The sequence below is a fragment of the Sus scrofa genome, chromosome 16 (assembly GCF_054392235.1).
Source record: "Sus scrofa isolate SSC_HxYL_T2T_F1_AM1 chromosome 16, Sscrofa_HxYL_maternal_Yorkshire_Landrace_v2.0, whole genome shotgun sequence".
Taxonomy (NCBI): domain Eukaryota; kingdom Metazoa; phylum Chordata; class Mammalia; order Artiodactyla; family Suidae; genus Sus; species Sus scrofa.
Window position 1 is genome coordinate 19977115 of NC_139398.1, and position 144179 is coordinate 20121293.

A 144179-nucleotide genomic window follows, 5' to 3' on the forward strand; every position below is an offset into this window, starting at 1 on the left:
TGTGGCCCAGCGGTTAACAAACCCAACTAGTATCTATGAGGACATGGGTTCAATCCCTGGCCCTGCTCATTGGTTAAGGATCTGGTGTTACTGTGAGCTATTGTGTAATTATCAGATGGGCTTGGATCCCTTGTTCCTGTGGCTGTGGGAGGATGCTGGCTGTAGCTCGGATTTGACCCTAGCCTGGGAACCTCCATATGCCGTGGGTGTGGCCCCAAAAAGACAAAAAATAAAAATGTGTTTACGTAAACCCATTACTGGGATCACTTCGCTGCAATGTGAATAAGCTTCGGGCGGTGAAAAGACAAAAATAATGACAGGAAAAAAACTCATAAAAAGGAGACTGGAATGAATGTGATAAAAAATAAATATATTTAACTTATATTTTGAGTAAGGATTAGAGATTATTGGAGTAACCCTTGAATAGCCTCTAGGATTCCTTGTACCCTGGACATTTTTGTTCTACATTTAGAAAATTCTATATGAGGTAGAATCTAGATAAGGGGATTGCACTTGACCTTGACAGCCAATATTATGTGCATTAGAAATCTATTGCTGCTCTATATTCGTTTCCTAAGGCTATGTAACAAATTAGTAAACATTTGGTGTCCTAAAACAGTATAAGTTTTTGACCTCACAGTTTATATAGGTAAAGAATCCAGGCACAGCCTAGTTGGTCCTTTGCTTAGGCTCACATGTGGTTGCAATAAAGTTGTCAATGGAGCTTTAGTCTTCTCTGGAGGTTCAAATGGAAAATAATCTGTTTCCAGATTCACTCATATCGTTGTCAAAATTCATTTTCTTATGGTCATGTGACTGTGGCCTTCAGCATCCAAAGATCAACTGCAGTCCCTGGCCAAGTGGCCCTCTCCTTGGCAATTCACGGTGTATAAAATTACTTCTTCCAGATCAGCAGGAGACACTATTGTGCTAATAACAGTTTTGTGTGGTATAAGGCTTGATCACTGTGTGATGTCCCATCCCCTTTGCCGTATTGTATGACTATAAACAGAGCCCCATTCCCCCCAACACTCAAGAGGAGAGGATTTTATAGTGTGTACCACTAGGGGAAAAAGATACCAGGGAATCTTAGTATTCTCCCTAGCACAATATGGAGACTATTGATTTACAGTGATTTTGTGTTTTTAAAAAAATTACCTGATAGTGGCAGGTACTTTACAGCTAGCAAGTAATGTCAAATAAAATGTGATTATGTGAAAAAAATCAGTTTTGGGAAACATCATTTGACATCCATTCATGAAAAGAGAAAATCTTTTTCTTTTCTTTTCTTTTTTTTTTTTCTCTTCATAGCCACACCAATGACATATGGAGTTCCCCTGACTAGGGGCTGAATCAGAGCTTCAGCTGAAGGCCTACATCACAGCCACAGAAATGCCAGATCTGAAGTGCATCTGTGGCCTGCACTGCAGCTTTGGCCTTCATGGCAGCTTGTGTCAATGCCAGATCTTTAACCCACTGAGCAAGGCCAAGCATCAAACTTGGTGAGGCCAGGGATCAAACCTACATCCTCACACTGTATCAGGTTCTTAATCCTATGAGCACAGAAAATCTTTATGAGTAAGTACCTGAGTATTTCACCCCATATATTCTTTTTTTTTTTTTAACCTGTTAACCCTCATTTTATTTTTTTATTTATTTTAATAGCATTTTTTATTACTCAATTACATTTATAATTGTACAATGATCATCACAACCAAATTTTATAGCATTTCCATCTGAAAACCCCAGCACATCACCCCACCCCCAACCTGTCTCATTTGGAAACCATAAGTTTTTCAAATTCTGTGGGTCAGTATCTGTTCTGTAAAGTTTATTGTGTTCTTTTTTTTAGATTCCACATGTTAAGTGATAGCATTTGATGTTGGTGTCTCACTGTCTGACTGACTTCAATTAGCCTGATAATTTCTAGGTCTATTCCAAGTTGCTGCAAATGCCATTAGTTCTTTCCTTTTAATGGCTGAGTAATATTCCATTGTGTATATGTACCACATCTTCTTAATCCACTCTTCCGTCAATGGACATTTAGGTTGTTTCCATGTCTTGGCTATTGTATACAGTGCTGCAATGGACATTGGAGTACATGCATGTTTTCGAGTCATGGTTTTCTCTAGATAGATGCCTAGGATCACCAGATATGTTCTTATTTTACTTTCGATTTTATTAAAACAAGAGCTTAATTTTTTTTATTTTTTCCTATTTAAATTTTTTTTATTTTTTCTATCGCAGCTGTTTTACAGTGTTCTGACAATTTTCTACAGTACAGTAAAGTGGCCCAGTCATACATACATATACACATTCTTTTTTTCACATCATCCTCCATCATGCTCCATCATAAGTGACTAGATATCATTCCCAGTGCTATTTAGCAGGATCTCATAGAGTTTATTTTTAATTTATTAATTCCACTTTTATAGAACATCAGTAAGAAGGTAAGTTCTTCTTTAATAACTTGACGAATGTAAGCTGATATTTGAAAAAAAAACAGACTTGGTTCTTCCATTAAGATACAGAACATGTGAATAATACTAAGTGCAAGAATCTGTAACTACTACACTGTTGCTTTCCTCGAAGAAATAAAAATCTTAATCAGAATACAGAGTTTATGTAAGTATTATGGAAACAAAGCTAATGAAACAATGAATTCTGCTCATGTGTGCTGGCAGTTTTCAAAATTAGTGAAATTTATACTGAATTGTTAGGATTGGATACATGAAGGGAAAGAGATGGGGGGTGTACCACAGAAAAAAGAAACAGCATGTGTAAATTCTAGTAGAGTGAAAGAAGTTGGCTTACTTGAGATATTGAGAAGTTAATCATTGTTTGTGTTTAGGGATCAGCATAGATGAGGAAGAGATTTCATTGTTAAACAAGGCTGGGGAAAGATCAAGAAAAAAACCAGCATTTTCAGCAAAACAATAGTATTTTATATTTAGGCAATGGGGTTTGTTTTAAGTGGTGACTGGGTAAAAATATCTATATACTAGAAAGACTGTTAATTAGCCTGGGAAGAATATCTTAGAAGAGATGGGTTTGCAAAAAGGGAAAAAATAAAATAGGCATTTAAACTTTTGTCTTAAGAAACTTGATTACTAAAAGATTAAAAAAAATAAAATAAAAAATAAAGAGGTCATCATTGCCTGATATCTGAAGAATCCTTAATGATATTAGAGAACTTACAGATGAAATTGAATAGCTGGAAAGGCATACTCAAAAGTTATATCGGGAAGATAGAGAGTGAAAGGTAAAACAGTTTCCTGCATGTAAGAGATGCTTGAATGTAATCAACGCATGTTTTTGATATGCCTAACAAGGGAGTACTGGAATTTCCATTAATTAACATTAAGAATTTTGAATTCTTGGAGTTCCTGCCGTAGCGCAGTGGTTAACGAATCCGACTAGGAACCATGAGGTTGCGGGTTCGGTCCCTGCCCTTGCTCAGTGGGTTAATGATCTGGCGTTGCAGTGAGCTGTGGTGTAGGTTGCAGATGCGGCTCGGATCCTGCGTTGCTGTGGCTCTGGCGTAGGCCAGTGCCTACAGCTCCGATTCGGCCCCTAGCCTGGGAACCTCCATATGCCACGAGAGCAGCCCGAGAAATGGCAAAAAGACAAAAAAAAAAAAAAAAAAAGAATTTTGAATTCTTGAATTTCTGTATTGCATCTACCAGGAATAACATGTGTCAGGAATTCAGTTCACAGATAATGAAGGGCTTTTAAAAATCAGTGACAGTTGGGATAAAGAGGAAGAATACTATGGATAATAGTTAGCTGAAAATAATTACTTGACTATCAGGGAATAAGTAAGAGGAAAACTTTGAGGATAAATTTATGATTCTATCTTGAGAAAATCAGCTTAGGCTATGTCATTAACAGTCATAGCATACAAAAGAGGACAAGCAAAGTTGGCATGCTTCTACTACTGATATTAAAAAAAAAATCTAAAAGATTGAAATCAAAAGAGAAAACTTCAGCTGAAGGTTGGTGGAAGAAAGAGTTATCATCTAAAATGAATCTATTAAAATAACAAGCTATTTTTCTATTTTATTTATTCAACTTTCAGAAATTAACTTTGCAAGGATGAAACTATCTTTTTTTGTAAAAAAATTATATTATTTTATATCTTTATTGAGTTAAGTGAGAAAAAATTAGACCGATTACATAAAAGTGAATGAGAATAGCAAAACTTCTATGAAAACTCAATTTAGGTTTTCAAGTGAATATATATACTTCTCTACAATAAACATTTTAACACGTGAATCTTTTAGCACATAAATAATTTGGAGATTCCATGATATAGTCTGTTTTGGCTATCTATTGCTATAGGGCAAAACACCCCAAAATTTTTATTTTATTTATTTATTTATTTATTTATTTATTTATTTTTGCTTTTTGGGCTGCACCCACAGCATATGGAGATTTCTAGGCTACGGGTCTAATGGAAGCTACAGCTTCCAGACTATCCCAGAGCCATAGCAACACCAGATCCAAGATGCATCTGCAAACTACACTGCAGCTCATGGCAATGCTGGATCCTTAACCCATTGAGGGAGGCCCCAGGGATGAAACCCGCAGCCTCATCTTTCCTATTCATAGTCGTCTCTGCTGTACCATGCACCATACGGGAACTCTAAAATACAACTTGCTGGAGTTACCCTCATGGCGCAGTATTTAATGAATCTGCCTAGGAACCATTAGGTTGTGGGTTTGATCCCTGGCTTTGCTCAGTGGGTTAAGGATCCAGTGTTGCCATGAGCTGTGGTGTAGGTCACAGACGAGGCTCAGATCCCGCATTGCTGTGGCTGTGGTGTAGGCCGACAGCTACAGCTCCTCTTCGACCCCTAGCCTGGGAACCTCCATATGCCGAAGGAGCGGCCCTAGAAAAGGCAAAAAAAAAAAGACAAAAACAAACAAACAAAAAAAATGACTTGCTTAAAGCAAGGGATGACAATCTATGCACATGACCAAACTCTGCTTTGGTTTTCTTTGTGTTTAGCCCATGGGTGAAGAGCAAATTTTATATTTTAAAAGATAATAAGATTTTAAAAATACATTTGTAAATATTATATGTGGCTCAAATATATGCCGGTGCATAAATATCTGCTGACAACTGCCCTAAAATAATCAAAAGCCTTTGTCATGGTTTTACAGTGTAGGCAGGGCTTAGAGTCGGCTCCTCACTCCTTGCAAGGCTTTGACTGGAGTGGCTAAAATGGGCTGGATGGGCTCAATCATGTGACCAGCCGTTCCTAGGTGATCTTGGCTAGGAGCTCATCTGGAGCCTCTTCATGTTGCTACTTGAGCTTCCTTACAGCATGAGGTTTGAGTTTAAAAAGGAACATTCAACAGCAGAAGATGCAGATCTCTAAACACCCAGTTCAGAAGTTCAGAGAGCATCCTTTTGTGTCCTTTCCATTACTCGAAGGGCATCACATTACTAGTCATCTTCAGGGGAAAGGGAAATAGGACCCACATTTTGGTGAAAGATTTGGCCGAGGATTTCCCTCTTTAAAATACCAAGTAGCTGCTATTGCAAACTCTGAATAAAGTAGAACTTCATAAAATTTAATAAAGATGCAATTTAGTTTAATGAGAAAATTCAAAACATGCAAGGGTAATTTGAATTTTATACTTATATAAGTATTTCTAGGTTCGCAAGCTTTCACCATTTTTGTGGTTCTAAACGAAGAGTAAAGACTAACACAGTACTTTGAATTTGCAAAATAATTTGTTTCAAAAACTCCATGTATTATTTTTTCTTATTAAGAAGCCTAAAGCAAATGTTGAATTTCAATACTTGGAATTATAATTTTATAATAAAGTACCAGAAAATTATTTCTATCAAGATTTGATTTGACATTTGGGAGTTAAAATTGTATTAAAGATGCATATTAGAAGTTCCCGTCATGGCGCAGTGGTTAACGAGTCCGACTAGGAACCATGAGGTTGCAGGTTCGGTCCCTGCCCTTGCTCAGTGGGTTAACGATCCAGCGTTGCCGTGAGCTGTGGTGTAGGTTGCAGATGCGGCTCGGATCCCGCGTTGCTGTGGCTCTGGCGTAGGCCGGTGGCTACAGCTCCGATTCGACCCCTTGCCTGGGAACCTCCATATGCCGCGGGAGCGGCCCTAGGAAAGGCAAAAAAAAGACAAAAAATAAATAAATAAATAAATAAAATAAATAAAAATGCATATTAGCTCATGAATTGGTACTAATAATACTAGAAGTTCAAAAAAAAAAGTGTACTTTATAGTACAATTTACAGAGGTTATCATGTGAGAGAAAATTAATAAGGACAATTAAATATCCTTGTATAAATTAATGTTTTAAAATTAAATTAACTAATTAATTTATCAATATATAGTATATATAGTAAATATATATTTATATATATAAATATATATTTTTACATTATAGACTTTTCTGCTTTTCTTTAAAATATGTCGTTTCTCTATCCATTAATAGGAGTGGTAATAAATTTGTGGAAATGATATGTGTATATTTTCATTAAGAAATTCTCAGTAAATTACGTTTGTGCTGGACTTTAAAATAAGAAAAAATATTCTGTTATATAATCAAAATTTTTTTCTGACAACATGATAAGTTTTACATTTGTATGAGGCCATAATTCCTATTTTCTATACTTGTGGAGTAGAACTCATTTTAATAATGTAATTTACTTGAAATAATATATTGCAAATACACACACGCATTCCTAGAAGATGTAAATATGCCTATGCACATACACACACAAAAAGTCTCTTACACAGCATTAATGAAGATTACTTATCATGATTCAATGGAGAGAAATTTACTGATTTGCATTGTAATCAGTTAGCCTGCCACAGCCTCATAAGTGCTGGCAGAAGATTCAGGATTCCCGGATCACAGACAAAGGACTGTATTATTATAATAGAGCAGGCATTATCAGTTTTATATTTACATGGTTCTTCATGAACCAGAAATCTCATGGAGGCCGTGCTGGTGGGCCTAGATGGTGGCTGCAAATTACAGCTGAGGAAACCTGAGTTAGCAAACACCAAACTTTGATAATGAGATGCCAGCAAATCTGCTCAAGTTTTGCCTAGTGGGATGATATTATCTTTATTAAACTTTAACACACCTGCCTTCTGCTCTGGAGGGAGACACTCTTTCTGTCTTATAAGGCTATTCATTATGCAAAAATCCTTCAAAATGGAGTCTAGAAAAAGGCAGTCAGTATCTCTGGCCACCTGATATGCAGAAATACCGAAGGTTTATGGAGAACTGTCTTCCAACACAGATTCCTCTTACTCTTCAGTTTAAAACCTGAGAAGCTTGTGTGTAAGCGTATAAACACATAGTACAGTCATGTAATTTTCTAAAAAGCAAGAGGATTTGATGAAAAACAATAGGAGTATAAGTTATTTCAAAAACAACCCTCAATATTGAACTTTTCACATTAAATTTTTATGTTAGCTTCATTATCATAGGAATGTAATTTTGAAATATCTATCTCTATCCTAGGTTAGTAGTATTAAAAAAAAGAGCTTTCCTTATTAGTGGAATACCTTAAAACTCAATCGAATTTTTGTTATGGATGCCTGGAAGTATGTTGACTCTGGATATATCATTTGGAAGTTCCTAATGGAAATTAGTTTTCCAATAATAATATATTGGATCATGATTTGCAGGCAATTAAACCTAATAGTCACACAGACCAATTCAATCACTGATTAGTGAATAAATACATGATTTTCTTGTAGTTCCTTTCAGTCTATCTGTGGAATATGTGCTTGAGAAAAAAGAAAGTTAACTGAGAGCTTGAAGAATATGTACATGGTTCTACATCTTTTCAAAGTAGTGTGACCATGGGCGTCCCCATTGTGGCGCAGTGTAAATGAATCTGAGTGGTATCCATGAGGATGCGGGTTCAATACCTAGCCTTGATCAGTGGGTCGGGGGGGACGGCATCAAGCATGGCTGTAAGCTGTGGTTTAGGCCACAGACATGGCTTGGATCCTGCATTGCTGTGGCTGTGGCATAGGCTGGCAGCTGTAACTCCTATTTGGCCCTTAGCCTGGGAACTTCCACATGGCATAGGTGAGGCCGTAAAAAGACAAAAAAAAAAAAAGAAAAGAAAAAAAAGAAGAAGAAGAAAAGAAAAAAAATAGTGTGACTGTATAATTTGATATCCAAACCAAATCATTTTGAGAATGTAAGAAGATGCTATTCATTTTTACATCATGACAACAAATACAAATCTGGATAGACCAGGATGTATAATCCACAAAATCATAATCCACAAAATTTATCACCATCAATAAGAATTGGCATTTGGCTCTAAAGGATCGAACACAGATATTTTATATCAATGGGTGTTTGGTTCTTATTTGAGAAGCCTGGAAATGACAAACATTTTAAAGGAGATATCACATCTTCCATATACATTGGAGGACTAGGCAGATTCAACCGTTTTTATTTTTCTGTAATCAAGTTCACCTCAATTCTTTTTAAATATTCATAGCCTACAACATGATGTTTCATATTTCTTTTGCATTTTTCAGTGCCAAGCACTGTGCTGTGAATTTTCCACTAAATATCTTATTTAATCTTCACTCCATTCTATCATAGAAGTTCCAATGTTCTCACCACTTTATAAGTCAAGAAACTAAGCCTATGGAAATTGTGATACATGCAAATTCCCATGGTCTTTAAGGGGTGGAGTCAGGTTTTGAAATCAGCCAGTCTGACTCTACAATCTATACCATTTGTGAATATATATGATCTTCGTATCAGCAGGTTAACTTTTTACTCAGCCATGTATTTGATTTGAGATGGAAAATCACCAAAGAGAAGCACTAACAAATTTAGAATACAGTTATTAGATGGTGGGTAAATAGTTGGCCATTTAAATTTGTACATTTTGCAGAAAACAGGTAGTGAAACAAGATGGCCTCAATCATGGATATTGATGAGCTAAAATGAGTTGGGATGATTAGGTTGTTGGATTCTTCTGCTTACCTACTTTTGCTTACACCTAGTTTTCCTCAGATTCTAAAATACAGATCTCATTGTTTACCTGCTGAACCATATTTTGATAGTGAATGTAGAAAATTCAGCCAGTGATGAATAGATAAATCCTACCCGTGGGGAAGATAAAAGTGAAATTCTCTTGAAATCACCCAAAGCTCCCTGCCTACTCTATCCTGCTAATTTATACCATAATCAACTAGAAGAGACCATAAAATGAAGATACGAACTTACAAACTGAGTCATCTAATGGAGAATTTTATGTATATATATCCTTGCTTACTAAGGACATGTCTAGAGAGCTAGTCTTTCATTCAGCCTTTATACAGTTGAAAAGACATCACAACAGAGCTCAGTCCAGATGGGCTAATAATCTATAAAAGTGCCAACATAGACATCAATGGAAAAAAACAAAACAAAACAAGCACTGATCTCAAGTACATCCTACATGAGGGGGAGCTGGGAATGAGAGGTAAAAAGAAAAGCCTACTTAGAGTCTTAAATTAAAGTCTGTTCAAATTAGGCCCATTATGAATGCAGGCTGGAGTTACCATTGTGGCTCAGCAGTAGCAAACCTAAGTAGTATCCACGAGGATGCAATTTCAATCCCTGGCCTCTTTTAGTAGGTTAAGTATCTGGCGTTGCCGGTGAAACTGTGATGTAGTTCACAGACATGGATCAGATCCTGCATTGCTGAGGCTTCGATTCGACCCCCAGCCTGGGAACTTCCAACCATATGCCCACAGGTACGGCCCTAAAAAGCAAAAAAAAAAAAAAGTCTGCTGTTTAATTGGGTCAAACTAGGATCTGGCCAAGTAACTTGAGCATTCAGAATGCCCAATTACATCAGGCTTAGAAAGCAATGAAGGAAAAGGTGTGAGCTGCTTCTCATTCTGAAAAAGTTGCATCTTCCTCTGAGCTCCTCACCTTGATGTCTATGTGGAAATCTGCTTTGGAAACAATTAAAGCACTGTGATTCTGACATAGGAGAGACTTGAAGCCACTAAGTCTAACCAAAAAGCAGGTAGACCCACTGGGACTGCCCTCACTTACTCAGAGACTTTCTCCCTATTGCCACAAACACATCTGTAGCCAGAAGAGGGGCAAACATGGTCTTAGCACAGCTTTTACTCAGTTTTATCAAAGACCCTTTGATAAACCATTATCTATAACCATTATCCCTCTAATCAGACACACTTTTTAACATTTCCCTCAGTAGTTTAAACCCAAAACAACCTATACTACCCTTTTTTCCCCATGACTTTTATCAGGTATAAATGTAGCATTTACAGGTGATTCAGTATCTATAATTTCAATAAAAAGGTTTGTGTTAAGCAAAGATGAAACTTGCATATATAAAGGGAATGAGGACAGAATCTGCACACTGAAGGGGATCAGACCCTTGGATGGAAAATTATTCAGCAATTACAGTGTTGCCTAGTTAAGTGCTAGAGTAATGCTCGGCAAAGGACTGAGGGAACAGATGTGGCACATGTCCCATGAGGGATAATATTTAAGCTCGATTTGGAAGGTGGTTTAGCGTTATCCATATAAATTTGGGGAAACTCATTTTCTTAAAAGGCATTAATATATGTAAAATATGAAGGCATGACTCTGGAATGCAAGTTTACTTTTTCCTTTTTGTCTTTTTAGGACCTCACCTGCAGTATATCGAAGTTCCCAGGCTAGGGGTCAAATCAGAGCTATAGCTGCTGCCTTATGCCACAGCCACAACAATGCCAAATCTGAGCTGCATCTGCAGTCTACACCACAGATCATTTTCAATGCCAGATCCCCGACCCACCAAGCTAGGCCGGGGATAGAAGACACATCCTTATGAATACTAGTCAGATTCGTTTCCACTGAGCCATGATGTGAGCTTCTGGAATGCAAGTTTTGTAACATAGTTGGGATGTTTTTTTATTTACTCAAGCATAGAAAATTGTCTCACATGAAGTAAACATTTGATTACTATTTGTTAAGCGAATGGCAGAATATGGTGAATTTGAACAATTGAAATTAGTTTGATACTTGCTAAAGAAAAGCAATTTGAATAAGAGCTCACCCTACTGTGTTTAGGTAATAGTACAATATAGAATGCAGAGGATGATGATGTGTAGAAAGGCCCAGGTAAATATCCGGGGCTGTGTTTCATTACTGGTTCTCTCTAAGCTGGCAAATAATCTTGACTGTACAGAGTAAAGGTGAGACATTAAAGACAAAAGGATTAAGACAAAAGGATTAAGACAAAAAACTTCCTTTGCTCTATGATTCCTCAGATTTGGGAGCTTCTCTGGCTCTTCAGTGCCTAAGAAAATTGTTCAAGTGCGGAAGAATCTTTAGGAAACTATTATACTTCCATAATTTTAAATATGTTATTTTTTCTGCCTTTTCTTTACTGGGATTACTAGGAAGCAATGAAGTTGTAGGGCTCTTCATTACTTAAATATGTATTTTTTCTCTAATTTAAACAATGAAGGGTCAGTTGTGCCACAGCAAGCTATGCTGACTATTTTCTTAAATTGACGTTGAACTGTAGAATAATTTTAGGCAGAGTATTGGAATATTTAACTTTACATTTGACAGTGAATCTAAGTATGGGGCAAAGACGAATTTGAGGGAAATCTACACCGAAGAAATAGAGGGAAACTTATTAATGCTTATTCTTGAACACAGATGTATTGAACACTAAATGTTTGTGATAGCTGTGCTAGACACAAGGCTACAGGTGAGAACAAGGCAAACTCAAGCTCTGTCCTTGTGAGGTCTTATATTCTAGAAGAACAGAGAAATACTGAATTAGTGAGATTAAGTCTGATGCTAAAACAAAGTATAAAATGAGAGTGTGACAGAATAACCTAAAGATCTTTTTGAAGATATAAGTGTACAGTAAGATGTAGATTTCAGTAGAAGACAGATACATAGAGAAGATAAGCATCCCAGGCAAAGGGTACAGCACAAGAGAATTCCGTATGAATAAACATGAACAGTAATGACTGAATTCAAGTCTAAGAGGGGGGAATAGTGAGGAATGAGACTGGAGAAATAGGCTGGGAAGAATGTAGAATTTTTTTTCTCAAGTCGAAGAAATACTCTGAAAGGAAATATAAACTTGAGGGAAAAATGAATGAATGTAGAACAAGTTACTAAAAACTTGGACTAGGTTATATAGCCATTGTGTCAGAAGTGATGGAAAAGAAGATCGTGGGATGGAATTTTTGATATTTTGGTGTTAGAATCAACAGAATGGGAATTTGTGATTGAAATGAGAGATTTTTTGTTTTAATTTTAACTTTTAAGCCCGCATTTGTTTGGATATAGAAAGTAGCTGGCCTTTTAACTTTTCATACTTGGGGATATTATAGAGCCTATTCTATAAGAACATATAATAGTTATATATATATGTGTGTATATATATATATAACAGAAATAAGGGAATATTAATATATTAAATACATCATATTTAGGTTATTTTGTGTATGTGTATATATGTATGTGTGTGTGTGTGTATATATACATATATATATAGAGAGAGAGAGAGAAACAGAGACAGAGAGAAAGAGAGACATAGAGACAGAGACAAGGAGAGAAATTTTATGAGATTAATTCAAGCCAATTGACATCTGCCTTATACCCAACAGGTTAGAGACTTGGTAGGAGTTGCTGTAGCCTTAAGTTTGAAGGCTAAAAAACTCATACAGAATTTCTATGTTGCGGTTTATACACATTTTTTTTTCCTTTGGGAAACCTCCTGCGGTTTGGATAATTGTCATTTATATTATGGAGAGTAATAAGCTTTATTCAAAGTCAACCAATTGCCAATATTATCTATGTCTACACAGTACCTTTTCAGCAACAGCTGGACTGGTGTTTGACAAAAACATTGGGCACCATAATCTAGCCAAGTTTACACATAAAATTATCCATTACAAGGACATGTTATATTAGAATAGAGAAGCAGGTTATCTTGGTCTACAGAGGCAAGAGTGTGTATTTTTTTGCAGGGAAAGAGTGGTCAAAAGTGTAAAATAATCCTGAGAGGTCAATCAATTCAAGTACTAAAAGACATCCTTTAGCTTGGAAAACCAAGATCAAAAAGTCAGATTTAAGATACCAGCCATGGAAATGGACAGAATCGAGAATACTTATTTGGTAGCATCTATGGGACTTTAAAGATTAATTGAGGCTGGTGATAGATAAGAAAACATCAAGGATAGTCTCTGGAATTAGCCTTGATGATGGGGGTGAATGTCATTCACTAAGCATCAATTGCAAGTGGTAGATAGATATGGGAAGATGGGAGTTTAATTACATGTTCTGTTTGAAATACATCAAATTATACCTACCTGCAGGAAATGTAGTAGAGACCAGCCAGCTTTGAGAACTAATGAGTTCTGGCAGATCTGTTAGAGTAAAAAAAGGGAAAATAACAAAACTATTTTCTGGGGACAACAAACATTAAATGGATGAAGAAAAGAATGGAGGAAAATGGTGATAAGAAAACAAAAATCCCTTTTTTTTTTTTTTTTTTCCTTTTCTTTCTCTGTGTTGCCATACTGTACTGGGGCTTTATAGGAACTTGATATATTCAAATCCACATTGCAGGGATAGATATATATCTATATCCATCTATAAATTGGGCCTCAGAAAGAGTAAGCAATTTGCTCAAATTGCTTATTAACAGATTAAAAGACAAATTTTCCTTGCTCTAATTGCTTGATTCCAAAGAACTCAGCAAGTTCAGGCAACTGATTGTAGTGTGGTAGGCAAAATAATACCTCTGCCTCAGGTGTCCACACTGTCATCCCCCAAACGTGTGAAAATATTATTTTAAATAAAGTTAACTTTGTCTATGAGATTTTGTTTACCTTAAAAGAGAAGACTATCTTGGATTATTTGGATGAGTCCAATATAAGTAATCTCATGGGCTCTGAAACATGAAAGAAGACTGCATATGAGTCAAGAAGAGAAACAGAAGGATGGAAGAGACAAGAGGGACTTGAAGCATGAGAAGGACTCGACTCACCAGTGTGCACTGGAAGATGAAAAAAAGGGGCCACAAACTGAGGAATGCAGGTAACTCCTAAAGCTATGAAGGACTCTCACTGGAAAGCCAGCAAAGAAAGAAAATCAAAACAGAGCCTTCAGGAAGGAATGTAGACATGCAGTCATCTAGATTTTGGCTGGGTGATACTGTGTCAGAACCACCAGATAATAAATGTGCATCGTTTTAAGATGCTAAGTGGTAATTTGTTATGGCAGCAACAGAACACTAATGCATTTATATTTAGTTTATTTTTATAAATAATATATTATGCATATGATATATTAAATGATAGAGATCTGAAAATATTAATTAAAATACAAATGCTGACCCCTTTCTGGCAATCGCCCAACATCTATTTTGCTTGTACTACGTGTAATGGTGAAAATGCATAACACACAATCTTCTGAGTATAATCCATGTTTATTATTATTTTATACCAGAAATATTACTGAATACAATGAATATGTCATCCTGTTGGTTCGAAAGGTTTAAAAAACAACCAAAATTGGAGTCTTGATAATTAGAATAGCACAGTAGTTTATGATGTATAATTTATCATGTCCTACAAATTCTCCCTAAAATGAAATTGTCCAGCCAATTCTATTTTCTAGCAGTAATAAGTTTCCATTTTCCCCCCAGGGTTCTTGGGCCAATTCACCCAAGTATAGATTGAAATGAACTGCTGCTCTTCAGATTCTTAGACCTGTGATACCAAAATCATTTCCTGTGTGTAACATGCTGGCCTTTTTTCTTTTTCTTTTTTTTTTCATTTTCTATACTTTATATTATTTATATCATAACTTGTTCAAAATAGAGAATACTGGTTATTTTTTATTAGGGAAATAAATCATTGCTGAGAAGAAGTTGGTGTACAGCTATTTAGCTCATTTTAGTCGATTTGTCTGGAATTATAGTGTGAAATTGAACTATGTGAAGAGAGATTAGTTGAAGTTGGCCTTCACTGTGACATTAATAGGACAGGAAATGGCGCCAAATGTTAATGTTTAAGGCTCAGTGTGTTTCCACCGAAGGCTATGAAGTCAACACGATTTAGTTTTCACTTTATTTTTAGAACCACTAAGAACTTCACAACATTTAAAAAATATTTTTCACTAGTTTGTGGAGACAATTGTCCTATTATTTCTATTTTTTATGAATTCTATTTTCAGTATATCTCTTTTTGATTCTGTACTTTCAAGGATTCATTACTTCTAGGCAGAAAGAAAGCTATCAAAATAATGTCTTTTTTTTCCCCCACACCCTTGGCATGTGGGAGTTCCTGTGCCAGGGATTGAACCTGTACCAGAGGTGCAGCCTGTGATGCAGCTGCAGCAATGCTGCATCCTTAACTCCCTATGTCCTATCCTACTTTTTTCTCTATTAGTTTGACACACCAAAACATGAGAACTTTATTTAAAAGGGTAAATATGATGTCTTACAAAGTTAAATACAATAATGGCATATTAATCTGTTATGTTTTCTGAGGTCATAATAAAGATTGTAGGATATTCTCAAAGATTTTGCCATCAAGATCAAATTCAAAGAGAAACGTATGAAGTACATTTGTAATCTTGGAAGATATATAGCCACAGATTTTTAAGTTCTATTTTGTTCAAAAGATTGACCTTATGTAGCTGAGCATTGATTAGTTTTTTAAACCCAAGTAAAATTTGTGTTATAAATCAAATGAAGAAAACCACTGGATCCTCATAAGCAAAATGATTGGCTCAAACTAACCCTGAGTTAATGCTCTGATAACATACAAGCAATCCATTATTGCATCATTTATCATAGGACACTGAAGGTGTCTATGATAAGCCTGTCTCTCTCATGTAAATTCTCTAGGTCACATTTGTATTTTTTTTTCATTTATTTATTTAGATTTCTAGAGCTGCATCTGAAGCATATGGAAGTTCCCATGCTAGGGTCTGAATTGGAGCTACAGCTGCTGGTCTATGCCATAGCCACAGCAATGCATGATATGAGCCGCATCTGTGACCTACACCACAGCCCACAGCAATGCTGGATCCTTAACCCACTGAGTGAGGCCAGGGATTGAACTCACATCCTCATGGATCCTAGTCAGGTTCGTTAATCACTGAGCCATGAAGTGAACTCACTTTTTTCCCTTTAGATTCCTGGTATCTAGCATGAAGCTAGCCTCACCTTTAGATTCCTGGTATCTAGCATGAAGCTAGCCTCACCTTGTATCCTCAATATATATTTTTACAAAGCCTTATACTAACCTAGGTTAAGAGTTAAGGTTCAATTTGTACCACAGGTTTAACAGGATTCTGGAGATGATTTGTGAGTTTGGAAATTGTGAGCAAGTTATCACACAATCACAGAGAATAGTGTACCTTCATTGTGTGGAATTCATGGATCTTTAGATCAAGTGCCCTGTGGGAACTGTGTCATTACAAAATTGCTCCAATGATGAAAATAAATTCCTGCACTCATTCTTTCTGTCCAAAACCAAGAACTTGGACTAGCCCTCTGGTTCTACCTGCTCCCACAGCTGCTCTACCAGTTCAGGTATTCTGTAGTTGACTTACAAATGGGGAGTTAGAAAGACATGTATGAGAGTGGGGCAACCATCTTTCTAGGATTGAACCACCTCTCTCTCTTCAATGTGTTGGCTCTTTCTAATTTGGTTTTGTTTTGGTTTGTTTTTTCTTTCTAATTTTTGAAAATTATAGCTTGCATCTGCTTCCATCCATTTTTTTTTTTTTTGCAATTTATCAAATCTAATCAAACACATCTTGGTTTAAAATATATGCTACTTTTTGCCATGGACTTCATCAACACATTACCAGCAGCTACTACACACAAAGTTCTCCTCTGCTTGAATGTCTACTGCTAGTTAAGCTACCTGACCAGCTTCATCTAAGCCTCAGGGTAGGCATAAGAAAAACTAAGACATTCAAGAGGGCCAAGTGAGAGAGAGATTATAAATGGATCTCTCTCTCAGTGGGTAATATTAGCTCCTGGTGAAATAGAGCCAAATTGGAAAAAATTAAAAAATAGTAATAATACATAGTTCCCTCTTTGTCCCCAGTGGGTTAAGAATTCAACTGGAGTGGCTCAAGTCACTGTGGCAGCACAGGCTTGATCCCCAGCCCAACACAGTGGGTTAAAGGATTCTGCACTGCCCCAGCTGTGGTGTAGGTCACAGCTGTTGCTCAGATTCAGTCCCTGGCCTGTGGAATTTCCATATGTTGCAGGTGTGGCCATAAAAAAACTTAAAATAATAAGAGTTTTCTGAGAGTTTTAGAAACCCATTTCCTAAGGATTATTCTGTGGTAATCGAAGGGGAAGAAGGTATGAGTACAAAATGTAATTAGTAATTTAGATCACGGGTTGGAAATATTTCAGTAAAGAGCCAGGTAGTGAGTAATTCAGCCTTTGCTTGTCATATGATCCCTGTCATGACTATTCATCTGTAAGGAGAAGAGTAGACAATTTTGCAGAACTGAATAGGCATCACTGTGTCCTAATAACACTTTACACAAACAGGCAGGGCAGCAGATTTGACCCATGAGCTTTACATTATCAACACCTATATTATATTGACAAGGAATAAATGTATCAAAGCCATGAAAATCCTGAAGCAAAACAAAATATTAGCTATTTAGAGACCAGAATTAGTAAACCTTAACAAAAAGCATTCCGGAATGGGGAGTAAAAGCCAGCTCTAATATTAGAGTATAATATTTTTGTCTTGAAAATAGGCGTATCTATGCAGATTGACTGTGTTAGTAACAGTGGAAAGTTGAAAGGAGTAGAACATCTTAAACTAATTGATAAGAAGGATAAAGAACTAAATGCCAAGATAAATAGTATGGCTGGCTAGCAATCATTTGATTGCTTTTGTTTTGTTTTGTTTTAAACAAAGTCTGGGGCATATGTATTAGTTTCCTTGTGCTGCCATAACAAAATACCACCGACTGGTGACTTAAAGATGAGAAATTTATTTTTTCAGCTCTGGAGGCTAGGAACCCCAGATCAATTTCCAGCAGGGTTGGTGTCTGGTAAGGGCTCTTTTTCTGGCTTGGAGACAGACACCTTCTTGCCTGTGTTCATATGGCCTTTTCTTGATTCATGTGTTAGAGAAAGAGAGAGCCTTCTGGTGTGTCATCTTATAAGGACACTAAACCCATCAGATCAGGGTCCCACTCTTATGAACCCCATTTCACTTTAATTACTTCCTTAGTGGCCCCGTCTTCCAAAACAGCCATTCTGGGCATTAGGGCTTCAAGCACATGAATTTGGAGAGAACACAGGCATTCAATACATAACCATAGAGATATTGTAAGTGGGCAGTGCTAGAAAGAATAGAATTGTGTAATTAGTGCTAATAATAACATTTGAAAAAGAGAAAACACACCCTAAAATACCTCCTAGTCAAGGCTTGCTAAATACATATAATATTTAAGCAAAGCCTTAGAGTTAGGGGCTTTGTGAATGGGAAAAAAAAAAAAAAAAAAAAAAAGCAGAGAGAGAGAGAAAGAATAATTAACCTAAAATTCTCTTCAGCATTAAGTGTTGAAGAGAAAAAATTAAATTGTTCATCTTATGTGTTTTGGGTTGTGACAGAAGTAAAGGTAAGGAATTGGATATGTTTGCCTGTAATATATAGAAATATATGTCTCATTATGACCACTGGAAAAGGAGAGCAGTATACAAATCAGAAAGAAAGGTACAAGAGGAAGTATTGGTAGAAATAAAGTGAGATAAATAGCAAGTTGATCAAATCAACAATAACAGAATATAATAGCAGAAAATAACAATGTAAATAAATAATAAACATAAAATAAGGTAAATACAAGGTCATGTTACATATGATTGATTTAAGTGATTACTAAATTTCCCTAACAACTAAAATATACATCAAAGATTGTTTTTAAAAACTCATTTCTATGTTGTTACGAGAAACTTTAATATATACATCACATTGTATATGCATAAAACTACATAGATGCTAAATGTATAAAAAGAAATAATAAATATGTAAGATGTTAATAAATTATAATAATAATCAGATATTTCAAAAAATTCTTTTATAATTGATTAGGTCAATTCCTTAAAAAATAAAATAATCAAAAAGTAAATGTATAACTAATCATTCCAATAAAATTCAACATGCTACTATAACTAAATTAAATTTTAAAGCCAAATGTATTTATCAATAATCAAATGATCAGTATCTTTCAATTTAATTCAGTATAATTTCTTTCTAAAAGGAAGTATTTCCCCACATATTAAGACTCATCTTTAAATATTAGCATGTACTTAATAAATTATCATACAGAAGAAAGAAAATCTATGAATGAATAGTGGTAATAAAACCATAGACTAACCTCTTTATTCTAAACTAATCATCATGAACAACATTTCTGTAAATAATATTTGATGACCTCAAGTAGCATTTACGATTTATAGTATGCCTCAGTTCTTTCAGTCTGCTGTAACAAAATACCATAGACTAGGCAATGTATAAACATCAGACATTTAATTTTTACAGTTCTAGAAGCTGAAAAGTCCAAGATAAAGCATCTTAGATTTGGTGTCTGGTAAGATGTCCTCATAAGACAGAAGGGGCAAAGGAACTCTTTGGGATCTCTTTTAGAAGGACACTAATCTCATTCATGAGGATCTAATCAATTTTCAAAGGACCTACCTCCAAATACCATCACATTGGGAATTAGGTTGTAACATACAATTTGGGGGCACAAACATTTGTGCATAAAAAGGCAAGGTGTGAAATACTATTAATAGTCATACCCATAAATAGTCAGAGAGACATTAAGTATTCTTTCCCTAGAGCTACCAAAACAAAGTACCTTAGACTAGGTGGCTTAAAAAAAAAAAGAATTTTGTTCTCTGATAGTTCTGGAGGCTAGCAGTCTGAAATCAAACTGGCATCAGACACACTGTCCTTCTGAGTTCTAGGAAAGAAACTTTTCTTGCCTCTTCTAAGCTTCTGGTGATATCAAGAATTCTTGGCATTCACTGACTTGTAGATGGATCACTCTGATTTCTGCCTCCATAATCATAAAATGTTCTTTGTGTGAGCTAATCATAATCTATTACTACCTCAAGTAGGTCTAATTTCGGGATGCTGGAGATTATAGGTGTTTTACATGCTTTATTTAGAATGAATCATGATTATTTTTTCCACCAAAAAATATAAATTAATGTGAGAATTAAAAATGGCTGCTTGAAAACAAATTTTAAAAGGTCATTTATTTGAAGAAGATTCTTTAATCATATATAAGTAACTTGTCAAAGTTTTGCTGATCTTTCATTTTGAATAGATGTGATAGAAACATGTTAAACACGCAAATCTGCATTAGCAATTGAGTGCAAATCATTGAAGTCTTCTACAAAATTAAAAAAGAAATTACAATGCCCAAACTTAACGTGCCCTCGTTTGCATAAGAGATAATTATATGACCTTGCTCATAAATTGATGAGTTGCAATGGAGAGAATTTAGGGTCTATTTTTGCAGAATCTCCCTTTATGAAATATAAAAGATGTTCTTACAAGCTGCCATTTTCTAAGGCTCCCTATATTCCTGCCTTAGGCATTTTTTCAAACCATATTGTGTGATCAAAATTTAAAATTGTAAAACTGGAAACAAGCACAGCTTTCCTTCTTGTGAAAACAAGTACCATTTTTCAAGTCTCATATACAATTTTCCCAAATTTTGGCTTTCGGATATTAATTCATTTTCTTGGATGATAAGTGCCATTAGTTGAAAGTAAGTGTAATTTCTAAATCCAGGAGACACAAACTGTCTTTTTTTTTTATATGATTTATAACTTTACTATATTTAGAGAATTTTAGTAAAAGGGAAGCAATAAGAGAAGACGATTTAAGGGGGTTAATAATTTTCAAAATGCCAGAGGCCAAATTATAATCAAGTTTTCATACATTTAGTTAATTAACACTTGGAAATAGTTTTAATTTATGAGGAATTTAGAGTGTTCTTAATAGGTTAGACACATGTAATTGCCTCTAGTACCTATAATCATCTTGATGCATAATTTGCATGGAATAGGATGAAGATAAATGAACTGGAAAAGCATTAGAATTCCAAAAATCTTGCTAAATGTTCATACCAATGTTCAAGTCCCTTGAAGAGCACTCCAATCTGTTACTTCATTTTTAAGAACATTGTAACTATTTATCAATAAGATAAACTTCTTGGTATAATTGATGTCAACATTGTATTAAATAGCAGTAATCTACTTGTTATTTATAGAAAACATTATAGAGATAAAAATAAATTGCTTTTCAGAAAAGTTTAACAAGGTTCTGTTATGTTCAGTAAACTGTGGAGAAATATAAAGCTCAATTGTTTCTCTTAAAAACTGTTCATGTAGTCAATAAGATTTGTTTCATAGAAAATAAAATGTGTGTTAAGTCAATAAGACAATATTGAAAAAAAACAGATGAGCATAAAGAAATGTTAACTCTTTTATAACAATCTGGAGAATTATGTAGTTGTAGTGCAATATATTATCTAATTCAGAGGGTACCAAGAGGAAAATTCTAACATTCTAGAAGTTTCCATCCAAAGAACAAACTATTTTAATATATTCAGTGCAGCTTCTTCCTCACCATGGGTGAAATTCTCTTTATATTCTGACATGTTTTTAATTCTTCCTTCTCTTTGTCATTTTAAGAAGAACTAAGAAATATCTAGACTAATGAGAACCTTTAAGAAATATCTAGACTTTTCTTTCTTTCTAAGTTAGTTTTTAAAAACTTGTTGGTTTCAAACACTTTTTATAGAGTAACTTTAATCTATTTAAAACTTCTACACTTTCTAGTGTTTATATTGAAATTAATGCAGTCGTGCCCCACTTTGCGTTTCTCCTCAAAATTTCACCATCTTTTTTTCTTTTTTTAACAACTGGCCTAGAATTGAACTGATCCCTATTTGGACTTTTGCTTCCCCAAATATTCAACCATTCCTACTCACTCTCTCCTTCCTCTGCCAGAATTAGAGTCTGGTGCTGCATTATGTTGTGATAATAAAAACTTCAGATTAAATTTAAAATACTCTATTTAAAATACTCTGTAAATTATCTCATGCCAGTGAGCAGAAAATAGAGAGAAGGCTCTGCTGTCTTCTATTGGGGTCACAAACTGATCTGGTCTGTCTGGCTTCTCTACTACCCCTCTTTTGTATTAATTATTCTCTTTATAATTCTGCAAGGAGAAGGGGTGTTCTGCTTTTGTTTTTTATTTTTCATTCCAGGATAGATCAAATTAATATAGACACTTTTCTTTCCCAAAATAGAGATTGGTGATTGTTGTTATGGTCCTGCTCTGCAAAATAGGTTTTTACAAATGGCACTTGTATACAAGAGCTAGCCTGAAATCATGTGGGTACTAAAGCATGTATATTTACCTCTAGTCAAAATTAAGAGCAGGTAAGTGAGGTGTCCATGGCTCCTCTGACCTTTCTGTCCATTTTTTAAAATCACTCCGTACCCCTCACAAGGTGATTCCAAGCTTACACTCTTGATACTCTCAGTGAAGACCCAGAATCGCAAATTCGGCAGGTATGGAGTAGTATTTAATTGTTTATTAGATATGAAACACTTGAGTAATTGGAAGTATTAGCTTGGCCATATGAAATTGCTAATGTTTAGTTCATAGTAGCCAGATAATAACAGTTTCATATAATTTAAATTAATAGATAAAAAATGAAAACATTCTTTAAAAAAATTGAAAGTTGAGAAATCATTTGTGTTTAGAATTCTAATCTAGTTAGAATTTTATATCTAGATCTAGATATAAAAAGCAATTATTCAAAATTCACTTAAAAATCACGTTTAAATTTCTATAATTCTAAAGTATGAAAAAGAAAGCTTTCAAGAAAGCTTAGTTCAAAAGCCTAGAAGGGAAGCATTATTTTTCACTTCCCTGTAACAGTTTTAGTCAAGAGGAAGATAGGATTATTCTATGAATCTGAATCAGACTAAGAGAAAACCACATGAGCATCTATAAAACCTACTAGAAGACAGACACGCAAACATAATCTCAGGGCTTCCGATAGAGGCATCCCCTGCTTTTTAATACTTCACTTTACACCACTTTGCTTTTTTGAAAGACCTACATTAGTACCCTGTTTTTACTTAACAAAAGATTCCAAAGAGGATTTTTGCTTTTACAAAAAAAAAAAAAGCTAAAATAGCATTCACCATTTGCTTTGCAGCAAGTGGTTATAGAGGCAATACTGCACCCCTAGCGGGGAAGGTACCTCCCCCCACCATCCCCAAGCTCCTACCCTGAAACCACTCAGCATCTTAGCATCAAACCGCTATAGCTTCAAACTATGCGAGCATCTGTTTCATCTCGATTTATTTTATTTTTTGCATCCATTAGCAAGATGTGTCCTAAGGTGATTGCTACTTTCTTTTATGCCATTTTGGCTTACATTTTGGTTTTGATAGGAACAGGACTTCTTTCAGATGGGTGGGTGGGACCTTATTATGGGATGTTTAGCAGCTTTAATTTTGTAATTGTCCTGGTTCAGTACTGCTTTGCAGGAAGAACATTCTTCCCCACTCCCCAGGAGAACCCCTTCCACCCCAAGTGACTCCTCCTTCAATATGGTGGTGGATGGCTGCTATGTTCTGATTCCTAGCACACCCAAAAATCAGTTACCTTTTTTTCAAACCCACTGCTAATTTCTGAATAGTAGGAGCCATACCAAATGTTACAAATTGTTCCATAAATTATGATACTCACAAAAGAGTCACAAAGTGGAGAGTGATAAAGATCTGTTACTTGAACTCCATTTCAGCACCCATTTTTATCAGTGTCCATACATTTAACTGTATCTACCTATAATAGAGAATACTTTTGCAAACAATAAAAGTAGTTCATAGAAAGAGCCCTTAATAGTTTTCTCATGTCCTTGTGCTGTTTCCCACTGTGTCACAAAATAATCCAGCCCACACATCCTTTGTGCATAAAAGAACCTCTATCATGGAATATTAAGAGGAAAATAATTTTCAGAAAATAGTTCTGAGATTTTTCTATCTGTGTAAGGTAGTTGCCCACACTTTCTGAATAAGGTAGATAAAAGTATATTTGTAATAGCAAGGCATTACAACTAGCTGAGTTACTGGAGTGTGTATTTTCTTTTTACTTTATGCAGGAAAGGGACATGACCTTAATTTAAAATTTTAATATATGCTATTTATTTTCACAACAGAAGCACATAGTATAAATATGCAGTAAGTTTTTATTTTTAAACTCATGATACAATATTTCTTTCCAAATACATAGATTGCCTTCATAAAATTCTCCATAAAGGAGCATATGTTAACCCAACAATTGTGCCATATTCAGAAGGATCATGGTATTCTGCTTTGGAATGAACTTCAAATCCTATGAATCATTATTTTTTGAATTTTCATTTTAAGACAAAGCATTGATTCTGAGATTAGAGTTGATTGTCAAAAAGAACCCAGCTTGATTTTAAGTGAATTTGTTTTGTCAGGGTGATATAAGTTAACAGTTTAAAAATTTGACAATAAAAGAAGTAAACTGATATTCCATAGCTTCCATGCTGAAAGGTGCTTGTGTTTTCCAACTCCACAAAATGCTTATTTATAAAACCAAACAAATGTACTGGGTTTATATGGCTTTGCTTTTTCTACATTCAAGGGTGGATAAAATATTGCCATTTTTTATAAGCCAGTATTATCAAATCCAGTTTGGGGATGGTTATTTAATCTATGTTCTGTATTTCTTTGCCTGGTTATTTTATGTCTATTTCTCTATAGTCCTAATTGTGAAAATAACTATCAAAAATTCCTTTCCTTTTTGCTGTGCAGCAGAAACTGACATAACATTGTAAATTAACTATACTTTAATTAAAAAATTCCTTTCCAGAGTTCCTATAATGGCACAGTAGAAACGAATCCAACTAGGAACCTTGAGGTTGTTGGTTTGATCCCTGGCCTCGCTCAGTGAGTTAAGGATCCGTCCGGCATTGCTATGATCTGTGGTGTAGGTTGCAGACATGGCTCAGATCTGGCATTGCTGTGGCTGTGCGGTAGGCCGGCAGCTACAGGTCTGAATCAACCCCTAGCCTGGGAACCTCCATATGCTGTGAGTGTGGCCCTAAAAAGAAAACAAAAACAAAAACAAAACAAAAACCCAAAAAACAAAACAAAACAAAAACACCTTTCCTTTATCTTATAATTTGATAATGTTCTTACTACAAGTTGTCTCTCTAGTGTGGATAATGAATAATTTTGGTCATTTTGTCTTATTCTCTTACTAGTTTTAACTCTAAATAAAACAAAATTCATGTCATATTGAAAATGCTTCAGTTTTTTCTTGTTCCAAAGCAAGCAATCTTATGACCCCAGCACACAATGTTTAATTCTAAATGCCGTCTCATTACTTATATTTTTGCAAACTTTAAATTTTTGAGTGGTTTTAGATTCACAGGAAAATTTCAAAGATAGTACAGAAATTTTCCAGATACCACATACTCAGTTTCCTATATTATTAACATCTTACACTTTTATGGCACACATGTTACAATTAATGATTAATATCATTAATGATCCAATATGAATGCATTTGTATTAACTAAAGTCCATATTTTATTCATGTTTCCTGAAATCTAAGCTAATGTTCTCTTTTTCTCCCAGGATCCCACAACATCTGGAATTATAGTGTCTCCTTAAGCTCATCTTAGTTGGGATACTTTCTCAGACTTTGCTTATTTTTGATGACTTGCAGAGTTTTGAGGAGTTCTAGTCAGTTAGTTTTTACACTATCCCTCAAATGGGATTTGTCCATTTTTTTTTTTTTTTTTTCATGATTCAACTGTGGTTATGGAGTTTGGGGGAAGACCGCAACTGGAAATGCCATTCTCATCACATTATATCATTGGGTATAGGTGAATATAATACACTACCAAGAGAAATTATCACTGCTTGTTGTCACCATTGTCATCTTGTTGAGGTCATGTTTGTCAGGTTTCTCCAATGTGAACTTATGTCTTTTTTCTCCATTTCTATACTGTACTTTTTGTAAGGAAACCACTACATATAGCCCATATTTCCAAGAGTCGGGGGTTATACTTCACTTTCCTGAGGACAATGTGTCCATATCAATTGGGATATTCTGTAGAAAGGAGGTCATTCTCCCCTGTTTGTTTTATTATCCAACCATTTATAACAATATGGACTTGTGGATATTTATTTTACTCAACTTTATCAGTTCTGATACTGAAATCATTCCATCTTTAGCTATTGGGAACTCTTCCAGTTTGTACCTGTGTCTTTCTGACATATCCCTATTCATGTGTGTGTGTGTGTGTGTATGTTTAGGCACTTCCTTCCTTATTGTCATTATAAAATATTCTAGGTTCATCTTGCAAACATCCTGCCCCAATCCTAGAATCACCACTTTCTCCAAGGAGTACTAACTAGTTCCTTTTATTGGAGAATGATATTATAAACCAATTTTTAGGCATGAGATGTGCTTGTTGCCACTGGGGAATCATTTATTTCTAAAAAAAAAAAAGATCTCATTATATTATTAAAAAAAATAAAATGAACTTTGTGATGGTTTTAGTCTAATATAGTCAGATAGATAATATTATATAACAGTGCTGTTATAAATGCATGCTAGTTGATATTGTGTAATATAACTTATTTTTAATATTTTGCTTTCCATTTTAAATAGTCAGTGAATGAGAGGTCACTCCTTGACCTTCTATTTGTTGTTTTATAGAATGAGACCCTTCCAGCCTGGAAGACTGTGAGTGGTTCTCTTTATCATCTCCAATGTACACAGAATTTTATATACACACACACACACACATATATACACAGAATGATAGCTATTGAACATTTCCACAAAATACGAAAAGCAATGAAGGACTATATTTTCCGTACGGAAATCTGGGTCATCTAAGAGATTATGCAGGTCTCTGTGTGTGGAAGTGAGTACTTTGGCAGGTTATGGTTTATCTTCTTAAATCCACTGACTAAGAAAACCTAATGTAGAAACAAACAAAAAAAATGGAGATTTACAAACAGTGGTACTTAAGCTCATCATGATTAGTTAGACATAAAATCCTTCAACAACTTGCAGGATTATTGAAAAAAATGTGTATTTTCTTCACATGCATTTTACTTATCACTTTAAATTTTAAATTTCACCCAAAGATACTATAGAGTAATAAATCTATCCCTTGTTATATCATAAACAATAAAAAAATACTTGTTTCTTGTTACCAGTATTTGTTTGTTTTTGGCTAATAATGCAGAATGTTCTGTAAGAGGAAGGTGGACTTGACATCTCCAAGAACTACTCTGCCCTGGATCAGACATAATACTTAGAGTAAAAAGGGGACAAAGCTGTACTAGAGGCATCACTAAATGCATTAAAACATGTGAAACATCTCAGGTTAAACACAATATGCTGATAAATGAGAATGTTTTGCTTCAGGAATAGCAAAATTTAAAATGTACATCTACTTCAAAATACTTTTGGATCAGTTCAGATATATCAGTCATGACTTAGGGTGCTAAAAAGCCACCCACTGCACACGAAAGAAAATAGGGTAGTAAGTGTCCAAGTATATTCTATTTGACATCAGTCCATCACAATAGACATGTAATGGAAAGAGCATAATCAGTGTATAGGGTGTTTTGTCTTTTGGCAATGAGTTGCGTACTATATAGGACAATTGGAAAATGAATCACAGGTTGTACTATTTTCTGACTGTCATCAGAAGTAAACTGGATAGCTTAAACAAACAAACAAAAACTAATGAACTCATAATTTTGAAGTTTGCAAATCCAAGATCCAAGTGTCAGCAGAGCTCATTCCTTCTGAGGAATGGCTGTCTCTCCTTAGTTTCTGGTGAGTTTCTGGCAATCTCTGGCATTCCTTGACCACTAGATGCAATGCACCCATGTCTGCCTTCATCTCAGACAGCATTTACAAAGGGTTTATAGATTAGCCTTAAAGAGTCAGGGGAAACGTCCCAAAGCAAATCACTTCCATACTATAACCTAAGGCGATCTCTATGTAAAGGGGCCTGGGAGGTTTGGAGATTATTCTTGCATTGTGAACAGTTAGAAATTAGAGAGGAACCACGTTGCAGAGGAGATGGGAGTTAGGTGATTGCTATCAGCCTTTACATTTCCAAGACATTCTCATGCAAATAAAACCATTCTTGGTAGAAGAGATAATATCCTAGTAATTAAGGTAGATTGTGTTCGAAAGTGTAGTTCTCTTCTCGAGGCACCTGTTTCAGTGTAGAACTCTCATTGTTACAGATGCAGTTGGAGCACAAAACAAGGAAGAGTTGGAGCACTAACGTAATCAGGAAACTACAAGTAGGAATAAGATATGAAAACTGTGTTTTGGGGAGTGAAGTTGGGAACTGAGTTGTGATGAAAATGCTAAGCATGAACCATGTATAAGCCAAGTGAATGTACATTTTCTTCTGTGGTAAATGAGCATTTTATAATAAAACCAAGCCAGGGATCAAGACTCCTTTTCCTCATTTTCCTTAACTGTAGCTTACTTATTTATCACTGAGGTCTTCTACTGCAAGGAAACATAAAGTCATCTGATTTCCCATCACAGCCACCAATTAGTATCCTGGGTTTGGAAATTTTTATTGGGATCCCGAAGGCCAGTTTCTACTTGTCCAAGTCCATGAATTGTCAGCTTGATAGTAACTCCCAAGCAAGTACACTTAACATTCGATTGTGCTTTGTCTCTTAGAGACAAGATGACTAGGTACCTACCAACCTTAGTATCACTGAGCATCTGCATAGTACAACTCCAATGTGTATGTGTGTGTGTTTATTCACTTTACTGTGGTTACACATAAATATAGGATGAGACATTAATTTATAATATTAAAGTCCACAATACAAAAATCTGACAAATACTTCACATTTTTGAGCTTTGCTTTCTCTCTTTGAGTCTTGTTCTGTGGGTGGCATCTGCAAGGAGAATGGAAAAGAAGCAAAGATGTTTAGCTTTTCTGGAAGATTCAGTCTCCCTAGAATCGGAGAGAAATAGCCCACGTGTGGTTTACTAATGATGAGCATTATTTAGTTTTTGTTTTACACTTTCAACTTGTTTTTAAGTAATGTAAAAAATAAAAAGTGACAGCTGAATCTGGTGAAATATTAAGGAATTAAAAATACAGAAATCAGTTTTCTGTAGGTGACAAATACTCTTCATCAGCTCCTGAGAATTTATCGTGGAATGGAGTATATATCTGTGTGTGGACTGTATTTAATAAGGACATATGCTTTTAATGCATATTATTTTTTTCCCACTTATTTTCCCTTCAATTCTGTCCTAGGGCAATACTCCACATAAAGTCACCAACAAGCTCTTTCATTTCTTGAATTATTCTTAGAAAATAAAATGTTATATCATAACTTTAGGTCATAGACACCGTAGCATAAATTGACAAGACCGAAGTCATCAGTTCGAAATTATGACATTTGGAACTTGCTTTCACATAAATGCTCAATCCTTTTCCTTTATCCTTAATGGTAAATATAAATTAAATTTCCCCCTCTTTAAGGAAAAAAAAAAGTGTGACTTCTATTTTCCTTTATCTTTAGGACATTTACTTTAGGAAACTTGTAATCGTTAAGATTTTTCTTTGTCTGTTCTAAATGCATGTAAACTTTTTTTAAGATAAATAAGCTTTTCTCTTATCACCTTAACCCCGAAAGGCCTTTCTCAATAACCTGGTAACCATCTCTGAAGTGTCCTCATCAAGGAAGTTGGAGACCCAGTTCCTGTGGGAGGAGAGAACTCTAACTTCTGCAGGAACCTCGCTCCATATTGCAAATGTATTTCCCATCATAATGATGTAAGATGTTTAGGGTTCCTTTGGATAAAGCCAATTAGCTAACAGGTGATCAACCCAATTATCCTGTGAATTTAAGATGATTTATGTGTGCCAAATAAAGCCAACAAGTCCTTATAACATGTATGCAAAGTATTGTATCTGCTTGCCTATATAAATTGGAATGATTTTATTTGATCTTTGCAATCCTTTAGAAGATTGCAAGTGATATGTATCACATTCTGGTTCAAGCTTCATTCAATGATAAAATTGTTTTATTTCTTTTCTATCTTTGAGGGGAAGCTCTGCAGGCAGGAGAAGATTTGTTTTAAATGTTTTCCCAACAATATACACTGGTCCCTTTCACTGAGGGGAAGTGTGTAGACGTCCTTTTCTCCGTAATCTAGTGTTTCTATTCCTCATTCATCTATTACCTGCAAGCAAGAGTAAGAGGAATTATACACTGAGTAAAAACTTAGTGGGTCTGCCAGCAAGATGGTTGTAAGCTCTCTAGTCTCAGCCAATGGACAATGCTGACTTTTCCTCTTAACTGGAAACTTTTAATTATATTTGTCATGGGCCATATCTCTGGTCTCTGGCTAGCCATGTGGTCTTCAGTCCTGGTCTTCATTTATGTTTAGCACCTACCATATTCCTCATGGAGTTCTAGACACAGGGCATAAAACAGTGAAAGAAACAGACAAAACATGCCTTGAGGAAACTAATATTCAAATTTTTGACACTAATATGGGTTTTTTAAAGATTAGCAGAAGCATACTAAAATGTTAAGGGTTTAGTTGACCAAGAATCAATTGGAATTGTACAGCATCAAACTGGAAGTGGTTATACATACTCTACCAACAGCACCTGTGGAGAACTTTTTATAGAGAGAAAGCAGAGGCAAAGCAAGGAAATTATTGTTTGTAGCTTAAAGCCTAGTTGTTTGCTTGTTTGTGATTGTCTATCCTTAGGGTTCAATTTTGTAACCTTGAAGCATTTTAAAGACATTGATTTTGATTTGCTTATGTAAGCCACCACAGCATTAGAGTCACCTATAATGGTCTTAATTGTTTTAAGCAGGCTAAGAGGAAAATAGTAATAATAATAAGAGGAGAGAAATATGGGTTAGTGGGGAGTATTTGACAATTCTAGGTGGATGGATCTCACCTTCACTCTAAGGAAGTTAGTACTCTACTTCTTATATTCCATGAGGTTTATTTTAATCAGCCAGTTTTATTTAAATAAATTTAAGCAGAATCATAGTCTTTAAAATATTCAGTCACTAAGAATTAAGCCACATTGGTCATATTAAGAGCACATTAAATGGAAGGGCAAAGGAGGACAAAAACAACAGCTATTTCCTCTCACCAAGGTTGATGTTGCCTTAAAGGAATTTGTTTAATTAGTCAAGAGCATTCGATGTTTTACCTGCATTAGAAATTAAGTTTTTAGAAGTCTTGCATGATTATAAAGTGGGTACAAGATGATGAAAGTAACAGAGAAACAGAGCTGGAGGTACATAAGTCTATTGTTAGAAGCTCTATATCAAAATGTATTATTTCAAGTGTGAGCTGGGTCCAGCAGTGAAAGTATCATGGCTGTGCATGGAGGAATCAGAACTGCAGAGCTGTGACCAAGGCAGGTAGAGAGGGTGGGGAGGCTCTGGGTGGAATATCCATGGGCTAGGGCTGCCATAACAAAGCACCACAGAACGGGTGGCTTAAACAACGGAAACTGACTTTCTTATGGTTCTGGAAGCCAGAAGTTCAAGATCAAGTGACAGCAGGAATTTGTTCCAGGCCTCTCTCCTTGGCTTGCAGATGTCTGGCTTTCTTCACATGGCACAATATGAAATGGATTGTGCCCCTCCACGGCATTTGTATTTAAGGCCCTAAACTCCCATGTGACTCTGGTTGGAGATTAAGGTTTTAAAGACATAATTTAAGGGTAAAAGGATGTCATAAAATTGGGGCTATTACTCAACAGAACTGGTGAAAAGAGAAAGGGACAGAAGCTCTCTCAGAGGATAGGCCCTGAGAGGACTCAGCCAGAAGGCAACTGACTGCCAGCCAGCGGGAGGCCAAAAACCTGAAAGAGACTGGTGCCTTGAAAGGGGAATTCTAACCTCCAGAACTGCGAGAAAATAAATTTCTGTTGTTTGAGCCATCTGGTCGGCTGTGCTTCGTCATGGCAACCCAAGCAAACGAAAACATGGCATTTACCCTGTATGCATATCTGTGTCTAAAATTTTCTCTTCTCATGAGACTGGTTATATTGAATGACAATCCACACTGATGACCTTCTTTTAACTTAATTGCCTTTTCAAATAACATATCTTTAGCTATCATTACATTCTGAGGTACTGGATATTCCAATTTCCACACAAAAATATTTTGGGGAGGACATGATTCAGCCCACCCTGCCATGTTCCCCTCTCCATCCTGACATGTTTCCCTATGAGCGAGTGTTGCCAATTGACCTTAGTCATGAGATTCCCCTGGTGGATGGAAGGCAAACAGAGGAAATATACATGGATGCCTAAACAGAACCTCTCAATGCACTCATGTGGTTTCTGCCTTTGCCTCTCGAAATTCTGCCCTCTGTCATATCTACAACATGTCCTAAAGAATTGTTTTTCCCTCAGCATACATTCTGAAATATGAAGGCAGGTAAAGCCAAGCATCGGCAGACTACATCAGATCTACTGCCATCATTTCATATGAGCAATGAAACATGTTTGTGTTAAGTTCTAGGATATTAGTGTTGTTTCCACAGAAATAACTGACTAAAAAAATATGTGTACCAAAAATGGCAAGCTGCCACAGCACACACTTAAAATATATAGCATAGCTTTGCTTTTGAATGCCAATTAGTAAAGAAGGAAATTCTATTGAAGTTTGTAGCAGAAAAACATTGGGTAGAACTGTCAACTGAAATAACTTGGGAGGCACAAAATTTGTCAAATAAACCTGTGGCATCTTGAAATTGGGTTTACCCAAGAAAGAATATCAGTATCATGAAATTGTTTATTATTAGCTACACTGGAAAATATTGCAAAAATTAGATTGACTCAGGAAAAAAAAAGGCCAATTTACAGTCAGAGTCAAAAAAATTAGAATCCAGAAAATCAAGGCCATGAGTATTTGAACAAACAATTTTTTAATTCTAGCCGGTAAAATAATACAAAAAAAATTCAAGGATATGGTCATAACATTCTTTGTCAAAATATGTGTTTTGGCTAATAGGGCACTTAGACATGCATTCAATTTGATTGAGTGGTTCTAGGAAAGAGAACAAGGGTATTATTCCATGGAAGCCTGAGAAACTCAGACACATATGAGTATTGACTGGCATTTGGAACTGACTGAAATCAGTGGGTGAAATGCTTTTAAAAATTGAGTATGTTGAGTTGCCTAATAGCCTACCAGTCTAGATGAAAGAATATGGTGACTGTTCAAGGTGAAAATATGGCTCTTGGGATTTCAAGTTACTAGGTATGGGAAATCTTCTTAATCCCCTCAAACTGTATATTCTTCATTTCTCTGCAAGTCATCCAAGAAAGTTCATGAAATAACTTTCCACAGGATAGAATTGAGACACATGGAGAACAGTGCTTTCAGAAAGGATGATCAAGAACTTATCAAGGAATATTTCATGTGTCAAGAATTGGGGGATTTCACATCTTTCACCTTCTCTTCAGAAATGCTATTGACCTGAAACTTGCATGTGTGTGTACTCTCTCCTCCTTTCCAGACGTGACAATTTACTGTATTTGTCTTATTACTGTTTCATCCTTCACTGCTCTGTGTATGGGTGTGCGCGTGATGTGAAGAAGCAATAGCTTGTCATTTCAGTTACAGATGTTGGTGCAAGCAAAACTGTGTTCTTGATGTTGGAGAGTCAGCAGTGAGTGATGATTTGAAGTGAGATCTTATTCCTTGCTCAAGAATTGAACCTGGGCAGCCTGGATGAAAACCAGGGATCCTGGCGCCTAGACCAGGTAGAGGCTAAAAGCAGAATTGCTCTAATTCTTGCCCACTGTTGAAACAAAAAATGTTTCAAGGAGGAACAGACTGTAAAGATAAGTACAAAGTTTATTATTAGAAACACAGTACAACATGTGGGAGAGCACACAGAGGAGCAGTCTAGTTGTCTAAGGCAGAAGCAAAACAGTAATACACACCCAAAGGAGGAATGTGAGTGTGGACATCCCCCTCATTGAGGAGCGTGGTGGAGAGGTGATCTAAACCACTTATATGGGGCGGTTCTTCCAGGTCTTTTTTTTTTGTCCTTTAGTCAATTATCTTGTTTTACCTCTCATACCCGGCTGGACTCTGGGCCCTCCCCAAAATGCCCAAAATGCATGAACATATTTTGTCCAAAAAGGATTCCAGAGCAAAGTGTTATGGGATGGTTATCAGGACTCCTTATGTCCTGGCACTGCCTTCCTTTCTGACCCCTAGGAGTTTTTCTACACATATGGATTTAGGAGTCTCCCCTGATCCCAAGGATAGAAAGTACTTAACCTCTTGATCTTTCACCCAAGTAGGGCTTAGCCATTCTCTGCCCCTGCCATTACCATTATTTAACATGTCCACAGAAAACAAATTTGTTTTTTGCCTTGTGTCTGTTTTTATTTCTATCTTGAAGTATAGATAGGTGGCTGGTTATAAATGTATACCCTGGAGCTCATATATCTCCTGCCTTATTCTGATCTGATGCAGATCATGAGGTTCCAAATTTTAAACCTGATAGAATAATTGGATGAGGCATTCGGATGCTCTTGGAGGGTGTGGGTTTAATTGCATTAAGGGAAAGCAAATTGTTTTTCAAAACCAAGAGGGTCTGCTGTGGTAGAATGAATCAATTGTTCACAGTTTTTCTTCTCTCTTCACCCTTGCTATGCTTCCCTGCGGATTGACAATACATTGCTGAGAGATCCTTAAACTTATATTGTTTCACCCAGGGGTGTGTAAGCAGACATAATTTTCTCCACCACTGTGCAAGAAGCATTCCATGCCCTTGTGTGCCTTGGCTCTGTTTCATTTTGTTCCTGCACTCACCCATGAGAACAGCACATCCCACGTGTGGGCAGGTCTTTTTGGCCTGGGTTCAAGAATAAGAACTTATTAGAGAAGGGCAATGTCCAGAAAAAAAATGATAACTAATCTGCAATCTCAAAGAAAAAAAATAAACTGTGTTAATTGTGATTGAGGTTGTTATTTTAACAAAATTGTTTAAAGCAGATATATCATCCAAATTACTATTCAAACACAAATAAAACATGACATGTAGTATTTAACGAGGAGAGAAAGTTTTTAAAACCTAAAGAAAATGAATAGTAGTGATATGAAGAGATCATAAAGTCTTGTCAAAGAAGAGTACTCGACTTTTGTTTTACATCTAGATCCATAAACAAAGGGGAAAGAAAAAAAAAAAAAAAAGAAAGAGAGCTTTACATTTTGAAAGAGCTAAAAGCATGCTATTAAAACTCATTGTGACTTGTGTAGGGTGTGGGCAAATGGATTGCCTCCCAATTTGCTATTATAATATATATAATGTAGGTTTCTTGAGTGAGAAAGTATTTTTCTGTGGGTTCTTTATGGATCCCTCTTCATATCAGCCTTTAGGCTTAAAAATGAGTAGCAATCACACTTCAAAGAGCTGGCTTCTGACTCTGGGTCTAGAGGTCTTAAAAATTTACTGCCCAACTATTTTATGAATTCAGAAAGTCATTTTTGCTTAACTCTACGATCTTATATTACCTCCAGCTAGTTCTAATCTGGCTCCTGTTTAAATATGGTAATTATGTACCAAGCTCCCACTGCTCAACAGTGTAAACTCTAAGTGACCAGCACTTTTTTCCCTGGTGATATTAGCCTCATTAAAGTGCAACAATAAACTTAGTCTGAAAAGAGAGGAAGGCACTCTCCATTTTTGGTGTTTCACTGTTTTCAAACGATTGTGCTTCCAGTTTCAGAGGAATTGTTTTTAAAAAAAATAGTTCCAATATTTTTAATTTTTTTTTAATTTGATAATTTGTTTTATGCAAAAGCCTGCAGACAATTGAGCCAAAGAGTAAGCATAAGGAGACTCAACTTTCCCCAGAGTCCTTTCTCTTGAAAGCTCAGGGAAGTTTTATTGGCTCAAGTTTTACACATAAATCCTGTTGGAAGCACACTTTCTTATGAAGTTCTTCGGTTATGATTACCTGGGAGGCCTCCATAAAATTCATAATTCAGGTGTGATAATAACTACCTATAAAATATATTTTAAATTAAAAAAAGGTGAAAGTAGATAAGAAGTTATCAACAGAGTAAAGTGGTTGGGTAGGAAGTGAGCAGTGGTAGGAATGTCCATGGGGACAAATGATTTGGTTGTATGGAAACAAAAGTAAGGAAAACTCAGGTGGATGGGGGTAGGTTTAGGAAAGAGAGATATTGACTTTACTGAGCTGATATCATTGTGTTGGAGGGAAAGCTCTCCTGTGGGGTTAGAATCTTAACAAGACCAGTAGGATGCAGTGCACTCAGCATCCAGATTGAATATAGCTGTCAAGCTGAACTGATGATGAAATTGAGTTTTCCTTTGATAACTGACAATTGGAACTAGCTCTAGCCACAAACAATGACCTCACAAGAAATAAAAGTACTTCACAGTCTCTGCCAGAGATGAGGCTGTGTGGCTAAAACTGAAAAGATCAAGCCTTCGTTGGACCTAGCAAGCTATCTGTGATTACATACCATAGACTTTCATGATATGATTGGAACAAAGCCAGCTTGCCGTCAAAAAAAAAGTGTAAAAGAGCAATGCCAGTAAATAAAAATCTTTAAAGAAATATGGTTGGATATAGACACAAACTTTTTTTCTCTTTAATAGTCAATTATATTTATTTACATTTTATTAGTTTAACAATGACTCCAATGAAGCAAAAGCCTACTTAGAAACTACTGTTATATATTAAAATAAAAAAAGTGAATTAAAGTATATTAATAGGAAGATTTAAGTAAAATGTTAAGCTTTTAAATTTCTATATCTTTCAAACCAGTCACAAGTGTTTATTTGTAGTGGTTATGTTTTAATATTCATAAGGGTAGGCCCATGAAAGATATTAAATCTTGAGTATTTTAGAATAAATATGTTTAAGCAGATGACTTACTGTTATCTTTTGAAACAGATATTAATTTTTCATGATTTTTTGTTAAAATAAAAACATTTTACTACTAAGTATATTAAACCCCTTTTATCTTTGAAAAATATATGTATTTAAACAGCTTTATTGAAATATAATTTGCATAAAACATACCTGTTTTAAGTATATAATGCAATATTTTTATTATGTTTATAGAGTTGTACCATCATAAACACAAGCTCACTTAGAACATTTCCATCACCCCAAAAATAAACCTCATGTGCATTATCAGTCTTTCTCTTCTCCCCTTACTAATCCTCAATCCCTGGCAACCATGGCTTTGCATTCTATCTCTATAGATTTATCTATTTTATATAAATAAAATCTAGAAATGTTAAATGTATAGAATCATATAGTAGGCAATACTCTATAACTGGTCCCTTTCATACGGCATAATTTTTTTTTTTCTTTTTAGAGCTGCACCCATGGCATATGGAAATTCCCAGCCTAGGGGTCGAATTGGAGCTACAGCTTCCAGCTTACACCACAGCCACAGAAATGCCAGATCCAAGCTGTGTCTGCAGCCTACACCACAGCTCCTGGCAACACCGGATCTTTAACCCACTGAGTGAGGCCAGGGATCGAACACGCATCCTCATGGTTCCTGGTCGGATTCGTTTCTGAAACTCCCCACATGGCGTAATCTTTAGCATTATAACAGTACTCCATTCTTTTTATTTGCAAATATTATTCTCTTGTATGCATATAACCACATTTTATTCATACATTCATCAATTGATTTCTATTTCTTAATTATTATGCACATTCTTGTAAAAGTTTTGTGTCGATGTTTTTTATTTCTCTTGAATAGGTATCTAGGAGTGGAATTGTTGACTTATATGGTAACTATATATTTAATAGAGATCATTTTTTTGACCAAATTTCTTTCTGTAAAATTACAGAAAAAGGAAATCACTCTCCCCCAAAATCTCCAGAAAATTTTTCCAAGAAATTTTAGAGAACATTTTCAATTATCGATAGAAATCTTCATCTACTTTTGAAATTAAAAAAAAAAAAGAAAACTAAAGAATCGATGAAGAAACAGTGAGTTTCACATTTAAGACGGTAGCTTCTGCCAAACTCATTTTTTTTGTCAAAATAGCATTTGTACTTACTGCGGTTCTCTGAAAACCTAAATGACAAAAATGATCATGTAAGGTAGTAATTTTGTAATTTTTTGGCTGAGTGGCCCTGAGTCTATTGGCACCCAGCAGTGAGGAAAATGATTTATAAACAGCCACATCATATGCCAGGCCAAAGTTCTTGCATTGCCTCAAACTTTAAAAGTGTTGCAAAAGTGTTAGTGTGACAAAGATTTTCTATTTTTGATCAGTTTTTACCAAACTCAATTTAAAAGTTAACTTTTTAAAAATAAAATTAATGTCATTATGTTGCTACTATTACTTTTGTATATTATTATTGATTTCTTAAAAAAGCCTCTTGAAGGGGTATATAAAACAAAAGGGCCAAATGATTTTTTAATATCCATACATTTAAAGGCATTTCAAAGTAAATCTCTTTAGGTTGGAAGCTTAAAAATGTTTTACTTTATAAATATATATGTACAGTTTTATTAAATGAAGAATTATTATTGTCCTCTTAATAGATTTCACAGAAATGACTGAATAACCACAAACTAAGGCCACTGGAGAGAGATTCTGGTTACCTAATTCTATGTGTTCAGTTAAGAGGAGTCATATCTCCCTTTAGAGTTCTTTTTTTTTTTTTTTTAATTTTAGTAAATCTATTTACATTAGCAATGTGAATAGAAAGAAAAAAATGTTTTCTTATTTTCTCCATGCTTCAGTCATAATTTGTTATCTTAAAATACATTATCCTGGGAGTTCCTGTACTGGCTCAGCGGAAACAAATCCACCTAGTATCCATGAGGATGCAGATTCTATCTCTGGCCTTTCTCAGTGGGTTGGGGATCTGTCGTTGCTGTGAGCTGTAGTGTGGGTCACTGAGGCATCTCAGATCCCGAGTTGCTGTGGTGTGGTGTAGCCCAGCAGCTGTAGCTCTGATTTGATCCCTAGCCTGACAACTTCCATGTGCCATGGGTGTGGCCCTAAAAAGCAAAATAAATAAATAAATAATAAATAAATAAAATATATTATCCTACTTTTCAATAAACTACAAAGTTCCATTTACTGTTAACCTAATTTTGAGCCATATGTGTGAACCAGAATATAATCTTTCTTACCTAATGTAATGGAACAGGTAACTGATAGAGATAAAACATTAATCCAGAATGATCTGATACCAAAGCACGCATGCTTTTACAACACCAAGAGCCTTCTCATTTGAATTCAGTTGTGTTAAAAACAAATGCTTCGTCCATGGAGTGCATGATTTTATGCTACGTGTTAAGGGAACAAAGTGGAATACCACACTTTCTGCTCAAGAGGAGACTACAGCCAACTGGGAGAGATGAAATTCATTGTTGAGTGTAATTACAATACAAAGTGGCAAGTTCCAAAATTTAGGCATATGTACATTGGAAGAAAGATGTGAATCACCATACTTAGGCCATGGAGAAAGAAGTTTGAAGAGAGTTCTTTTAGCAGAAAGTATTACCTGTTCTGGGAATTGTGGGTGGAAGATATGCAAAGGAACTTAAAGTATGGGACAAAGAAACAATATGCTATATACAGATTAGTGATAGGAAGCTCAGAATCAAGGAGCCATGCATTGTAATGTGATCTGATACAAACAAGCTGGAATGACTCGCCTAGCTAGATCACAACATTTCTTACTTTTCTTGAAGACAGGTGAGTTCTTAGCTGCAAGGGAGAAATGTAATCTTGTGAAAGTCTGAATATCAAAGATGGAAGTTGTTGCAAGGGTCTGAACATAAAGTGAAATTTGTCCCAGAGTTCCCGTCTGATATTTATGTTTGTATTTAGATGAGATATATGATTTAGTTTGAATTTCAAAAGTGATGAAAACTGATCTGAGGATTATGTTTTTCAAACAGAAGAGAGAAATGATCAAGATTGAGAAGAAAACAACATCCTTTCAAATTAAAGAACAAGGCTAAGTGGCTGAGAAGCATTTAGGACGTAGCCAGGGACAGGCATCTCAAAAGTGATGATGTTGTTGATCAGAGTGTTGATGACAAACCCTTCGAATGCAATGTGGACTCAGACCAGTATCATGGAGGCACCATACTGATGAGAGGGAGAACTGGATCCTATTCCTCATTAAATCTTCAAGAGTTGTAATATAAAAACAATGCCTATGTATCTTCAAACTCATCCAGTTATATACATGAAATATCTACAGCTTTTTGTATATCAATTATATCTCAACATATTGAGTTAACATTATTAAGATTGAACCCCAATTTTTCTGATACTAATTCTTTATAGTCATTGATTTCCTTGAAGAAACCAGTGCCTACTGATCACTAAAGACTTTCTTAAATGTTTCTTACTTTCTTCCTTTAACTCATAATTTATTCCCATCTTGTTCCTGGGTTCTCTCTCTTCTTGACATTTACTTACTTCAAAATTCTTTATTTCAGATCCAGTGTTATATTCTAACATGTCTTCCAACATTTCTGGTTTATCCTTGAATCCAAAGCATCAAAATTTCAGAGTTCTCAGTCAACAGGTTAAGAACTTAGATGCTATCTCCATGAGGATGTGGGTAGGTCACAGATGAAGGTTGGATCCGATTTGCTGTGGCTGTGGCTATGACTTAGGCCTCAGCTGCAGCTTGATTCAACCCCTTGCCCAGGAATTGCCATATGCCACAAGTATGGCTATAAAAAGAAAAAATAATAAAGTGCCAAAATTTCAATGATTTTAAGTAGAAATTTTTACAGAGATAGTTGTAATATGATGTCATACATTATATAATATATGACATATACATGCTTTATAATGGCTTTTATGAACATATGGGTTTTATGCTGCTCATGAACAATTTCCATTTGTCTCAAGGTTTTTTTGTTAATAAGCTTTTTTCTACTTTTGACACTCAATTCCAAACAGAGATAGTCACATTAAATGCATTAATGGTAATTATAGATATTGGGGTTCTTTTGGCATGGGGAAGTTCCTGGGCCAGGATTTGAACCCAAGCCACAGCAGTGACAATACCAGATCCTTAACCCACTGAGCCACTGGGGAGCTCCAAATATTATGATATTTTTACCTTTTTTGGTCATATTTCTTAACATGAACACAAAACACCTGCAAAAAAAAAAAAAAAAAAAAAAAACTCTGGAACAGATCCTATAACCTTAGAACTTGAGGCGGGAATGTGAGAATAAATGGATGCCTTGATATGATTTTCTGCATATATATTTTATTTCCTTCAAAAAAGATTCATAGCTTTTGTAAGATTTCCAAAAGGGTCTGTAACCCAGCCCTTTGATTCTCTTTTGAGGAATTCCAGAAACTGCATTGGTTTATTTATTTATTCAATCATTTATATATTATTCAATTAAAGAATAAATACTCCAGCTATATTTAAACATTTTAAACTTATAAAGTACTTCACGGCAAAATTCCTCAATATATTTCTTTTAGAAAAAAAATCAAAGCTGTTATACTAAAGGTGAATACTAAATTCTTCCAACTTGCTTTTTCTTTCTTTTCTCTCTGTTGGAATCTGGCAATTCTACTCGAATGTCATTGAGATCACAGCAATTAGCCTTCTTTTATTGCAGAACAGATGCTCTAAGTGTGGGGTTCATTCAACATGGGTTAGTATTGAGATATCACAGCTGTTGTAATTTAATTCTGGTGAGGTCAAAAAGCTTCATCGTTATCTGTTCAAAATATTCATAAAATATAATAAAACTTACACATATTTCCAATTAAATTGAGCTTCACTGAGTCATAGCACATTGTAAACTCTACAATCTTCCTCCGTCACATATGGTAGCGTGGGTGATAGTTTGACAAGTCAATATTCATTCCCACAATTACAATCTGAAGGGTTTTATTTGTATACATAACAATCATTACTGTTTGATTTTATTGCAATACTGAGAACGGTTGATTGAAAACAGCAGGAAAGATATATTTCTGCATTGCTGTCTTATTTCCAGACAATGGACACTTTGAGAACCTTTCAACATAACCATATAATTTGAATATTTCCTGTTAACCACAAAAAATAATTAACATTTCTAAAAACCTATCATGTTTGTTATTCAACTCTCTAAATTAGAGAAAAGTCAGTAACTAATTTTGGACAATACCAGTTTTTGTCCAAATAGGCTGTTTGTATGATGAGTTTCCACAAATGATTAATTTCCATCTCAAAATAATAGCAATTGCTTTGAAATAGATCATTCCTAACCTAAATAAGTTAGTGCAATCCAATTTAGTGATTAGGATTGTTAAAATAATTGAATTGACTTTGCAATTTTCTGGTTATTTCAGTTTTAGCCACTGAATCTGATCCAATCTCTATTGACTCAATCAGTGTGTGACAAGTGGCTTATTACTGGAGCTGAAGGAACAGTTCTGTGTCTTTTAAGGAAGGATTACTTTCATCATTCTATGAGTTTTAGCTTTGTAGCACTATATCAATATCTATTACATATATGATATATGATATCTTATATCTATTGTTTATATGATAGAAATATAAAATTTAAAGATGTGACGAAGAAAGAAGATAAAACAGGGTCAAATACGCTATTAGCACATTCAAGTGCAGCATTTGGATATTGTTCATTTTGACACTAACAATAAGGGACATTTTTAAGAAAGCATTGTTGCCCTAAACTACTCTAAATGAGGTAAGCTGTCTAGGATGAGGGGTTAGGCTGTAACAGAATTGCTTGCAAAGAATTCTGAAATACTTACCCTTTCTTTCACCTCTCTCCTTCCCACAAGTATTGGTTCTTCCAGGCTTACTGTAACACTGGACATTACTTGTTTTAGATATGAATTGGCATTTATATGCCCGAATTTCTCCTTCTTTCCTAATATTACCGTGATAATTTAGAGGAGAGATTCTCTCCTTGAATTTGTGAAGATATGATGCATGGGTAATTCCTGGCTTCCAACTCACTAAGGGGTGAGAGGGAACTGGTGGGTAGATTAGTAAGTACATGTAAAATATTCTTCAATCGAGTTCCTGGAATAGCCAAGAAATGGCGATAATCTGTACTTATTTTCACCAATAAGTGACTAATTTTCACCAACGCTACTCTTCCACCCCCCCCCATCATTATCACTATCACATATGTACTCATTTTTTAAGAATTAGTCTTCCACTGTTTGGGGGACACTCAAAATCTTTTAGTTTTCAATGATAACATTAATTTCTCTCACAGATTAAAGTCTCAAAAAAAAAAAAAAAAAGCCGACATACTGTTTATATCATCTTCAGGTGTTAGCAATCTCAAGTTCCTAGATTCATTTGTTATAGATACTGATGATAAATATGTTCTTTGAAATTTTACAATTATGTCCTAATTTCCACCCTTGCTTTTTTTTTTTTTCTAAATTTGCTCTTATCATCCAATATTTCAGTTTTGCTCTCTCTGTAGTTGGAAGGGATTCTCATTCTCAGACCATAAGTGTCTGCAATCTGAAAGCAATTCTTGCTTTTATACTTGGTTTTCTTTCTTTCACAAGGATTTCCCTCTTGCTATCATACATTAGGTCAAGTCCTCTTTTCTTAATAATATTGCTGACCTCTCACCCAAGAATATATACTCTTCTTAGGATGTTATCATTCAAATCAAATAACAATAATAAATAAAATTCTCCCTTTTGACACTGAATTTATTCCTATCTTAAACCTCATTTCTCTAGATCCTTCATTGGCATACCTCTTGGGGGTATTACCACCCATATCTTCTCAAATTCTGAATTTTCTTTTTACTTATCTGTCCCTACAGGCTAGATTTTTTTTTTTTTTCAGAGCCCTATTGCCAAAACATTTGGCAATTCTTCTCATCTCACCACGAAATGTTACAACAAAAATTAATGTCAGTTTTTATATTGTTTACATCTATTCTTTAAATATTATATTTATTTTTTAAATATTTCTTGTAATGTCTTGCATTCTGTAATATATAGTCAGCCTTTATGCAATTCCCCTAAGTAGATTTTTTATTATCATTAATTTGATTAAAATCATATCTGAATGGGGAGTTCCCATCGTGGCGCAGTGGTTAACGAATCCGACTAAGAACCATGAGGTTGCGGGTTCGGTCCCTGCCCTTGCTCAGTGGGTTAACGATCCAGCGTTGCCGTGAGCTGTGGTGTAGGTTGCAGACGCGGCTCGGATCCCGCGTTGCTGTGGCTCTGGCGTAGGCCAGTGGCTACAGCTCCGATTCAACCCCTAGCCTGGGAACCTCCATATGCCGCGGGAGCGGCCCAAGAAATAGCAACAACAACAACAAAAAAAAAAGACAAAAAGACAAAAAAAAAAAAAAAATCATATCTGAATGGAAGACACAATTATTTTATATACTGTTAGGAAAGCAGCAACTTTGTTAAACTACAACATATTGATTTTCTATTAGTCATAATTTTAATTTTAAGCTATCAAAAATGACATTTTGAATCTTATTCAACATGTATCACTTTGTTACATATTAAAAACGTAATTATTTTTAAAATAAATTGAGAAAGTTATCCCTAAACCTTGCTTAAATTTACAGTTTAAATTTTCCAATATTTGGGAGTTCCTGTCGTGGCGCAGCAGAAATGAATCCAACTAGGAACCATGAGCTTGCGGGTTCGATCCCTGGCCTTAATCATTGGGTCAAGAATCTGGAGTTGCTGTGAGCTCTGGTGTAGGTCACAGATGTGGCTCGGATCTGGTGTTGCTGTGGCTCTGTCATAGGCCAGCAGCAAGAGCTCTGATTAGACCCCTAGCTTGGGAACCTCCATATGCCACTGGTGCAGCCCCAAAAAGACAAAAAAAAAAGAAAAGAAAAATAAATAAATAAATAAATAAATAAATAAATGTTCCAATGTTTATTTTGATTCTGTTATTGCTGTTCATATTTATTTGCCATGCAATATTGTCCTACATGCTATTAGGAAAATAAACAAAGGCAGAGAAAGATATTTCTAAAGTAAACAAAGATTACCATTGTTTTCTAGATTTTAAACTAAACTTCTGGCACACATTTTGTAAGTTTTGATGTTGATGCTTAATTTCAGCAGAAGATATCAATAACCAGGACTCCTATAACTTCAAAAAGTCTTGAAATGTCTTGTTTAGCGAAATGTCAGTGAGGGTAGCTTTCCAGATCCACCACCAGCAATAACAACTAGACATGCTTCTACATGAACTTACTCTATAATTGTATACATCTGTGTCAAAATCAACCTGAGCTGCCCCATTACTTTCACTTCTTATAAACTATTGGCATATCTAATCTTTCTCTCTTCCCCTGAGCCCTGCAAATATCTCTTCTCATCATTTGTAATTTGAAGGGAAATCGTTTTTATTTTATGTTAATTACTTAATTAATTAGAGAGGCATTTCTATGCCTATGACTTCCTTTCCCCTAAGGGCTGAGTCATTTTGTCAAACAAAATACCTGACTCCACTGATACAAAGACCTGTGAACAGCTAGGCTAAATATGCCCACAGACACAAAACTATTACTTCTATGTAGACTACTTGAAGACTATTGCCTGAACCATAACAACAGTAAGACACTATTAATTAAACAGTTATTATTACCTAGTCCAAGATCATAATACTTGCTGCAAGACAAGCCATTAAATTGAGACAAAGTGTTGGGGCAAAGAATAGTGACTTTATTCAGAAAGCCAGCAGATGGAGAAGATGGAAGACTGGTGTCCCAAAGAACCATCTTAACTGAGTTAGAATTCAGGTGTTGTTTGATACTGAAATGTGAGGGGGTGTGGCTGGTTGTTGCAGACTTTTTGTTGCCAGCTAGCTGCTGGAGGAGATGTAATAATTCTTTGTTCTTGCAGCTGTTCATGTAGGTCTGATCATGGTGTTCCTGTAAACCTCCAAGGAGACATGTATTATTTTCTATTTTGCAACTTTTCATCTCTGTATGAATCTAAAAGTGTTATGACTTTAAAGGTAAGATCTTGGAGGCAGAGCACTGAGAAAGGGCCATAATGTCTATTACATGCTCTAGGTGACATTATTTTACAAAAAGAGAGAACCAGTATGACTAAGCACAGGTGACAGAGCAAAACATTTGTAGCTAAAGGAATAGATCCAATATGGAGTTAGTTAAGTTCTTCTCTGTTACATTATCAGTTCAGGGGTGTTAAATACACACACAAAAAAGTGCATTGTAGGATTCATAAAATAAAGGATATCTTGATGACACTTTTTGTTGGCCAACTCTAGACTGAAAGCTATTTGAAGCTGTGTCTATTTTGCTCACTACCTTTGAGATAGGATGAGACCTGGTACCTCTTACTGAAATGCTTGCACTTTCACCTGGTCAGTTGTCTCCTCCAGCAACAGAATATAAAGAAACAATAAGGGATTAAAATAAATGCATGCATGTTCTCACTCCAGAAATTATGAGAAATAAATGAGATGCAAAAAAAAAAGGCCAAAGCAACTGCCACTTCTGAGGTACTAGGAGCAAAAGCAGGAAATTGGGCATGTCCCCTGCATACAGCACCACCAAGGAGGTAGGCAGACAACCTAAGCCACCCCTCTGGCCCAACCAAAGTATCTATCCCTATGTTCGCCCCATTTAAAGAGTCCACTCACTCTCTTCAGAGAGTGAGCAAGGGCACCTGTTACCTGCTTTTGCTCCCACTTGCTACATCATGAGACCCAATAAAGCTTGCCTGCATTTCTCTTCTGGCCTGCTATCAATTTCTATTGATTAAAGAGTCCTAGGACTCTGATAAGCAGCAACATCTTGAGCCACAGGCCTAAGGTAGTGCCCACTGAATGTTAACTGTTCCACAAGCATTTGTTGAGTGGCATAAAAGAGGCCACATAATGGAAAACCTCTAAAAATCACTATTTTATTTTATATCGTGAGATTAGCAAAAGTATTGTTAGAGTGAAACCATTTCAATCTTAGGACTTCTGGTCTTCTTATATAACATTTATTTATTTATTTTAATGATAGGTGTTTTAGATGCAAATCAAATAGTCACTCATTTTCATTCTTTGTCTCTGTCCCTCTTTCTCTATGTGTCTTCCTCCATCTCTGTCTCTCTCTTTATGTGTGTGTGTGTATACAAATATATACACATATACACATACATACTTATGTGTACATAATAATTATATTTTTAGTCAAATATTGCCAAATTGTCAAGTACTATATACAATAAAGTGTCTCTCAAACACAGACACAGACATACATACACATGTCTAATTAGACATGCAGATTAAAAGATACAAAGAAAAATAGATATATAATTCTATTAAACTTCATGATATAGGGGTTCCCAGGTGGCATAGTGGGTTAAGGATCTGGCATTTTCACTGCTGAGGCTCAGGTTACTGCTATGGCATGGATTCAGTGGCTTCAGAACTTCCGCATACGCAGGGGCAACAACAATAGCAACATCAACAACAACAAAAACCCCCCAAAAAACAAAAAAAGAAAAACTCTTAATCGTATATATTTCAATCAGAAATTGGAAATTTAATGGCTTATGCTTAATGTTATAAAATATTTTTACCTAATCAAACTGCCACAGAAACACCTCCAAATTCTGCTCTTCGCTATAACCGTCTTCTCAAACTGGAAGAATCTAGTCCTATTGTATGAAGGAATCAAAAATGAGATAAAGACAATTTTTCCCCCCAAGGAAAGTTTTGTGAATATTTTGTGATTGCAGTACACTGCTTTCTATTTAAAACTCTAATAGTTGTGGGCTTTGTCTAAAAAATTGGCATTTATCATTTCAAAACCTGTGAGGACCACTGAACTGACATAAAAATGTATTTTGTCGCGTGCTTAATGATACATCTTCTCTCACCTCACAGAAGAGAACTGCAGGGTTTTACCCTGACAGTGGCACAGCTGTTTCAAATTCCCTTACTTAGTCAGGTCCCAGCTTTTACAGCTTGTTCAGCTGTCAGAAGCAATGGCTTTTTCTTTGTTAGGCAAGGGTATGTCTAAACTTCTAATTATACCCCAGTTATGAAAATGTAACTAGTTAATCATAGCTTTCATTAGGGCTTTTAGCATTCCAAAGGGATTTGAATGTAGCCAAAATGGTGGAATGCACCAAGCAGAGCCAGCTTGAATTATTTTGGGGTTTATATTTCATTTTTTTGTTTTGTTTTGGGCTTTTTTGTTGTTATTGTCTTTTTAGGGCTTCACCCATGGCAAATGGAAGTTCCCATGTAGCTGCCGGCCTAGGTCACAGCCACAGCAACACCAGATCCGAGCCATATCTGCAAACTACATCACAGCTCACAGCAATGCCAGATCCTTAACCCATTAAGTGAGGCCAGGGATTGAACCCTCAACCTCCTGGTTCCTAGTCGGATTCATATCTGCTGAGCCACAATGGGAACTGCCAGGTTTATATTTCAGTTCACATAAGCTTGTGCGTCTTTATCACATGAACCATAATTATCATCTAAACTAACATTTAATATATTTAAATTAGCTAAAATGTTTATATCACCTATGATAACACTGTTCAAACTTGACTCTTCTTTTTTAAATTATTTTAATTTCATCAGTGAGATATGTGTCAGCCAAACAATAGCAACAATTTTATCCCTATCACCATCAGAACACTGTCATATGAATAATAATATTGATATAAACAAAATTACAAAATAATAGATTTTTAATTTAATTATAATTTAATATAATAGCTTATGTTGCTTAATTAAAAATAAATCATATTTAGTTTTAGATATTTTTGAGTTAATGAAGCCTAGACTAATTTATGAATTCTCAATTTCTACTTCTTTTCTCTAACGTATCATTTGTTAACCTGTTATTAGTGCAGCATACCTTGTACCACTAGTGTTTCATTCACAGCAAAATGTTAATTGGTGAATTAAGTCTGACTTTTTTTTTTCTCCTTTAGCACTGCTATTGAAAGGTAGGCATAATTTAATCATGTAACAACGATAGTTGGATGTATTTCATTAAAAGATGGTTACTTAAATCAAGTAAAATGCACTCTAATTTTTAAATTATCCTCCAAATAAATAAAATTAAAACATATGTAGATAGCTTGCGGGCCCCCAAGAATTTGTCTGTCAGCCACATGCTTCTTATTTTCTACCAGTTTTTACAAAGAAAAATAGATATATAATTCTATATGAAAATTAGCTTTGTAGCACTATATCAATATCTATTACATATATGAGCACTACTTTTTTAATTTATGCATATATTAAATCCAGTGAAATTTTATACTTCCTAATTGGGTAGTGTTTTCTCTTTGTTGTTCACTCAGACTTCACAAATCACAAGCCCTAGAACAGTACTGAAAACATTTTTACTCCCCTCTTGCCTATTTTTATCTTTTTTGTTTGTTTGTTTTTCACTTGACTGGTAATGTCCTGACTCTGGCTGAACTCAACTTTCTATATTCTCCAGGTGAGAGTTATTGCAGAAAATTTCAACAGAACAGGCAAAGTTCTAATGATAAATCTCAGATGTCCCCCCAAACACCAAGAAACTGTATTAATTTTTCCATATCAACTCATGCTTTGAAATTACGTTTTAAAAATGTCCTATTATTCTGTAATGACTCTTCACAAACACAAAAGATCAATAGATTTTGTCACCTAAATTACAGATATTCTAGTAATATAAGAAAAAGCTAATTTGTAGAAAATCCACTAACAGAAACCTCAATAAATAGAGTTGGGAGACCAGCAGGGGGGAGCTCTCACTTCTGGTGATGATAGCAGAGCCCAACAGGAAGAAAACCCTTCTTCTTTGCAGGCAAGGACTTAGTCATTGAAAACCCATGGACTCTTTGTTTACTATGGCCCTCCAACTTTTTTTAATTCTCTATAAAATCATTCTCTTTGCCTTGCCTTGTGGGGACTTGCATGTGGTTCATTGTAGTTAGAGATCCTGAATAAGCCTATCTTTGGTTGAGAAATATCTGGTAGACTCTTTGTTTCAGGTCAACACCCTACTATCTTCATTTCACAAAACTACCCACACAAAAGCATTCCTACAGCTTCAATGTCCTCTCTCCTTTGTTCTTTTTTCAGTAAAACAATGGTTGGCAAACTGGAGTCCATCAGTCAAATATGGCCTACTGTCAATTTTGACAATATTCTTTTACTGGAGCACAGAATGCTGGTTCTTTTACCTATTTTTTTGTTTTTGTTGTCTTTTTGCCTTTTCTATGGCCACCCCCAAAGAATATGGAGGTTCCCAGGCTAGGGGTCTAATCGGAGCTGTAGCCATCAGCCTATGCCAGAGCCACAGCAATGTGGGATCCGAGCTGCGTCTGCGACGTACACCACAGCTAATGGCAATGCTGGATCCTTAAAACACTGAGCAGCAAGACGAGGGATCGAACCACAACCTCATGGTTCCAACTTGGATTCGTTTACCACTGAGCCATGACGGGAACTCCTCTTTTACCTATTGTTGACTGATACCTGCTTTCCAATTAAAATGGCAAAGTAGTTTTAGAAAAGACTATTTGTTCTTAAAAAACTAAAATATTTACACTTTATAGAAAAATTCTGTCTAATCTCCACTAAAGCAACCAATGATTCTCATTTAATTTGAACTTTAAAAATTTGCTTTGTAGTTAATCTTCTTTAATCTTAAGAACTTTTTGAATTTATAATACATTTATTTTATTTTTTTAATTTTTTAAATTGTTATTTCCCAAATACAATTTTTTTTCCTACTGTACAGCATGGTGACCCAGTTACACGTACATGTATACATTCTTTTTTCTCACATTATCATGCTCCATCATAACTGGCTAGACATGGTTCTCAGTGCTAGACAGCAGGATCTCATTGCTAATCCATTCCAAAGGCAATAGTCTGCATCTATTAACCCCAAGCACCCCATCCATCCCATTCCCTCGCCCTCCACCTTGGCAACCATAAGTCTATTCTCTAAGTCCATGATTTTCTTTTCTCTGGAAAGGTTCACTTGTGCTATATATTAGATTCCATATATAAGTGATATCATATAGTATTTGTCTTTCTCTGACTTACTTCACTCAGTATGAGAGTCTCTAGTTCCATCCATGTTGCTGCAAATGGCATTATGTCATTCTTTTTTATGGCTGAGTAGTATTCCATTGTGTATATATACCACATATTCCTAATCCAATCATCTGTCGATGGACATTTGGGTTGTTTCCTTGTCTTGGCTATTGTGAATAGTGCTGCAATGAACATGCAGGTGCATGTGTCTTTTTCAGGGACAGTTTTGTCCGGATAGATGCCCAAGAGTGGGGCTGTGGGGTCACATGGTAGTTCTCTCCATACTGTTTTCCATAGTGGTTGTACCAGCTTACATTCCAACAATGCAGGAGAGTTCCCTTTTCTCCACACCCCTCCAGCACTTGTTATTTGTGGACTTCTTAATGATGGCCATTCTGACTGGTGTGGGGTGGTATCTCATGGTAGTTTTGATTTGCATTTCTCTAATAATCAGAGATGTTGAGCCTTTTTTCATGTGCTTGTTGGCCATCTGTATATCTTCCACATTTATTTTATTTTATACTCAGACTTTTTCTCCAGACCAGATCCTTCTTATTGCCTCTAAATAACCTCAAATATTTCTTCTTAAAATGGCAACACAATCACCAATCCACTAACTCTTGACTATATATCCCCCTGTAGCTATCACAATTATCTCCTGTCCATTCAAGACAAAATTGTTCAAATTTATTCTGGCAGCCATGTTATCACTTGCCATTAATTTCTCTGCTCAGTATGATCTGGATTCAATTTACAACTTCCAACAAAATAATCGATGTTAAGCTCACCAGCCACCTCTAACACCTCTGAAATTGCTCCCTTTTTATATTTATCAGTATTTTCCAAGGGTCCTGGTAAATCATGAAAAGACACTTCAAGGGGTTCATATTCAAAACTTACTGAAGTAAGTTTATAAATAGAAGGCACAAAAACTGATTTTTTTCCACCAAGGTGAGGAGGTAGAACAGAGAATGAAGAAAAAGTATAATTTCTACACTGAGTAGAAATGACTTGCAAGTCTATAAACCTTTATTTGCAAGCTTGTCAATTATCTCCCACTTATAGAATAGCTCATTGGTTATTTACAACTTACAGAATTTCTTTGGTGGGCGCTGGCAATTTGTGCTTCTTATCTACTTATGACTCAACTCTCCTCCTTGTGTTTCTAAGATCCTTCTGTTCTTTGTCAGGGCTTGTTCTTAAAGTGAAGGCAGGGAGATGAAAGAGAGAAGGGACGTATGCATAGACTCTTGAGAACTAGGATCAGAAGTGTCACAGAGTAACCTCTGCCACATCCTCTTGGTCAAAGCAAGTGAATTCAAACTGTTGAGATGTAGATTCTCCTCTTCAAGAAAGAAAATGAAAAGTTATATTTTAAAGAATATGGAAATAATAAGACTATTCTCTTTTTTTATTTTTTATTGTTATTTCCCCAATACAAAATCAACTAACACAACCTGGATTAAGATTTGTGTCCATTGTTGTTATTACCTTAACTGATAATAGAAAATGATGTCTTGGATAAAAACTTCCTATTAATAGTTCAAGAAAGCTCAGACAAAAAGTTAATAGCCCCAAATTACCTATGGTGGAAGTAGTCACATAAAAGAAATAATCAAATGATACAAATTGAGACCTTGTTATTTATTTATTTGTTTGTTTACTATATTGTTCCCAAATATTGACCAGTATACTATTGTGTTCATCCATTACCAAAAAGCTAAAATATATGATATAATATTTGGGAGATGAGAGACCAAAGGAAAAAAAAATGAAATTAGAGTTAGAAAGTTAGAGATTCATATTGAGAAGTTGAAAAAATGGCAAAACTGAAGCATCAAGATACTGGTGAAGATATTTCAAACCTGAAAATAATAGTGTGCAGTGACTGTTGTTGGTTATTACAAGATAGAGATGAGCACAGGCAAGAATTGGCTAGTTTTTGAGCAATAATTGAAGAAAATAGTTTCCAGAGATAGAAGGCCTTAGGAGACTGGAATCATTGCCTGTCTTGATCCACTAAACAGTGTGAGATAAAATTGAAAAATTCTTTTTGGGACAAAGATCCAGCAAAACTTCTCAATCAAAAGAAGTTACTTAGTTTGCAGCTCCCAATTGCCCTAAGACTCATGTCCAAGCACTTTGTCATTAATACTCCTCATGTTACATTTCCTTCTTTTTACTTTCGTCTGGCGTTATTATTTTCCCTTTACTTTAACTTCAGTTATTCCAGACTGATTTGAGTAAAGTGATCATTTATTACTTCCAGGTTTTGGACTAATAATCCTCCTCTTTGGAATGTCACCTTTTCATTCTCTAAACTGCTAAAGCATAGTTATTTCAAGAACTATATTATTTTGCTTCCCCCAAATTATTTTTCTATTTTATTTTACTTTATTTAGTTTGTCTTTTGTCTTTTTAGGGCCACAGCAGTGGCATACGGAGTTTACCAGGCTAGGGGTCTAATTGGAGCTATTGCTATAGGCCTACACCACAGCCACAACAACGTCAGATCCGAGCCGCGTCTGTGCCCACAGCTCACGGTAATGGCATATCCTTAACCCACTGAGCGAGGCCAGGGATTGAATGTGCAACCTCATGGTTCCTAGTTGGATTTGTTTTCGCTGTGCCATGAAGGGAACTCCTATTTTTCTGACTATCTGTGAACGACTTAGAGAACCTTGCAACATTATTATACATTGAATAGTTGTTTTGAGTGTTTTCCCCACTAATTTCAGGGTTCCATAAAGGCTGGGTTTGTGCCAAATTTATTGTTAGCCATAGTGCAGCAAACACACTATATATTCAGTAAATAGCTGCTGAATTAAATAAAGATAATACATATGAAAGTGTTTTCAAGTGTGTGTTATTATTTCCCCATTATTTTAGAATAAGAAACAAATGCCAATATTGATTATGTTCTGCCATTATTTTATAACATGAAAGGAAAAAAGAAACATTGACAATTATAATTGTCATAAGCAATTGATTGCTAGCAGATTCAGATGTCATAAAGGTTAAAAAACATAAAAATGTTGTTTTAGAATAAAGCTACTATTATCAATGACATGAAGATTGTCCTTGCCCTCCAAAAAAGGAAAAGAAATAGTAAGGAATTCACTTTATTCAACACAATCTATTTTTTTTTTTCCTTTTTAGAGCCACACCTGTGGCATATGGAAGTTCCTTGCTAGGGTTTGAATTGGAACTGCATCTGCCAGCCTATGCCACAGCCATGGCAATACCAGATCTGAGCCACATCTGCAACCTATGCTGCAGCTTGTGGCAATGCCGGATCCTTAACCCACTTAGCAAGGCCCAGGATTGAACTTGCATCCTCATGGACACTAGCCAGATTCTTAACCCTCTGAGCCACAACAGGAACTCCAGAATCTGATTTTAATGCTATCTCAAATTAAAAATAGCAATTTATGTTATTAGAAAATATAAGTACTTATAGCAAAATTGATATGAAATATTTCAAATCAGAAGTATATCAAAGATAGTGATGTACTGTCTTTGTAATCATTTATACATATGCAAATATATGAAATATATATTGCATACTTCAACTAAAACATATGTTCACTTTCCAATGACACTTTGACAATGAACATTTCGGGTGTATTGAATTTTAAATTCATATGTAATATGCTACCTAAATTCCAACAGATAACAATTAGGAGATTTTTAATTGTACATTATCAGGTTGTACCAGTTTTTCTCCTAAATTCATAAATTTGTTCTACTTTTTCATGATAATTGAGGTGAACAAAGGAGAAAGTTTTGCAGAAACACAAGTGCCCTGTGAATAGTAGTAATTGAGTTGCAGCTGTGAATATTCCACCGCAGATAAGAAATCCATTGGAAATCTGATTCCATAAAGTTAAGCAATGTTCGCTATGATTTTCATATAAAATTCTTAAAGTGCCCAGCTGCTACTTTTTTTATTTAATTGTGTAATTTGTTTCATAATGAGTTCTTGCTTCATTTTCCACCAAATGTCAATACTAAAAGCAGTGCTCTGAGGTATCAACCATAGATCAAATCCCATTACTTTTCAGGCTTTTATTTGCCAAAGTTCAAGTTGAAGGAAAAGGAAATGTGTGACTATATGATGGGATGCCAGTATTCATAAAGGATCTATATTTGACATCACATCCCAAATAATTCTAAGGAAAGTTTTATCATTTGACATTCCATGGAAAGTAAAGAGATTTTCAATATTGAACACAGGTGTTATTTTGTCAATGCTTCTAATAAATATACTATTCCAACAAAATAAGAAAAAAATAGCTAATTTGGGAATTTACTTTAAAAGAGATCTGAGAATATGTTTTTTTTTTATTTTTTGAGCATTTTAATACTAACTCTTTTTATCATTAAAGTTATGTTTTTTCTTTTAGTAATAGAATATGCATATCTTTCTCTAGTATCTCTAATACATACATAGACAAACGCACACACAGTCAACAAATATACAGACCTACACAGATACACTAAACACAGATACACACACTGATATATATATATGTTATGTAAAGGAAATGAAAAGATGCTCTAAATAATTTAAAATGTGAATTTAGCTTCCAAAGGTAATTGTGAATGTTACAATACTCTAAAAGCCACTATTTTTTTGCAAAAACAAACAAACAAAAACTCAAGAAAATTCTTACATTGCTTTAACACTTAAAAGTGTTACATTTTTCATATTTGACTATAATTTTGTGGTCCAAATTGCCACCTATGCTTCTTTGTGTATCTATCTAGGAGTATAAGTTATGAACAACCGCAGCATACATATATATTAATGTATACATATAAATATATATTAATCTCTAAGTATAAATGTAGCATTTTGTTAAATTTGTCATAGTTGTAAGTATAGGATAGGGTCTTTGTAGCACAGATGGTGTTAAAACACCAAGGGAACAGGTTTTACTGGCCGGATTCCAATGTTTGTGGAGTTGTGATTACATAATACACAGGACTGGCCTTTAAGTAAAATCACTATATATGCAAAACAGTCCTTCAGCCCAAAGTGGAGAGGTTTAATCTGGAACAGTGTACTATGTCAGATTCCATCTGATGCCTTGTCTGCCAAACTGCCTGCAGTAATAGGTTGTCTATTATAATTGGAATGAAGCAATACATTATAAAGTATGGAAGAATACTTTGTTAGATGTTAATACAGGATTTTAAGATGTCTGATTAAATTACGTTTAATAATGAGTGGAACTATGTAGAGGAGATAAGAAATTCCCCATAGCAGAGGACACTGATTATAAAGGAAAATTGTACAGACTTGGTTAAAATAAACTACAAATGAAAGTTAAAAATCCAAAACAGAAAAGAGACAGCATTGTAGATGACCAATTTTGCATATAGAATAGTTTTTGGTCAGGTCTATATTTTAAGATAGTCTAATAAGGATTATAATAGACTACAAAGCTCATACTCTTTATGGAAATATTTTGACATAAATCAAAGTATAAGCAAATATAGGTGATCAGGAACAACACTTCAATATTTAATGCGTAGAGCAGTCAAACATAAGCATATTTTAGTCATCATAACACATTTTCAATTTTATGATTGAGGTGATCATGTGAAAACGTTTTTGTGGTATTGCATAGGAATTAAAAATTAATCTCATTTTGAAACCTGTAAAGAAGTACATTAACTTAAAATAAGCTAAACTCTGGAGTTCCCATCGTGGTGCAGTGGTTAACGAATCCAACTAGAAACCATGAGGTTGCAGGTTCGATCCCTGCCCTTGCTCAGTAGGTTGAGGATCCCGCGTTGCCGTGAGCTGTGGTGTAGGTCGCAGACGCGGCTCGGGTCCTGCATTGTTGTGGCTCTGGCGTAGGCCGGTGGCTACAGCTCTGATTGGACCTCTAGCCTGGGAACCTCCTTATACCGCGGGAATGGCCCAAGAAATGGCAAAAAGACAAAAAAAAAAAAAAAAAAGCTAAACTCAATACACAATTTAGTTGTATGATAGTGAAAAAATCAATATGGAATATATATATATAATTATAATAGTTTTAAATTTGACACTTTTAATACATAAGTATTTTTTTTTTGTCTTTTTGCCATTTCTTGGGCCGCTCCCGCAGCATATGGAGATTCCCAGGCTAGGGGTCCAATCGGAGCTGTAGCCTCCGGCCTACACCAGAGCCACAGCAACGCGGGATCCGAGCCGCGTCTGCAACCTACACCACAGCTCACGGCAACGCTGGATCGTTAACCCACTGAGCAAGGGCAGGGACCGAACCCTCAACCTCATGGTTCCTAGTTGGATTCGTTAACCACTGCGCCACGACGGGAACTCCCATAAGTACTTTTAATGTAATTATCTGCTTGTTTATTTCATCCAATCAAAAGTAGAGTTGTATTAAGAGAAAATGATGCAAAAATCTTACACAAAGGAGATTACTAAGATTATCAGTTTCCAGATTTTTAAGCTATTGTTCTCCAATAGCTGGAACAACTAGCTGAAAAAACAAATGATCCAAATTATGTGATTCTTTGGCTATAGCTTCCAGAAAGATGTATGCAAATCAAGACAGGACCATATTTATTGGAATCAGAATGATTGATACAAAAGAGTGACACTTTATCTAGATAAGCTGAAGTTGGCCAAAATAAAGGACATTTGAATGTGCTATCAGAACAGTTGTTTCCTCATTGGGAAAATACTTCAGAATTAATTCCCCAGGGAAGCAACATTTTGTCCAAAAACAGAAGGATTCAATACCAACCTACAAGAAGGCAACTGAAAATGAAGTTGAATTTTTGGCATCCTGATTTTTTTCCCTTTTTCTCTCTTAGAGGATTGCTTATTAATCCTTAGAATCCAAGGAACACAGATAATTGGAATAGATACTAACTTAGCAATGCCATAAGTTAAAATACTTCCCTGTAAAATGAGAACAGAGAGACAATATATTTCTTTTTTGGAAATATTCGACACTGAAAAGCATTATATAACTCCTAAAACAAAAAATCCCATTTCTAGTCATCTACGACTGTCTTTGGAAATGTAAATAATGTAGAGAATAGACTAAGTACAGCACAGAATATAATACAGATTTAGTTTTCTCTAATCACTGCCTTCTAAGATGTAAGGTATTTTACTCTTTCCCTCAGCCCTTTCATATACCTAGGCTAGGCTTCAAATTTGTTGGTCTTTTTTTTTTTTTTTTTTTTTTTTTTACATTTTAGCTATAAGAATGATCTAATCATGCCCAAGTCAACCTATCTAAAAATTCTACCCAACATCCAGTTAAAAGTAGTTTCCATTCCTCCAAATTCAGGGACTAGAAGAGGCTTTTTGTATTTAAATAGTAAATTGAATTTTGTACAATATCTGAAGGCTCCATTATGGCTTACTTAATCAGCCCCAAATTGTTTACATAAACTCAATAGACTTTCAAAGAAAACATTGTAAGCAAATATCATTTATCAACAAAATATATTTGACCAAGGTGAAACAGCATTATTATACTGTAGACTAGCATCCTCTCTCATATGTAGGTATTATATGATACAGAAGAAAGAGCATTGTCATATACACTTGAAATTCTGAGTGTTAGCTCTCTTATTTGGAAAAAGGGACAGTTGGATTTTCTTTGAAAGCTTGAAAGCACCTTAAAAATACTTGCTTTTTAAATTATCTTTTGTTTCCATTAAACTTCATTTAAAATAATCAATTTTTGGCCATACACTAATTTTCAAATGTTGATATATATCAAAACTTTCCCTGCATCTAATCCTAGTAGTTGAGAACAGTTCTTACTTGAATTGTCTTTCATTACTGCTTTGCTTTTTCACCCTGATTTTGAGTTAATGCAACTGATGAAATGGCAAAAGAATTCAATGTTTTCAATGCAAAGGAGTTCTTAAAAGTTCTTCAGATGTTCAGTAATCCCCAGGTTTCTGCCCTATTCAAAATGATGTTGACAGACTATCACCCATCTCCTGACTCCACCTCCTGACTCCAGTTAGAGAATATTAGCTCTGCAGGTTTTATTGTCCTCCAGTTCTGCTCCTGAAAATGAATCATGTCAACTTCATTGAAAATGATATTGCAGTCACTTACTTAAAACTAGAAAATAAAGTGAGTGACAGTGATCACCCTTTATTTAAAGCTTAATATCTAGTATCAAATTTGATGGGAATCAATACAATAGAAGAGTCTTTATTGATATACTTATCCCACTTTGCAGCAATTATATTGCATTTATAACTTTGCCTGTTTATATGCTATTTGAATCGTGGTGGGATGGTTTAGACTGAATTCCAATGAGAATTTTTTTTTTTGTAATTTACATTTTTATGAGCTCTTCACCAGCACTGAAGGTCATGGTGCACTGATCTAAGAATAAGAGTTTCCCTATACAAAATTAAAAAAAAATAAAACAGGTATTAAGGAAAATACCTAAAGTTACCTCTGATGATACATGAAATTAAATGGAGCCTATTATCACATTCAACACACTGTAATTTAAAACAGAAAATGAACAAAAAGTATCTATAATTGAGATGAAACTAAAGAATAAGAGAATCATTACTCTTGGTTGATAGTTTTGTGCCTTTCTACTTATAATTTAATGAGATCTAAAATATGAACCTACCTTTACAAATATTTGATATAGGAGTTCCCATTGTGGTACAGCAGAAATGAACCTATTACTCACGAGGATGAAGGTTCAATCCCTGGCCGTGTTCAGTGGGTTAAGGATCTAGTCATTGCTGTGAGCTGTGGTATAGGTCACAGATGCAGCTTGGATCCTGCATTGTTGTGGCTCTGGTGTAGGCTGGCAGCTGCAGCTCTGATTCAACCCCTGGCCAGGGAACTTCCATATGCCAAGATGTGGCTCTAAAAGGCGGGAAAAAAAAAAAAAGAAAAAGGAAAGAAAGAAAGAAAAAGAATATTTGAGATAAAAATGGATTTGCATAAACAGTCATGACAAATAAGAAAACTACATGCAATCCTGATGGTTTTAAAATTCAAACTATGTTAGAATATGTTGTAATTAAAACATGCAGAATAATAGATTTTGATATTATAGCTATTGCAGGTAAAATAAAAGCCAAAATAAATCTAGCAGTTGCATATCCTCATTGAATTTGTACATTAAGTGGTAATTAATAATATACAGTAGAAAAACTTTAAGTCAAAATTTGAATCTTTCTGTGCAGTAGCACAGCTAACAGGAGGTATAAGTTCTTCTTTGGTGGCTATATTATGAGAAATTGTTTCATCCTTTCTCTCTATAGAATTAGAAGAGTGGTAACCTAGGTCAGACAAATTATATTCCAAATCTCTATTTCAGCCAATCAGCTTAATTTACATTAAAACAATGATTACGACAATCTAAATAGGAAGTCTGTAGCTTAGCTTTTGACTAAGGAAATTAGTCAAAAGGAAATTAGACTTTCTACTGATAAAACTAGCAAAATAAAAGTAACCCTAGAATGTCAATTCATTGTCTTCTGTATAGTTAGGGCCTCCATTTAACAGTTTCTTCTGTTTTAATTTACTCAAATAGTATTCTTCAAATGCATTTTCTTTTAAATAAGAAACCTAAAGCCACAAAACATATTTTTTTAGAATGCATTGGATTCCTACTATGATTTTCCAATTAATAGAAACTAAAAAATATAAAGAACAAATAATTTTTTATGTAGTTTTCCTACTAGATAAAACATATTTTTGGAAATAGCATTTCTTAAATGCATTTGCTAAGCTGTTTCCCCTCCTTGGGGGCATTATATTTTTTCCTTCCTAATACATTTTTTTTTGGTTAGAGATGAACACATATTTCATACCATGCTTCCATAGTTGAGTAATTTTTCTGCTCTCTGGAGACTTTCCAGTTCTCTGTATACCCCACCTCAAACAGTCTTCTCCAAGACAGAAATTTGGCAGAACTTGAGCATGGAATTTCAGTTTCTTGATTTTTTCTGTCGTCTTTACCTTCTAGTCCACTCAGAACATAAATGTTGTTTCATGTGCAGAACTACTTATGATTTGATAGATTTTTAATACCCACTTTCCGAGGATCTAGAGATGTATTCTTCCATTAGTTTTTGTCAATTTATACTATTTTGTTTTCATTGACCTGCCTGTCTCTTCTGTATTATTTCTTATCATTTTAGTTTATTGCTTCTGTAATTTAAAAATTACCTTGGAGGTCTTATCGTGGTGCAGCAGAAACTAATCTGACTAGTATCCATGAAGATGCAGGTTTGATCCCTGGCCTCACTCAGTGGGTTAAGGAGCCAGTGTTGCCATGAGCTGTGGTATAGGTCACAGGTGTGGCTCATTGCTGACGCTGTGGCATAGGCCAGCAGCTGCACCTTTGATTCACCTCGAGCCACAGCAATGCCAGATCCCCAATGCACTACATGAGGCCCGGGATGGAACCTGCATCCTCATGGATAATAGTTGCATTCATTTCCACTGTGCCATGAAGGGAGCTCTCTCAAGTGTTAAAATATTCTAATTTAGTTTTCTGTATAAACCTTAAAATGGTCAATAGAATTAAATAATATATTTAATTTTCTTCCTAAATTTTTCCGTTTTTACTTTCCTTCCTGCCATCTTTCATTTTTTAAAATACAGACTGACTGCTTTATTATCCCATGCCATGGTGTAAGCAACTGAGATACAATAATAAAAAGACAAAAAGCCCCTGTCTTCTAGGAGCTATATTTCTCATAGAAAAGGAACGTCAGTTGCTGTAGATTATGAAGGGTCTGAAATGCCTGAAGCTCAGTTGCAGTGGTGGTCATGGAATCATTTACGGAGTGTATCAAAAACAAGCCTACAGTTTTCAAGTCTTTAGGTACCATTAGCCCTACTTCACCTGCAAAGAAGAGCTTAAGGGTCCGTCTAGAAGATTCTTCTCTGCACTTGTGCAACTCACTCTCAATGCCATTCCAGCCACCCTGTTAAATATCCTGAGCGAAACCATCCTTAACCAGGGCATGAGCATGTATAACCATATTAGGTTTGAGATCAGTGAATTGGAGCATACTGGAAAGGTATTCCAGCTGTGGCTGGCCACATTAAAGGGCAATTTTGCTTCACCAGGGCATCCAGCAAAAGATCACACTGACAGTTACTTAAGAGAAGGAGAATGAGCTCCATTAGAAAGACATTCCTGAGCTGATGGCCCTGGCACACAGGATTAGGAATAAGGCTGAGGTGGATGAAACTTCAGGTGGTGCCATCCATTCCCTAAATGCTACTTCTTCCATGTTTCTGAAGTCTTCCCACAACTCCAGCAGGTGAGGGACTCTAAAAAGTGGGTTGAGTCAGCCCTGTGAGTGTTGTTACACTATTAGATACCTTAATCAGTCTGACTCCTGTTCAGATGAAGAAATGAATTCCTTTCTCACTTCAAATAATTGCCCCTGATCATCCTGTTCTCCATAAATAAACACAGAAGTAATTGGGGAAGGAAAAATAGAAGAAATCATAAAAGTTCTGAGAACTGTAATCCTCAACCCTATGAGGTGGGAATTATTATCGTCAATTAATAGTCAAGAAGACTGATGCTCAGAGATGCAGAAGCTAAGAATATCTGGCCTGAGGCCAGCAGCTAGTGAGGCACACAGCTGGGAAGTGAAAACCCAATATTTTGCTCAAAACCATGGCACTGAGCTGCTCCCCCACTGAGCTTAACTCATAGAAAGAGAAAGACTATAGTGAAAGGGCCATGACAAGGAGCAGTGAGAAGTATTGCTAAAGACATAAGGGTCAGACAGCACCTCTGTAGTTGGCTTTTGTACAAGTGCCCTGGGAATTTCCAACATAAATCTGCTAAGAAGGGGGAAAAGGGTTTTTAAGTAGGTCAAGACATTCAGAAGCACATGGCTATGCTAGCTCCCTCCCCCAAAAATTTCTTTATTGCCCAACCATTCAGCAGATATTTAAGCAGGCATAGCATTGTACCAGGTATATTTTACCTAACATAAATACAACCATAAGAGGCACAGTCTCTGCCAGTTTGAGGTGTACAATCTGAATCTTTCTCAGGATTTACTCCACGGATAAAAATCAAATCTGGACTTAGTTGCTGGTACCATAGTCAACATTCTTTGAATTAATTAATTAATTAATGTCCTAAAGCAAAACATTACTCCTCATATTTATAAAGGTCTAAAATTTCTTTTCAGTAATATTATCTTGGTTGTTATCAATAAAAAATGTATTCTTTTAAAATCCCCTTTCTCTTCCTCTCCTTTACTTTGAATAAAAATGTTTTGAAAAAGGAAATCTGAAAAATTAGGAAGAAGAAGCTCTTAGGTACAAACTTGGCCAGCAGATGTCTGGGCAAAAGAACTGTAGCCTCTTGAGTGAACCTAGTTCATCTTCAGGCTATTTTGACTAATATTTTTAGGACAACATAAAGCACATTTCCCCATAAGATATTATGGCCATCCAGAAGCGGGGGTGGGGGTGGGGGGGTTCAGTACCATGGAGAGAGGTCCAGATTAGAGAAATCTATCACAACACTCAGCACCAACAGATTAGCAATATCAAGGAAGCAAGTGCTACATGAGCACTTACTAAGTATGACAGTGCTACAAAAATGTCACCTGGGTTCTGTGGGGACCATATGAGCCCCTATCTTAGCCTGGGTCTCCTGGCATTAGTGCTCCTCCTTTCAACAAGCAGTACTTGCAGCTCTTTTTCAAAGGACTACTTTTTCAAAGCTCCTTTTTCCAAGAACTACAAAACCCACATTCAAAGACAGCAGAAATGCTAGGAAATTACATCCCAGAAATGTGGCCTTTATCTATCATTGATGGGCACCACTGTGTGATACTCAGCACCTATGTCTTGAGGAGAGACAGCTCTGAGTCTTAATTTAGACTTCAGATGAATCTGGCTTTTCTCCTTTTCCCCCTAAACTCTTCCAGTTTTTCCTGGAAGCACTTCTTTAATACAGAATTTCCATACATATTATCATCTTAGATGATGTTTCTGCTAAATTCAAAGACATTACAAATGCATATTAAAGTGAAATATATATTAATTTACTTCCCTTCTCTTACTAAATAAACTTTATGGCTTCTCATTGCACTTAGAATAAAGACTTAAATTTCTCACTCTTGCTTGTGGAACCTAGATTATCTGGCTGTAGCTTGTGTAGCCTCTCTCATCTGTAGCCCTTTTCACTCTCTCTTACTGCATTTCAGCAATACCAATGATTTGTGGGATATTTAGACACATAAAGTTTTTTTATAATTTAAATCTTGCAAATATACTGTTTTATTCTGCCTCTCCATTCCACACAGCATGAAACATCTCATCTTAAGTACTTTTAGGGTAAATTGTATTATCATGTTCAATTATCTTTTTTCTCCTTGTAAGGATATTATTCATTCCCATTCCTTGCCATTTCTACCTACAGGCAGAGTATATTTCTATACCCATCATTAACATTGGCCATGGGATTTGTCTTATCTGATGAAATGTGAATTGGCTGGACTTATTCCTTTTCTGAGAAAAAGCTTCAACTGAGCTTAAATGACTTAGTTCAGCATTTTGTTCCTGTCTTCTGCCATGTCTAATCCTTCAGCCTGGTCCCAGAATAAAAAGGCATGTGCAGGCAGTCAGGGTGTAAGAAACCTTAGAAGAGCCATGCAAAACTGAACAAAGTCACTAGCACAGCTGAGAGAGAAACTAATTTTATTTTTTAAACCAAAACAATCTTATATGTTTTTCTCAATTGCAATTTAATTAATCAGAAATATTTGCCAGGATTAGATTTTTTTTTAGCTATTTTTTTGGTAGCATTTCATTACAGAAAACTAATCAACCAACACTACTATCATTTTACTCATTTTCAGGTTAAATAAATGTGGAGGTTACCACTAAATTCTAATCCAATGTGTTATATCCTCTTACCTGAATGGGTTCAATTTGGCTATTCTGGATTACTGTGTGTTGTGTTTGAGGAGGGTTTCCATTTTCAGTTGTTAGTCACTTAAATCATGAGGTACTTCATTATTAAAAATCCTTGGACTTGGAGTTCCAATTGTGGCACAGTGATTTAAGAACCCGACTAGTATCCATGAGGATATGGGTTTGATCCCTGGCTTTTCTCAGTGGGTTAAGGATCAGGCTTTGCAGATGCAGCTCAGATCTCGCATTGCTGTAGCTGTGACATAGACTGGGAGCTGCAGCTCAGATTCAATCTCCATATGCTGCACCTGCTGCAAAAAAAAAAAAAAAAAAAAAAAAAAAAAAAAAAAAAAAAAAAAAAAAGCCTCATTATGAGTGGATGAGATTTTGGGGGTTGATTCCCTGAAAAGAGGAAGAGCATTTTGTTTTGTTTTTTGGTGGGGGGGTGGGCTGCACCTGAGGCATATGGAAGTTCAGGACTAGGGGTTGAATCGGAGCTGTAGCTGCCTGCCTATGTCACAGCCACAGCAATGCTAGACCCTAGCCACATCCGTAAACTACACTGCAGCTCATGGCAACACCAAATCCTTAAGTGGGTTCAGTGATTGAACCCACATCCTCATGGACTAGTAGAGTTTGTTACTGCTGAGCCACAGTGAGAACTCCTAGAGTGGTAATTTCATTAGTGAGAGAAATGATTATTTTAAGACCTAGAAAGCAGACTGTTATAAAGATTATTTTATAACCTATCTTTGCCATGTTCAATTGTTGGGCTAGGCTATGTATTTTTCTTTTCTTGGTGGATTATGCGTATGTCATATCTTAAGTTTTCACTGTGCTTCTGTAGATTGACCCAACCTTTTAATCTCAACTTCAGCCATCAGAAACTGTTTGCTTCTTTCACCTGAAATTCAAAATATGAAGACATACGAAGCAGGACCAAATAGAGTCACTGCCAATTTGCAAACTCATGAGTGAAAGATAAATGTGATTGTAACAATGAAAAACAGCTATCTTATAGACTACCCTGTTTGATGATTTTTTTTCCTCTCATATTAGCTTGTAACTTTTTGTTTGTTTTAGTTATAGTTCTCACCCAGATTTTATAGTTACTTCATTCATTTGTATATTTCTTATTTTAACTGAATCACCAAGTAGATCACATGTTCAGTGAAAACACTGACTACTCTTCCCACTGTGATCCCTACAGCCTAGAACAGTTATGTAACAGATGTGAAAAAATATTGCTGAAGTAACATATGATTGAAAGAGTCTCCTCTTTAACGGTGTTGTTTCTCATATACAATTATATGTGATTAATATGCAAAACTTAAGTAGAAACTATGGTGTATTAAAACAACTCTTGAAGGTTAATCTTACATTTTTCTTTCCATTTAGATGTGTTTAAATCTTATTTCCATTTGTAGAGTTCAAGATTTTCAATGGCAGTGGTCATGAATCGCATATCTAGTATCATTTGTATTCCCACACCCAGATTAACACTTTCATTAAAACATTTCTTTTTTCCTTTGAAAATAAAGTTGGCTAGCCTCTCTGATACTGTATGCCTACAAATGTTTTTACAGGATTCCTTTTTGTCTGGTCATCCTCTCTAGCACTTCCACTGGTATGAAAGTGATGCATCTCACCAAAGTGATTATAAGCTGACCTGTAGAAATATTACATCAAGCCTCTGAAGCATTTTCTTCATTGCTTCAATTGTTTCTTCTTTATCATTCAGTGCCATTCTGAGTCATTTGGGCTTCCAATGCCTCCATTATGGAATTCTGAATAATTTTCTTTCACTAGGATTTTAGCCCCTGTAGAGAAACAAGCTGGTAGAATAAGGACTAGTTATGCTGTCCTATGATAGAAAGCAATTACTTATGAACCACACCATGTCCATTTTACAGATCAAATAAAATTCTTTCCCTTTTATGTATTTCCTTGAGCTGGAAATGTGATTTTTCTCTGATAGTATTCAGTTAAATATTCTCAAGTTTTCAAGTTTTTCAAGTTAAACTCGTCTTATTCTTACATATGCATGTAATAATAGATATACATAATCTGAAGTGTAAAATATACCACCTTCCTTAAAATTAGTATAGGTCTTTAGAGTTTCTAGTTTCATACACCTTAGTTCATGTGGTCATCCCAAAACTTCTAGGAGATAGATACAGGTGGCACCAGTTCAGAGATAAGAAAATGAAGGGTTATAGAATTTGCCAGTTTTTTTAAAGTCATGCAAGAGGAGTTCCTATTATGGATCAGTGGTTAATGAACCTGACTAGGATCCATGAGGAGGCGGGTTCAATCTCTCACCTGACTCAGTGGGTCAGAGATCTGGCGTTGCTGTGGTCTGTGGCGCAGGTCACAGATATAGCTCAGATTTGGCGTTGCTGTGGCTGTGGCATAGGCTGGAAGCTGTAACTCCAAAGTGACCCCTAGCCTGGGAACCTCTATATGCTGCTGGTACAGCCCTGAAAAGCAAAAATAGAATAAAATAAAATAAAATAGAAAATAAAAAATAAAATCATGCAAGATATATAGTTAGTATATACAAGCTGTGACACAAACCAGACAATTGCATATGAAAATCAATTATCTTTTTATGTCTACCATGTGGCACTATTCATATTTTTTACTATTGATAAATATTCATGGAAATCATCATGATAATATTTTCTTAGTAGCAGGGAAAAAGATTATATTTTAACTAAGTAGAAAGATTTTGAACATTTTGTGAAGTAATTTATCTGAGATAGGTTATCTTTCTTGTCTATTAAACAAACTGCCAGATGTTCCTCTCTTAGAGAAATGCATTCATCTCTATTCAGGTGACCATGTGCTTGTTTTAGTCAATGAAATATATGTGGAGGTAAGATATGATACCACTTCTAGGAAGAAGCCTTATGAGGCAGCATGTGGGTCATGGTAGTCTGTTCTTTCTACCTCTGTGATCATAGAAGCTTGTACGTATACTGAGTCCCATCAGCCTTGGCCCTTACTTATTTCAATAAACTGGAGCCCCTGGCTAACTTGTCATGGGCCTGTAGAATACAGTGCTATGTAAACTATTTTTTAAGCTCCTAAAAAGATTTCTTTGTATATTGTGGCATAATGCAGACAATCCAGGTTGGCGAAGAACATTTTTTTAAAGTTGAGATAAATGTATATAAAATTTATGATCAGCGTAATGAATTCCCTAAATGTGAATGAATACATCATTGCTGAGATAGATGTGTTAAATTTCGACAGGACTTATATTACACAGTTCCTTCTTAAGCTTGGTACTATATGACACAATGCTTGGCACATAAAATATTTTAAAAAATAACTTACTTTTTTTATTTGTTTAATTTTTTTTTGGTGGCACCCATGGCATATGGAAGTTCCCAGACCAACCTTTGAACCCAAGCCACAGCAGTGACAATGACAGATCCTTAGCCACTAGACAAGCAGGGGACTCCTATTAATTTAAATTTAATTAAATGTGCAGCTATAATATCTAGTATTGCATACATTATAAGCATCAAATTTTAGGAAAGGGGTATTGAGCTCAAGAATGGTCAAAATATATTTAAAAATACATTGATTTATGAAATAACAAATCACATCCTAAGACAATTCCTCTTTCATGTTAAGTGCATTTTCATGAATATTTTCTAATTTGTCATTTATAAATTTATAAAATGGCTATATCCTAATTTTGGTCAAATAAATAGAAGAAATTTCTTTGTAAAAATTACTCAATGAATTATACTTTGCTAAAACAATCATGTATACATATAAACCTATTTGAAATAAAATGCATCCAAAAATAAAAAAAAGTTCTAAATGAGATTCTCAACATATCTATTTAAATGGAAGTGTTATAAACTTTATGTACATAAATTAGTTTTCAAGGCTTAGATAGCTATTAATAATTTGTTTAAAATTAAAAATAGATTAGTACCACTCAAAAAATCAAAAAGCTTTTCCTAAATTACAAATGTGCACTATAAAACATACATAATTTCTGTTCATGAAATACATCAATGTGTCTGCTCCATGATAAAAGGTAATCAATCATTTTTACCAGGCATTACCTTTGTAAATTTTCCCAAATGGGTTTAGTCCGTTGAAGAATAATGAGTTATGTATTTACAGGCAACTCGAATTAACAGAAGCTCTGTTGCTTAATAGTCCTCAATAAAAATAGTTACAACAAAAGACTCTAGAAGTTGTATCACCTATGGTGCCTCTGATCATTACCCTCTGGATGTTTGAAACAAATCAATATAACAGATGTGGTCTTTTTGACAGGGGGCTAGGTAATTTTAGAAATGCAAACATTACTATTAAATCATGTTTCAATATGAGCATAGGAGAGGTAAATATTAATGAGCCTTTTGCGAATAAAAGATTAATTTACCCTCAAACAGGCATTTCCTTCATGGTAAAAAGGCAGATTTGTAGAAATTAAAAAGCCTATACCATAGAAAAACACTTCTGAAGTACAATTAAATTACATTAATATTGAACACAGCAGTGTTAACTCCAGAGAGATTTTGAGCCATTGCATTAGTATTTATGAAGTGAGAAATGTTTGCTAATTACTATGTTGGCCTGTAGTTCTCTTAGAAAGCAATGTCTCTAATAAGTGCTGTGGGCATTTTAGTTAGCTCTTTTGCTTCTTTGAGACTGCTTAATACAAGACATTTTGTCATATCCTGCTGCATGTGATACAGAATTCTGGTTTTTTTTGGTTTTTTGTTTTTGTTTTTTTGTTTGTTTGTTTGTTTGTTTTTTGCTATGCCTTTTCCTTTCATCACAAAGCTTGAAAGTTTGATGAAACATTTTATCCTTTCCCAGATATGGACATACCTATAGATCCTTGTACAAGTATTTTCAGGAGGTTCAGGAAAACCCATGAAGTCCATTCACACATTATTAGGGAAATCCTGGTAGAGTTTCAACTAGTTTCTAAACCTGCTTAGGCAAATTGTTAACTGTTGGCCTGATGTTTTCCCCTAGACTCAATGCTTGGGAAGACTCTGGATTTCCATTCACGTAGCACCAATGTACAGATTATACAAGTTGAAAAAGTATGAAGTAATAATTGTCAGATTTTACCTCATTTTCAGAATTGTGCACTGGAATACTGTAGCTTCACTGAGAGGTGTAGGCTCTTTTTTTTTTTTTTTTTTTTTTTTTTGTCTTTTTTTAGGGCCACACCTGCAGCATGTGGACTAATCAGATCTATAGCTGCTGGTCTACACCACAGCCACAGCAACGCCAGATCCGACCCATGTCTGCAACCTACACCACAGCTAAGAGCAACACCGGATCCTTAACCCACTGAGCAAGGCCAGGGATCAAACCGTCAACCTCATGGTTCCTAGTCAGATTCGTTTCTGCTGAGCCATGATGGAAACTCCCAAAGGTATAGTCTTGACACATGTGCTCAGAGGGACCACATGAAAAGATGATATATATATAAAGAAGTACAGAAAGAAGAAGTGACTTCCCTGAGCTGAAGTGGTCTGTGCCTGCTTCAAGTTTGTGTCTTTTTTTTGTGGGGGGGGAGAAGTATTGTAATTTTAATTTTTTAATTTAATATTATTGAAGTATAGTTGAGTTACAGTGTTGGTTAATTTCCACTATACACAAAGTGATTCAGCCATACATACATATAATATCCATTCTCATATAGGTTATCATAGAACCTTGAGTAGATTTTCATGTGCCATAGAGCAGGTCCCCAGTGATCATCCATTCCATATACAAAAGTGTAGTCCATTCCCCCACCCCCACACCCTTCCCAGTCTGTTTCTGTTTTGTAAATAAGTTCACTTGAACTTATTTTTAAAATAAATACAATTTTTTTAAATTCCATTTTTTAAAAAATTCCACATATAAGTGGTACCATATGATATTTGTCTTTCTCTCTGACATACTTCACATAGTATGATAATTTCTATATCCATGTTTCTGCAAATAGCATTATTGTATTTTTTTAGAGTCAAGTATATTCCACTGTATATATGGGCCACATCTTCTTTATTCAATCCTCTGTTGATGGATATTTACGTTGCTTCCATGTTTTGGGTATTATACATAGTCCTGCAATGACCTCAGACTACACTACAAAGCTGCAGAATGGTACTGGTGCAAAAACAGACATAGATCAATGGATCAGAATAGAAAGCCCAAAGATAAACCCACACACCTATGTTAATTAATCTTTGATAAAGGAGACAAGAATATACAATGGAAAACAGAGAGTCTCTTCAATAAGTGGTGCTGGGAAAACTGGACAGGTACATATAAAAGAATGAAATTAAAACATTCTCTAACATCATACACAAACATAAATTCAAAATGGAATAAAGACCTAAACATAAGGGCAGATATTATAAAACTCCTAGAGGAAAACATAGGCAGAATACTCTTTGACATGAATCTCAGCAATACCTTTTTGTATCTACCTCCTAGAGTAATAAAAATAAAAACAAATAAACAAATCCAGCCTAATTAAACTTACAAGTTTTTGCACAGCAAAGGAAAATGTAAAACACACACACACACACACGCAATGAAAAGACAACCTACATACAGAAGGGTAGAAAATCTTTGCAAACTAAATGACACACAAAGGATTGATCTCCAAAATCAACATCTCATGAAGCTTTAATACCAAAAAGAAAAAGAAAACAACAACCCAATCGAAAAATGAGTAGAAGATCTAAATAGACACTTCTCCAAGGAAGATGCCCAAAGAGCACATGAAAAGAGGCTCAACATCACTAACAATTAGAGAAATGCAAATGGAGTGGATAAGCAATGAGGTCCTGTTGTATAGCACAAGGAACTATATCCAATCACTTGTGATGGAACATGATGGAGGATAATTTGAGAAAAAGAATGTGTATATACGTACAATTGGGTCACTTTGCTCTACAGCAGAAATTGACAGAACTTTGTTAATCAACTACAATAAAAAAATTTAAAAAAATTTAAAAAAAAACTGCAATAAGGTACCACCTCACACTTGTTAGAATAGCCATCATTAAGAAATCAAGAAATAAAAAGTGCTATAGAGGGTATGGAGAAAAGGAAACCCTCCTATACAAATGTAAATGTGCAAATGTAAATTGGTGAAACTACTATGGAGAACAGTATATATCTAGAGAAAATAATAATTAAAAAATTTTGTCTCTTTTTGGAGTTCCCCTTGTGGTGCAGCAGAAATGAATCTGCTAGTAACAATGAGGTTGCAGGTTTGATCCCTGGCCTTGCTCAGTGGATTAAAGATCCAGCATTGCCATGAGCTGTGGTATAGGTCACAGATGCAGCTCAGATCCTGCATTACTATAGCTGTGGTGTAAGCTGGCAGCTGTAGTTCTGCCTAGACTGGGAACCTCCATATGCCATGGGTACAGCCCTAAATAGCAAAAAAAAAAAAAAAAAAAAAAAAAAGTTTCTCATATATATATATATATATATATATATATATATATTATTAGAGCTGGTTTACTGTGTTCTGTCAATTTTCTACTGTATAGCATGGTGACCCAGTTAGACATAACATGTATACATTCTTTTTTCTCACATTATCATGCTCCATCATAAGTGACTAGATATAATGCCCAGTGCTACACAGTAGGATCTCATTGCTTATTCATTGCAAAGGCAATAGTCTGCATCTATTAACCCCAAGTTCCCAATCTATCCTGATCCCTCCCCCTCCCCCAGGATATCAATAGAGCGAAGTGCCTAGGACACTATGCTTGACATGTTGTGGGACATCCTAATACAAACTCTTTTTCTTTAAGTTGTTTTGCCTCTTTATATTACCTAAAGTTAACTAAGCTGGTGTAACGAAAATTCTCATTGAATTTTTTGGTCAGGTCTAAATCTAGGTGCAACTGATGTAGAGCTGATGGATCCTAGAGAAACTTTTAAATGTAAGAATGTATGATCTCTCAAATATGTCTCATTTGAAGTTCCCTAGACTTGACTGGCAATTTTAAATTTGTTAGAGTCCATGCTAATAATATTATAGGTACTTTCTTATTATTTCTAAAATGAGTAAAATTACACTGCAGTATTGCATGGAGCTTTTATCTATTAGATTCGAGATTCACATTCCACTATAATGAAATTGTTCAGTCCGGAAATATTGCAGAAATACTGAAAAGTAGTAGGGTTGGTTAAAGCCTGGATAAATCTGGTCCTCTTTTCCTGAAATCTGATCTACAATATAAATAAGGCATGTCCTGGCAGTGAGAGATGGAATGGAATGGTCATGATATATTGATAACAAAGTAGCCATTACAGGTTTGGGCAAAACACCCTTTGGAAAAGTACAGCTCATGAATGTCAGGGGACACTAAGTAAACAGAGGACAATTACATGGGAGTAAAGGGAGAAATTACCATTTCAACAAGGGAATGTTGAGAATCTCATGTAAATGGGGAGAATGAAGGGGAGAGATTAAGAGAATAAGAACAAGGGCTCAGCTTTTTCCTAGAGATGCCTTCTTTCCCTATGGTTTTCCATTTGTGGATACTTTGATCATAAATCATCTTTTGCTTAACACTACTTGAGTCTATCTCTGCTTCTTGTGATTGGGAGGAGGGACATGTTTTATGCTGGATTTTTAGCGTTCAAAACTGAGAAACCCAAATGAATGAAAATGGTTTCCAAGGGAAATCATTTTAATAGGGCATAGCTTATTAAAATGTTTTTCAAAAGAATGCATACCACCATAAGCAACACTATGTTACTAGGCAACCTTTATTTTTGACCTAGTAAAGATACATCTCTTTTTTAATGTCTTTGCTTCCTATTGAATCCTTGGTTTCAATATAGACAAACAATAGAAGTGATTGTACTTAGTTGTACCTATTTTTTTAATTTATGATATTGTTATCATTTAATTTCTATCTTTAAAAATTAATGGTATGAGAGTTCCCAGTATGGCATCATGGGCTAAGAATCTGACTGCAGTGGCTTGGGTCACTGTGGAAGTACAGGTTTGATCCCTGGTGTAGCACAGTGGGTTAAAGGATGGACATTGCTGCGACAGCAGCATAGGTCTCAGCTGAAGCTTGGATTCAATCTCTGACTGGTGAACTTCCATATGCCACAGATGCTGCCATAAAAAATAAATTAAAAAAAAATTTGATGGTGTTTCTTGCAGGAAGGATGATCTCTTTTATTTTGCTATGTGTAGAACCTGCACAAAACCTGGAAATGGAAGATGCTTATTTGATATTTACTGAATAAATAATTTGTTCTATTTGTGAATTTACTAACATTTTATATGCTCTCATATCCAGAGGATTTATTTCAGATTATAACATTTTTTCACACAAATGGAAAAAAATTTGGTTACTATCTTTTAGAAACCTAGGTAAGAAAAAATGAAATGGGAAAAGAAACACATACCAGGAATTTATTTTTCTTTTCCACCCACGAGGAAACTTTGGCACTTATACTCACATTTCATTCTCCACGGGATAATATATATTTTATTCCTTGTCTTTCTCCTCTTACTTCAACAAACAATAGAATTTGTGTCAATCACTTCTTAGTTGGAGACCTTTTTGAATGTGTATGAGCAATATTTTCATAAATAAAAAAATCTTCCAATTTAACTTCCTTATATTTATATCTCAAGAATTAATATAGAAAATGCATCTTTTTTTTTTTTTTTGCTGTGATCAGTGTTGATAGATTTAACCTTTCACCACTACAAAAGTTGAAGGAAATGAAGAAAAATGAGGTCTTTTTAAGTAATGACCTGGAAACCATGCTTTTTTTGTGGAGAGAAGGATTGTGTTGATTCTTACATATCAGCAACTTATTTTGAAAATGCTCAGTTAAAAAATGTTTGACTAGTCAAAATGGGTCACAATGTAAATATAACTTTAATCACCAAGTTTCTGCTTTATTGATAATGCCAACTTATATAATACTAATTCTGTTCTATTCTATTTCACTATTCTATTATTATTATTTCCAAGCTTAATAAAGTCAGTAGTACTATGTCTCAAAATCTATGATGTTTGGAAGAACAAAACAAAACCAATAAAATAGGAACAATAGATAATGAAATTGTTTAAATTCAGGACCAATTAATAATACTTAAAATATTATTGTCTTAAAGTTAGAATAGAAAGCCACTAGGTACACAAAAATTATATGATGATTATTTAAGCTATGGAGATTTGATTCCTCAATTACTATCAAAAAATATACTCCTAAGTAATTTGAGGGTGAATCCAGTAGTTTCGAATTTTTAATACTTATGCTTTCTTTGTTTCTCATATTTTCTTCCCAAGAGGAAAGCCAATGCTTAATAATGTCTGTTTACTAGATATAAGACACACATGAGTAGTATGTTGATAAATTTTACTGGCTCTGGGAAAGGAAAAGCCATTATAAGTAGTGTTTGTCATATTCATTATATTTACTTCATTATATTCAATTATGTTACATTCACTTCATTATATTCATTATATTTCATCCTTATTCATACCCTCCCTGTTAAAGATGAATCGCATCCCCTCCAAAGATGTGTTGCAGTCCTCATCTCCAGTACTTCAGAAAGTGACTTTTGTTGGAGGTAAAGTGTTTTCAGAAGTAATCAAGTAAAAATGAATCATTAGTGTGAACCCTAATTCAAAAACAATAGTGTTCTAATAACAACTTGGATTCTTAAGAGTGAGTTTACTGAGCCTAATGCTTAGTGGATATATATAGTTTATTGAAAGACTACTAGATGGCTTCCCAAAATTACTTTAAAATTTGGACTCAGAGACAGATACATACTCAGGGATACTATCATGTCATGATTGAAATTATGTGACCACAAGCCAGTAGCTCTCTGGGAGACTACAATAAGAAAGAACAAATCCAATTCCATATTAGACCTGATTCTTTAATATTTGTTTCCTATTGCTTTCTCTTGAAGTTACAAATATATTGCCTATAGCCTGAAACATACAGGATAGATCATTCTCAAGGCTCTGACTTTTAAGGGTATAATACTTTTCCATTCATATAGAGATAAAAATTTGCAGAACAGAGAATTACATTTGTCTTGTTGGAGATTTATAGGAACATCATGACCTATGTGGACAGCTGCAAAAACAAAAAATTCTGACACCAAGAAATGTGCAACAAACAATCACGCTCTTCCCTCACCATGTCTTTAAAAATGCTTTGCTGAAAACCTTTGGGGATTTGCGTGTGGAGTGCATGAGCCACATATCTCCTTTCATGGCTCTACAATAAAATTTTCTCTGCTCCATTTCTGACATTTTGGTATTGTTTGACCTCACTGTGTGCCAGCTATGTGAACTTTCATTTGATAACAAGAAGGAATCCTTCCCCAGCACAGTCAGAAGAAGATGGCTCTGCCAACTTAATTCTCACACTTCTAGCCTCCAGAACTGTGAGAGCACACATTTCTGCTGTTTAAGCCCGTCAGTTTGTGGTACTGCATTGCTGCAGCCTTAGAAATGAATATGATCATTATGCCTGACTTCAAACTACCAACAAGGAATCCTGAAAATTTAAGAATTCACTTTCACAAACTATTATGAGCCAGTTTCTGTGCACTGTCATAACATTACTATTTGTTTGTTAATAGCAATTTTTATTTATTCTACCCATTTCTTAAACATTCTTTTAAATTTTTCTTTTGAAAATAATGTCATAAAAAGAAAGAAAAGGCGATCAAAGAGTAGGCAGCAGAGAGAGAGGATAAAGATGGTGGAATAGAAGGACTGAAGCTCAACTTCTCTCCTAAAAACAACAAAATTCACAACTAAAGGCTGAGCAATCTCCACCCAAACGGACTGGAAACCTTAAAAAAGATACCCTACTCCAGAAGAAAAAGAGAAGTCCACATCAAGAGGTAGGAGGGGAGATTGCACGATATAAACAACCTCATACCTCCCAGGTGGGAAGCTCCACAGACTGAAAACTAACTGTTTCACAGAGACTCACCTACAGGAGTGAGAGTTCTGAGCCCCACATCAAACCCTCACGTGCAGGGACCTGGCACTGGGAGAAAGAGCCCCTGGAGAATCTGGCATTGAAGGCCAGTGGGGCCTGTGCACAGGAGCTCCACAGGACTGGGGTAAATGGAGACCCCATTCTTAAAAGGCGCACACGGACTTTCACATGCACTGGGTCCCAGGGCAGAGCAAGATCAAACTTAACTGCAGTTCTTGGAGGACATCCTGGGAAAACAGGGGTGAATATGGCTTGTTGTGAGGGACGGACATTGAAAGCAAAGCTCTCAGGAATATCCAGCAGCTTGCCTGTCTCTGGAGGTGGCCATTTTGGGAAAATCTGGCCCCACCCATCAGTCAGTGCTGAGAAGCTCCAAGGCAAACAACAATCCAGGTGGCATCACAGACCCACCCCTCAGTAAACAGGCTACCCAAAGACCCCTCAGGCACACAGCTGCCTCTAATCCCATCCAGAGACTAAGCCCCACCCACCAGAGGGATTAGAATCAGCTCCACCTGATTGGGCAGGCATCAGTGGGCAGGCATCAGCTCACTCATCAGGAAGCCTACAGCAAGCCCCCACACTGACTTCAGCCACAAGGGGGGCAGACACCAGAAGTAAGAGAGGCTACAACCCTATTATCTGTAAAAAGGTCACCACAGCAAAAAACCTATAAAAATGAAAAGACAGAGAACTATAGCTCAGATAAAGGAGAAAGGAAAAACCCCAGAAAATCAGCTAAGTGATGAGATTCTCAGCATCCAGGAAAAAGACTTCAGATTGTTGATGATAAAAATGATGCAAGACATTGGAAATAAACTGGAGGCAAAGATGGATAACTTACAGAAAACACTGAGCAAGATACAAGATATAAAACTTAAACAAGAAGAGATGCAAAATACAATAACTGAAATAAAAAATTCACTAAAAGCAGCTAACAGCAGAAAAGAGGAGGCAGAAGAATGAATAAACGAGGTGGAGAACAGATCAGTGGAAATTACAGATGCAGAACAGAAAAGAGAAAAAGGATTGAAAACAAATGAAGAGAGTCTCAGAGAACTCTGGGACAACGTGAAATGCAACAACATCCGTATTATAGGGGTGCCAGAAGGAGAAGAGAGAGAGAAGGGGACAGAAAAAATATTCCAAGAGATAATAGCCGAAAACTTCCCTCACATGGGAAAGGAACCATTCACTCAAATCCAGGAAGCATAATGAGTAACATGCAAAATAAACCCAAGAAGGAATACACCAAGACACATATTAATCAAACTGACCAAAATTAAAGACAAAGAGAAAATCTTGAAAGCAGCTGGGGAAAAGAAACAAATAACATACAAGGGAACCCCAATAAGGTTATTGGCAGATTTTTCAGCAGAAACTCTGCAGGCCAGAAGGGAGTGGCATGATATACTTAATGTGATGAAAGGAAAAATCCTCCAACCAAGATTACTTTATCCAGCAAGGCTCTCATTCAGATTTGAAGGAGAAATCAAAACCTTCACAGATAAGCAAAAGCTAAGAGAGTTCAGCAACCCTAAACCACCTTACAACATATACTAGAGGAACTTCTCTAGGCAGAAAAGAAAAGACAGCAACAGGAAACCAAAATACCACAAATGACAAGGCTCACCAGTAAATGTATATATACACAATAATGATACAAAATCATCCATACACAATTATACCACCAAAATCAGAAATCATGAGAAGAGGTGGGTACAAATGCAGGACACTGGAGATGAACTTGCAATTAAGAGACCAACAACTTAAAACAATCTCATATACATATAGACTCTTACATCAAAACTTCAGAATAACTGCAAACCAAAAATCTACAATTGATAAACAAGGAATCTCTGGAGAAGAAATATATCTCATAGTAAATAAGCACATAATCCACCATGAAGGGGGCCATTTGACATCATTCTTAGAATGCTGGTCTTCTTAGATCTGATTCTGATTTCCTTTCCATCAAAGAATTTATGATAATTATAATTAAATAATGCAACTGTACAATTAAATAATACAGTTATACAATTATATTATCAATAACCATTCCTATCCATGGTACAATGTAAAGTCTATAATGTCTTGTTTATCACATCACCTAGAGTGGTGTAATGCTTATATTGAAGAATCAGCAAGATGTAACAAATTGTGAGGACATATTTATACAGTTACACTATTTTTTAACCAATTTATGCATTTTATATTTTACTTTTTTTCAGAGGGTGTATTATTTTTGTTATTGTTACCAGTTAAGTTATTCTTTTTATTATGTTATATAAAATATTTAATGGAAAAAAAAAGAGTAGGCAGCAAAAAAGAAATAGAGGGGTGTCAAGCAATTTATTAAAAATAATTTGTTAAAGTTAAAAAAAAGAAAGAAAAGGCATTGGATGAAGCCTTTCTTTAAAAAGTTATATAAGTGAATTTAATGTGTTTATTTGGATAGACTGAGCTGTGGAAGAATAGATTCAGGAAAAAAATATATATGTTAGTAAACTCTAAATTAAATAAGTTGCAATCTAAGGATATATTTCAAAAAGTTAACAGATCATAAGCACATCATACAACAAGTAGATTTGAGTTTATTGTTTTATTCTTGGCTCTTCTTCCCCATCTTTTATTTTAAACTTTTATTTACTTAGTTTCAGAATTTTCAATTGCTTTTACTTTTTCTTTCTTCTTAGTGACAATCCTTTTTATATCACTTCATGAATATACATAAGCACATATAAGATTTGAATATAAAACCTTCATGAATGTTATACCTTCAAATATCACACACATTGTGATTTTTTAAAAAATCATTATTACCTATTTTTTATATATTACCTCCCCATATGTATGATCAATACAAACAGCCTTGTATATATCCGTACTTTATAGCTATTCTCAACAACACTAAAATGACATGATATATTTACTTCACAAAGTATTGCTTTTAACAGATAAGGAGACAGAAACAGAAGTAAAGTAAATTTTCCAAGGACAAATAGCAAGTATTCGATTCTAGAATCTGCATTTTTAAAGAAAGCACAATAACTTGTATTTTATCTCATTTTATATAACTCAGGATGCTTATTTATTTAGATTTGATTCCTAGGAGTGAGATTCCTGAGTCCAATATTTTGTGGATTCATAATTTAATGAAATACTGATGTTTGGATTTCCAAAATTAATTTATTTTATACATCTTCTTTTCCCATGCTACTTCAAGAAGGAAGTTTTGGGATTTTTTTTTTTTTCATTTTTTGCCATTCTAGTAACTATAAAAGTATATCTCCTTGTTTTATTAATTTGTTTTCCTCATATTTAGGAATATGGGCAACTTTCTCAACATCATTAGATATTCTTTTGATGTTTTTTTGATTTTCCTGTTTGGTCATTCACCCATTTTTATTCAGTTTGCATATCTTATTAAAATTCATCTTCATACACCTTATAATTATGTTTTGCAATACATCATTTTCTTTTTATTAGCTTTAGATATCTCTTGATGTACATTAAATATGTAATCAAAAGTTTATATCAACTTTTACAGCTCCAGAATTGCTTTATTAATTAAACACATCATGTCCACAACTCAGAATATAGAAAGGAATATTACAAATAGTTTTGAAGCTATCTGATTGCATTCACTCACCTTCAGTAATAAGCTCTCGTTTGGATTATCTATCAATCAGGCTTTTGTTTTTCTCTTTATTTTTACCAAATATGTATTGATCTTTAAGTTTTCTGTTGTTAAATTTTAAATGTTATAAAATTCATATTGATAAGTTTATGTGTTTCCCTGGTTAACTAGTACTTTCCAATTAAATTTTATGTGTGCTATTAACATTCAGTACTTTGTGAGTATCCACAAAATATTGATCTATTTAAATGACAAGGCATGCTGTTCTTGGTTCAAGCATTTTGCTCTTAAAAACAAAGTTGCTCTGTATATTCTAGCATCTGTGTGCACATTGCATCTTCGGTTTTGTTAGGTAAGGCCACGGTTGTCTAAATTATTGCATTTCTCCTCCTGGGCAATCCTGTCCATATCTTTTTCAAGTTCACAAATTTACTCTTTAGATCCATGTATGTTTTAAACCAATGTGTCCACATATATATATAGCTTCTTTAGGGCCCAACCCACAGCATATGGAATTTTCTAGGCTAAGGATCAAATCAGAGCTAGAGCTGCTGGCCTAGCCCACAACCACAGCAACACAGGATCAGAGAAACATCTGGTGTTAAAAACAAAACTTTTTGGTGTTGCTTAGCCAGTCCTCCCATCACCAAATTAATGCTTAATTATAGTTTCAGCTTTCCTAAGAATGGAATCTTAAAGCTATCAATCAGGAATTGCCTGATCTGTATTAGTTCGGCAATCTGCCTGGTAGACCCATGTCATCCTCAGGAAAGTAAACTTGAGGTTTCCCTGGTGGCTCGGTGGGTTAAAGATCCAGCATTGTCACAGCTGTGGCTGGGTTCACTGTTACGGTGTGGATTTGATCCCTGGCCCAGAAACTTCCTTTTTTTTTTTTTTTTTTTTTTTTGTCTTTTTGCCTTTTTTAGGGCCTCTTTCCACGGCATATGGAGGTTCCCAGGCTAGGGGTGGAATCAGAGTTGTAGCCACCAGCCTACGCCAGAGCCACAGCAACGCAGGATCTAAGCCGCGTCTGCGACCTACACCACAGCACACAGCAATGCCGGATCCTTAACCCACTGAGCAAGGCCAGGGATTGAACCCGCAACCTCATGGTTCCTAGTGGGATTCGTTAACCACTGCGCCACAATGGGAACTCCTGGCCCAGAAACTTATGCATGCTGTAGGCACAGCCAAAAAGTAAATAAACAAAAATAAAGTAAGCTTGCAATAACAATTTCCCTTTTTGACTTCATTTAACTTCCTTATTCCTGTTTCCTTTTGCTTATAAATGTCTCATTTTATAACAGACTCACCAAGTACCTTCCCATCTGTTAGAGTTAATACTGCTGGATTTTTGCCAAATATACTCTCTCTCTCTCTCTTTTTTTTTTTTTTTTTTTTTTTTTTTTAGGGCTGCACCCACAGCATATGGAAGATTCCAGGGTAGGGGTCCAATCAGAGCTGCAGCTGCCAGCCTACAGCAACATGGGATCTGAGCTGGCATCTGTGACCTACACCACAGCTCATGGCAATGCAGGATCCCTGAGCCAATGAGCCAGGCTAAGGATCGGACCTGCATCCTCATGGATACTAGTCCAATTCATTTCTGTTGCACCACAAAGGGAACTCCCTTAAATTTTTTAATATGTTTCACTCTTTTAACATTGATTCAATGGTCTTGACCTAAATTGTACACAATTTTTCATTATCTATTAGGAGAAACATACCAAATCAGTAAAACATGAATTGGAATTTGATAAAGCCTTTCTTCATGTTGCTCTGGGTAAGATTTTGCATCGCCTCCATAGGCACACAAAAGACATCTGAAGTCACAGACCAGGGATCAAATCCGCACCGTAACAGTGAACCCAGCCACAGCTGTGACAATGCTGGATCTTTAACCCACCGAGCCACCAGGGAAACCTCAAGTTTACTTTCCTGAGGATGACATGGGTCTACCAGGCAGATTGCCGAACTAATACAGATCAGGCAATTCCTGATTGATAGCTTTAAGATTCCATTCTTAGGAAAGCTGAAACTATAATTAAGCATTAATTTGGTGATGGGAGGACTGGCTAAGCAACACCAAAAAAGTTTTGTTTTTAACACCAGAAAAGTTACATTTTTGGAGAAGAGTTGCTACAAGCACTTTCCATCCCCTTCCTACCTTTATTTTATTAAATACTATGTTTCTTTCTATGAGTTAAGATCTCAATTACCAAGATAAAAACATAATGAGTTCTAATTTTCAATGTAGGAAAATTTGGGAAGACTTATTATAAAGGATAAAATGCACCTAAAAATTAAATGTAACTCGGAAATTGCTGGTTGAAAATGCACTTCATTTTTTTGTCCCTTTTCAATTTGTAGAGTTTTTTCATACAGTTAGAAAGCTATGTTTTCTTAAAATAACTTTCATTGTGACAAATTTGTTTTTTAATCAAGCAAAATGATTTCATCTAATTTACCATTTACTAAGTCAATTTTAACTCAATATAAAATTCCTTAAATGTCAACATATGATTAAAGAAAAATCTAAATGAGAAGTGATTGCAAAATGACTTTTAGTTCTTGAGAAAGATTACTTTTTCCAAGTTAGTGTCCTGAAAGTCAGGCTTAGAAAGCAGGAATGTGAGTTTAATATTTTCATTATCTTATATAATATGTCCTCTAATCTACTTTTGAATAAGTGAAAAATAAAGTATGGTTTCCAAATAAACATGTGAACTTTATATTGCCAGAGATCCGAGCATAAAATAAACTCATCTACATATTACCTAAAAGGAATATGTTAGAACAAATTAATAATAAACAAATATTAGAAAAATTTACCTCATAGTTTTCCATATCATTAAGATTATCTCAAATAGAAGAGGTGTGCTCTATCTTCCAGAGTATATGGTTGACTGACATTTTTAAGATCTCTGTGTAAACGTGATTTTTTTTATTATAAACAACCTGAAGCTTTGGAAAAAGTAATAACCTGAGTCCATCAGAGTCTCACTTCGTTGCACTCATTTCCTATTGTTTGGCCTTGAGATGAGCTTAGACTTGGGGAGGAAATATTTTCATTTTCTTATATTACGGTTTCTCTTATCTTTCATTTCAGGAACTGATATAATGGTTTTTTTTGGTTTTTTGTTTTTTTTTTTTTAGTAAGGTGTATCATATTTGTCTGCTGGAGATGGTGGATAACACAAGTGCTCCATACACAAGTGAGAACCTAGTTTCTCCTTGTAGCTTTCAGACATTGTAAATTCACATATTTCTCCCTCATTAAAACTGGCAGGATTCTCTCCAGACATATCTTTTTCCTTACCGAATGACATTCCTGAATATCTCTTGGAAAGACCTCCACTCGTCCATGTTATTTATCCCTTCTTGCATTTTTTTTCTTTTTTTCTTAAGGGCTGTACTCACAGCATATGGAAATTTCCAGGCGAGGGGTCGAATCGGAGCCTAGGCTGCGACCTATGCTACAGCCACAGCAATGCCAGATCTGAGCCACATCTGCGAACTGCCCCACAGTTCACAGCAACACCAGATCTCCAACCCACTGAAAGGTCAGGGATCAAACCCACATCCTCATGGATGCTAGTCGGCTTCATTTACGCTCTGCTGCAAGGGGAACTTCCTTTCTTGAATTTTTTTTAAATTTATTATCTTTATTATTATGGGAAGAAGGTAATGCATCTCTGGACAAATTTAAAAGGGTGCTCCCTATTGGCATGGCCCTAACAGGGCTTACCAAACCATACTTGAGCTAAAATTCAGCCATAACTAATTCACCACCTTGACCAGACAAGGTGCATTGAACCACATAGACAAGTGGCCCTGTCTTCTAAGTATTAATTTAACATATTATATTTTGGCTTGGAGAAAAACTAGTTTTTTTGTTTGTTTGTTTGTTTTTTGTCTTTTTGCCATTTTCTTGGGCCGCTCTCGCAGCATATGGAGGTTCCCAGGCTAGGGGTCGAATTGGAGCTGTATGTAGCCACTGGCCTACGCCAGAGCCACAGCAACGCTGGATCCGAGCCGCGTCTGCAACCTACACCACAGCTCACGGCAACGCCGGATCGTTAACCCATTGAGCAAGTCCAGGGATCGAACCCACATCCTCATGGTTCCTAGTCGGGTTCGTTAACCACTGCGCCACGACGGGAACTCCAGAAAAACTAGTTTTTAGGTAGATTTTAAACTGGCTACTATGTGGCTAGGGAGTGTATGAATATTGTCAATAAGACAGTGACAAGCACCTTGAAGATTTTAGAGCCATGAGTGGTGACTTTCCCAATCACGTGCTTGATAAAATTGCTTTTTTTAAATTTTTAATAAATTTAAAGAAGAAAGAAAAGAAGGAAGGAGGGAGGAAAGGAAGAAAGACGCAAGGAAGGAATAAAGAAAAAAAGACACTTTGAATCCAACATTGATTTGGGGACAACTATGGCTTTTGATTTAGGAATAGTAAATTGTATTGCTTCTACCACTGCTTAGCAGACAGGTGTACTACTGCAAATATATTTCTCTTTTCATTATTACTTTGCCACACACCTAGTGACCATAGCATAGGACACCTTAAATTTTCCCCTCTAGATCTACTTTACCACACTCTTTCCCCCTTCCCCAGCCCACTCTCTGTCCTGAGATCCTGATCTGTGTGCATTGTATTTTGAACTTTGCCTCCCTCCAGTTTCTGGTAGCCAAAGGAGGAAATGAAGCCAAGTGGCTTATTCCCAGCCTGTGCCTCCAGCTGGCTGAGGCTCAACAAAGATCAAATTGACTCTAACAAATATCTCTCCCATGTAGCAGTCCCTTCCCTTCTGTACCAGAAGATCTTATACCTACAGTCCTACAAATGGTGTCTGATTTGTAATATGATTCAGTAATTATTTGGGGTATCATGTACACATAAATAACTAAGACTCTGGAACATTCTTGGAAATTCCATAATATAACCTCATAATATAATATTATAATCAAAATAATATACATTTAAGTATTGAGATAGGCAATATAAAATACGTAGATTTTTTTCATGACTAAACAGATGAGATGAGAAATGAACATTGAAGTAAAAAGGACAATTTTTTTAAAGCAAAAAGAAATTCACTTTTGCGTCTCTAGTTTGTATGATTCGTTCCTCTTCAATAGTGTTGATAGACAAGCGATATTTTAATTTCAATAGATATGAAAATCATTTGATATTTGAATGATGATAAACTATTTTCTACCCTAATTAAAAGGTATTTTGAGGTTGTGAGGTATGAGATTATGTATATTGTTAATATATTTGACATTGGTCATATGACTATTGAAGAACTTTCAAGAACCATTGTTTCTTTTAGATAAATAGTAACCTTAAAATATATTTTTTATTTAATTTATTGAAAATTATTTTAGTAACTTAGAGCTGCCTGAATTGTGCATTAATATAAGGTTCTTATGCGAAGTTCTCTTGTGGCTTAGGATCCAGTGTTGCCACTGCAGTGGCCTGGGTCACAGCTGTGGCACAGGTTTGATCCCTGGCCTGGGAAAATTTGCATGCTGCAGGTGAAGCAAAAAAAAAAAAAAAAGGTTCTTATGTATCATAAATGATTTCAACTTACTTTCAAATGTATTGTCCATGTCTATATTTTACATGCATTTTATACATGGATTTTATATTTCATAAGATATAAATTTTATTATTTCATACATTTTATAGCATGGATATTTGGTAGGTACTCTTTTTAAGTTCTATGAAAATGACAGTCAACACTCTGAATTTTACTCCAAGTTCCCAAACTGCACTTTTCAAATATATTTCCTGACACCCTTCACTTCTTTATAAATATATACTGTACATCATTTATAAAGTCAAGTATGCAAACAGCAAGATTTGCACTTTCTAGTTTTTATACTTTTTGAGATATTTGTTCTTTAGAAGACTTAGTCTGCTGGGTATGAGATGTGTGTAAATAAATGTTTACAACAATATCCAACCTGTGCTAAAATAGAGGTGAAAATCCTATGGGAACACATAATAAGTAGGTATTAAATAATAGTATTAAAAATAAAATTTGCAGAACAAAGCTCCAAAAGTGAACTCAGGAACTGAAGTTTGGCTTACTTGAAATTATTACCTAATGACTTATACTCCACCAGAAGAAACACAAAATGGACACGATGCCTTGACTTTAACCTAAATTAACTAGGAGGCATTTCACCAGATTTGTATACCCAACAAGTATTGGAAAAAGAGCAAGGTATTCCATTTCTGCCTGAATAAAATTTTAAAGGATTAGCTGGAATTTGGGAACAAAACAGAACACTGTTTAATATTCTTGTCATGGTAAAGCACATGAGCAAGAGTATAAGAGGATGGATTGGCACATGTTTCTGGAAAACTTCAAGTAAAATAAATGTTACCAATGTGTGCATTGCAAAGGGAGCAGCAAGGGGGAAGTTGGTATCAAATCGCACAATATAAGGAATGCTCTGTGTAAATTACAGTACACTAAAAATATGCAGTATTTTGATTATACCAAAAGATTACTGTAAAGATTAAATTGTATAGTATTAAACATTTCCCTGTGAAATAAAATTCATATGTTATGGCTAGATGAGAAAAACTTACACATGAAAAAGTATTTTTTTTGCCCTATGACCTCCTCTTTTTCCTCACCTTGCACTGTATATCTGCATTATGCATCCACCAAACCACCCTATTAGCAGAAATTCCTGCTCAATCATATAGAGCAACATTCTTGTAGCATTAACAAGACAACCCATTAAAAGATAACAATCCTTCTTAATGTTCTAAGGAATCACAATGACCTACCACTTTTTACTTGCAGATCTGGATTGTGTAAGTTGTCAATATGTCATTTATTATACAGCCATCTGCCTCAAAAAAAGTATATAGTTTTAATGGGTGGGACAGTTCTCAGGGCTTTCTGAATTTCTCTTCCCGGGTTGCAATCTTCAATTTGACTTGAATAAAAATTTCCAATTCTTTCTTAGATCAATTGTTTAACTTTTAGTTAATATCTTTTGATCTTAGTTTGGGTTTGCCTAGAAAAAGATCTTGAATCAAAGATTCAAATACAAGTAGTTTATTTTGGTAGTCATCCCAAGAAACCTCAAAGCAAAAGCAGAAGGCTGGTGAATTAGAAGGGGAGGTACAAGGACTTCCCTTGTGGTGTAGTGAGTTGAGGATCTGGCATTGTCGCTACATTGACCCATGTCTGGGAAATTTCCATGTGCTTTGGGTGCAGCCAAAACAACAAAAAAAGAAGGTACAGGCATTCAATAATGTGTGATTAGGGAAATTACTACTGCAAACTTCCTCTGGCTTAATCCTGCCAGAAAACAATAAAAGAAAATTTGGAATATATATGCATTGGAGTTTTCCCAACCAATGGATAATGAAAATAGGCATATGTTTCTATCAATATTTGGTTAAAGGCTGCTCAAGAAAAATTTTATTTTCTAACATTTCTGACCTTTTGTATGTCATTGATAAAGCAGAGATATGCTACCAAATGAAGCCTTCAGGCAAAGAAATGCAGATGTTAGCATTTGAAAATCAGTGAATGAAATACTAAGGCCCAGCATATGACAAATGCCTCATCAGTTCTGGTTTCCTATACCTTTTACTGTATAAATATATAAGTATTCTCTATACATATATTATTTTAGAAAGAGAGAAATTAAGTGCAAACAAAAATAACATAGCAAAACAAATATATCTGCAGATTTTTCTTATATTGCTTTCATAAAATTAACTTTAGGTCGAGGATTTTATTTGGTGAGTTTTTTTTGTTTATTTTTATTGCTGTTCCTTTTTTTTTTTTTTTTTTTTTTAACCATATGTGTTTGAAGACATCTTGGTAGACTTTGTTAACTATTAACATATGTATTTCTTTTCCTAGTCATTGTAAGTTAAATGGCAAAAAATTGATTTGAAGTCTTCAATATGTCTTAGAGATATTTTTATGGTATATAACATAGTCTAGTCATTTTTTTTCCTTTTAATCAAGATTATTTCACTGCTATATTTCTTTATAGTAAAACATTTTCTGCCAATTTCCTAACTTTTTTTTAGATGTCATTTTTCACATCTAATATATAACTTTTTATTTATGTTTATTCCCTCTGTCTCTAGCATACTTATTTTCAAATCACTCATGTTAGTTGTCAAACATTCAAAATAATTAAATTATTCAATATAAAAATTTTGCAATATAGACAATATGCCCATCCAGAAAATAGGAAAAATGAGTTGTGAACTATATTTTTACATCCTTATGGTAATTTCTACTCATGATAATTAAAATTTTAAGGGAAATCAATATGATTTACATCTGACTGGAAGTAGAAACAAGGACAGGTGATGTTTACATTTCATATAATTAGTATGTTTTCACTCAAAATTAATCATTATTTTAATAAAATTGTGTATTTTTCAAGATAACACAGGAAGTAGAACTTTCATATGTATCAAAAGTTACTAATAAACTCTAATCATTTAGTTTATAAAAGTGTATGAGTTCAAGGAGTTCCCATCGTGGCGCAGTGGTTAACGAATCCGACTAGGAACCATGAGGTTGCGGTTCGATCCTTGGCCTTGCACAGTGGGTTAAGGACCTGTGTTGCCGTGAACTGTGGTATAGGTTGCAGATGCGGCTCGGATCCTGCATTGCTGTGCCTCTGGCATAGACTGGCGGCTACAGCTCCAATTCGACCCCTAGCCTGGGAACCTCCATATGCCACGGGAGCAGCCCTAGAAAAGGCAAAAAGACAAAAAAAAAAAAAGTGTATGAGTTCAAGTTTTTAGTTGCAAACATTGGAAATTTACTCAGGTTTGTATAGAAAAACAATAGGAGAGAAAAATGGCAGGTATTTTATATAACTGAAAGACTGCAGACCCAGGATTAGTAAAAACCAACATCAGGTCATTCTAAGGGCTATGCATAAAAAATTACTCAACAATCCCACTAGGGAACCTTAACTACAAGTAGTGAACTTCTGTTTTGTTTGTTTCTTCACTGAATCATATACCTCAAGGTTGAAAAATCCCAGGAGAATAAGTCAGATTTCTCTAAGTTCTCACTCCTTGTCTATGTTAAGACACTGGTAGTCTACTAAAAGGGAAAGGTATAATTCTTTAGAAGAAAATCAAACTACTCTTTTCAAAATATGAAACAATGGATACTGGGGCATCAACAAACAGAAAAGCTTTACTACATGGATGAAGAACTTGAATCTTCTTCCAGCCAAGAACTAGCCAATTAAGTATGAAATAGAAGAACTAAGAATAGCTCTTAGTTCAACAGAAAAACTAAGCCAATTAAATATCTAAACCTCAACTCAACCTCAACTTAATAATGGTTTTGGAGATATGGGATAAAGTTAGAAACAGGTTCTTTTGTGGTAAAGAATTGAGGCTGGAAGAGGAGTGTGATAAATATTGAAAACCTCTTCAAGACATGTGCCGGTAGGACTGAGAGCCACTATATTGATTGCATCTACAATTCTCTTATGCTACTGAGAGTTAGAATTCTAAACCTTCAGCTTTCTGTTGGCCTGAAAAAAATGGTTGACACCACATACATTATGAATCATGTGCATTACATGGAGAAAAATGTCCAGACCAAGAAATTCATCTACAATGGGAATAGGGAGAAGGGTTATGGGAACTAAGGTAGGAGAATTAATTCTGTCCTTTTACCATTTTTGTTTTTCTTTTTATTGTTGTACACAAATAAAAATATTAAACTTCTTTTAAAATTACCCAAATTAAATCATTTAGTTAAAACCTGTGAATATTGAGACACATCTTATTTCTGGTCCTCAGATGACCTATGGTAAATTATAAAAATGGTCACATATTTGTCATATTTTTGCATCCAGGCATTTGTTATGTGAAGTTGTGGATGTTCTCACAATTTAGAATTTGTTCCTATACCCATTGGATTTGGGTAGGATTTGCTTTGGCCACTGAGATATTAGTGGACCTGAAGCATGCAGAGGTTTGGAAAACTCTTTCATACAGGGTATTCTCTTTATTTGCTCTTGGAACCTATTGCCAAAATACGAACAACTCTGAGCTACCCCAGTGGATGATAAAAGATACACAGCCTAGATGAACCTGCCATATCAACCAACAATTGGCCAACCTCTGGAAACAGCTTCTTCATTAACCATCAGCTATACATAAATGCATGATTAAAACTAACTAAGCTACCAACTGATCCTATTCCTAACTGCCAACACAGCAAATCTTTATGAAACAAGTATTTATTATTTAAAACCACTAAGTGTTGGGATAGTTTGTTTTATAGCAAAAGTTGAGTTTATAAATCTATTATGAGTTGAATTATGTACCCCCACATTCATACATTGAAGTCCCAATGCCTAGAAACTCAGAATATGAGCTTATTTGGAAATAGTATTGCTGCAGATATAAGTACTTAAGTTAACGTGAAGTGTTAGTGAAATAAGATGGGTTCCCAAACAAGATAACTGGTGTCCTTATAAAAAGGGGAAAATGGGACCTAGACATATACAAAGGGAGAAGGACATGTGAAAAGGAAGGCTGAGATCAGGATGTTACCTCTTCCAACCTAGGAACACAAAAGTCTACTAGAGAACCACCAGAAGCTAGGGTAGAGTTATGGTATTAATTCTTCTTCACAGCTCCCAGGAGGAAGCAAACCTTTGTTTTCAGACTTCCAGCCTCCAGAATTATTAAATAATAAAATTCTAGTATTTAAGCCACTAAGTTAGTGGTGCTTTATTATGACAGACTGGCAAGTATTATCATATGCTAAATTTATTTTTAGTTATAATTTCCTCTTCATGGAGAAGAATTTTGTCACTTTCTCTTGCATTCAATTTCTAGCTTTAGTGTTGCCTTTGCAGAAATTCTTTGATTACATAATACAAATTATCCTTCTTCTAGACACTACCTATTACTTACTTTAATTTTATTTATTATACCTAACTCTACATGAAGTCACTTATAATCTTTGTTTACCTATTTTTAAATCTCTTATACAGAAATAAGCTTCATGGGAAGAGGCCCTTTCATTGTCTTATTACTGTATTAAGAAGACAGTATATAACAAGTATTTAATAAATATTATATATATAAAATAATACATAGATAAGCCAGAAAGCACTTAAATAGGTCATCTCAAAGTTAAAAATTTAACTTATGTAAGATATTTTCTTTCAAATATTTTATGGAATAACCTTATCATTTGCATGTAGTATGATTTTTTAATTAGATATCCAATTTACATATAGTTTATTAGCAGCTTGCTAGAAATATCAAATCTGGGGTTTCCCTTTTCTCATCTCTTAGAGATAATTTTATTCTAAACATTGAGGTGCACAAGTCTAGAATAATTAAAATATTAATTTGGGGGATATAAAAAGCATCAACAGCTGACAAGATTGATTGAGTCTAGTGAAAGCCTGAGGGATGCTGGGAAAAGAGATTAAATCTTAGCAATAGCACTAAACAGAGTGAAGAATAAGAGAAAAATAATCTTCTGTATCCCCCACATTCATTAAGGCTGAAAGAAAAGTGAAAGGGAAGTGAGTGTTAGGTGACACTGGAGAAGAATATGATTGGAGTAAGATAGTCAGAACTAGAGGATTATGTTGAAAAGAAACAGAATCTGCAATCTATCAAACATCACCTGGGATATATCCAGTGGGAAATAAAAGCAGTGCTAGAAATTCATTCATTTTCACTTCTGTGAAACACACAGAGCTCACACTGATTAGAAGTTCTTCTTGATCTGGACATTTGGTTGTTACCTGCTTAATTCCTATGTACCTTTAAAGAAAAAGCCATCTTTTCCATCTATGACTAAATGACCTTCTGTCAAAACCTCCCCAACAAAATATCTCAGGGTGTTTCAAACATCTCCCCTCAAACAAGTTGAGTTTCTGGACTTCTGGAGGACTTCCTAGAATAAAAACTGAAGCTTCAGAATGGTTATGTGATATCACAGCTTAATAACAGTGCCTTAAGATGAACAGATAAAAAGTACATATAAATCATTAGATTTATAGTATATGAACATTAGCTGCTTAGATAAATAACATTATGAATATGCAATTTAAAAAATACACTGCTTCTTTTAGCACAAAATAAAATCATTTATGTGTATAGACAGAGTCATGAACATTAGTTCTGAAGAATCCTTGCATCCCTGGGATAAATCACACTTGATAATGATATACAATCCTTTTAATGTACTGTTGGATTTGGTTTGCTAGTATTTTGTTGAGGATTTTTGCATCTATGTTCATCAGTGAAATTGGCCTGTAGTTTTCATCCTTTGTGGTATATTTGTCTGGTTTTGGTATCAGGGTGATGGTGGCATCATAGAATGAGTCTGGGAGTTTCCCTTCCCTTCTGCAATTTTTGGATACAAAAATAATACCCATATATATTCTGCCTTCAAGAGACCCACTTCACTTCTAGGGACACAAACAAATTGAAATTGAGAGGATGGAAGAAAATATTCCATGCAAACAGGAATCAAAAGAAAGCTGGAGTAGCAGTACTCATATAAGACAAAATAGACATTAAAATGAAGAATATTTTAAGGGACAAGGAATGTCACTACCTAATGACCAAATGATCAATCCAAGAAGAAGATATAACAATTTTAGATATCTATACACCCAACATAGGTTCACCACAAGATATAAGGCAACTGCTAACAACCTTAAAAGGAGAAGTAGGCAACAACAAAATAATAGTGTGGGACTTTAACACCCCACTTACAGCAATGGATGATCATCCAGACAGAAAATCAATAAGGAAATATAGCCCGTGAATGAAGCATTAGACCAGATGAACTTAATAGACATTTATAGGACATTCCATCCAAAAGCAACAGAATACACATTCTTCACAAGTGCACATGGAACATTCTCTAAGATTGATCATATCCTGGGCTACAAATCAAGCCTCAGTAATATTAAGACAATTGAAATCATATCAAGCATCTTTTCTGACCACAAAGCTATACGACTGGAAATCAACAACAAGAAAAAACTGCAAAAAACACAAACACATGAGACTAAACAACATGCTGCTAAACAACCAGTGGATCACTGAAGAAATCAAAGAGGAAATTAAAAAGAAATACCTAGAAGCCAATGACAACAAAGATACGACACTCCAAAACCAATGGGATGTGGAAAGAGTCATTTTAAGTGAAAAGTTTATAGCAATACAAGCCCACCACAGGAAATAAGAAAAAGCTCAAATAAACAAGCTAACTTCACATCTAAAGCAGCTAAAGAGAGAAGAACAGAGAAGACCTAGGGTTAGCAGAAGGAAAGAAATCATAAAGATCAGAGCAGAAATCACTGAAATAGAAATGAAGAAAACCATGGGAAAGATCAATGAAACCAAAAGCTGGTTCTTTGAAAAGATCAACAAAATTGATAAACTCTTAGCCAGACTTATCAAGAAAAAAAGAGGGAGGACTCAAATCAATAAAATTAGAAATGAAAAAGGAGAGGTTACAATGGACATCACAGAAATACAAAGGATCATAAGAGACTATACACCAGTAAAATGCAACTATATGTATGATGTATGCAACTATACACCAGTAAAATGGAAAACCTAGAAGAAATGAACAAATTCTTAGAAAAGTACAATCTTCCAGACTAAACCAAGATGATATAGAAAATATGAATGGACCCATCACAAGAACTGAAATTGAAACTGTGATTAAAAACTTCCAACAAACAAAAGTCCAGGACCAGATGGCTTCACAGACGGATTCTATCAAACATTTAGAGAAGAGCTAACACCTATCCTTTTGAAACTATTCCAAAACATCACAGAGGAAGGGAAACTCCCAAACTCATTCCATGAGCCCCTGATACCAAAACCAGACAAAGACACCACAAAAAAAGAAAACTACAGGCCAATTTCACTGATCAACATAGATGCAAAAATCCTCAACAAAATACTAGCAAAACCAATCCAACAATACAGTAAAAGGATTGTGCATCATGATCGAGTAGGATTTATCTCAGGGATGCAAGGATTCTTCAATATGCACAAATCAATCAGTGTGATACACCACATTAACAAACTGAAGAATAAAAACCATATGATCCTCTCAGCAGATGCAGAAAAGGCTTTGACAAAATCCAACACCCATTTCTGATAAAAACCCTTCAGAAAGTGGGCATAGAGGGAACCTACCTCAACATCATAAAGGCCTTTATATACAAACCCAGAGCTAACATCATTCTCAATGGCGAAAACCTGAAAGAATTCCCGCTGAGATCAGGAACTAGACAAGGATGTCCTGCTCTCGCCACTACTCTTCAGTATAGTTTTGGAAGTCTATCAGAGAAGTAAAAGAGATAAAAGGAATCCAAATTGGAATGGAAGAAGTAAAACTATCACTATTTGCAGATGACATGAAACTATACTCAGAGAATCCTAAAGACTCTACCAGAAAACTGTTAGAGCTCATCAATGAATCTGGAAAAGTCACAGAATACAAAATTAATACACAGAAATCGATGGCATTTCTACACACTAACAGTGAAAGAGCAAAAAGAGAAATTAGGGAAGCAATTCTGTTTACCATCACATCCAAAAGAATAAAATACCTAGGAATAAACCTACCTAAAGAGACAAAACACCTGTACTCTGAAAACTATAAGACACTGATGAAAGATATCAAAGATGACACAAATAAATGGAAAGACATACCATGCTTTTAGACTGGAAGAGTTAATACTATCAAAATGACTATACTACCCAAGGCAATCTACATATTCAATGCAATCCCTATCAAATTTCCAAGGCCATTTTTTCACAGAATTTGAACAAAATATTTTAAAGTTTGTTTGGAAGCACAAAAGCCCCAGAATTTTAAAAGACATCCTGAAAAAGAAAAATGTAGCTGGAGGAATCAGGATCCCTGACTTCAGAATATACTACAAAGCAACAATCATCAAAATAGTCATCGAAACAGTCACAAAGACAGAAATATAGATCAGTGGAACAGGATAGAAAGCCCAAAATTAAACCCACCCACCTATGGTCCACTAATCTATGACAAGGTAAAAGTGTACAATGGAGAAAAGACAGACTGTTCAGTAAGTGGTGCTGAGAAAACTGGACAGCCACATGGAAAAGAATGAAATTAGAACACTCCCTAACAAAATAAACTCAAAATGAATTAATGACCTAGATATAAGACCAGATACTATAAAACTCTTAGAGGAAAACAGGCCACTCTTGGACATAAACAACAGCATCATCTTCTCAGATCCACCTCTTAGAGTAAAGACGGTAAAAAGAAAAATAAATGAATGGGACTTAATTAAACTTAAATGTTTCTGAACAGCAAAGGAAACCCTAAACAAAATGAAAAGACAACCTACAGAATGGGAGAAAATCTTTGCAAATGAATTGACTGCAAAGGATTAATCTCCAAAATTTATAAATACCTCCTACTACTCAATACCAAAAAACGAACAACCCCATCAAAAAATGGGTAGAAGATCTAAACAGACAATTCTCCAAAGAAGACATACAGATGGCCAAAAAACACATGAGAAGATGTTCATCATCACTCATTATTAGAGAAATGCAAAACAAAACCACTACGAGGTACCACCTTCCACCAGCCAGAATGGCCATAATCCAAAAGTCTAGAAACAGTAAGTGCTGGAGAAGGTGTGGAGAAAAAGGAACCCTATTACACTGTTGATTGGATTGTAAATTCGTGCAACCACTGTGGAAAACAATATGGAGATTCCTCAGAAAACTAAAAACAGAACTACCATTTGATTCAGCAATCCCACTTCTGGGCATCTATCCAGAGAAAACCACGACTCCCAAGACACATGTACTCTGATGTTCATTGCAGCACTATTTTCAATAGCCAAGACATGGAAACAACCTAAATGTCCATAGACAGAGGAGTGGATACAGAAGCTGTGGTACATATTACACAATGGAATATTACCTCTGCCATTAAAAGGAACTAAATAACAGCATTTTTAGCAACATGGATGGACATAGAAATTATCATGCTAAGTGAAGTCAGCCATACAATGAGACACCAACATCAAATGCTTTCACTGACATGTGGAATCTGAACAAAGGACAGAATGAACTTCTTTGCAGAACAGATATTGACTCACAGACTTTGAAAAACTTATGGTTTCCAAAGGAGATAGTTCACGGGGTGGGGTGATGCGCTTGGGTTGTGGGATGGAAATCCTATAAAACTGGATTGTCATGATCATTGTACAACTATAAATGTAATAAATTCATTGAGTAATAATAATATACAAAAATTAATATGTATTGCATCTGTGTATGCCTGTAGAGATAGTATGCATAGAAACTATACATATGTATATACACACACACACATAAAATTCAGTATATCACATGCAGGTACACACACGCATGTATATACATGATTCCATCTTGTATGCTTCACCACAGGTTTAATAATCTTATGATCCATTTTGAAGGAAGATATTATAAACTTATTTGGATTGTCCTAAATTTAGAATGGTATAGTATAATCCCCCTCAGGAATACATTACAAGGCATTATATGGTAAATGTCACATAAATTATGGTCAATTATGAAGATAAGTGGACTCCATGTTCTTGGATACGACAGCCTTAAAAGGATACATATTGACAATGACCACAACCATTTAATTATTATTTATTAAATTTTTATTTATGCCCTGCTGTACTCCCCAACTTAAAAAAAATTAAGTAGAAGTAGAAATTCCAAGATTTACTCCTCTCGATACATGTTTGTTGCATATATCCTAAGGGACTTTATAGAATTTGGGAAATTTTGGGGAGGACAATTTTTCATTATGGAGAGTTGCTTAAGACACGATGAAATTTTTAAAGCATACTTTTGGGTTGTATCACAAACAGTGTGTAATAAATCACTTACTCATATTTCCTGAAGGTCAGTTTCTTAATCCATTAAAAATCTAGACCTAGTTTACTTCCAACCAAATCGGATTAACAGTGGTTTTGTTTATGTGTGTGTGTGCCCTCAAGTGTGTGAGCACAAGTGTATTTTTATGTCAACATTTAAATCCTTTTGCAGTTATAGGAAACAATAGTACATTTTCGCACAGCTTTCTGTGGAAATTCTCTACTTCAGATTTCTCATCTAAAAAGCTACTTCATTTATTTGTTTTTGTCCTTATCAAATGTCATGAAAATTCAGGTCACAAACACACATATGTGACACACAGGCATAAATACAGATATAAATATATAGATATATATATAAAGATATTATAAAGCGTATTGATGTGGATTGTGGCATTTTTGAAGAACAAACATATTAGAATTAAATACCATAGAAGCCATAGTTGAAATCATGTATATCAATTTATTATGGCAAATATTGTAATCATCTCTAAATTGGTATTTCTACATCTTTAGCATATAGTTTAAAAAAAGCTGTGACAAATTTACCACTTCCTGGGATGAACTCAGCTCAAAATAGTTGAAAAAAAGTTCAGTCTTTTCCCACTCTTAGAGTTAGTAATATTTATAAAATTAATCCCATTTTTGTCCACAAGAATAACTGTATTTGCCATCTTTACAATGATAAGTAGTGCTATGACTTACTGACCACTCCATTCTGAACATTTAGAAGGACTGTGACAAGCATACCTTGCTAAACAACATATAGGCCCATGAAAGTAGGTAGGCATTGGACGCATTATACTTTGCTAAGACTATAAGGTTTAGATAATATTTTCTTGTTCAGAACAATTTAGTGGATTCCCATTGTTTACTTTGAAATTCAGACATGAAGTATATATTTTGTCTTTCCTTTGTAAATAAAACCTTAACATGAAATTAGCCATGGAGGGAATCCAAACTAGGTAGCAGCAAGGAGAATGAAGAGAGATTTTGGTATAAGACAAGTTACAGAATTATGGTCTTCTGTACTTGTTCACAGTTTCACTCCACTGTAGAAGGAAAAGAAGTCCACAAATTCTAAGCTTTATAGCTCAGTACATAATCATACTAGCACATGAATTGCAATAGTGTATCATTTAGGACGAAATATATTGCTTTTACATTTATGCAACTTAAACTTTCTGTGTGATGGCAGGATGAAAAAAGTAATACTAATACATGAGACTTTTTTCGCCTTTATTTATTTTTTCTTAGTTACTCATTTAATTTTATTACATTTATAGTTTTTACAGTGATCACTGGTTTCTCTTCAGATGGCATAAATCTTTCGCCTTTTAATAATACATGAGATTAATTGACTTTTTTGCTCATGTCATTGTGCTCTGTCTTATCATCACTCCCAGATAGCTTCCACCACTACAAACATAGAAGAAGAGGTGAAAAATATATTTAATAATTGAATATCTTTACAGAGATTAAATAGAATAAAATTATTGAATAATGAGGAAAGAATAAAGAACAAAGAACGTTTCACTCAAAAAAGCTTGCAAGGACTTTTTCTCAAAACAAAAGAAGAAGAGAAATATCCCCCCAAATTAAATAAATCATTTAATTTTAAAAAGTCTAGTGCATGTTGATAAAGGCTTAAACATTTTTATGGGATACAAAAAGAGATTATAGAATAATTTTTTCCATAAATGTGAATAATAAGTTAAGCAACACAATTAGACAGATGCGGATCAAGGTGAAGTAAATATTAAAAAGTCAAATAGTGAATGGAATATGATTATTGAAACAAAAATTCAAAATACGGGCTATATTATCTGTTTAGTCCTCCCCAAAATGCAATTCTCTTATTCATCGGATGCTGATACTGAGCCATTAAAGTGCCACATTCAACATCCTATAAATAGAAGGGGCAAAGACAGGACGCTAATTCAGGTGACATAGAGCCCAAAACCCATGGCATTTTCAAAGCTCCATTAACTTCCAGTGGCATACAATTAAGTTGAATTTGTAGGACTAGAGCTTATATGTACATTCTCTCCATATATTCTTGGGGATTACTGGTTAGCAGAGTCTAGAAAATACACAATAACAATGAGGAGTTAGTTCATCTCTACTCTCATGATACCTACGTCAAACCTGGTTAAGAATCCAAAGGGAAATAGGAATCATCTTGCATAATTTTTTCAATCTTCAAAATGCTCTTAGCTTTTCTCTATTCCAGCCAGGAGGCTAAAAGCCAGAGGACAAGGTTAAACAAAATAGGTATGTTCTTTTTATGAGCCCAGTCTCAGGAGGAAGGAATATACTAATAAAAATAAATTTAAAATATAGTTATAAATGTGGTAACTGTTATATAAAATACAAGCTTAACACAAGGAATTAGAACTGACTTGGGTGACCTCTAGAAGGTTTTATAGTAGAAAACGCTCAATCTTGACACATTCAGGGTGAAAATAGTAAACAGGCGTTCATAGACTAGATATTAGGAAGTTGAATCAAAATGACATTGATTAATAGTGTCCCTGGGAATTTATTAATAATGTAGGAATTGTAGGGCATGCCCAGCTCCCTCAGCATGAAGAGTGGAGGCATACACACACACACACACACACACACACACACACACACACGAAGGGCAAGAGATGATTAAACCTGTCTTGTTAGGTTAAGTTCACAGAAGTATTACCACCAGTTACAGCCCAACAGAGACTATGAATAATAGACTAAATTTCTGAAACTGAGGAAAGGAATAGTGAAAGGGTAGAATCACGGCATTAAGAACAAACACGTGGATGGAGTTTCTTACAAGTAAGGTCAGCATTACGACTTATTTTTTATAAGAGGCTTAAACCATGTGTTATCGGTAGGAAAGAATGCTATTATTAGTACAAAGGAGGATTGTGTTTGTTGCTTTAAATTGAGTCCTGTAAAAAAGTGTTAGAAGTGCAGTGGCAGTCCATTACATTAAACACTCACACACAAACCAACACACACACACGCAAGATATAAGCCAACTTAATGTAAAGGGACTACAGTAAGCCAGTTTGAATAGGAAAGTGAGAGTATGAAATAGTTCCTGTTGATTTTCTTTTAAAAGAAAACAGTTTTGGAAAGGAAATTGTTGGGTTTATCTCAATAGTTTGATGGTGTCACAGACAGGAAAGAGGAAATGCAGCAATAAAGAAGGGAACCATATAATTTCAGCATGGTCATTATCTTTAGTTAGAAATTTGCAAAGGTAGCTTTTAAGTAAAAGGAAATTGGCTATTAAAGAATGGTATAAATGATTACATGTCTAAACAAATCTTTCCTGAAGAAATTTCAGAGAGATTTCAAAGGAACAAATATTATATTAACCAGAGAATGATTTCATCAAAATTATTTTTTTCCAAATATATTCCCTTTCTCCTTTATTCTTGTTCTTATTCTCTCTCAATCCTTCTCTCCTTTCTCTCACATCACACTCACACACCCAGACACACACACATTCAAAATTCTTTTTTTTTATAATAGTCTACTAAAGTCCATGTAACATTTTCTCAGTACTGCCTTTCCTTAAGAAGTACCCTTGAAAAGACTCTTTCACATTTTTTGTCACATCGTTACTATAAGACCTGCAGTTTTCAAATAGTAGAAAGGCATTACTGATAAATGCATATCTTTATTAAGTGCTTCCTAACTTAAAGTTGCCTTAAAACCGTGATGGTAGACAGAATAATATCCCTCTTCCTATATGCCCATGTCCTCATCCTCAGAACCTGTGAATGTGTTAGGTTGAATGGCAACTTGGAAGCAAGGTTGCTAATCAGTTGACTTTAAAATAAGTAGACTCATTGTAAATCTATTCTAAGATCCTGCTGAATAGCATTGAGAACTATGTCTAGATACTCATGTTGCAACAGAAGAAAGGGTGGGGGAAAAATGTAATTGTAATGTATACATGTAAGGATAACCTGACCCCCTTGCTGTACAGTGGGAAAATAAAAAAAAAATAAAAAAAATAAAATAAAATAAAATAAGTAGATTCAGGAGTTCCCATTGTGGCTCAGCAGGTTACCAACCTAACTAGGATCCATGAGGATGCAGGTTCAATCCCTGGTCTAGCTCAGTGGGTTAAGGATCTGTAATTGCAATGAGCTTTGATGTAGGTTGCAGACAGGGCTCGGATCCCATTTCTGTAGCTGTGGTGTGGGCCAGCAGCTGCAACTCCGATTCAACCCCAACCTGAGAACTTCCATATGCTTCAGGTGCAGCCCTAAAAAATCAGTCTATCAATCAATAAAATAGGGATATATGGTGGTGTCACTCTACAGAGTTAAGGCAAGAAGGGGGCAATTTGGGGGTGTTGGGGTCCCAGTAGTGCCAGTGACTTCTCAAAGCCATGTTATCTCCCTCTGGTCCATCATGGGCAGGCAGCCAGGACAGACACTAGCATGATGAGTGGGGCTGCTGGAGCCAGTCCTCACGATGTGGCGCCTAGCCTGAAACAGAGAGAGGAGCACTTCTACAGAGTTGGGGGAAGTGGGCAGTGATAGTGCAGTGGTGGCAGGTGCTGTCACACATTGGAATGCTGCCTTTCCAGTAGGATGTTAGGAGGTGAGGATACTGCAGGTCACTAATGTAACCAAGTAGGACCCTATGGAGATAGGGTCCAGGATAGTCCCCTTCCCAATAATACTCTGCTTTTGTCCCTTTCTTACGTACCTAGATAACAGTATCTAATGTATGCATCCTGAGTTGTTTTATAGATTGCAGACCCCCACAAAATGGAAGACTAATTACTTGACTTACTGGAGCCTAAGTATGATAAGGTTAAACCCTGTGACACTTTCCTGTGACCTCATCATTAACCAATCAGAGAATTGTGCACCAGCTGATCACATACCTAGGAACATCTGTCCCTCACTTTACTTTAACTATGCTTTGCTGAAGCCCATCAGGGAGGTCAGGCTTTTTGAGCACTAGGTGCCCTGGACCACTTGTTTGGCGTCTTACAGAACATGCTGCACTTGCCTTCATGGTAACCCTGTGTCAGTAGATTGTTTTTCCTATGAGCAGGGGAGCTGATCCAAGTTTGGCTTGGTAACTCTAATCCTTTACTGTTATCCACAAAAGTGCAGCCTATTGTTGCCATCAGGACCCTGTGCAGTGAAGAGCCCTTTACCTCAGTAGAAGCAGGTGATGCACTCCTTTTTGGAGACCACAGGTCTCTATGGCTTTTAAGGATGGTAAGGAGCTGGGACCTGGTTGACTAAGGACTGCCTAGTTTAACAGGGTAAGAAGAAAGAGCTCAGAGAGTGAGTAAAGTTTAGAGCAATAGGGCTGGTGGGAGAAGGTGATTCACTTAGGGAAGCCTGGGGGACCAGGGAGGGAGCAAGCCTCGCCAGAGCACAGAACCCCAGGCTGGTCCAGGGAGCCAGGAACGAGACCCTGGTCCTGTGCTGGCTCTGCTTCTGGCATGAATAAAATTGCCTCACCCTGACTGTGCCTTGGCTTTCGCTGCTGGCTGGGAAGTTCTATTCCCATCCTATAGCCATTTGCTTGCAAATCCTAGAGCTAAATAACCTGGAATCAAATCTTAAATCTACTTTAGCAAATTAGTGAGAGTTCTCTGGGATTCTAACTGGAGGATGATGATAATACTCACCTTATAACTTTAAGAAGTAAATCTATTAATTTATACAAAGTAGTTAGAATTATGTGGGCACTGATACCTTGGCTGCTGTAACTCATTTCTGACACTGTCACTCCCCTCAACCTGCTCAGCCCAGGTTCACCCTTCAGGTGAGGCCAACAGAGGAAGATTCCAAAGTCTGCAGCTCATGCCTAAAAAACTAATGCCAACACAGAAATTCTTGGTGAAGGGGTTAGGTTCAATTTCTTTTAGCCTCTCCTCCACCTTGGAACACTCCCCATCCAGGGCAATGTGGGGTTTATCTTGAGCACAAGGCTTTTCCAAGAAGGCTCTGTCTAGCAGATATGGGGTTTATCTGTCCCTGGCTGGTTAGTGAATCTGGTGCCACCACCATAGGGCAGATGTGAGACCAGTATATAGAGGTGCTTACTATCAGCCAAGCACACAACCTCGTTCTTTCATTTAAAATAACTTCTATAATAAATGGAAGTGAGTGTTCAGCATATTGTAGAAAGAACATTTTACCCAAACGATAGAATTAAATTAAGAAGTTGTAGATAATAAGGATTAGTGTGGAAGCTACATAATTGTAGGCTGCTGATCACTTTTGAAAGGATGCCTTGTCAAACAGTATAGTGCCTTATGCCATTATGTTTCAGTGTCCTAATAAAACTCTATTTTTTGATAAAAAGGAATGAAATAAAATAAAATGGGAAGATAATCATGGTTTATCCCTAAGGGTCCAAAGTAATCACAGTGGTTTTTAATGGTGAAGAGGGAGGCAGAAGTGTTCAAGTCAGGAAAGATGTGAGGACAGAGGAATGGGTCAGATTGAGGCTCTGTGAAGAAGGTTCTATCCTCCCCTGTTGACTTTGAATTTGGAGGAGGAGAGTCACTGGGTATGGACTAGAGGCATCTCTAAAAGCTGCAAAAAGGAGTTCCCGCTGTGATGCAATAGGATTGGTGGTATCTCTGGAATGCTGGGACACAGGTTTGATCCCTGGCCAGGACAGTGAGTTAAGGCTCTTGCATTGCCACAGTTGTGGCATAGGTCACAACTGCAGCTCTGATCTGATCTCTGACCCTGGAATTCCATATGCTATGGGGTGGTCAGAATTTTTTTTTTTTTTTTTTTTTTTTTTTTTTTTTTTTTTTTAGGGCTGCACCTGCAGCATATGGAAGTTTCCAGGCTATAGGTTGAATGGGAGCTGCAGCTTCTGGGCTACCCTGCAGTTCATTGCAATGCTGGATCCCGTGAGGACAGGAATTAAACCCGCCTGCTCATGGATACTAGGCAGGTTACCCACTAAGCCACAATGGGAACTCTCATGTGGCCAGAAAATAAATTTAAAAATAAATAAATGAATAAATAAATGAAAACTGAAAAGGGCAAAAATGTCTTCTTCCTTAGAGCCTCCGAAAGGGAGCAAAGCTCTTTCAATACCTGGATTTTAGCCCAGTGAGGTTTCTAGCCTACAAAACTCTGAGATACCACAAAATTGGTGGTAATTTCTTGCAGCAACAACAGATAATTAGTCCAAACACTTGAGTTTTATAGCCTTACAACACTGTTGTAATCAAAATTAGTTACCCACACATTTTAGCTAAATCTTATGATATCCTCCTTAATTTTGCATTTATTACATCCACAATTAAAAATAAGCAAAAAGGGAGTTTCTGTTGTAGCTCCGTGGTAATGAACCAAACTAGTATCCACAAGGATGCAGGTTCAATCCCTGGCCTCACTCAGTGGTACTGTGAGCTGTAGTATAGGTTGGAGACGTGGTTCTGATCCTGTGCTGCTGTGGCTGTGGTGTAGCTGACAGCCACAGTTCCAATTCTAACCCTAGACTGGGAACTTCTATATGCTGCTTGTGAGCATTCCCCCCCCCCAAAAAAAAACAAAAAACTAGACCGATACATATATCAAGGGGCATACTTTATATTTTAGACTTCTACTCACAATAGCATTTTTAGGAAAAGTCTATAAAGTCATGATTTTGTCTCCAAATATATCAACTATAGTGAGTGGATAATTTGCCTGTGTTTCTCTGAAATTCTTGCAGTTTTAGATAAAACTCCATCTATGTAATATATACGATAGTTGGATTGGATACACAAGAGTGCTAATATGTCATAAAAAATAAAACAAGTAAACCAAACAAAACTGACATTATGCAGACACTTGAACAGCCTTATAAAAATTTAATTTCAGTCATTTAGGGTTTTCTGTCTCAATTTTCTGTGAAGATTTTAGAATTCTGATATAGATTTTAACTATAATGAACAACAAGGTTATCACTGATACAAACATTTTTCAGAAACCTGGGGCCCACTCTCTAGGTCCGAGGTGCATTCACTCCACCTGTGGTCAAGTCACCCTCTTTCCTCCTGCCCTCATAAGAGTTTGTTATACATTTTCCACTCATTTATTTCATCAAATGTTATCATTTGACTTAATATTGAAACAAATCTTATCAGGTATATTCTTTGTGTATTCTCTGTGCTAGAAACAGAGTACTAATTAAATTCAGCTATATTCTGTTTTCAGTCTTTCATCAAAAACTACAAGCTACTGTCAAACAGCTTCAGCTTTTGCTTAGATTCTTTCTGAGAATGGCAGGGGGTGTGTGGCTGGGGAGTTGGTAAACAGGGCTCAAATAGACTAAATAAATTACTCTACAACAGGTGAAATACATGATATCATATTGAGAAAATCAGATACTTTTAGTAATAAAAGTGTGCCTTGGTGAATATCTGATGTTTGCCAAGAATAATACAATTCCTTTAGCATTTGTGAGATCAAATCTGTTAAAAAAAAATAAGACAAGTTAGGAATGATTTGTGCTGTAGTGTTTACTTGCTACCTATAAAAATTTGTAATCTAAAAAAAAATTTAAAGTTTTTTATCTGTTACAAAACGTTATTACAAGTTTTGATCATACTACAAAAAAATCAACATTATTACATGTTAAAATATATGAATGGACCATAAATATCAGAGATGAATTAATACAATTAAATACTTTAATTGTCATGTTGGAAAGTCTCTACAATGATCCCTAATGGTCTTTGTATCCCGGATCCATGTCCTTGTATAGCATTCACCTCTCGAGTGTGGGTTAGACTTATTTGACTAATTTTTAAAAAACAGAATAACATAGAAATGAGAAGATGCAATTTCTGACATCAGGTTTAAAGAAAAAGAAAAAAAAATCTGTGGCTTTTGACTTTGGAACTCTATTATTTATATGGAAAGAGAGAACAAGAATGGGCAAGCGATAATATTTATAGACAAAAAAAGGTGGGTAATTTCTACAGATTTTACTACAGATAAGATTCTTGAATAGGATAGAAAATATGGTCACAGCTAGATGCATTTTAATGAAACTGCAATTGTTGGGAAGATAAATATAATTTTAAGTTTGAAACTAAAAAAGAAAAATTGAAATTCAATTCTTTTGAAGTTCAAAAAAAAAAATAGAAAAATCAATAAAACCAAGAGCTGGTTCTCTGAAAAGGTAAACAAAATTGACAAACCTCTGGCTAGACTCACCAGGAAGAGGGGAGAAAAAAACAAAATAAGAAATGAAAAAGGAGAAATCTTAACAGATACTAAAGAAATACAAAAAAATATGAGAATACTATGAAGAATTATATGCCAACAAAGTTAACAAATTTCTAGAGACATACAGCTCACCAAAACTGAATCAAGAAGAAATAGATCAATTGAACAGACTGATCACTAGAAATGAAATTGAATATGTAAAAACCCCCCTACAAGTAAAATTCCAGGACCAGATGGCTTCACAGGTGAATTCTACCAAACATGCAAAGAGTTTATACCCATCCTTCTTAAACATTTCAAAGTTGAAGAAGAAGGAATACTCCTATGAAGCCACCATGATCCTAATATCAAAACCAGACAAAGATACTACAAAAAACAAGATTATATGCCAATATCTTTGATGAATATAGACAAAAAAAATTCTCAAACATATTTTAGCCAAGTAAATTCAGTAACATATAAAAAAAAAATAATACACCATGACAAAGTGGGATTCATCCCAAGTTCAAAAGGATGGTTCCACATATGCAAATCACTCAATGTCATACATCACATAAACAAAAGTCAAAAACCACATGATCATTTTAATAGATGCAGAAAAAGCATTTGACAAAATTCAACAACTTTTCATGATAAAAACTCTTACCAAAGTGGGTATAGAGTGAACACACCTTAACATAATCAAAGCCATTTATAATAAACCCGCAGCCAATATAATGCCTGATGCAGAAAAGCCAAAAGCCTTTCCACTAAAAACAGGAACAAGATAAGGATGCCCACTATCACCACTTTTATTCAACATAGTATTGGATGTCTTATCCGCAGAAGTCAGACAAACAAAAGAAATAAAATATATGCAAATTGGAAGAGAAGAGGTAAAATTTTCACTTTATGCAGATGGCAGGATAATATATATAGAAAACCATAAAGACTCCACAAAAAAAAAACCTACTTGAACTGATCAAAAAATTCACCAAAGTAGCAGGATACAAGATTAACATTCAGAAATCAGTTGCATTTCTGTATACTAACAATGAAATATTAGGAAAAGGAATATAAAAGTACAATAACTTTTAAAATTACACCACAAAAATTAAACACTTAGGAATAAACATAAGTACATGAAAGACTTATATGCTGAGAATTATAAAATATTAATCAAGGAAGTTAAAGAAGATTGAAAGAAATGGAAAAATATTCCACACTCCTGGATTGGAAAAGTTAATAGCATTAAAATGGGCATACTATCCAAAACAATCTACAAATTCAATGCAATCCCTATCAAATTACCCATGACATTTTTCACAGAACTACAACAAACAACCCAAAAATTTACATGGAACAATAAAAGATCTAGAATTATCAGAGCAAATCCTGAGAGAAAAAAAAAAAATGAGCAGAAGGAATAACTCTCCCAGACTTGAGACAATATTGAAAAGCTACAGTAATCAAGACAATTGGTACTGGTACAAAAATGGAACAGAATAGAGAGCCCAGAAATAAACACCTACAGTCAATTAATGAAAATCAAAACTACAATGAGGTACCATCTCATACTAGTCAGAATGGCTATAATTAATGTCTACAAATAGCAAATGCTGGAGAGGGTGTGAAGAAAAGGAACCCTCCTACACTCTTGGTGGGAATGTAAATTGGTACAACCACTATGGAAAACAGTATGGAGGTACCTCAAAAAACTAAATATAGAACTACCATAAGATCCAACAGTCTCACTCCTGGGTATATATTTGTACAAAAATTTCATCAAAAAATACATATGTCCCTGTGTTCATTTCAGCTCTATTTACAATAGCCAATATATGGAAACAACCTAAATGTCTGTTGACAGATAAGTGGATCAAGGAGATATACCATATACACATATATACCATATACACAATAGAATACTACTCGGCCATAAAAAAAATAACAAAATAATGCCATTTGAAGCAACATGGATGCAACTAGAGATTCTCATACAAAGTGAAGTAAGTCAGAGAGATAAATACAAATACTGTAGGATATCACTTATATCTGGAAACTAATATATGGCACAAATGAACCTATCTACTTGTGGTTGCCAAGTGGGAGTGGGAGGGAGTGGTATGGACTGGGAGTTTGGGGTTAGTAGATGCAAACTCCTGCATTTGGAGTGGATAAGCAAGGAGATCCTGGTGTATAGCACAGGGAACTATATCCAATCACTTGTGATGGAACATGACAGAGGATAATGTGAGAAAAAGAATGTATATTTATTTATAACTGGGTCACTTTGCTATACAGTAGAAATTGACAGAACATTGTAAATAAACTATACAAAATTTTTAAAAAGGAAAAATAGAGTGAAGAAATATCAACAGAAATGTAAATGAAAATACTAATGATAATAACAATAAACATACATACAGAAAAAAATTTAGGAAATAAAAAAGATAAATAAAAATATAACTTTGTAAATTATACAAAATCCTGTATAGAATAATAATTGGTTTTATAAAATCTTTTAGAAAAATTAAAACTCTTATTGAAATATTTGACCTGTATTAAGAGAATATATTTATCATACAGCTAATAAAAATTTCCAAAATATTATTTAATGCTAAAACATATTGAATAAAGTCCAAAATTCATAGCTATAAACAACAAAGTGAAAAATCAAGACTAATAACAGAAGCTACTTCCTTAATATGAGAAAATATAATTGCCTTAAATTAACAAAAAATGATCCTCATTATGTAAAATGCTATCTTTTAATGTGAGAACATACAAACTTGTTTACTATCATCAGTCACTTTTCTGTTAAGTTTACCCCATGTAAATAGCATTGCATAAAAGTGAACTATGAGCAGCAGTGTTTAAGAAACATCAATTTTCATATATATCAGAAAATACAGTTAGAAGACATACTGGCTGCAAATATTCCTTTAAAAGTTGCAACTAAAAATTATAACCCCAAAAAGATATGGCAAGGACGTGTTATGAAGTCAATCATAGTTCTTCAGTTGAAGAGTTAATTGCGCGTGTTTGTGTATGCACATTCGTGTGTGTGTGTGTGTGTGTATAAAGAGAGAGAGAATACCAACGGATGAGACTGAGAAGGACCATCGAAGAATGTCCAAGAAAGAAAAAGATTTTTAAAAATATTTAGAAAGAAAGATTTTTAAAAATATTGAGAGAGAAGAGAGAGAGAAAGAAAACATAAAAAAAAAAAAAAAGAGGGAGGAAGGGGAGAAGAGGAGTAGGCAGTATTAAAGAGAAAATGACAGGAAAAGTTCTGCCATTTTCTCTTTAGTGATCTATTATGACTGGATAGATCATGATAATAAGAGATGTTTTCAGTTTCTGGGAGAAGAGTTTTACATTTTATTCTAAGATTCTGAACATTGCAAATTTTGCAATTAGTATGATTCCATTCTTACAATTGAATAAAAGGCATGTTTTAAACCATAAAACAAGAGAAGTTGAAAATTTTGTCAAATTCATCAAAGACCACTGATAAAAAATATTAAAAAAAAAAACATGGAACAAACTGAGTAGTGTGATTTTTCCTAGCACGTAAAAGATTGTAGGAATCGAGACTGTGTAGTGTTGACTTAGAGAAACATTCTCAAAAGGGCTTGTAAGTTTTCACCCTTGTTACATAATTAACTTACACGAGGAGGCAGAGATGAAAATGAATTTGTCCACAAGGGCATTTCACACAGAGCTGAATAGATTATTAGGCATAAACACACAGACACACACACACACACACATACAGCTTCTCATTTGAAGCATCAGTTTGAGTTACTTTTGATTATGGCTATACTTTAGAGAAATGACAGTCTTCAAATAGAGATTAGATGCACTATACTATTTGCTGTAATTTAATATTTTCTAGGAGAACTTGATTCCCCATTTGATTCACCTGCAGGATTTGTTTATCGAGTTGTGTGCAAAACTTTTATAAACAAGTTCCTACTACCCAAACAAGATGAACTTTAAAAGGGACATTTACAGGAATATCTATAGGTATTTCAATGTTGTGAAGGAAGGGGCATGTATCTTCTCTGTAACTTCTCATAAAATGATCTCTCATTGATATACATATTAATAAACCTACTTGTAAACTTCACGGAATAATTCTAAACAAAAATTCAAATCTAACATTATTGGACAAAACTATTCGCTGTTGAATTTGGTAGGAGAAACATTATCAAATATTATATTTCAAAACATTCAACCGGCTTGGTGTCCAAGAATAACATCTAAATGAGAAAGTCCTGGAGGAAGCTATTGCCTTATCTCTCCATCACCGCTCTTCTTTCATATCCATTTGTGGTGTCTATGCTGCATATTCTTTAACGTAGTTGCATGAATCCTAATGAGTTGATCAACTGCCTTCATAAGAAATTGATCCTTGGGAGTGCCCATTTGGCACAGTGGAAACGTATCCAGCTAGTGTCCATGAGGTTGTGGGTTTGATCCCTGGACTCTCTCAGTGAGTTAAGAATCTGTGTTGCCATGAGCTGTGGCGTAGGTCACAGACACAGCTTGATCTGGTGTTGCTGTGGCTATGCCGTAGGCCAGCAGCTGTAGCTCTGATTTGATCCCTGACCTTGGAACTTCCATCCTCGAGCGTCACCTTAAAAAGCAAAAAGGAAAAAAAAAAAAAAGAAAGAAAAAAGAGAAAGGAACCGATTCTTTATGAAATACCCTTAACAGCTTTTGACAAAGAAAGAAAATAAAACCAGTCAGACAATGCTAACCTCTGAATAGGCTTCAAAAGCAAAGGGAAGAATGTAAAATGGTGAAAGAAAAATGGCCAGTGGAAATCATATTAGAATCTTTATTATTTATTTAATTCTGCAATTTTCTTTTCATTTTTATCTTCAATTCAAAATACATAGGTTAATTCCACTTAATAGCCATATAAAATTCTATAGTGCATAAATGCACAAAAGCTCAATTTATTCAACAGTTCTCTTATCAATGGACATTGATTGCCACCAGTGTTTTTTAAAGTATTAGAAATTTAATTTTTTAAATGCCCATAGAATATTGCTGTTGGAAATGTGCAGGCAAGGAAGGTCTGTGACTCAGTAGAAGATTCTGCTTGGAATCAATTCAAAGTCAGCACATATTTGTCATTACTTTCCACTTTATTTATTGGCTCTAAAATTACATATTGTGAGGTTGTTATGAAGATAAGTAAGACATTTTACACTTGGCAAATTAAAAAAAAAAATACTAATTGAAAAGGTGCCTGAAAATCGACCCATTTCATTGTTGCATTTTAAGATGCAAGTCCTGGAGTTTCCTGGTGGCCTAGTGGTTAAATATCTGACATTGTTACAGCTGTGGCACAGGTCACTCTGTAACTCAGATTCAATCCCTGACCTGGAAATTTCTGCATGCAAAGAATGAGGGCAAAAAATAAAGAGAAAATTGTCAAAATTCTCCATTCTTATATTTTTCTGTAATTGAGAAGGAAAATATTGAGTAAGAGGAAGAAAGGTTTTAAATAATTTAACTCCTCAGATTCTGTTTAACTTTGAAAGTGTGTTCCCATCTACATATCTGGACTCTGAGTTCTATGAAATGCTGCTTATCTTCAAGTGCCTCCTCTGAATTGGAATCTGCTCCTCTTTTTCATTTCACTTTCTTTACAGCAATTGTTACTGGGAAGAGTGAGAGAAAAAAAATATCCCAAGAATGCTGAATGTAGAAACAGCCTTATAAAGAACTACAGGGAGAAGGGTTAGAACTGAAATGGAAGATGGGCAATTTCTTACATTGAACTTTACCTGCGACAATGTTTGCTCATTTTTTTCTTGTGACCAAGCAAGTGAGTTTGTCATGGGCACCAAAGTATTTCACTATGCATATTGTTTAAAATATATATATCCATTTCTTAAAGTGATGAAGAGAAATTTGAAAACCTGTCCTTCAGAAACATGTTCTGTATATTTACTCCACCCAGAAAAACTGAAAATAATAGTACTACCTCTAAATTGCAGAGTATAAGTAAAACTAAGCCTATGATTGGTATTGTGAAGGTCATAAAATATCTGCTAAAATATGTGGTTTGAGAAATATAAAGAGCTGACAAGAATAATTTACAACTCCATTTTAAGCCAATAAGTAAGAAAAATGATGTTCCATGTATAAAGAAATAAATGTTATATAGGTCACGGGGCCAGAGCTTATGGCATCCTCTGGTCTATTTGTGTATATGTGCTTCTGGGTGTGATCTGCTTCTCTTAGAGGGATGGTATAGGAGTGGGTGTGTAGTGAACAGGGGAGTATCTGTGGGTAAGTTTTTTACTTCATAAGGCCATTAAACTTAGTCTTTGGTCACAAGTGTAATGCTGTGTAACCCAAGTTCATGTGCCTGACACACAATGAGGCCAAACAAAATAAAACATGGAGTTTGGAACAGAGAAAGTTTTATTGCAAGGGTCAGGCAGGGAGAAGAGGCAGCTTATGCTAAAAAACCTTGAACCCCACATTGGGTTTTACGGAAGGGTTTGTTTTTGTGTTGGGGGGGTCTTTTTTTAAGGGACACTCGCACAGCCTATGGAAGTTCCCAGGAAGGTGAATTGGAGCTGTAGCTGCCAGTCACAGCCACAGCCACAGCCATAGCAACGTGGGATCTGAGCTGCATCTGCAAATTACACCACAGCTCACGGCAACATTGGATCCTTAACCCACTGAGTGAGGCCAGGGTTCGAACCCGCATCCTCATGGATGCTCAGGTTTGTTACCGCTGAGCCATCAGGGGAACTCTGGGAAGGATTTTAAAAGGCAAACTTAGGGGGAGGTCTGCAGGGCCTGTGACCTTCCTCTGATTGGTTGGTGGTGAGGTAACAGGATAATGTCGCAGGAATCTTAATCATCAGCCTTCTGGTTCCAACCAGCCTGGGGTCCAGTGCTTGTGCCCAGCCTGAAGCTACCGTCTTCCACCTGGGGCCCCATCCCCTGCAGAAGAACCCAGGGATAGGTGTCATATTACCATGCACATCCTCCAGGAGGACCAGGGCCCCTGCCCCATAGCAGCTGCACTGTTGTATTTTGACTGCCTTTGTTTCTGCATCCCTCCCTTCCCGTACTAGTAACTGTTTGCATCTGCCCTTTGGAACTCAGGTAAGGTGTAGGAGGCCAAAGCCTTTTTCCTACAAACAAGAAAAGAGGGTTATACTTTTATACCCAGGAGTGTCCCACAAAGTCTTGCTCAAACTTTGAAGAAAGTCAGAAGATTCTAAATCTTTCATTCATAAGACATTATCCTTCTAACCTTAAGGTTATTATTATGGAAAATCCATGAGACCTGAGACCCATCCTGACACTATGTACTGATTTTTTCTTTTCACCAGAACAAATGTGACTGGAGAGTCATGATTATTGACAGTTATCCTCTGGTCCTTTGTTTTTGGCCATCTCACTTCTCCCTGGCCTCAGTAAAGGTGAAATGATTAGAACAGTGAGCTTCTAAAGTAACCATTTAACTCATAAGTACCATCTGTCAGAGGTCCATAGGGGTTCCTTTCCAGTTTTTATTTCAAGGGGCCATTTTAGTAATTATTGTTAATTTATGATACATCCTTGTCACTATATGTATGAATGGTTGGGTTTACAAAGCAGCCTGGTAAGGCATTGTTAACTTGTTAATGCTAGCACATTTTCCTTCTAAAAAAGAGAACCATATTTTATTTTCGCAGTTGAGACTATTAAACACACATGATGCCGGTGCCAAAGTCTGCTCAAAGCAAGCTGCCCTATGTTAGTGAATATTTCTAATTTTTGAAGATGAATAGTTTCTCCTAGGTCATAAAGTCAGCTCTTTTAATATACTGAAATAATTTCTGAAGTCAAATGCAGTTCTTCTTCTTATTCTTGTAATGGTCACACCCACAGCATATGGAAGTTCCCAGGCCAGGAATTAAGTCTGAGTCACATCTGTGACCTGGGCCAGGGATCAAACCTGCACCTCTGAAGAGATTCAGATTCTGTAGTTGGATTCTTAATCCATCCAACCACAGCAGGAACACCTCAAATGCAATTCTTAATTTTATTGTCAATTTTCCTTTACCATAATGACGGCTGTTTTCAAACAAGATATACTAAGCACCCTGTCCTTTCTGTATCTGTCCTGAGGAATAACATTTAGAGGTCTGTTTTTCTAAAGTTTGTTGTTTAGGAATCAGCTGTGCTTGATCCTTTCCTTACTTGTAGATTTGGAAATATACACATATTTGCTTCTCAAAGGAAGTGTGTAAATGTTTGTTTTATGAACTTCAAACTGATGTCTCAGTAGAGTAATAACATAGTCTGAAATTCTCTTAAATTTTGAGAATTGCTACCCAGCGTTTCTTAAAGGAACTTGGTTGTAGATTTGAAAGTCAACTTTTTAATATCTCCTTCCCTGTACCATTTTTGCCATTGTTAAATGGCAGCTCTGAGCTCCAAGAACTTTCAGAAAATTAAAAAAATAAATAAATACATTTTTCATTTTCAGGTGAAAGACTGAAGTAATGCAGAAAATATCTCAATATTGTTAAGAGAATATTAGGTTTGTGATATCCATTGATTGGTCTCTATCTCATAGTGTCCTGATTTCAATCCCAATAAAATCAAAATTAATTCAGTATGTTTTGTTCCAGAAAAATATAGACAATGTCTGGGAGATATTATAATAGAAGTATAAGCCACATGAACTAATTAATGATTTCTGAATAAACACTGAAAATGTAAAAAGGAGCAAAAATAGAGAATATCAAAATAAAGCCCCAATCTTTGATTAAGGGGATGTCAGATTGATGAGAATGGCAAAAGAATTGTTTTATAAATTGTTTCCAGGTCCTTAGATAGATAGATAATGGTTAAAAATTATGCTGGTCCACTCTAGGAATTCATGCATAATCAGCCAAATATTTTAAAAGAAAGACAAGGGATCTAGGATATATTGATTTTAGTAGCCTCTTGAAAAATCTTTTTCTTTATAGAGAAAATGGAGAAATATTTGTTGATGGACTCTAAAGCTAAAATAAACACTTAGGTTTTTAGTATACATCCATGGAAATGTATTGAAAAAAATAGGTGAGATAATTTTACAGTCTTGTGATAAAGGAAAAATAATGAAGACTATTAAAAATACTAGAAAGGCACAATAGTTAGAAAAAGTATTTGTCATTAAATGTTCAATTATATCTTTGAAAAACCTAAAAAATGTTCTAAGAGTAGTAAGTGAGTTTTCTGAAACAAAGTAAATGAAGAGTCCAAAATTAGTTTCTAGGATGCATTGGAATTTAATATGTAACAGGATGATATTCCATTTCTATGTGATTAGTACTTTTGACGAAAAATTGGGATATACATTTGGAAATATGTATTTTAAATTTTGCTTCAAATCATATAGAAATCATCATAAATTGAATGGAGGGCAAGACCCTTAAAAATCAAAGGTAAATAATAAATGTTAGTGGAATAAATGCATGCATTAGGGAAAGAGAAATTTAGAAATGAGAAGAAACTCAGAGGCAATAAAATATAAAATATTTGACTATACAAAATTTTGGACTTTTTAATTTAAAACTATACCATGACATAGCTTTGAAGCAAGGTGATTAGCAAATGTTTAATTGAGATAAAATGTTGATAGTTATATTGTCCAAACACCTGCTACTAATTAAGAACAAGATACAGTATGATTTAAAAAAATGGATTTGGAATTGAATTTGGGGTTTTGGAATTGAATTCATGAAATGTGATACCCAAAAAGAATCCCCAAGCATCCAATAGACAAGAAAAAAATGCTCCATTTTAGAAGTTGTCAAAGAAATTTAATAAAGAAACAGTGAAATAGACTTAATACTGAATGCATGAATATATAATACCACCAGTTTTGCAGGGATATAAGGAAAGTGGTGTTCTCATACTTTGCTATTAGAAATGTGCAGTGGTAAAGTAGTTTTTCCTTTTTTGAAAAATATTTATTTATTTATTTATTTATTTATTCAGGGCCACAGCTGTGGCATATGGAACTTCCTGGGCTTGGGGGTCTAATATGAGCTGCGACTGCTGGCCCACACCACAGCCACAGCAATGACAGATCTGAGCTACATCTGTGACCACACCATAGCTTGTGGCTACATGGGATCCTTAATCCACTGAGTGAGGCCAGGGAGCAGACCCACATCCTCGGGACACTATGTTGGGTTTTAATCTGCTGAGCCACAAAGGGAACTCTGGTAAAGTAATTTTTAAAAGCAATCTGATAATAGAGATTAAAATTAAAATGGAAATCATTTTGTCAAAAATCACATTTTATGTAAGAATCTACAGTGGTAAAGGCATAACAGTGGTTATACTGGCATCTTTTTTAAGAGCATAAAACTGGGAACTTAAAGAATATCCATCAACAGGAAATGGTTAAGTAAGCAATGGTAATTTTTAACGGAGAAAATATAGCTATTATATATGTTTGTAAAAATATATAATACATATATTCAGCAAGCTTGGAGGAATTTTCATGGTATTTTATTAGTAAGAAATAATATGAGATAATATGGAATGATACCTTGTTTACTTCTGAATCCCCATGTATATAGAGAGAGAGAAAGAGAGAGGGAGAGAAGTGTTGACTTTGTTTACCAAAAGGGCAATGGCTTTAGAAATGGAGCAGAATGTAGAGTATCAGAGATTAAAAAAAGGGAAAAAGAAGAGTTCCTACCATGGAACAGTGGTTAAGAATCTGATCAAAGTGGCTTGGGTTGCTGTGGAGGTGCTGGCTTGATCCCCAGTCTGGTTGCATTGGGCTAAAGGGTCCAGCATTGCCACGACAATAGTGTAGGTCACAGCTATGGCTTGAATTCTATCCCTGGAACTGGAACTTCCATATGGCATAGGTATGGCCATTAAAATAAAAAAAATTTAAAAAGAGAGAGAAAAAAATAGACCATAAAATAATAGATTTTCATATAATTAGGAAATTCTGATAATATTACATATGTCATAATTTTATAAAAAATACCATACATATCTAGAATAAATGTGTACATGATAAAGACTAAAAATTAGGTTTGACAAATGAAATGGTTGACTACATAAAATGAAACTCTACATCATTTTCCAAATGTATTTCTGCTATTTCAAAGAAGTTTTGCAGCATGGTGTCAAAGCTAGGTAGTAACTGAAAACAAATAATATGTGATCTGTTGATGTCTTCAGGACAGATGGAAGAGTTCCATTGTAGCAACCCACTGCCTCCCAACATTTTCTCAGTGTCATGAGCACAACTGAAATCACATGTATTAATTACCCAAAGCTTGAACAGGTAGCTAAAACTTTGATGAACCAATTAACCGATTACTATAATAAACTACAGAAATGCATGAACGAAATTTTCATAGGGAAGTTTTGAATTAGGCTAATACTAGAAAGTGACATTAAAGGTTTAGAACATTGGACAAATACTATATAGAAAGACAGAGAAGACAGAGGGAGTTTTGCTGGAGGCTGTGGCTCCACAGGAGTGGATTTGCTCAGAATGATTTGTATTACAGATCTGTCAAGATCAGATCAGTCTCTGGAGGGCACCTTTTCCCAAATCATACTTCTCCTGTCTTTGTTTTGGCAGTGCCTCCAAAATGACCCACATCAGAGCACATCTCCTATGTCAGCTGGGAAGAGAATGTAAAGGGAGTGGGCACAGAAACAAGCTGTACACAGGACTCTGCCAGTGGCTTTTCTCACATTGCCATCCTCTTCCCATCTTCCGTGGCCAGCCCTCCTACCCAAATGCTTTGACTCAGAAGTTAGCAAAGTTTGGGAGTTTCTGTTTTGTGGGACATTCTCTTAATTCCCATCAAGATCTTTGTCCTCACCAGCAATGAAACCTTTTTGTCTTCTTCATTTTGGCCTTCAAGAACACATTTCTGTTTGTGGAAGTAGATAGGTTTCCTTTGCTCGATTTTTAAAGCTCATAGTACTTTTTCAAATGTCTTTTCAATAGAAATAGTCAGAGGAGTGGGATTAAAGAATTCATAATTATATTGTATTCAGGAGTTATCTTCAACTCCAAAACTGTGAGTGAATAAATTTATGCTCTTTTAAACCAGCAAATATGTGGTAATTAGTTATAGAAAACACCAAAAATAAATACAGGTGATAAATTTGAAATAGATTGCTTTGACTCAGACATACAAAGAGGCCTGAAAGAATAGGTTCTCCTGGAGGGTCATCAAAACAATATTCATTAACTAACATAATACCAAGTTCAAGTACAATCTGAACGTTATCAGTATACAAATCAGATGAATCCTATTTTTTAGCAATGAGAAGATATTTCCTTGATAGAGTTAATGCTCGAATCTTGGGCAAGATAGGAACATTTCCATGGGTGGGTGCCATATGAAGTAATATCTGTGCCTGTTGCTAAGGTTTAGGCTCAAGGGCAATGCTTTGGGGAAAGAGACTTATCAAGTGCTTATGTGATATCAGAAACCCATTAGTCCAGATGAATTTAGGAATGACTCTGCCTCCTAAATTTTGTCATGCAAAACAAAATCACAGCTGAGGCTTTTTGATAAAGACAAACTTAGTGTAGATGGACAACACAAATGTGTGTTTTAAGATGCAAGATTAAACCCTGACAAAGAATGTCACTGGCTCCTGAGTCTGAGGTTATCCATTTCTATCCATACTGAAGGACCCTGGCTGACAGTTGATAGATCTGGAAGGGGCTATAAGACTACAAGACCATGACTTTCCATTTTGACAAAACCGTTAATTCAACCAGAATACATAGGGATTGTTCAACCCATGCCTCAACTTGTCAAACTGCCTTCAGCTGAATCATTCACATCAGCTACTGTCAATGTGTGCCTCACCTATGGGTTGAATTTTTCATACTCAGAGGCTTACATTTATATGACTGCTATGATAGCCATATGAAATCTATTCTGGCTCTCCATTTTTCCTGTTTATAGTCAGAATACATTTCCCTTCACTTTTGAAGTTTGGTGTCACTAGGCGATTTGCTCTGACAAATGAAAGGTCAGTAGAAATGATGCACTTTCAGGAGTCACTGTTGAGTTGCCATGATTCCATGTTCTGGGAAATCATGGATGCATGAAGTGTTAGGCACCCTCAAACTCTATCCTTCAGAAATGAACAGGTAAAGCAGAAACCATCCAAAATAACCTTGATGGAAATATGTGAGAAAGAAAAAAAAAAAGATAGGGTATTTTTTAATCTACTAAGATGCTGAGTTTGTTCATTATATTAAAATAAACTATGCTGAATAATTCAAGCTGTTAAAAATTTTAATTTTTGGAGTTTCTGGGTGACTCAGGATAGGGTTCTGTCACTGCTGCAAGTCTGGTTGCTGCTGTGGCATGGGTTCAATCCCTGGCCCAAGAACTTCCACATGCCCTGGGCATGGACAAAACAAACAAACAAAACAATAACAAATTTAATTTTTGGTTTTAGGCTACAATTCTAGATTAATAAAATTCTTTTACTTTTAATCTTGTAATTATTTCATAACTCATAGAAAATATCACTTCATATGCATATTCTATTTTTCAATCACATTCTATTTAATGACATCATAATTTATTTTGGAAAATATCTACTGAATATAATTATATCTTTATATTTTTACATGGTCCTCAAAAATTAGCACATTGGGAATATTTTCTTTTCTTTTTTTTTTTTTTTTTTTTTGGTGTCTTTTCTAGGGCTGCACCTGCAGTATATGGAGGTTCCTAGGCTAGGGGTCTAATTGGAGCTGTAGCCACCGGCCTACGTCAGAGCCACAGAAACACAGGATCCAAGCCGCGTCTGCAACCTACACCACAGCTCATGGCAACGCCAGATCCTTAACCCCCAAGCAAGGTCAGGGATTGAACCTACAACCTCATGGTTCCTAGTTGGATGTGTTAACCACTGGGCCATGACAGGAACTCCTTTTTGGGGGGGAAAGGGGGGGATATTTTATTGAAATCAGTAGCACCACACCTTTTTAAATGATTTATATCTATTCACTTCCTTTAATGAAAACAAAATATTAACTTTGTTCCAAGTAGCTTGTTTTTAGCTAGAGAAAATGGTTTTGTAAAATGTTTATTTTACATCATATTATACAAAAATATTACCAAAATAAATAATCTCTGATTTTCAAATCTTTCTCCTCTGTCCCTCTTTCTCTATACACACACAACACTACACTACACACACACACACACACACACACACACACACACACATCCAAAGGCATACACACTCATACATATATCATTATAGACTGGTTCCTATATCTGATCAAATAAAAAGGAATCATAAGGATGATGACCATCTCCCACTCGTTCACTGTTTGGTACCGATGTATTTCTCATGGCCTGGACCATGAGGGAAGGAAAGAAGGAGGGAGGAGATAGAGGGAGAGGGGGGAAAAGGGAGAGATATTGGGAGGCAGGAAGACCTAGTTTAAATTCCACCAAGTGGAATTAGGGGGAAAAAATAGGGTGGAAAGAAAATGCATTGTGTGAGCTCAGGAAAATTTCACTTGACACATGCATATTTTTTTCTAAATATTTTACTATTTTCTTTAAGTTTTTCAACTGTAGTTACATCCAAATTACATAGACTCTTGTGTAACTTTAAAGGCTCAGGATTGGTGTTTCCTGGAATCTGCTAATGTGGTAAATTGGATTTTACAAACAATTTAATCCTTTTTGATTTAGTCACATTCACGTAAGTTTTGAATGAAGTAAATTAGAGAAAAGTCATCCTATAGAATTTCACCCTTACATAAATTCAAGTCTTGAAAGGAAAGGTAACTAAATTTGGCCTACAAGGATGTAGGCCATATCTGAAAAATTCTGTGCAATTTCTGGATTCTACAATCATTTTGACCTCAATTTTTAAAAATTTACACAAAAATATAATTACATCTTCTGCTTTTAACTGTACTAGCAAAATAATATACATTGGTTGATAAAGTGGTAGCATAAATAACATGTAGTAAATAAATAGTTATTTGAAGAAATATGTCATGTTAAGCATCTAACAATTTAAAGACACCAAATATATTTTTACTTTGGTGTTATTTTAAAACATTGAAAAATAATACTTTTTGTTTAAATTCAAGAAGGTTCATAATTCTTCAGCCTATATGGTATTGTTTAACCTAAAACTTAATAATAATGTGGAAAAGATTTAATATAACATTATGTACTAAGTTTCCAGTCTAGAACCACTGAGCGATAGCAACTGCCTTGGTCATAAAAAGAGCTGAATACAAAAGACTATTAGTTTTTATAACAACACAATAAACATTTCAAAGAAACATGAAAGATGTTCTTTTATGAAATATCAAAACATAATATTGTATTAACCTGTAGAGAGAATTTCTGATTCTCACAAATTGAAGCTTATTTCAAATTTTGATACATTAAATGTATATCATATGTTATATATCTCTAAGTTATTTCAAGCCATGCCTCCCTCCAAATGAAGTAATATGCATTTTAAAAAAATTATATTCTTAAAAAATAATCATGTGTAAACCTAAATTTTGATATGCCATTTTTTAAACAAATCTTATATTCATTACAGAATAAAAGTATTATGGTGCACTTACCAACTGTTACAAAAGATAGTCTCCTGTTCATACTGTGATTCAAGATGCTTTTCATTTAAAATGACTTCTTGGAGCTATTTAAAAAAATTGCATAGAGTGCTTTCTTTTCCTCCTTCAGAAGTGCACGGTAGTTTGGTAGTGTTTCACGTATGCTGCAAAATGTGAATGCTGCAAGTCTCCTTTATTTTAATTAATGCTTTGAGGTTTGCATTCACTTGGCTGATATGAAAATTGTTATTCCTCCCTTTTTTTTAAATTCAGGAATTTCCGTGGTGGCTCAGTGGTAACAAACCCAACTTGTATCCATGAGGACTTAGGTTTGATACCTGGCCTCACTCAATGGGTTAAGAATCCAGTGTTGCTGCCATGAGCTGTGGTGTAGGTGGCAGATGCGGCTTGGATCCCACATTGCTGTGGCTGTGGTATATAGACTGTCAGCTGCAGATCCAATTCAACCCTTAGCCTAGGAATTTCCATATGCTTTGGGTGAGGCACTTAAAAAAAAAAAAAAAAAAGAAAAAACTTAACTATATCCAATAACATATAAAAAGCATAATATATTTTGACCAATCACAAATATGTTTTATATAATACTTCAAATTAATCAGTGCAATTCATCATTTTAAACAATTTATTAAAAACCATCTGAGTAATTGAATATATATATATATATATACACAAAAATCATTTGGCAAAATCCAAACTTCATTCCTGATTAAAAAACAAATGAAACAATTGTAGGGAATGAGGAACAGAAGGAAATTTCCCTAGCCTGATAAAAGCTATCTATGAAAAAAACTACAGATAATATCACCTTTAATGATATGAAAATGAAATTAAGTAATAACTCTAAGCTCCTTAAACCAATTAAGAAACATCTTATTAAGTCACACAGTCACAAGCAAGTGAGATCATAATCCACAAAAATCAAGAATGTTGAGGAAAAAAATAATTGAGTATAAGAAAAAAAAAAGTCAAGGAGTATGAAATCACACACACACAAACAAGGAGAAATAATGGTAAATGAACGAGCATTTCAAATGCTACAAAAACTAGTTAATATGAGGAATATAAATTGGTGTTAAAATTTAGCAATGAGGAAGTTACTGGTGACCTAGTTTAGAATTATATCATGCCCTAGCAGAGAAAATTTTCAGATTGGTGTGCTCTAAAGAATGAATGTGGGGTGAGTACATACCACCCTTTCAAGAAACTTGGCTTTAAAGGCGAGAAGAGGGACTCAGGATTATAGTGAGAGATGCATTGGAATCAAGTAAAGTTTAATTACTTTTGGAAAGATGGAAGAGAGCAAGAATGATGATGAGGTTCACGGAAATAAGGGACTAACTCAAAGAAGCAGAAAATGTGGTATACACAGAAGAAACCAATTAACCTGATACCAAGATAGGGCTAATTCTGTTGAAAGAGAAGTTGGTGAGGCTGGAGGTTGATGTGGAATTTTTGTTTGCTTTTCCTTTTTTTTTTTTTTTTTGACAGGGGTAATGAAATAGTTTTACTAGTGAGGTGCTGGGTAGAAGTATACATGTGAACAGAATGTTAAGAAATGGAGAAGAGCAGAATCCACCTTCAACAGAGAATGAACAGTTTCAGGAGTCCCCATCGTGACTCAGCAGGTTAAGAACACATCTAGTATCCATGAGGATTTGGGTTTGATCCCTGGCCTCGCTCAGTGGGTTAAGGATTCTATGTTGCCATGAGCTGCAGCATAGGTCACAGACATGGCTCAGATCTGATGTTACTGTAGCTGTGGCATATGTAGGCCGGCAGCTCTGATTCGACCCCCAGCCCAGGAACATCCATATGCTGCAGGTATGCCCCCCCCCCCAAAAAAAGGAATGAACAGTTTCAGAGTTGATAATGCTGGAACTTGATAGATTATCAAGAGATAATAAGGAAAAGTAGAGGAGGTAGATGTATAGAAGAAAAGAAAGTCATTTGACACTAAGGTAGACTAAATAAAATAGCTTCTCTGTTATGAATCAATGCATGAATTTGGGAGTTCCCATCAGGGCTCAGTGGTTAACAAACCCAACCAGCATCCATGAGGATGCGGTTTGATCCCTGGCCTCACTCAGTAGGTAAAGGATCTGGCGTTTCTGTGAGCTGTGGTGTAGGTAACAGATGTGGCTCGGATCTGGCATTACTGTGGCTGTGGCCTAAGCTGGTAGCTACAGCTCTGATTTGACCCCTAGCCTGGGAGCCTTCACATGCCATGGGTGCGGCCCTAAAAAGGCAACTATATAATATATGTATGTATATACATATATATGTATATGTAGTTTTTTATGAATTTGAATTATCATTAAAATATAAATCATATGTAACTTTTATTCTCTATGTAAGTTATAGTATCTCATTGGTCATAACCAATCATAAGCAACAGCATAGGTTGATTTTAAGACCTATATAACATTAACTTAATTTAACACTTCTCTGTCTAAACATTTTGCTTAATTTGTAATAATTAATGTAACTTTAGCATGACATAGTTTATGAATGAATCCATAATTTCAAAATGACTCTTTCACTAGGAAAAAAAGCAAACTAGCTAGATCCCATAGAACTGAAGCAATGGCCATTCTAAAAGTCTCTAACCACTACCTATTTGTGGTATTTTCCTATTAACTGTAAGGGAGAGTTAAGGGAAGCTACTGAATTTCTATCTTAGCCAATTGTTACCTTTGTTATAAATAAATTATACAAACCCTCTCTATGTTTCTAAACTGTAAAATAGTATCTATGTGGCAAAGCTACTGTCAAGAAATAAATAGAGTAAGTCCTGTAGGTCTCTGGGCAAAAAATGGATCCTTAATAAAGATTAATTTTCTTCTCATTCCTTTATAAAAGTAACTTGGGTTAAATTGTTTCTTTTTCTTAGAAACCCTTGTCTAGTTCTAATATTTCATTATTGAAAATAGTAACAGAGAAGAGAGAAAAGATATTTAATAATAGGTCAATTTTATTTCCCCTTGTAGTGTTCCATGATTATAATTTCTCCAATATAATGTAATTAAAAAAATAAAATTAATGATTTAAGATTTTGCAGTGTTATTTTATACATGAGAAACTTCAGAGAAAAATCATTAAATGAAGAGTGGTGCAGATTTTTTCTTTTTTAAATAAAATAAATCAAAATCATCTCTCTGCATCCCAGAAGTTCCACTGAAGAAATGTATGTACACCATTAAAAAAAAAATCATTTACTGTTTAAGTACCACATCTCAATATTCACGTTATTGAATTGATTAGAGCAATTTAAATTGTTTACTGCTCCCCGGATCAGTGCATTTATTTAATCTTTATCCTGGGACTCTGGCCTCAGCTTTTGTTTTTTGTGGCAATATCACTAGTGGATATCACGCTAAGGTTTCTGGAACAGAGTGTGACAAGAAGCAGTGCTATGAACACTTAAAGGGATTCAGCATTTCAAAAATCAGCAAAATATCCAAAAGTAACATGTTCCTTGCATTTGGCAGTATAGAATGTAAGACCTAGACTTATCAAAACTGTTACAAAGCTATATCATTTTGAGCACCATATGTAAAACATTTTTTCCCTGAAACAAGTTTCCTCCTAGGTATTCCTAGTTTATTAAAAGAAAAAAAAAAGTCTCCTTTAATTATAGAACTGTTTTATAAGTTTACTTCTAATCTTATGCAATATCATCATTTACTAATATAGACTTTAAAGTGTGCAGTAGATAAAATCTGTATTTAAGTATTGGTTCTACCATTTAAATAACTGTACAACACAGGCATCACTTCACCTTATTTCAATTAACTCAGTCATAAAAATGGTACTATGTAATTATCAATGATAATATAAAATAATATTTAAATAATATTAAATATAGAAATTGTTAAAACTTTGCAATCTGTAAGAATAGTTGCACATTGTTTATAGTAATATCACTAAATATGCAGCAATATTCTACTTCCTAAGATGCATGTGAAATAAATAAAGTATGTCAGTCTCTAATGCAAAATATAGGAATCAACCAGTCAGGTAAAGGGACATAGCTGAACAATTAACAACAAGTAATAAATCAAGCAAATGATTTGGAACTCAAATATCAAACCAAGGTAGTATATGGATGAGAATGCAAAGAAGTATTTGGTATGAGGGTACATGTTGTCAGAATCAGGATCAAAAGTGAGAGTGAGATGAAGAGAAAAATAATGTGAAGAGATGTCCTCCTCTGAAAAATTTTAAACTTGTCCATTTCTTTTTAGTAATAAAAGCAGGAAAAGATGCATTTTGATTGTATAAGAATAAAACACATGTAGCAATATATATGTTAAGAGTCCAAGCTTATACTACTTATCACAGGACAGGCCAATAAGTTAAGAAATAGTGACTTGACTTGGAAAGTCAGAATAGCGAGAAGATGGTAAATGGACTACTGGCCCAAAGAACCATCTTACCCATGTTCAAATTCAGGCTTCTTTTATACTTAAAGGGGAGGGGGAGTGTTTCTGTGGACTTCCCCATTGTGGTTCAGTGGGTTAAGAGCCCCACATGGTATCCATAAGGATGTGGGTTTGACCCCTGGCCTCACTCAGTGGGTTAAGGATCCAGTGTTTCTATAAGCTGCGACATGAGTCAAAGATGTGGCTTGGATCCCAAGGTGCTGTGGCATAGGCTGGCAGCTACAACTCTGATTGGATCCCTAGCCCAAGAACTTCCATATGATGTAGTTGTGGCAGTAAAAAAAAAAAGAAAAAATAATTGGAGGACCACTACCTTGCCATAGTTCCCACCTCCTGATGTCTGTAGTCTTGTCTACTACCCTACCCTTGAGTGTGGCCTGAACTAACTCACTTATAACTAATAAAATATAGCTGGAGTGACACTGCACCTTCTGTGATTAAGCTACCAAAAAAAAAAAAAAATCTGTCATTCTTGTATTTGTTGGTTTCTCTCGTTCTCTCTTGGATTGTTTGCCTGGTCGAAGCCAATAACCAGGTTGTGGGACAGCTTGCTGCTGACTTGAAACAGCCTTGTGCAGGTGCCCAGGTGACAAGAGACTGAAGCCAGCCAACAATCATGAGAGTGATCTTAGAAGTATATTTCCCTGAAGTTAATCTTTCATATTTGCCCACAGCCCCTGCCAATAGTATAACTATAAAAACATAAGGGACCTTGACCCAGAGGGAATCAACCAAGGAACACCTGGATTCACACCTCAGAAACTGGAAATAGTACATGTTTGCTGTCTTATGCTGTTAAATTTTCAGATAATGATTAAGGTAGCAATAGAAAAATAATAAAACCATCACTTAAAACTAAGATATTTTTGATGTGTCAATTCAAGGAGAAACTATAGTGATTTTGCTTCTTGCTATCTTTCCCAGAATTCACTCATTAGCTCTCAGGTAAATAGAAAGTAATGACTATGAAAATTTGGACAAAATAGTATAGATCTAACATCAATATAGCTCCAGGATCTGTGCATGAGGAAAATCAGTGTTTGCAGAGATAAGCAGGAAATCATCTTTTATAAAAGAGGTAAAAAAATTTATACAATGCCAGAGGCTAGATGGTAGATATTACTGTCTGGGAATACACCTTGATATGCAAGAAGCATTACACATCTCTTGGCTTATCCTTAAAAATCCAGGCTTCTTTTAAAATCATTAACTTAAAATAATGTTGCCCACCAAAATGAAAAACTTATTCTTAAAAATTTTATCCTCCAAAAGTTTAATTTTCTTTGGACTTTGTTACAAAAATTAACTGAAATTTAACTATTTTATATGCAGCTATAGTGAGTTTCAAGAGTACTGATTTAGGAGTTATTGGTGTGGTTCAGTGGATTAAGAACCTGACATAGCATCCATGATGATGCAGTTTCCATCTCTGGCCTTGCCAGTGGGTTAAGGATCTGGTGTTGTCATGAGCTGCAGGGTAGGTTGCAGATGTGCCTAGGATCCTTCATTGCCATAGGGCTGTGGCTGGCAGCTGCAGCTCCTATTTGACCCCCAGCCTGGGAACTTCCATATGCCACAGGTGTGGCCCTAAAAAGAAAAAAAAAATTACTGATTTGAATTCAAAAATTAAATTAATTTCATAATCTCTCCTTGACCCATACTTATGTTAATATCCTACTCTTACAAAATTACTGCTTTTTTAGCTTTATTTTGAAAAATATTGCTTTATATTTTTCCTATCAAAATTTTTAAAAAAAGTAAGAAGGAGGAATTCCCATTGTGGCTCAGCTGTAACAAACCTGATGGACTAGTATCCATCAGGATGCAGGTTTGACCCCTGGTCTCTCTCAGTGGGTTAAGGATAGAGTATTGCCATGAGCTGCACTGTAGGTTGCAGGTGTGCTCAGATCCTGAGTTGCTATAACTGCTGTAGGCCAGTAGCTGCAGCTCTGATTTGACCCCTAGCCTGAAACTGCCATATGCTGCAAGTATGACCCTATAAAGAAAAAAAAGAAGGGGCTTTTTAAAATCTACATAATAGCTGTCAGAAAATTACAGAATATTAGGGTTAGATAGAAATTTCCATGGGCTATTTCTGGCAAGAAAGACTCATGAGTTGTTGGTGAGCAATGATTCATTATATATTGAATAACTCAGCTGAATGTCACTTCTAAGTAAGTAATTATTCCATTGTTACAGGACATCTGACCATTGCAATAGCCTTGGTAATATTTAGTTGGAAACTGCACTTGTATAACTTCCTTATTTTTCTCAAGAAGGTAATTTGTAAAAAGTCTAGTCTCTTTTCCTTAGTTAAAGCTTCAGATGCTTTAAGGTAAGACTTGTCTTGCTTACTTTTTCTTCAAGTAAAATTGTAATACTAGAAACTGAGAACAATATTGCTTCTAAGAGTTGGTAACCACTGGAGAGTTATCAAAGATTATTATTATATTTTATTTTATCATTATATTATGCTTTCATAACTATATATGTCAGTTTCAATTAGATAAACTGTTTCTTAACACATGATTGGCACCTATTAGTCCTGTCAATTAAATGCTCCAAGTCGTTTTACAAGAATCACTCTTGAGATAATTTATGGTATTCATGAACATGGGAAGTTTGTTTTACAAATTTAAAGCCTATCCCTAATAGATATTATTGTTATAGATTCACATTAAAATTGAAATCTGAGATTATATAAATTCATATTCAGATTATGCTCATGAAATATCTCTGAAAGCTTTCAGCCATCAATACTGTCATTCAAATTATAGTTTAAAATCTTGGGTAACATACATGCCATGGCACATTTCAGAGACAGTTTATTCACAATGAATATCTTTTTCTAATAATTTAAGTTATAACTCATTCAAATTTGAATATGCTACCAATCTCATTTATTTTTCAGTTTAAGGCCCTGAAACCATATAAGGGCAAGCTGAGATGCACACCCAAAACTGCACTCTACAAGTCTATCAGATTCTTTTCTTTTTCTTTCTTTCTATCTTTTTTTTTTTTTTTTTTTTTTTTTAATGTCCTTTTAGGGCCACGCCTACAGCATATGGAAGTTCCCAGGCAAGGGGTTGAATCAGAGCTACACCTGCCAGCCTAAACCACAGCCACAGCGATGCCAGATCTGAGCCATGGCTGCAACCTATACCACAGCTCACAGCAACACCAGATCCTTAACCTACTGAGCAAGGCCAGGGATCAAACAAATATCCTACGGATACTAGTCCTGTTCATTACCTGTGAGCCACCACAGGAACTCCTATCTGAAGTTCTAATTGCATATTAAAAGAAGGAAGCCAGTTTGAGAATCATTGGGATTACTAAGTAAAGAGGGGAAACGGTAAAAGACTAAATAGATTTCCCTCAATTGCCTTGCCTGAGGAAAATGTCAGGGAAATTCTTACACATGGATTATTCCTTGAAATGGACAGCTAGCAGTATTATACTGACATGCTAGCAGTATTATACTGACATGCTTTTTTCAGTAATCTATATTTCACTATGGACTAAACATTTATGTACTAAGAATGTCCAAAATGTTCTCATTAAGGCATCCCAACCCTTTTTTGAAAATGTGTTACTCATATTATCTTGCACTTGTTATCAGATTTTAACATAGAAGACATTCATTTAAATTATTTTTATTCTATTTCTGGGAGGTGAAATTTCATAGATGACGTGATCCTATTTCAATATGAAAACTTAGTATAGGGGAAACGGTGAATGTAATTTCATTTAGAAATTATAAACAAATGCCATTCTTTGTCATGAATCATGTGATTATTTCTTGACTCTTCAGTCATTTAATTCATACACAAAACTGTCATTTTTTTTTTAGTGAACAGAAATAAATGTCAAAATCTTAGTTCCCAAAGTATTTCTTATAGAATTTGTATTAATTTTTATGATTGCTAGGTAAATTATTTATAAGATTTGTGATAAACATCGTCAGTGTTATTGATGGGCAAAAATGTGTGTTGAATTCTCCTGCCAAGAAACACTTCTTGGGAGTTCCCAACCCCAACCGTAGCTCAACAGAAATGAATCTGACTAGCATCCATGAGGATGCGGGCTCGATCCTTGATCTCTCTCAGTAGGTTAAAGATCCAGCGTTGCCAAGAGCTGTGGTGTACGTTGCAGACACGGCTCAAATCCCCAATTTGCTATAGTGTAGACCAGTGGCTGCAGCTCCAATTCAACCCCTCGACTGGGAAGGTCCACATGACAGGGGTGCATCTCCCCTCCCCCCAAAAAAAAGACAGAAGAGACAATTCTTAATGGATCACTTGCATTTCTGAGAAGCCTATGAAGAAGCATTGATACCTTGGATTTTCAGATTATTTATTTCAAAGATGTTTACATAGCAAATAGCCTGGAAACATAGAGTATCTCCTTCTGGAGCAGGGGGCATAATTTTTTTACTGATCAGGATAATAAAAATAATGCTTATCTCTAGGGAAATGCTGGGCTGGTTTGCTCACAGCCCCTTTATAAATTGTGGTTTTCCTAAATTTAGGATCCTTAGCTATGACCCAATCCCACCCAATGTGTGTATTACTTTCAACTAAGTTAGTCTATGTCGCCCAAGGAAAACAGGGGCAGAAGCAAGGGAAAGTAATGTGAACATGAAATTCATGCTGCTCGGGGTAGAAATAATGTTTTTTTGTCTCTAGCCCAGATGTCTTGCACTCTCCTTAGCACCTTTGAAACTGAGAGGCTAACCTAAGTTAGAGCTTCAAACTCTGTAGAGTTTTTGACAACTGCCTTTTGTGAAGACAGGAGCTCCATATCATATCATTTTTGTCCCAAACTATAATTTCTGAACCACATTATATAACAAGAAGTTTGAGGGTTCAGTTTTCTATTTTTAACCATGATACCAAGAGTTCAGTATTCACTAAACTATTCTGTTTACTGAGACCTCAAGCCTTTCATCTTTCTGAAACATGACACTTTATTATATAAAAAGTTGTATAGTGCTCATACTGCTGAAGAAGTATACAATAAATAATCTAATCTTCTCCTACAACCCGAGGAATATTATCACAAGCATGTGTCTGATAGGAAAACAATGGGACTAAAAATGTAGCAACAACATTGCCAGAGACATAACATTAATAACTAGTATTTTTTGAAACCCAAATGGCTGGTCTTTTCTTCATATCACTCTGCTTTGTAAAAATAACTCTATAAATTCTAGTAAAATATATGGAAAAATTGTCTAGTATATGCCACCATAAAGGGATTCATGAAAACTTCTGCAACCTGCAGGATATTTTGGAATTATTTAGCGCTATTATCAAAAGCATGCTATTTCTTAAGATACATGGTATTTATGATAGTGAAATTTATTGTTAAAAAATAAAGAAAATAATGTCCTTTAAAAAACAGATGAATAATATAATAATATTAAAATATTTTAAGATGAATGATAATGATAACACTTCAAATTAAAACCACTGTGAGATAATAAAAGAGCCCTTGGAGATTTTTTTTTTATACTTAAGTGTAAATTTTAGAAAATAACATAATATTGAAAGTAAAAAGCCCAGAAGTTTATAAAAGCAACAAACTGACCCTTTGAAAATACAGAAAAATCAGTTTTCAGAGAAGAAATACAAAAATTTAAAAATAGAATATGGAGATAAAATGAAAGGGAGTAGAGGAAGAGGAGAAAAAGAGGAAGAAGAAACAAACTTTGTTTCTTTGAAAGGATTAATAAGATTTTAAAACTAAGAGACAAATTAAAAAATAAAGTAGTACTGAATAAATAATTTTGGAAACATAAAATAGGTCTACAAATTAAATAGATGTTAACTAGCTATAACTCTGGAAAGAAAATTGAAAAAGATTGATGGGTAATTTTCAGGTATGTATAATTTCTGACACTTTCTCAGCGAACATATAAAACCTGATTTCCTTATTAATACTTACAAAACTGAATCAACAGTTTAAATAGCAGTCATTGAAAAATCCATATACACAAGTCAATTTTATAATATAATCAAGAGAAAGATAATTTTATGCTGTAAAATTATTCCATTATGCATAAAAGAGAAAAGATTGCCAGTTAACTTTATGATTCTAGTATTCTTTTTACCTCTTGTTCTCTAGATGATTGCTAATGACAAGTAATTACATTCAAGGTCAAACAAAAAAGAAGAGGGGAAAATTGAAGGGATGCTGCAAATTATATCTATCCCCTTTGATTAGAAATTATAAGTTTTACCACGTGTTCTATAGCACATTTCACCCAAGTACTCAGTGGCCAGAAGAACATAAAAATAATTTCAGAGAGTGCACCCAATTCAATTTGGGAGTATATGTTAAAAGATTCTCCCTTCTATCCTTCTGGATGGAAGATGACTTTGCAAGGAGTCTGGACTCACAAAATGTTGCCACAGATTGAATGTTTTAATTTCTTCTCTTTCTGTATCTTAGTAGAAGGAGCATATTGAAAATTCCAGGGACAGAAGTGTAGTGGAAATTGGGGTTTGGTCTTTAAATATATATTCAAATTAAAGCTCATTGCCTCATATCTAAAACTTTGGACCCAAACCACAATGTATGTTGGCATTAGAATTCACACTTACTAATGGTTGCAGTGTTTTTCAGCATCGTAATTCCCCTGTGGCTGTGGACTTCCATAAGTCTAATGGAACTCAAAAAAAATGAATTTCCCTTTCCTACCTACATGTCATTTATTCAGTGTTTGCTGCATTAACTGATGATTTCTGAGATTATGTTTGGGGATATTTCCCATTTGCTGATTAATCAATATAGGTTATGGTGCCTGTATTTTCATTTTTAAGCCATAGCTTTCTTCTTATTTTTTTCCAAAACCTGCTCAAAGGCTTCCAATCTGAATTATCCACTCCCATTGAATGTTTCCATGTGGAGCCCTTCATCCAGCCAGGTGAGGGCCAGCTCCACCTACCAGCATGTTCAAGGAGGTCAGCCCAGCCATAATAGAAAGGCATAAGCAGCCTTGGTAGGGAACACCTTGGAAAATACAGCTTTGGTGGTAAGAGTGGAGCATGCTTCTAGGCCCCATGGTATATCTCCTATGGTAAGGCCACTTCTTCAAGACTGAGTCATAAGATAACTCTCTTAAAAAAAAATTGGAAATAAACACAAAGAATTAAGCAAAATGGCACCCAGAGAAATATGTTCTAAATAAAGGAATAAGACAGAACCTCATAAAAAGAACTGCATGAAATGGAAATCAGCGAAATACCTGATGAAAGAGTTCAAGGTAATGACCATAAACATGATCACTGATCTTGGGAGAAGAAGGAGAAACACGGCGAGGGAGTTCCCGTCGTGGCGCAGTGGTTAACGAATCCGACTAGGAACCATGAGGTTGCGGGTTCGGTCCCTGCCCTTGCTCAGTGGATTAACGATCCAGCGTTGCCGTGAGCTGTGGTGTAGGTTGCACACGCGGCTCGGATCCCGCGTTGCTGTGGCTCTGGCGTAGGCCGGCGGCTACAGCTCTGATTCGACCCCTAGCCTGGGAACCTCCATATGCCGCGGGAGCGGCCCAAGAAACAGCAAAAAGCCAAAAAGCCAAAAAAAAAAAAAAAAAGAAACACGGTGAGAACATCATCAAAAGTTAAAAAAAAATCAGCTGGAGTATATAATAACTGAAATGAAAAATACATTACAGGAAATCAGCAGTAGATTACATGCTACAGAATAATAGACCAGCAATCTGGAAGAAAGAGAAGTCCAAACCACACAAGCTGAGTAGGAAAAAGAAAACAATAATTTTAAAAATTGGGATAGTTTTAGGGGACTTCTGGGACAACATTGAACATACTGACATTAACAGTATAGCGGTCCAAAGGAGATAAGAGATATATAAATGACTATTACTTAGCCACAAAAAAGGAATGGTGTCTTGCCATTTGTGACAGTGTGGATGACTCTAGAGGGTATTGTGCCAATGAAATAAGTCAGATAGAGAAAGGCACTAATTGCTTGACCTCACTTTTGTGTGGAATCTTAAAAAGAAAAAATGAACAAACAAAACAAAATGAATGCCATACTCATAGATACAGAAAGCAAATGGGTGGTTATCAGAGGAAAGGGGGCTGAGAATGAGCAAGTTAGGTGGAGGGAATTAAGAGGCACGAACTTCCAGTCATAAAGTCATGGGATGTAATATATAACATAAGAAGAAAAGTGGTCCATTATAGTCTAAAAACCACTGTCTCCATAGAAAGTTATTAGACTTATAGTGGTGAACATTTTGTCATGTATTTTAATAAAAAACAAATAAAAATAAAGATGTATTTTCTCTAAAAACTAACATTGTACATGATTGACTTCTATATTAATAACAGTTTTAAATTTTTCTGTGGAATAGTTTATCTGGCTTACTCCTATATCAAGTTATAAAGTCCTTACTCCAAGCTATATACTCACTTATATTAGTAACTCCAACTTCCTGGGGACTCTATTAATATTAATACTAATCTGAGAAGCCCTATACATTAAAGACCTTAAGCATTGCATAAAGTCCCTATATTAAAAAAAAAAAAGCCTATAAGTAAAGCATTATTTGCCTCCATTTACCTTATAAGAAAAAATGAGGCTCCAAGAAGTAAAATAATATGACCAAGTTAAGTTACTCATAAGGAGAGCCAGTATTTGAACTTAGATCTGCCTAATTTTAAATCTTAGGCTTACTGGAGTTCCCCTTGTGGCTCAGCACTAATGAACCTGACTAGTATCCATGAGAACTTGGGTTCCATCCCTGGCCTCACTCAGTTGATTAAGGATCCAGCATTGCCATGAGCTGTGGTGTAGGTTGCAGACATGGCTTAGATCCTGCATTGCTGTGGCTGTGGCTAGGCCAGTGGCTACAGTTCTGATTCGACCTCTAGCCTGGAACCTTCATATGCCATGGGTGTGGCCTTAAAAAGACAAAAAAAAAAAAAAAAAAAATCTTAAGCTTACTTATAACAATCTCACTAATATCCTTATTCTTAATTTCATTCATAAACAGTAAGCAATTACACGTGTTTATTTTTTTGTATATTTAAAGATTCTACTCGACAATTATTTTTCGAATATGTTTGGGCATTTATCATTATGTTTTCCTATTAAAATATCTATCTACAGACTTACACAAGTTGAAAATACTTTTCAAATTAATATAGTAACTAGATAGTTTGATGATTTCCTCTCTCAGTAAATTACTTCTTTCTCTGAGCAGTTTTTGAAAGCTTTGACAATTTTTATTCAGAAGCAAATAAAATACATCTCTAAGATCATTATTACTATGCTATTTTAATTGAAAAACAGATTAAAGAATGTCTAATCCATTTCAGATCATTTCAATTTTTTGTTATGACCTAAGAATCACATTAAAAATATAATATTACTTTTAGTATGTATTGATCTTTCTTTGATCTTTGTCTGTAAGACTGGCATTAAGTTGTACAAATTCAGCATAGATTCCTTATAGATGTTTCTCAAAAAAATTATGAATCAGGATTGTCAGGTATAGTCCTTAAGAAATCAGAAAATTAGGTGATAACAAGTAAAACAAGGGATGGGTTTCCTTTCCAATAGGCATGTCCTTAAGTGGGGAAGAGTCACAGTTAAAACTCTGAGCTATCAGAACTTGCCCTGATGATTCCAAGATTCTTTTCTAGACAACAATGGCAGATCAAATTAACTCCTCTTATTGCCCTCATTCTATTACAATAGTGCAACTATAGAAACCAAACATGTGAATTGTTTTTCGGTTTTAAGTTTAGGAATTGTGCCAAAGTGTGGTGCATTCATATTTTTCTTACGGAATGAGATAATAGCAGTTGATTTTTACATGTACCCCTTATAATTTGTCAGACCGTGTAGGTCCAATCTTTTTTGTACCTTCCAGAGAAGCAGATGAGTAATAAGTCTGTCTAAAGTCATCTTTTAAAAGATTAGGAAAAGGCACTTATATAGAGATTTTCCAGGCTTACCTTCCAACACGGCTTTTATTTCTCAAGTTTCCTTCTTACATCAGAATTCAGTGATGGATATTTGGAAAGAGAAGCTTGAAAATAGCATTCCTATATTCTCTTTAATATGGAAATTTAGAGGCCTAATTTAATATTTTTCCTTATGGAGCTAATCCATAATTATCTGCTGAGGAAATCTTTTGGATCTGTTGATAAGCACTCCTTTGGTGCACTTCTGTGATATGGTTGAACAGCAGTCTACAGAGTGAGAAGTAATAGACCCTTCAATGCTCATAAGAAGATTCAATCAGTCATGCAATAAATATTTACTGAATACCAACCATATGTCAAATATACCATTCAGATTGCTTGGATTATGTCAATGAGCAAAAAGACAAAAATATTTTGCCCTTGTGAAGCATGTAAATAGTTTTGCAGAAAGTGAACAACAACAATAACAAAACATTGGGTTTAAAAATGAACAAAAACAACAAACAAACAAACAAACAAACAAAAACACTGGGTCTGGAAGTACAAAATACTCATCTCCAGGTATTTCTCAAAGCTTATACCCTCAAAAAAAGAGCAACAAAATTTTTCGAAAGCATGGTAATGATAATGTTTGAATTAGTTTGCTAGGAGTGCCATAAAAATCACCACCACCTGGGTGGTTTACACATCAGAAATGTATTGCCTCACAATTCCAAAGTCTAGAAGTACTAGATCAAGGTGTTAGCAGGATTGATTTCTTGGTTTGTAGAACTATCACCCTATCTGCCTTCAGTGTCCCAAGGTACTTACCCAGTGTCTCCTCACATTGTCTTATATCTACATTTATCAGTCTCTGTGTCAACATTTACCCTTTTTAGGATGTCCGTCACATTAGACTAGAGCCCAACCAAATTACATTATTTTAATTTGACTAATTATACCTGCAAAGACTCTTTCACAATCAGTTTACATTCTGAGTTACTGAGGTTTAGAACTTCAATACGAGAATTGTCATGGATACATTCAACACATTAGTGTTTACATAAGAACACCTAAATTAGAGATTAAGTCAAACCATCAAACTTTTGCTCTAACCATAAAAAACAACTTTAAGAATATTCTTTGAATTTTTTTGTTACTATTTTTTTAAGTTATTTCCCCAATACAATTCTTTTCTCTACTCTACAGCAGTTACACATACATGTACACATTCTATTTTCACACATTATCATGCTCCATCATAAGTGACTAGACATAGTTCCCAATGCTACAGAGCAGGATCTCATTGCTAACCCATTACAAAGGCAATAGTTTGTATCTTCTTTGACTTTTTGATATTATGCTACACTCTGGGGTTTTAGAAAAAAACATGCAATCCTTATCATTTCTATTACAAGGAGTTTAGGAACTACTTACTAATTATACAATGGTGTCTTATGATGGAGCCATGAGGATACATCTAAGATATTTTTTAGAGATCTCAGTATTAAGAATATTTGTGGTCTTAAACATTTGATTGACATTTTTGCTCATAAAAAATGTAATTCACATAACCGAGGGTGATTTTTGCCATATTTTGGTTTTTGGAAACTGTAATTATATAGTTTGAATTGACACTGGACTTTTTTATGGTAATATATTAGCCATGTACTACTATTTCTGCCTTTGTTCCATTGATATTTTCTTTCATTGATCCTTATTTGTTGAACTATCTTTATCTTGATGTAGTGTATGCATTTTTCATGATGCTTTAACTCTATGTGAAATAAGAGAGTTTAAAAGTAATGAATATTATTCTATATCAAATCATAATTTAATCTGAATTACAGCAGTGATATGTTTTAATTTATTAGCATATAAGCAGAAATATATTTTCTATTTATAAATTAGGTGTATTATGAAAACTCAGATAAACTTTTTTTTAATTTTACAATCAATTCTTTTTCTATTTTAAATATGTTTTTCACTCATTGCTAAAATATGCCACTTATGTTCCAGTTTTTTTCTGGTTTTGTTTACTATAGTTTCCTTTTAATTCGAATGTGTGGTTTTTTTTTTTTTTTTTTGGAGACTGTGGTGAAACTATTTCTGCCCTTCTCAATGGAGGATATGAGAGAAGTGCTAGAAAAATACCTCCATTACATTCAAGTAGCCATTTGTTCAATATTTTCCACTTTCCTTTATATCTTTTGGGGCCAGTGAGATGAATTCCTGTATCATTCAAAGTCTTTATAATTCTCTACATATGTGACAAAGTGTTTAAATACATCATGACAGATTATTTTTCTATCAAGTACTAAGAAAGACATGAAAGACATGAGAGATACAAGAGTGAGCTTCCACTTGTGTTTTGCCTAACATTTAAAATTCTATAAACCCAAACTCAAATGATATACAGTCTCATATATGAGTCATATTAGATAAGACTATAACTTAAACAATAAATTCCAATAATTCCAAATGCCCTAAATCTCTCTTTTTTTTTCAAATATGAGAGTAACATACATTTGAATGCTCATTGTAATAATAAGAACAAATCTGTGTCTAGAGCAAAAATGGTACTCCTTTTCATCCTTCTTGTGTTTCTGGAAGCAGTTAGGGATATATCAATATTAAGCTTTTCATTTCTTGCATTTATTTATTTATATGCATTGTTAGTTTAATGTCTATGTAATGTCTATATGTGACTCTGTTTCTCTTTGTAATGCTAACGTTGTAAGACCATCAGCTGCCTTTTCAAGTATCAATGTGGTTCTTGGTGATTATTCCATTTCAAAATATCCAAATAAAGCTACCACTTTTTTTTTTTTTTCATTAGTTGCATAGTTTCACTCTCTCTTTGTTTAAGACAGAGTTGTTTTAAACAGCATCTGTCTTGGAGTTCCCATTGTGGCTCAGCAATTAGCGAACCCAACTAGCATCCATGAGGATGGGGATTCAATCCCTGGCCTCATCCAATGGATTAAGAATCTGGCATTGTTATGAGCTATGATGTAGGTTGCAGATGCAGCTAGCATCCCACATGCCGATGCACTTGCATAGGCCCGATGGCTACAGCTCTGATTGGACCCCTAGCCTGGGAACCTCCACATGCCATGGGTGCAGCCCTAAAACGACAAAAAAAAAAAAAACAAAAACAAAAAACAGTGTCTGTCTTGATTATGTGTTTTGACGTTTGAGATTGTAACCTAATAATAGCCAAAACTTTTTATGATTATCTCAGTGTTTTCATCCCAACCATTTCCTATTCAATATTTATTTCATGTTTACTTTATAATTTGTTTTACCTTGTTTTTACTATCCTCTTTTCCCAATTTTATTCTTGATCCAGCAAGTAACTTTTAAATTTCTCTATCTCCTCCATTTCTAATATGTGATAGATTTTGTACATTTTTTATCAAAATTCCAAATCAAATAATGACCATGCCTGCCAAGACAAAAAACCAACCAACCAACCAACCAACCAACCAAACAAAAACAACTTTAGAGTGTTCCTTGGTGGTCTAGAGGTTAAGGATATGGCACTGTCACTGCTGTGGCTCTGGTCTTTGCTGTTGTTCAAATTCCCTGGCCTGGGAACTTATGCAGGCAGTGGGCACAGCCAGAAAAAAAAAAAAAAAAAAAAAAAAAAGACCTTTAGTAACTTCTACTTCTCTAAGCACACTCTTTCAAGTCAAAACAATTAGTTATTATATTTGTAACCTAAAGTTATATTTTTTATTTGTCCTCTTTGTAATTCTTAGATCTCAGCTTAAACTTACATTGTATAGTTTCTTTAACTGAAAATAGTTTTTTCACCTTTTTTTCATTTTTCCCCTTTTATTTTAGGATCTCTTCTGATTTACTCTTATACTGACTAGTTTTTCCTCCCTCTCAATTATTTTCCTTACTCAGTAGGTTATGTTTTCTTAATCCTTCCATATCTGAAATATTTTTCCTTCCCCTTCTCACATAAAATAAAATACAGCAAATGACATTTTTATGGGAGAGATTTTTTGCTGAGTAGGAAAAATTACCTGGAGGGACAGTCTTGAGAGGAAAATATATTGTGCAAGAGAAAAGAGGTTATCAAGGTGAGATAACAGAAATAAAATAGAGTAAGACGGTGGATTCAAGAAAACTGGAAAAGTCCACAAAACCTTACCCAGAAAAATTACAAATATAAACCAATAAAACAAAACCACAAAAACACAAAGAGAAGTAGAAGGGGAAAAGACAGAACCACTGCATGGTCTATATTTCCCATCCCTCCACCCCAGCTCCACTTTGAATTTGATAGCTAAGCCAGGAACTCAGCAGAAATTTTTCAGGTAGAACTGTACATGTATTCCCTAAACTTGATGGGTCCATAAAAGACAAAGCAAAACCAAAAAAAAAAAAAAAGAAAGAAAGCAACAAAGAAAATCATCACCGCCACCCCAAAACCCTCAAATGTAATTTGCATATATTTAACAGCAATTGCTAATTATCTGTTACTCCACTTCCAGGTAAGAAAACTGAAATTCAGAATTATTTAACAACAATCTCTAAGTCACACAGGTGAACAGAATACCAGCTATTCAAAGCAACACTCACTCTTTGGAAAGGCAGCGTTTGATCGAAAGATAAATACTACCTTCCACAAAGTCAGGTACTAGTTTCAGACCATTGTTAACTTTCCATACTTTCTGCAGAAAAGACAACATTTGATGGGAAATCTCTCATGTCACCCAGAGAGATCAGTAACTTTCTGACGAGTTGGAAGTTGGGGACAATACTGCAACGAAAGGAAAGTAGCAGTGTGTGATACAACATCAAATAAAATGTAAAAGCCTGCTTGAAACGACCCATTTCAAAATAAAAGAGGTATGTGAAACTATGCCTCTGGCTTGAAGAATTGCTTGAGGAAATGTGTGGTGATGAAAAACTGTGTTCTCTGCTCCTTCAGTTCTTTCTTAAGGAAGGCTCAACAATTTCAAAACCAAAGCAAAGCCATTCTCACCAGTAGTTTCAATCAGAGAGCATGTCATAGGCACTTGGATGTGGTCTCTGTTCCCAGAGCATCCTTCCTTCAATAAAAATCATTTACAGGTGATACAGATTTGAGGTTAGGAGACTGGGGAACACTGTGGAAAAAGGCTTCAAATGGAAATCACTTGTGATTAAATCTCTAAATCTTTCCAGCTACAGGTACAAACTCAGTAGACTATAATAAAATACATGGTCAAGAATGAATAAACAGTCATTTTCATGTAGGCATGCTGCTATTCCTATTTACCCATAACTATTCATATAAAACCATTCTGATGGACATATAACTATTTAGGAAATTGAGTAAACACACTTATACACAAAAAGGCTCTGCATATTGCTGTTTAACAAATGACTGTTTGATGTAGTTAAAGATTAAATTTGTGAAATTGTAGGGTGCAGGTCAATAGTTGGGATTTTGGTGGAGGGAGTGATGATGTATAAGAAGGTATTTTTATTAGTTTTTTAAAAAGTTCTAAGCCACATCATGCTTATCCAAGAAAAGCATCATTCCTGCCAAAGAAGGAATTAAATTATTTCAAAATTCATGAGAGTTCAAAAATACTGAAGAAAATTAAAAAGAAAAGTAGTTCAGGAGAAGCACCATAGAAAAAGTAATTTCCACCAAAAAAAGAGAAACCACACGTTTTTACATAATGCAGTTTCTTAAATGCCAGTAGGACTTGCCCTGTAGAAAGTGTTAATAAAAATTCACTGCTTGAGCAAGTAGGGACTGAAAAATTTCAGTGACTGAGGTCTAAAACCCTGACATTAAATTAAAGTAGCCATTCTGATGGAGATTGCTGCTGGAAATAGTATTAGACAGTAGAACTGAAGTTGACTGATACAGCACGAAATGACTAAAAAAGAGAAAAAACACATACATAATCAGTACACATCACTTAAAGAATAATTTTTGCTAAATCTCTGTATAGGGATTACATACACTTAAAATTCAACACATTTTAGATATAATTGATATAGAGTTACTACTTTGTTGTGTGTTAACAAAACTCTGATGATTTCCTGGCAAAGCTCCTTGATTTATCTAGTTTACAAATATTTATTGAGCATCTATTACTCATTTGGAATCCAGGACCATGGTAAGTTTGATGGAAAATAGACCTTAATTTATTATTTTTATTAAGATGCTAATGCCGGGGTGAGAAAACCTGAGCAGTGTCATTGAGGACATGTTGTTTCAAAATATCTTATTTCTGTCAGAGTGGACAATATATTTACAGTATTAGAAAAATCCCACTTAAAAAGGTGGTGGGAAGATTTTCTCTCAATTTAAATACTGAAGAACTTGACTAAATTTAAGATGCGTGCACATAGTAGAACCCATGAGTGACCTCTTAAAATGTTTTAAACTCCTAAATGAATGTTTGGCAAAGGATGCTGTGTAGTCATTTTAAGAAGATGATTTTAACACCTCCAGCTTTTTTCTCAGTGCTAAAACCCTAAATAGAAGCTAAACATTGCCACAGCATAATGGGAGAAAAATACTTCCTTCTTAACTGCTCTGTGGTATTAAACTAAGGGAAAACTGTATTCTAACATGTAATTTGACACTTTTTCCACCTTGTGCAGCACTGGCAAGTACTAAGTCTAAACTTAACATGGTTGGTTTTGACTGTACTATGCAGATATGTTCAGACAAAATATCGCTTGTTTGAAATGGAGAAGAAATTAACATTGATGTCTAAGCCACCATCACTTAAGCAGGTTAAACAAAGACAGTAAACTCAAGAGAGAGAAAACTGAGGAATTTGAGTGTTAGAAAAGACACATGGGCATGGATAGTGGAAACAGAAGGTAAGCTGATTGCGATCATGCCGTGGGTAGTAGGGTGGTATGGGAGTGGGGAAGAGATGATGAGTAGGATGATGAGTAGATAAATTTTATTAGAAACTTAGGTACAACACGGCAAACTCTTGGGTCCTGAACTTTCATTGACCTCATTCTTTTCGCTGTGGCTTTCTGCATATTAGCTGTAATGGTCAAGTTATGAAAATGATTGACCATTACTGGATATTTTATCAAATGTGTCTGCTAGATCAGAGGACATTTTATCCCAAAATAGCCTCCAACTAAAACATCTAGAAAAATTAATT